Source organism: Sorex araneus, chromosome 1 (genome assembly GCF_027595985.1).
Source record: "Sorex araneus isolate mSorAra2 chromosome 1, mSorAra2.pri, whole genome shotgun sequence".
Classification (NCBI taxonomy): Eukaryota; Metazoa; Chordata; class Mammalia; order Eulipotyphla; family Soricidae; genus Sorex; species Sorex araneus.
The window spans coordinates 319,683,825-319,822,270 of NC_073302.1; the positions used below are offsets into that span (position 1 = coordinate 319,683,825).

Consider the following 138,446-nt stretch of genomic DNA (forward strand, 5'->3'; position numbering starts at 1 on the left):
TAAGTGTAAAACTGGGAGCCAGTCATGGATGAGTGGGAAAGAATGGAAACCTGATGTTCTATCCCTAATGGCCTCACATAGATCGTCATAGACCGATCTTGTACAAAGTTTTTAAGTTTCATGCCAAAAAGCTCAGTGTGAACTCACTGATGCCATTAAACCATTGACATTGCAGGATGCTACTTCACTGGACCCCTTTTGACCCCGAAACCCAATATCCTTTATAGCATTTTCCTACTACCATGTTGATATTAGCTCTTTATAAAACCCAATTCCCCCACTGAAAACAAGATAGTTGAGGAGCAGGGTCGTCAAGTCTATGTCAAGTCTGCATGTCTCAGGTGCTAGATTCTGAACCTTATTTCCCCACAACCCTGTCTCCTGAGCATTGATCTCCAAACAGCAGATCAAGCAGACCTTGGCTGTAGTAACATAATCATGATAAGTTAACTCACGCACTATCAGATTTTCCTCTCTCCTGTCTCTATCATCAAAGCAAAAAGCATATTTTCTTGAGATTAAAACAGAAATTCTCCTCTGAACATGATATTAAACCTTGCCCTTAAATTATCTTTTAATTTTCCTCGCATCGCTGCTAATAGTCTCCTTCATATAGCTCCCTTCAGATTAAGCAAAACATAATTCAACTGCTAAATCATACCGTCTGCATCACATTTAAAAATGCTTATTTATTATTATTATTATTATTATTATTATTATTATTATTATTATTATTATTTGCTTTTTGGGTCACACCGGGCGACGCACAGGGGTTGTTCCTGGCTCTGCACTCAGGAATATTCCTGGTGGTGCTCAGGGGACCATATGGGATGCTGGGAATCGAACCCGGGTCGGCCTTTATCTTAGTATTTCCCCTTAAGTGTTTATCCAATCAGTCTCATGATCTCTTCGGGCGTTTTAAACCACGGCTTCGCTCATTCTCTGCATTGGAGATGTGATTAATTTCGTTCTCAGAACACAATCTTACATCCCAGTTATCCGCCAGACATCTCACTTTGCTTGGCCCAGGTCATCTTTAGTGATCACTTGGAACAAGGGCCCTGAGTGACTGAGTGATGTAGGAGGAGTGAGCATTGCTTATTCAAGTCCACTCACCTGACTCCCTTTCCCCCCAAACTCCCCTCACCTTTGAGCACCTCTCTCTGAGCCTGCCACAGTCTGGTGAGACGAACTACATTGCGCGTCTCAGTGGACCAGTCTTATTGCTGCCGGGGCTCGGATCAGAGTTTTGCAAATCGAAGAAAGTGGGAAGGGTGATGGAGAAACTGGAGGCTGTTTCTTTAAGGCGGAGCTGCGGGAGGGGAGCCGGGGATCTATTGTGGATACAGCTCGGGGCCGCATTCTGGGGCCAATTAGCGCCGAGCTAGAGCTAAGCCGGGTTTTTGTTTAGCTTAGCAACCGCCGCGCCGTCCCGGGGGCCCACGGGGGTGGGGGGATCGGGGCGGGCCCAGGCGGTCTGTCTCCATCCCAGCCACAGAGCGCGTCCACTCCGTGGGCCCTCGGGGTCGCAGACAGAGGAGAGAGCACGCCCCCGACCCCCACCCCGGAGTCTGACCCCCGTGCCCCCCGCCCGGCGCCGCCGCCGCCCAGAGCCTGGCTGACCCGGGCCTCGGGGAAGGTCAGTGCGCAGCGGTGCGGGGGGGCTGAGCGCGCCCGAGCCCCCGAGACCCCCGGCCCGTCCCGGGGCCCCGGGGTCGCGATCCCCGCGGGCGCCGGTGGATGGACCCCGCAGCTCCGCTCCGCGTGGTGGTGAGGTGGCAGTCGCCGCGGGCCATGAAGGTCGCGGTGCTGGACCTGGGCTCGCTCTTGGCCAGAATTTTCAAGACGTCCAAGGCGCCCCCGGCCGTCCCCTCGCCCGTCGCCTCCGCGGGTCCCGCGGGCGGTGCAGCCCCGGCTGGGCAGGGAGGCGCTGCTCTGGGCAGCACCCCGACGCTGACCCTCTTCCCGGCCTTGGGCCCCGGCTCCCCAGCTGCCCCGCGGGGGGCGCCCGCACCGCTGCACCCTCCGCCCGCCGCCTCTGGCCCAAGGGTCTCCAGCCGCGCGGCCCCTGCAGGCGAAGCCCCCCTGTCGCTGCCCCCGGCCCCGCCCCTGCCGCCCCTAGCTCCCTCGGTGCTGCCCTCCGTCGGGGTCAGCTGCAGCTTAGCAGCGAGTCCACGCAACCCCCGACAGTCTGGAGCCGGGGAGAGGGACCGGGTGCTCCCCGGGACTGCCCCCAGGACGCCTTTCTTCACCCTGCCGGGCATCGGCGAAGAGTGGGCCTCGGACAGCGACCCAGATGGCGACTCGGACGTCGAAGAAGTGTGAGTAGCGCCAGGGCTGACCGAGCACTCTTGTTGAGAACCCCCCCTACCCAGCCAGTCGGCTGAACCCACCTTGCCCGAAGCGTTTGGAAAAGCGAGGCGGTTTGCACTGACGCCCACTAATTCCTCTGATCACCCTGCTTGCTCTTTGCTGGATCTTTAGACTTTGGCTGTCTGTCCTCTACAGCCATTGGCTGACATTTTGCACAACTTTCTTGTATTTAGTCCTCTTTCTGGGCCGGGGAAGAGGGGCGGGGGAGGATGCTGGGGGGAAAGGCAGAGGGAATATGTATTTGGCTGAAGTGTTGACACCCCCAGAGTCCCGGACTTGGGAAAGAGCCTTCCAGTCCATTTCTGGGGGAAGGAGGGGACGGGGCAGTGCAGGGTGATGCAGTTTATATCTTGGCAGCCAGGGTTTTAAGAAATGCTGAGAAAACTGCACCTCCCTACCTGTCCACAATCAACAGCAATTCCTCTCGCCAGGGGGACTGATTCCCTGGAGCCTCGGAGAGTTCATTTACATATGGATAACATCATAGGACACAAATGGGATCTGTAATGCGCAGGGCACTTTCGATCTTGTGCCCTAGAGCTCCTTTGGGAAATATGTCACTGGGAACTGGAATATAAACTATATTTGAAATAAGGTGACATATTCTGTTACGTGTTCGGCTTTGGAGTCATACCCACTATTCCTAGCTCAGTGCTCGCTCCCCAGGTATAAAATGCCTGGCATCACTATCCCCAGGACAGCTGCACACAAAGCGTGCACTCCAGCCCACTCAACAGTATATATCTCCCCAGCCCGAGTTTATATTTTAATGGGCAGAACATATAATTATTCTTAAGAGGGTACACAAATAAAATTCCAGCTTCCTGAATTCTACAAAGGAACAGTGGGTGGTCACAGATGGACAGAGGGCTTGTTCTCTAAAGGAGATTTCTGTATTGTAATCTAGGGAAGAAAGAATAGCCAGACCACCTAGCACACAGGACAACCCCATCACCGCCCCAGCCAGGAAAAAATTACACTGGAGAATTTTCAGATTAAGATCGATTTTAACCCAGTCGGCATTTAAGTAACATTTTTCACGGTGACATGATTTTTTATCTCAGTGCTGAAGTAATTTATTATAATGCGTTAATAAAATAATATTAAGGAGCTTTTCATTTAAAATATTATCATGAAATACATTGATCAATAGAATTGTCCTCTTAGGGAAAATAATTGCAGTTGGGTAAGTGGCTCAAATACTAAGCATAAGGACATTAGGCCTTTGTTATTGTCTATTGGTCCTTCACATTTATGCAATTAATGTTTTATGAGCAAACAGATCTACACACTGACTTTAAACTCTAGTCCGAGTGCTTTTTAACAGTCACTAAAACATTCAACATGGGCTGTGAAAGAACTGGTGTTGATTTCCATTATTGAGCATCTTAGTCTGTGTTTTTATTTAAAAACAACAAAAAAATGCAATACCTTCTTAATAACACTGTTTGACATTATATACAGTAGTGCCTATTTTGTATTAGCAGATGTATTCATTTTACTGAAAAGTGCAGGCTTTAATTTTAGACAATTGCCATAGAAGTAATATGTGCAGTTCTGTACTTTCAAGGATTGTTCTAATCATGCTTGTATTTTCTGTAGAAAATCAGGCAGCCCCCCGAGTTATCATTTGTTAAGTACACAAATGATTATATTTGCTTCCTTTTATAATGCATTTCCTTTTTTAATTAAAAAATTTCCAAAGATGCAAGGGGAAAGAAGAAAGGTTTAAGGTTACTTTCCCCTTAGTGCTTTAACCATTTGAACCTTGAAGTCTATTTTTATTTTGCTGGATTTCTGTGATGGCAAATTATGAAATTAAATAAACCGATTCTGCCAAATAGTGAATTGAAATTATACAACTCCACCTAATCTGTAGGTCTGCAAACAGGTACTGCTAAGTATTAAACTTGCTTGATAAAAACGAACATGATATTTACATTTATAAAGTCCAGGGAAACAGGGAGAAGGAGGTGACTAATGCAGGAGTGAGAGGAAAAAAATAAGCCAGAATGAATGTGTATACATGGAGATAGAATGAATGTGCATATATGTAAAACAAATGCAAACAATCATCAGAATTACTAATTTTAAAACCATTACCAGCAGTTACACACACACACACACACACACACACACACACACACACACACACTGCCAAATCCTAATTCCCAGTTTGTCTGTGTGTTTATTTTGTTTTGTTCTTTTTAAAACTCATGTGATTTTCATTCACCCTGATTCTGTAGAAACTGTAGATAGCAAAGACACATTGTTCTTTGCTCAGCTAAAAATAGTGAAATTAACTTGTTTGGGAAGATACTGAGATTTTCCTATAAAAGTCCTTATTTCACTAAAATGTAACTCTAGGAATAAGATGTGACCTTATTTCACTAAAATGTGACTCTAGGAATAAGATGTGACCTCTGACCCTGCTATAGATGAAGAATAGCAGGCGCAGGCTGAAGAGGTGCTTACTCTTCATTCTAGAAGACATACTGGGCTGCCTTGTCTGAAGCTACAAGGAGTGTTCGCTTAATCCTCTTCCTCTCTCTTCTCTTCTCCCTTCAGATATGACACTCAGCACTTCAACTTCACCTTCACTTCCCTATTTTGCACTTCCCTTAGACTCTGCATCTCATTTATATTGTGTCTTAATCTGCCCATCACTCTTCACTGCCTCCCTATTCACACTTCTTTCTCGAACTATACAATCTTCACCTTGTTTAAAAAAAAAATCTTGCTCTCTGGCCAAGGTGATAGTTCAAAGATCTGCAGCACATGCCTGGCATGCACAAGACCCTGAGTTCAATTCTTCTTTTTTTTTTTTAAGAATTATATTTTATTGAATCACCATGTGGAAAATTACAATGCTTTCAGGCTTAAGTCTCAGTTATACAATGCTTAAACAACCATCCTTTCACCAGTGCCCAAATCCCACCACCAAAAAAAAGAGTACACCTCCCATCCCGCCCCCCCCTTGCACCCCCCGACCTCGCCTTGTAACTGATAGATTTCACTTTACTTTCTATTTACTTTGGTTACATTCAATCTTTCAACACAAACCTCACTATTATTGTTAGGAGTACCCCACTAGAGTCAGACCTGTTGTGAAGAGATATGAGGTTTTGGATATCTGTACTTTAGCAACTAAGTCCAGGGAGATTTCTTTCAGGTATTGGATCACTGCAAGCTTGTAAATCCCATCTGTGGTCCTCATAATATAGCGGTCACCACGCCCTTCACCCCTGGCAAGGAAGAGGCAAGAAAGAGAAATACCTTTCTCCTCCTGAGGAAAGTATGGGGCCGCGGCTTAGTTCTCAGTCTGAAGACATTCTGCGAGGAGCTGCCCATGCCGAAAAATTTAGCTGGCGTCTGGAGTCATGCTTGTGCAGCTGCAGAGAGGCCGTACACACGTGCGGCCCCCGGGATCACATCTTGGTGGCAGGCCTGAGTTCAATTCTTTAGGTCCACTGCTAGCACCAAAACACAACATGATGTAGCCCAGGAGTCCCTCAAACACTTCTGGGGTTGGCTTTGGTGTCTCCCAGCTTCATTGACCCCTCCAGCCTGCTGAGCATCCCTGGGAGTAAGGCCTGGTTCCTAGAGCAAATGGCTGCCACCATCCTGCCCCTGAAAAATAAGACAAAGCTAAACTAAACTAAAATAAAAAAAAGTATTTTATTTTATTCTGCAATTACAGAATTTTCTAGCAGTAGATAGATTGATAGCTACATAGTTCCTGATCTACTGAAACATTTTAGTACTGATGAAATGTTTTGCTTAAAGATCCACTTTAAGTAAAACATTTTATAACTGAACTAATTTACCACAGGATAAATATAAATTTTATATATATAAGAATTAAGTATTTATGGAGTATTTTAGGTTACAGAGACATCATAACACCTCCAAATACTCAAAAATACTTCTAGTTTTAAACAAGAATTTTTATTGGTTCATTCAATCATTTTCCAAATCACTTACTCGAAATCAGGATTACTGGTTTAGTGAACCTATCCAGAACTCTCAGAGACTCAGTGGAAACCCATCCTGAATAGAATATCACATACACGCACACACACACATACACACACATATACTCACACTCACACTCACACACACTCATTCATACTACTACAGTTGATAGACTGTGAACTTCATGTGTGTGTCTCTAGGCTGTGTGAAGAAACTGGAACAGCAGGAGAAATCCCATACAGATGTAGGAAGCACGTGCAAATTTCAGAGTGGCCCCAAACCAAGAATAGCTTTTTTTCTCATCATGTTTTAACATCATAATTTTGTGCAAAATGGCATTATTTTAGGACCTGCTGTAATTTTTTGTCTGTGAATGTTGGTAGATTTAAGTGTTGTGCAGTAAGCAAATATTAATATCTGTTGCAAGTTATAGCAGCTAGCATTTAATTCTTCCTTTTTTGAATGGCTGAATCCATAGTTAAAGTTATGTTAGTAGGAATGTGTTAAAATAATTGATCAGCAATTAAATGAACAGAGGAACTGATCTCTCAATTCATCCTTGACTATAGGAGCATAAAGTCAGAGTGAAGGGTTATGGGCCCCAGGAGTCATTGGAAGTCTAGGCTCTGTCACTAGCTGTCCAATCTCTGTCACTGAGCAAATTTTGGTTTTCCCAACTGAAGATTTTCCACATTAATAAAATTGAGATGCTAAGATTTCCTTACAGAGATGTCCTAAAAATTAATTCAAATAATATTGTAAATGGAAATAAGCTTTATAAAATATTTGGTTACTATCTGCATCTTGGCATTGGAATGGAAATTGAGAGCATATTTTATTAAAGGTTATATTATGAATGAAGAAAAGTGAAAGTAAGAAGTAATTACATTTGTCATATGATGAATAAAAATATATTTTATTCAATTGTTTGGGATTATTTTATTCAATTGTTTGGGATAATGTATTTTAATACTCTTATCTTTCATCATTAATTTAACAACTTATTAAAGATTAAAGTTAGTTTCATCACTATTTGCTGTATAACACCTAGAAGAAAATGTTTTTGCCACTCAGACATATAACTTATAAGAGATCAAGCTTAAAAGTTTTTTAGTGGAAATGCAGTATCATCAGAAACATCACAACGCATACATGGAAAACTGTACAGCTCTTACCAATTCATACCTTGTAATATTGTACCTGATATCCTTTTTAGATTATATATATGGTTCTTAATATGTAAGATAATACACACCCAAAAGATAGTTTTTAAATGAAACAATAAAAAAAGTGCTTGCCCACTCAAGTTATTTTGATGAACTCCTAATCTTGTAAAGTCTAAAAGCAATTTAAAAGTCCTCTTGAAGAATAATTGTTGTCTTGGGTCTTTTTGTTTCGTCATCTTGGAGTTTTCCCGAAGTTAATAACGCTTTCTGCTGGGACTTCACTTTTCCACAGGGATGAATGATGAGCTCAGTACACAATTGTCATATGACCATTCCTTTTGTTAAGAGTAGTAATAATCTTTACGTTACTGTTTACGTCTAGATTTATTTAAACTCAAAATCATTTTTAGTTCCTAGTGTTTTAAACAATAGATTTCAAGCTTTAAATGATCTTCTATATTATATCTAAAACCTAAATTCTCAAAATGATATTTTGAGCTTTTTGTAGCTCTTTGCTTATATATATAAAATTACGAATTCTTTCTAATGCAACAATGAGCCTGTATAGCATATGACATATGCTAGGTCTGTAACAACAATCTTATTATATGGAATTAATGCCTTTATATTTAAATTACAAAGCTAATTTAAACTGCTACACGTTTTAGATAAGTTTAAAGTAAAGCTTATTTTTATTCAAATCCCACTATATAACTTTTTTTAGAATATAAATAAAGTAATATAAATTAGTATTTGCTTTTAGTACATTATTTAACCTCATTAAGTCCTGTATTATAATCCAAAGTATGAAACTGAATAATAATACATATTCAAGGAAATAGGGTTATTTTTTTAAAAAGATAACAAAACTGGTGAGGGACACAAGGATTCAAGAAGTAGTTTATTACTATTAGTTCATGATTCTCGTTATTCTAAATATATTTTTATTTATCATACAGAATCAGTATCCTTTGCATAATGTTTGTATTGTGATCTGTGGTAAATGTTAAATATGATATTCCAAAATTTAATTATCAATCTATATTTATAAAATATTTATTCTAATACCTATATAGCATGAGAGTTTGGTGGACTGAAAATAAAACTTGTCTTTGAAGGAAAGAAAAATAAGATATTTGAGCAAGGAAATACACAGACAAATTTCCACAAACACAGCATTGAGAGAAAATATCCATACATGAGGAGAAGGGAGAATCAGGACTTTGAGTTCTAAAGATAGAAGAAGTGCATTAGATACTTGGTATTTGGCAAAATGTTCTCAACTATATGTCATAGAAAGAGTTGCATTATTTAAGGAGCATACCTTTCATGAAAAGGAAATGAGAGAAAACTGAGACAAGCCTGGAATATTATACTCTTATTTAGTATGACTGGGAAAGAAAAAAAAAGAATGTTTTCAGACTGAGCAGTAGTGAGGGTGGAAGGTTGCTAGAGGGAAAAGCTAAAGATAATTCTATGTGACTATAAGAATTCCATTAAGTCAGGGACACAGAGCAAGTGGGTTTGTCATTAGAGCAGGAATTAATTTTGGGGATGCATACTGGGTTTGCATCATATATTAAATTAAAATACAAAAGCCAAGTTTTCTTAACAGGTAAAACCATCTAAGACATGAATACAAGACTAAATATAGTTTATTTCATGGACATAAGTTAAACCTAACAGGTCATTTCTTAAAAATGTCTCTGATAATCATCATGAAAACATCCTAAAAATTATATAAAAAACTAACCCCCTGCCATCTAGACATCTCTGTGTAATAGTCAATCACTACAAAGTTTCATATTCCTTTTTTTCATATTGTAAGTTATTGATGATGTGATGGTTCCGAGCTTCAAATCACATTAATTTTGAAAATTCCCCAGTTTGCAAACTATTTCGTTTGCACAGTAAACTCTTACTAAATACTATTATTGATGAAATAGTTTTATTTTTTTATTTTTTTATTTTTTTGCTTTTTGGGTCACACCCAGCGATGCTCAGGGGTTACTCCTGGCTTTGCACTCAGGAATTACTCCTGGCGGTGCTTGGGGGACCATATGGGATGCCGGGGATCGAACCCGGGTCTGCCGCGTGCAAGGCAAACGCCCTACCCGCTGTGCTATCGCTCCGGCCCCCTGATGAAATAGTTTTAATTCATCCATTTCTGAGTTTTTAACAAGTGGTATGATTTTGGGAATTTTCTTTCAAATAATTCAGAATGAATTGTGTGCAGATAAAGGAAAGAGGGTAGAATTAACCAATCTATGTAGTCGGTGTTTGTTTTTTACTTCAAACCCTTCTATTTGCTTAAAATATGTTAGATCTAAAAGTTGAAACATGTTATTAAACATTAGACTCATCATTAGACTCTCAATACAACTTCCAAATTTCTTCATCAAAGAATATTTGTTTATTGTTAGTTATTTAATTTCAAAAAGCAGGGTGCAGGGCTTACGCCTCCTGGTGGTAATCAGAGGACCATATGTGGTACTCGGGACTGGGGTACTTACAAACTGTATGATCTCTCTAGCCCCAGGATTCTTAATACAATAAATCTTCAAATTGTGAATATCTAAACAACAATCTTGATAATTTGATCACAAATATAAAATTATGAGCCAAAATTTGTAAAAAAATGTGTGCCCCTCCCCTTTGGGAGAATATCATGCTATTGCCAAATTTGTAAACAACAATATTCCAATTGTCATTTCCCACCTTTCTCGAAAGAATCTGATATGGGTAATTTAAACAGAAGTTCAATGTGTAAGAATGTAACATTTTTAAGATTAAAATAGAAATTGTGATTGATTCTAGACAACTATGCATTTCTGGTTTCACTGTAAAACATTATATTCTTGCTTTATTAAATTACAGGGGACAGTAGGGAAATGTATACTTTATTGGAGTCAGTTGGTAATAAAGGATGATTTATTTTATCTCACCACTATTTATTATTTATCTCATCACTATGGTGTTTTATTATTAAAATGTATAGGTCTATTAGGGCAGGAACAGGCTCTGTGGGCAGTTCTCAAATAAGAACTGACAAATGCTCCAGTTATCTATCAGTACTGTGTGAGTTTGCTCAGAGGAGAAACTGTGGGAGTGGGAGTGAGCCTGAGAGAGCAGACAACCCTAGTGGACATGGGGGTGAACTTAGATTCAAGGGGTGAGTTGTATGTGGTCTTTCCCTGTACCTGAATTTGTGCCTCCACCCACTTTTTTTTTTTTTTAATCATTTTATAACTGCCTTGGAACCACCATGGTGATCCTTAGGTTGAGCCTTAGGTTGATCCTTCAGGTGATCCTTAGGTTGATGAGACCCTAGACTGAAAGGAAGAGGAGTGGAAACTACTGGCTTCATTGTGAGTTACAAAGTATGTAGAAATTAGAGATTATTGTCTTCATAAAAGACAAGAGAATCGGGAGCCCGTCGGCTAACAGTCCTTCTGTAAGTTGGCATTTGGGGCCTCTCTGTGCCTAAAACACCTTTAAAAACAGGACAAGGAGGGGACTTTTTCTCCCCCTATCAATTCTGTTTTAACACCGCAAGCTAGATTGCTTCAGACCAAAAACTGAGTGCAATTAAAAGCAAAGGACAATAAATAAAACACTTCCCATAAGTTCTGGTGCTGAAAATAAACAGCCTCCCAAAAACCGAAGTCCAATTTTAAATCTTATTAATTTCTGATTGGATCAAGGTAAGGTAGTTTAGGATTGAGCCCTCAACCCTTTCAGCTATAAAAAGCAAATTTAATCCACTTTGAATTTAATTTTTAAGCAATAAGTATATATTGTTGATCAAATACATGTTTAAATACTATGTGAAAATGTTAAGTATAAAGTTATTGATGAAGTACTAATTCTGATGAAGTCTAACAAAAAGAAAACTAAAAAAGCTCTTACAATAGCAATCCATGTTAAACAAGAAGCATTCACGGAGATTATAGAGACCATTTTATAAAGAAAAAACCAATTCATTAGAGCAAATGAAAATATCAAATGTATAATAACATAGCTTAAGAAATGGATGCATCAGCTTTTAACAGACCTGAAGAAATTATTAATTGTTGCTAAGATTTCTATTATAGGTACAATGAGAGGGTGTTGTCTGTCTCATCTCTGATAATGATAGCAAAGATTAATTGGGGAAAATGGGGAGTATACTAAACACAAGCTTGTACAAATTTACAACTGAGAACTCTTGCTTTAAACTATAAAGATTCTGCTTCGCATAACTAAAGAATGATAAAGTTTGAATTTACAAAACAAAGGAGTATCTATCTGTCCATTTACCCACCTATTTGTTTACCTATCTGGGTCTATAGCAGCCATTGAGAGTACTGAGAGAAGAAATTAGCAACCCCAAAATTATAGTGGAAGAATTTAACATACCTTTTATAGCAACTGATAGAAGATCACTTGTATCACTTGTAGTCCCATTGATCTTCTGTTTGCTCGAGCTAGTGCCAGTAATGTCTCCATTTGTCCCTGTCTCGAGCTAATGCAGCCCAGTGATATCTGCTTGCTCCAGGAACAGGAAGAGCCTCAAATCATTCATTCAGGGATTTGACAAAGAAATCTGACCATCTAGTTGGTGGGCGGCCACAAGGTCTTCTGACGTCCCGTGGAATCCAGTCTGTAACAGCTCTAGTCTAGCGGTTGTCTCTGAATCACATTACATGACCGGCCCATCTGATTTTTGATGTTCTGGCAAATGAGACAGCATCCCTGATTTTTGACCGTCCACAGAGGTCAGAACTCTGGGTTCTTTCTCTCACTTGAGTGAGACATGATATTCCTAGCATAGCTCTTTCAATTCCTCTTTGGGTTACCCTAATAGCATTCTCATCCTGTTTGCATAGGGCCCAGGTCTCTGAGGCAATATGTTAGTGCAAGAAGAACGGTGGAATCGAAAAGATGTGCCCGGAATTGGAGGTTCTTCGTTCTCTTAATCACTTCTTAGGTGCTCTTGAAGGCATTCCACGCTGCTCACTTCCTCCTCCGCAGTTCTGGCACCAAGTCATTCCTCATGTTGATTTCTTGACCCAGGTACCCATAGCTGCTGCATTTGGAGATGTTCATTCCATTGAGAGCAAATGGAGCTTCAGGGACCAGTTCGTTTTTTATGAACATCATCTTGTTGAGATTCAGCTGCAATCCGACTTTTCCACACACATAGAAGATAGGAGGGAAAAAATGGCATAGTACAATATAGACACATCTCATTTTATTGTATTTGGCAGATAATTGATTTAAACAAATTGGATGATTATAAAAGCCCTGTGATTACCAAGTCGGCTTGTGCCATTTCTCCAAGTGTGTGCTCACCTTATGTCTCTCTATCACACTTTGTCATTTCTCTCAATATTTCAAATACTTTTTTTTATAATCAATCACTGTTATCAGTCTGTGATCAGCCATTTGGATGTTACTATATTGTATTCAGATTTAGGTTTCCTGGAACTTCACCCATAGAGAGGAAACAGTGGATATTGTGTGTATATTGTGACTTTTACAAACTTTCCAGGTCCCAGCACTCCTTGGCATTGCCTCCCTGTTTCCTGCAGCAATATCTCTTAAAGTTAGACCAATTAACCTCACAATAGTATCTACATGTTCAAGTCTGTCACTTTAAATCATTTTTTAAGAATAAGCTAAAAAATGATTAAGAAAGAAGGCATTTTTGGAAATCAAGGAGATAAACTGAAAACTAGATATTTGGAAATGGTTCGCCATGTTGTGGCTATAAAGGAACTATTTTTGATGGAATTTTGAATGGGCTACTCTAGGGAATACTCTGCAGATAAGAAAGAAAAAATATTGTACTTCAATTCTTGTCTCCCGCAGACCAAGGAGAGTATCATGCTAAGTGAAATGAGTCAGAAAGAGAGGGACAGATGTTGAAGAACTGCACTCATTTTTGGAGTATAGAATAACATCGCATGAGGCTGACACCCAAGGACAGTAGATACAAGGGTCAGGAGGATTGCCCCATAGTTGGAAGCCTGCTTTGTGAGCGGAGGGGAGAAGGCAGATAAAATAGAGAAGGGATCACTAAGAAAATGATGGCTGGAGGCATCAGTTGGGATCGGAGATGCGTGCTGAAAGTAGATAATGGTCCAAACATGATGACCTCTAAGTATCTGTGTTGCAAGCCATACGCCCAAAAGTAGAGCAAGAGTATGGGGAATATTGTCTGCCATAGAGGCAGGGGGAGGGTGAGAAAGGAGGGGTATACCGGGGATATTGGTGGTGGGAATGTGCACTGGTGGATGGATGGCTGTTTGATCATTGTGTGATTGTAACCCAAGCATGAAAGCTTGTAACTATCTCACAGTGATTCAATTAAAAAAAAAAAGATATCTTACTGCTGACGTGGAGTAATTTCAGAACAAAAAGGGACTAATTCTCTTCAATTACATGAAAGTTGAAAGAGTTGAGGAAACTACAGAAGAAACGTTTGAACTTATAGAGAATCAGAGACAGGAATGAAGCTTAGTACACATGTGAGGCCTGAGACTAAAAAGACTAGTTCTCATTAGCAATGAACCTGGTCACCAGGAGCACTAATGAGGAGATCAATGTAGTTCAAAAATTTAAGGAGATCAGCATTTTCATGCCGCTAACACAATGTCAATTCTGCAACCTATGTGTCCAGGAGTCATTTCTACTGTCAAGTATTGCTATTTAAGAAATATATCTTATAGGGGCTGGAGCAATAGTACAGCGGGTAGGGTGTTTGCCTTGTACACGGCCGACCCGGGTTCATTTCCCAGCATCCCATATGGTCCCCTGAGCACTGCCAGGGGTAATTCCTGAGTGCAGAGCCAGGAGTCAGCCCTGAGCTCCAGGTGTGACCCAAAAAGTAAAAAAAAAAAAAAGAAAGAAAAAGAAATATATCTTATAGGGGACCGGAGCAATAGCACAGCAGGTAGGGCATTTACCTTGCACGCGACTAACCCAGGTTTGATTTCCAGCATCCCATATGGTCACCAGCACCACCAAGAGTAATTCCTGAATGCAGAGCTAGGAGTAACCCTTTAGCATCACTGGATGTGACCCAAAAAAGCAATATATATATATGTATATATATATACATATATATATGTGTGTGTACATATCTACATATCTTGTAACATGAGTGATGTTTATACAGAAGTTATTAACTTTATGCATAAATGATCCCTAATGGATCTGGGAAAATCAAAGGACTTCTGAAAAAGATACACCATTCTAGATGTTTTGATGTCATGATATTTTGAACAAATTAAAATATCAGTATTAACAGGATTTAGAGGAGTTGATTATAAGTCTTTTCGGTGAATTTGAGGAATCCAAGTGAAGAAAGTACCTGCAGATGTGTGACTGGAATAGGAAGAGAACTGGAAATCTGAAGCAAAGGCTGGAGATGTGCTAAAATGCTGCATCTACGAAATAACTTTAGTGATAGACTCTTGTATAAACAGTCACTAGGTGGGGGAAGATGGACATCTAGTGGCTTTGAGAAACACTGCTGCAGACATTTCCAACCTTGCTCTCCTTTGTAACAGGGATGGTCATCCTGTCTATTTTATCATTGTTCCTTGGAAATTTGAGATGCTCCTGGTTTGTATCTTTAGCTCACAACTTTTTAGATCTAAAGGTAATATCTCCATAAAACAATCTCTTTATCCTTACTTGGACAGGATTGAGATTATGAGATTTTAGGAGATTTTTGAGCTCCTTGAGCTCTAAAATGTGCCTGTGGGGAAGTATTTGTAACATGCATCTAGAAGTGGCTTATGGAAGAATAAAGATGTCAAGAAATTCATTGACAGTCTTCCCTTTGGGAAGTGAATTGAATTTAATGGTGCTTGATTCTGCTTTGATAGTGATGAATAGTGGATGCGACAATTTTTCCAGGGCAGTTTCTATAAGGATTGACAGCTTCTGCCTTGAATTATTGTAGCCCTGGATTGCCATGAAGGAATTTTGATATCACTGCTCCAGAAACTTTTTGGAGGGTCTTGAGGAGTCCAGCTATAACAAGCCTTGCAACCACCTCCTATGCCTACCTCCAAATCTATATCTATATTTATAGATATGTGGGTGAGTCTTCTAGAACCTTCCAAATCATGCAATCACCATTTGATGATTGACTTTCCTAGTTAATGTTCTGGCTGGGCTCAGAAGAATCTTCTAGCCACATCCTACCACAATCCCCAAATTTGGTAGACTGTGAGCATACCAAAGTGACTATTGTCTAATCTGTTGAAGTGGATGTGGTTTGTCACACAGTAATTGATGCCGACCATGCACACATATCACATTCCAGTTTAATCAAATTGAACATGTGACTTAAGGCTCATGTTCAGTGTTTTCTTTCTTTCCTTTCTTCTTTTTTTTTTCTGTCACACTCTGTGATGTTCAAAGGTTACTTCTGGCTCTACACTCAGGAATCACTCCTAGCAGTGCTCAGGTGAACATACGGGATAACTGAATTGAAACCGGGTGGGCTGCATGCAAGGCAACTGCCGTACCCACTGTACAGTCTTTCTGGCTCCTTGTCTGTATTTTCACCAATGAAAGTGGATAATAGTAGCTACCTAGCATAGGTAGCTAAATATTGAATAAAATAACATGTATAAAGCAGCTAGTATATTTTTTAAACCTAATATTCTTTTATATTTTTTCCTGTTTCCCTATCACAAATACACATATGTTCCCTTTACATATAAAGAGTACTGGGGGATGTGTACTTACATCACATGACATATTTTTATGACAAGTATGATACAGAGCTATAGATGCAACACCACACATAGTGCACACCTATGAAAAAGGGTTTAGAATCTCATTATTTTCAGAATTTGTACATTACTTCCAACTTTAAAACTGATAGTGGGGAGGCCAGAGCAGAAGTACAGTGGGAAGGACATTTGGCTTGCACATGGCTAACCTGGGTTCAATCCCTGGCATCCCATATGGTCCCCAGAACCCACCAAGAGTGATTCCTGAATGCAGAGCCAGTAGTAAGCCCTGAGCATCACTGGGCGTGACTTAAAAACAAACCAAAGAAACAAAAAAGAATGATTGTGAAAGTTGTAAGTCTCCTTATACTCTTAATTGAAGAAATGGTTTATTATTTTGCTGTTGGTTGTGGATTAAAAAAATAATTTTTTTTTAGGGGTAGGTTTCCAAATGGTGCTATTGAGGGCTGATGATTATCAGGATTCTCGGCCAATTGGACCAGCAGTTCAGGAGCAGTATCGCAGCGTCACCCTGGAGATGACTGAGGGTGCTATGAGGAATCCTCTGGGCCACTCCAGCTATCTATGGGGCTGTACCTGGAGGTACTCCAGGTCTTCAGGGCTGCATCAGGCAATGCTCCCAGGTCCATTTGGTGCTGGGGATCAAACCTGGATCAAGAACAGGCTAGAAATGTGCCCTAGCCTAATGCCTTATCTTATGGTCTGCCACTGGTTGCTTATCACTATCTTAAGTTACCCTTAAAAACATTAAAAATAAATAAGGTGGGCTTTTTTATTCACATTCAATGAATGTGGTTACCTCTGTAAATGCAGTATCCTCATCAGAGCACTGGCAGGCTTAGATGGCCTTAGACCTTAAAGGAAATCAGACACAGAACCCTGCTTGAAAGTGCGATTTACTTTTGCGAACTCACTCCCATTTCTTTGGGTTTAGACGTGGCTGGGTCACTGTGTCATCTCAGGACAGAGAATTCAGTGACTTCGGTCCTGGTGAAACACTAAGACTCCAAGACTGAAACAAGCCTGTGCTATAGAAGCACGGGCTCTGTTTTCTAGAAGGGTTTTTATTGGCTGCATGATACAGCATCTATTTGAAGATGGGGACTGAGAACATGAGAGGAGACAAATAGCTGGGGATAGTTAGACTCAGAACCCCAGTAATTTGATTAGCATCTTGTCTTTACAGGATCTGAGTGTTCCCTTAACAACACAATTCCTTTCTTGTTCTCCTCCCAGGCCCCTCCTAGGAACCCCTGACAGCAGGAGGGGCTTGGACAAGAGGGTCCTGGGTTCAGGCCTCTCTCCTCTCCTGTGCTCCCGGGGTAGAACCTAGGGACACAGGCATGCAAGGCCTAAGTTCAGCCAGCGAGGTACCAGCCGTTATCCTCAGTTTCAGCCGCGACGGCTGGGAGGGATGGGGGTGAGGGAGGGAGACACCGAAGTCCCCGCAGGCGGGACGGAGCCCGAGGAGGAAGCAAGCCGCGGCTTTGGCAAACCGTGCCGGGGAGCGCGTGCTTTTGCGGAGGTCGGTTCCGGGGAGATGGGGCGGCGGCGAGCCGCGCCCGTGCGGGGTGCGGGCCAGGGCCGGAGGCGCCTCCGCAGGGCGCCGGGCAGCGGCGTGGGGAACCCCGCGAGCCACGGGCCGCGAGCGCCCCCAGACACGCAGCTCCCCGCTGCCCTCGGCTCCCGGGTCGGGGCTGGCTGGGGACCCCCGGGCGCCGGGCTGGGCGGGCGGGGAGCGCAGGCCCGAGCGGCTCGGGGGCGCGCGGCCGCCCGCCGCCTCCCGGGGACCTGCGCGGCGGTGCCCAGGCCGCGGGGCGCGGGGCCCGGCCCGGGGGACGCCGGCGGCGGCCTGGGGCTGATCGTGATCGGGTGAGTCTCCGCGGGGCTGGGACCCGGGCTGGCGAGGCGGCTGCTGGCTCGTCCTGCTCGGTGCGTGGCGCGGGGTTCCGTCCTGTCTGCAAACCCCGTTCCACGCAGCCCTCCCCCCGGGTCTCCCCGGTCCTCCCGTGCCAGTGCCGGACTGAGCGTCAGCCTTTAGGAGTTGTTCCATTGCTCAGAACAGACTTCCTGGCGGCAGACAGCTGAGCTGGTACCTAGGCCAGATTTGAATGAAGTCAATCAGGCCGCGAGTTTGGGGAGAGGGGCCCGGGGCGGCCTGCTAATCATCCTGCATTCACCCCATTCAAAAGGCAGTGCTCATGTGCACGATTCTTCCAGGTAGAATCCCGATTTGGGGACCGGACAAATAATGCCGCGGACGGGAAAGGGGGGGTGGGGTGGCGATGAGGTGATTGCCTTCCCTGTGATTAACCCCAATTAAAGCTGAATTTTGATGCATAAGAATTTCCGCAGAAATTTGCAGACTTTAACAAAGATGAAGTGGGTTAAAGCAGAGGAGAAAAAAAGTTGGAGAAATGGACGGGAGAAATAGGAGAGTGGATGAGGCACGTGCCTTGAATGGGACTGAAGCAGGTTGAATTACTGACACGTTTGGACTCCTGCGTCCTGCTGGGAGTGATCCCTAAGCACAGAAACAGGAATTAACTCGGAGCATATTCAAATGTGACCCCCAAACCAATGATAGTTATTCCCCCAGAATTCCTGTGTCTTCAAGACTTCCTGTCTTCAGCTTTGCAGAGGAGTGCTGATGTTGAAATATATTTAAATGAAGAGCAATACGCTCTCCCATTTCGTAAATCATTTTCTTCTAAGTTTGAATAAGCTCTTTTCCTCCTCTAAAAGGGATGAACTTTGGGGGATTATTGTTTATTAAAACACACACACAAGCTGACATGTAGCTGACTAGTGGATGATGCTTTCATGTTGCAAAAATGGCAAGTACTGGAAGCAAGAAATTTGGGAAAGAGGTGAAACAAGGCTGCATTAGGGTGTAAATGTTATTTCTGAAAATTCTATTTGCTCTAACAAATTTTTTGAAGAAATAAAGCAAAGATTGGGACTTTTATATCTTATATATAAAATATTATATATAATACCTTATAATAAGATCAATTGCTTTTTCTTTAAAAGGATATAATTTTTCTGGAAATATCTTGAATTTGGAGAATATTCTCATGTCTCGTTGCAATATAATATTTTGTATCAAGAATGAAATCTCAAAGTAATATTTTATAATATTTTGTATCTCAAAGTAATTTTATAGACAAAACCTTGAATTACTCTGAACTACTAAGTTGCCATTTATTTTTTGGGTTGAGGGGATCCCAAGCTGCTGGAGGTATTCAGCCTCCTGGGCTGGCAGATCAGGGCTAGGACGTGAGGACTCGGTGTTACTACAGTCCTTCTGGGCACTGAAGGGCACATGCCATTAGGGTGCTAGAAAACCAAGTTGGGTCAGATGCATGCTGCAATGCATGTCCTAACCATGGTGCTATTTCCTGGTCCCAATATTTTCTTTCCTTTTTTTTTTTTTTTAAATAACAGGCATTAGATTCAGTGCTTTAGATAAAAACAAGTTATAATGGATCAAGTCTGTCAAAGTACAAAATACAACTTACGCAAGCAGCACGGTGGGAGGTAGAAAGGAGAGGAGTCAGCCTAGTTTTCACAGAGCAGCAACAGACTCATGCTTTTATTAACACAAACTTTAATCTGCAATGTTTTCTCCCGTACACCCCTTTTGTGACCTCTTTATTCTCAGAGTTTGGTTGTATTGAAGACATAAGCCACCAGGAGGGAAAAAAAAGATATAATTCTATTCTTTCTTACAAAGGTACAGAGACAGAGACTCTTGATAACTTCTATTGATAGTTATTAACTCTCAGTTCTCTTTGTTGTCATAATACAGGTCTATAACTAAAGATAGAACTTATTTTCTTAAAATATTTTAAGACTCCTTTGCACTCAGAAATGCAGCTGTTGAAAATCAGATACCATTTTCCCCAGCATCTAAAGCAAATAAAGGAATGCTAGGCTGGTGTCCCTATTGGAAATATGGAAAGTAAATAACTTTCCTACCTTCATTTATATAAATGAAGTATTTATATTTATTTAAACAAAAGTGTTTATGTGAGAATATATGATTTCTGTAAAAGAATAGATGTTATTCACTGTTAAACATTAAAGAGCTATTTTTCACTAGAGACCAGTAAATGTTTAAGAAGTTCATTGGAAGGGCACTTTAATCATTAACACTGTGCCACATTAGTCTGGTTTAACCTCATTTGAAATTTAGAAATTTCTTTTGTTCCAGTTTGCTATTCGCTTTAATAGTTCAAAATACACTACAAAGTAGTCTACATACCAAATAAGAAAGTAAAATAAATAGATATCAGTTGCATGTCTCAGTCATTTCTGTTAGCTATATGTAACAAAGTGATTCAAAGAACATGTTGCCAAAGAAAACTGAAATCCAACCAGCGTTTCAATGGCCATGTCTCGTGCCTCAAAGTGAGGCTGTGTGTGTGCATGTAGTCTGTGGTAACCTTTATTGGTGTGTCTAAGATGTCACTGCTCCTGGGTTCTGGGGTGGTCACTGTCTGCTTGCGGTGACCTGAGGGTCCCCTGGGTACGTTTGGGCTGAATCACTGTCCCCCACCCCACCCCTGGCTGCCAATGGTGATGGACAAACAAAGGAGGGAATGGGGGCCATAAGCTGGTTGATCAGAGGCCTTTTCTTCCTTTTCTTCAAGTCTCACGGATTATAGAGAAATCATGAATGGTTGGAAGTAGCAGTTATACATAGGTGTGGTTGAACATTATCATAAACAATGAATAGCCCTTCCTTCAGGGGAAGTTCTCCTAGGAGATACTTAAGGACAAAATCTCATCCTGCTAGGAGATCCACCCAAGGGCAGAATTCCATCTAACGGTTTATTACTTTCCCCTTTCCTTAGACAGTATCCATTTAAACAGTCATCTTTAAGTTACTTCTTAATACTGTTTCTAGTAATTTTGTATAGGCACAACAGGAGTATGTTAAGCTTTCACTTTTTGGGTTTTGACAGAGTTTGTTCCATGACCATTCTCTTAGCTGTTTATACTTTTTTAGGGTGCTTAACCTGTCTCTTTGATGCCAGGGTAACTTACAGCTTGCCCTGGGTTCATCCTTGTCCTTCAGTGGAATCCCCATTTTGGGGTGTTAGGAACTAAGGGCAACTGAGGCCTAAGTCAAGTAAATATCGATGCCTAGAAATAAATGTTATTCTGAGTCAATTAGCTCCTAAGTTACAAAAGCATAGAATTAACTGTCTTCCTGTGTAGATACGGACATTGCTCTAAAAAACACTATGCAAAAAACATAAAGGAAAGAAAAAAGTAATATTTCACTTATATATCAAAAATTCAGAGTCCTCAGAATAATTTGACTTTCCAAGTCACAGGGTCTAGTTTGAAGATATAGTGATTAACAGGGGCAGAGGGGCACAAAGGAGAGGTTAAAGACAAACACAGAGTCGGGGCTGGAGCAATAAATAGCACAGCGGGTAGGGTGTTTGCCTTGCACCAGGCCAACCCAGGTTAGATTCCCAGCATTCCATATGGTCCCCTGAGCACTGCCAGGGGTAATTCCTGAGTGCAGAGCCAGGAGTGACCCCTGTGCATCACTGGGTGTGGCCCAAAAAGAAAGAAAAAAAAGATAAACATAGAGGATTGGGAGTCCCTTAGGAGCACTGTGATAGGTATAACTCAATACATGTAAGCTCCCTGCAGGAGGGAGGTGGAGAAAGGACAAATATTAAACCTAAACTGCTTACAACTATAACCCGACATCACCCCCTTTTCTGTTTGCAAAACAGAAAAGATTGTAATAAGTTTGATGGGTCATGACCTCAGTATTGGTTAGTCTTTGCCTGTGGAGCGTGAAGACAGGCACTGGAGCAAGATAAGACTGGGCCTCCCTTGCAAAGTGGTCCTGAAGCAAAGCCTCGCAGGAAAGGAGTATTTGGGCAAAGTTGGCAGTAACAGGGTATCAGCAGTCTTGAGCCTCGAATACACCAAAGACACAGAAACTATCATGTACGCTTAGCAGGTCACCCTAACTGCAGCATCTAGTCTTGAAAGGGATTGAACTGGGACAAAGCAGAGTAGGAAAGGTGATAAGCCAATAATACCAAACTTTATGTGATTGGACCTTCCTGTAAGCCAAGACCCTCTGTAAAATATGTGTGTATTTGGCAATGAAGTGAACAGCCATCAACTGCTCCTAGGGGTTGTTTTCTCCATGCACCTGCCATCCTTAACCCCGTGACTGCCCGGACCCAGTGTGCAATGTGTCCAGGCATGTTGGAGAAAAACTATGCCCCAATATTTTCCAAAAGAGGCAGGATCCTATAATCAATACAATGGATGTGATAAGTAAGGTCGAGCCAGTACTGCAATAGTGTGACTGATACTTTGCCACCATAAACTCAGGTCAAGACCTTGTAATGCTCCATGATACCCTGCGCTAAGTTTTTATACTGAACCCCTTGGAGTTTATCTTTAAACACTCAAAGGATGTCATTCTGAAGGGTGAAAGTATCTAGATACGTATTTCTCTTTAGATCCTGCAAATGGTGACACAGAAAGAGGAACTCTTCCAATCACAAAACAGTCTCCAAGATTTCAACCTACCCTGGACTCAGAGCAAAGCTTATAATAAAATGCCAAATTGTTGCCCACTGTCACGGTTGATTGTGACCTGTCCCGAGGTGGTGCTAGTGATTTTGTCAGGTTTTCAGAAAATCATGCAACTGGATCTAGGTCTGAAGAGCTGTGTGTAACAGCTGTGGTAGGGGTCACAGCCCTGATTCCCAGAAGAGTGACAAGTAGGAGTTTGATGAATTGCAGGGAACACTGGAGCGGGTGTCACAACCTTTATCATGAGTACTTTTAGCATGGCAATGCAGCCATTCTCTGGTCAGGTTTACTGGCAGTCAGTCAGAGATGTGTAGCCTAGCTTATATGGGAGAAAAAAAAAACACTTTTTGGAAGTTATCTGGGGAATTGAGCATCGGGGTCTTGATACTCTTCGCCTAGGGGTGGGCAGGGGAGGGGAGCTTCGATACAAATGAGTATCCGCAAGTGAAATAAAAAGGTGTTCCTACTAAAACGTGTTCCCTCCTCCTTCTGTGAATTCTAAGGAGGGGCTAAAAGGAAGGAATTGTTAGTCCAAACATGGGGTCCTGGCACTGCCCAATCCATAGCCTGTTAAAACAGGGTATAAAGACTTTTCTTAATGTGACCTCATGATGTGTTAAAGGAACAAGTGGTCTTTATCCCCAGGTCCTCTGGCACTGCCTCTTCTGATTTCCCCGTGACTTCCAGCTAAAATTGGTTTGGCGATGGCTCAGGGCTGAAGCGATAGCACAGCGGTTGGGCTTTTGCCTTTCATGCGGCCAACCTGTGTTCGATTCCTCCGCCCCTCTCGGAGAGCCCGGCAAGCTACCGAGAGTATGGAGCCCGCATGGCAGAGCCTGGCAAGCTACCCGTGCGTATTGGATATGCCAAAAACAGTAACAATAAGTCTCTTAATGAGAGACGTTACTGGTGCCCACTCGAACAAATCAATGAGCAACGGGATGACAGTGACAGTGACAGTGACAGAGTTTTGAGGTTTATACAGTCTCGGAAGCTCCCTCATTAAGACAGCCAAACAAGACATAATTCATGAGACTGAAGGTGGCACTGTTTAAAATTCCCTGAAGTAGAATGCTCTATTGGTATTTGGCTATAGGTCTTAAATAATTTAGTTGATGATAAAAGAGAGCATTATTATATTAACCTATAGAAGTCAAACATACCTAACATACAGACAAATAAGTGATAGTGTCCTAGAGCTCAGTGTCTTGAAGATATGTGTCATGTGTGTTATTTGTGTGTCTACGAAGGCATGATAGGAAGAGAGGAGAAACCAACAACAAAGAAACGTTTTTCAATCTAAATGAATAAAATAATATTATTGCATTAGAGATCCTTCTCACCTGTGTATATATTTTGTATTTCAGAAGAGGACTGCCAGACGAATCTAGAAAACACAGTCTTGCCTCGAAAAGCAAAGGACCATTGCCTACACATTTTACAAGAAATGTGCAAAAAGCCATTGATAAATATACCTGGTAAGAACCATTGTAAATGCTTCTGATTGCAGAATCAAAGCATGCTCATAATAAGTATGGAAAGCAAATACCAAAGATTATCCATGAATTTCTATTTTTTTGGGGGGGGGTCACACCCGGCGATGCACAGGGGTCACTCCTGGCTCTCCACTCAGGAATTATCCCTGGCGGTGCTCAGGGGACCATATAGGATGCTGGGAATTGAACCCGGGTCGGCCGTGTGCAAGGCAAATGCCCTACCCATTGTGCTATCACTCCAGCCCCAAGATTATCTATGAATTTCTTTTTTTTTAAATTTATTTATTTTTAATTAGAGAATCACCGTGAGGGTACAGTTACAGATCTATACACTTTTGTGCTTATACTTCCCTCATACAAAGTTCGGGAACCCATCCCTTCACCAGTGCCCATTCTCCACCACCCGTAAACCCGGCGTCCCTCCCACCCTCCCCAATCCCATCTCCCCCCCACCCCACCCTGCCACTGTGGCAGGGCATTCCCTTCTGTTCTCTCTCTCTAATTAGCTGTTGTGGTTTGCAATAAAGGTGTTGAGTGGCCTCTGTGCTCAGTCTCTAGCCCTCATTCAGCCCGCAACTCCCTTCCCCCACATGGCCTTCGACTACAATGTAGTTGGTGATCGCTTCTCTGAGTTGACCTTTCCCCGGAATGTGAGGCCAGCCTCGAAGCCATGGAGTCAACCTCCTGGTACTTATTTCTACAGTTCTTGGGTGTTAGTCTCCCACTTTGTTATTCTATATACCATAGATGAGTGCAATCTTTCTATGTCTGTCTCTCTCTTTCTGACTCATTTCACTCAGCATGAAACTTTTCATGCCCATCCACTTAACTACAAAATTCTTGACCTCCTTTTTTCTAACAGCTGCATAGTATTCCATTGTATAGATGTACCAAAGTTTCCTCAACCAGTCATCCGTTCTGGGGCATTCGGGTTTTTTCCAGATTCTGGCTATTGTAAACAGTGCTGCGATGAACATACATGTGCAGATGTTGTTTCGATTGTACTTTTTTGCCTCTCTGGGATATATTCCCAGCAGTGGTATTGCTGGGTCAAATGGGAATTCAATATCTAATTTTTTGAGAATCGTCCAAATTGTTTTCCAGAAGGGCTGAACCAGTCGGCATTCCCACCAGCAGTGAAAAGGGTCCCTTTCTCCCCACATCCTCTCCAACAGCGGTTGCTTTTGTTCTTTTGGTATCTATGAATTTCTTAAGAAAAAAAGGGAAGTTTCATTCTTCAGTTGAGTGAATAGATTGCAAGATTAATTTAAAATCAGTGTGAACTTTTAGTTTGCCACATTAAAAAGTGCCTATAATAAAAGAAGGAATAAGCTCCAAGATCCAGTCACATCCCAGTATAGCCTCTTCTCTGTACATGTCACTGATTTTTCTTTTAATTGAATCACCTTGAGCTACAGATCCAAAACTTCATGTTTGAGTTTTAGTCATACAATGATCAAACACCCGTCCCTCCACCTGTGCACATTTCACACCACCAATGTCCCCAGGATCTCCTCATCCTCACCCCATCCTTCCCCTCCCTTTGCCTCTATGGCAGACAATTTCCCTCTTTCCCTCTACTTTTGGGTATTATGGTTTGCAATACAGATAGTGAGAGGCCATGTCACTGATGTTTCTATGCTCCTTCCTGCAGTGAATCCACATCATCACTTTCATCAAGTGGGTGCCCCACGCCCACAGCAGTGCATAACTCTTGGTCTGGGACACAGAGTTCTACCACAGGCTGTTCTGCTGAGAGGAGCTCCGTCTACTCTTGGAGAGATGATGTAAGGCTCAGAGTATTTTGGATAATCTCTGGACTATAATTTATCAGGAGGATTGATTTCTTATTGAAGAAAACTTGTTTCACCCTTTCAAAAGCATTATTTATTGTATATATACGAATAGAAGTATTTAAATGGGACCTTAAAACTGTTTAGGAAAATGTTGAAAGAAATCAAAATGCATCATGCTAAACCAGTCTCAACTGTTGATAGTTTCTTTTTGTCATGTCCAGTTTATTGATGACAATTAGGAACGTAAATAAGAGGGGAAAATGGAGAATTGTGAAAAGTTTACCGTGATTAATGCATCTTCCTCAGGCCCCATACACACACCCGATATTCACAGTTTGATATTTTACTTTCATTTTCTAAATCTACTGGAAGTTTTTGAACTATTGTAATTGTTGTTTGGTTTGTTTAAGGTCATGCCTGGCTGTGCTCAAGACTTACTTCTAGCTCTGTGCTCAGGAATCACTCCTAATGGTGCTGGGGCTCAAACCCAGACAGGCTCCTGGTGACGCATGCATGGATTATCTCTTTGGCTCCCTCTGGGCCCCTGTTGTAATTTTTTTCCCAAGTATGTGCTCAGCTGGGTGGCGAAATATCAATAGCTCTGGCTTTTGTAGGGAGGCCAGGTTTCAGGCTCCTGCCTCTTGATTGCCTCAGGTGACCCCTAATTCAGACACGCCTTGATGAAGTCCCCTTGGCAGTGGAGTGAAGTGGGAACCTCTCTCACACCTGGGGTTTGAGTGCCTGCTCTTTCTTTCGTTGTGCCCATTCTTCTTGGCCATCTTTATAAGCAGTTTTGTGTCCTCACTTCACACTGGCTCCACTTCCTCTGGTTTGACAGCCTGAGAGGCAGAGGAGGGAGGAAGGGAGGGTGGAAGGATGGGAGAGAGCAAGGAGAAGCTCAGAGTTACTAGGGTAACCAGGTCAAAGTCTCACTCAGGATCAACAGCATCCACCCTCACACCCTCAGCCTCCCTCCACACTCACACTTTTGCATGCTGAGTATGTATCTGGAAGGAAGGTTGAGAACTATTGTTTCACATAGTCTACACTCAAGGATGCACGTAGTAGTACAGATTTTCATGTTGTTATCTAGCAGATTCTGATGACTTCTATTGGTGAGACCTTCAATCACTCTAAGTCTAAGCTGCTTTTAATACCAAATTGTCTGTAACAGATTATTTGTATTTAATGGATAGCCTTTTCAATAGCAACATAAATGCAAAAGATGCAAAAGTACACTCAGTCCCCTCTTAGGAGATAAATAGTCATATTTATTTTCTCTTATTTGCATTTTAAGAGATAATTAAAAATCCCTGGTGCCATAGGAGTCTAAATTTTAGACATTGGAGAGGAAATACTGAGTCCTCAGTGATAGTATAGCACGTGTGCTGATCTAGGTTAGATCCCTGGCACCCGATGTTGTCCTCTGAGCCCACCAGAAGTGATCTCTGATTGCAGAGCCAGAGATAAACTCTTAGAACCACCTGATATGACCCAATACTCCACCCAAAGAAAGAAAATATAAATAGCATTCTATAAAATCAACCTAAATATTAGATCAAGAATATCAGACTGACTATGCACTCTGTTATTCCAAGGTATAGATTATTTTCAGGTGACTCGATGTTCTAGAAGCAAACATAAGCCAGGTTCCCAATCTCCTGGAGTCCACAGGATAGCTTTAGTTATTCTAGTGATGTTTATATTCTGATTGGCTGGAAAGGTCAAGAGACTATGACATACCAAAGTTCCAAAACAGGCAGTATGGTTGAGAACTTTTCACTAACAGTTCACTGAGTCTCAACCCAAGAATATCTTAATTCATGCTAAACATAAAAATTAAAACTCTGGACCCACCCTAATAACCACAACTTATAGGAAAACTAAAGTTTTCATTTTCTTTGTTGATTAAAAGAAGGAAGAAGACTTTCTGTAAAAAGGTATCTCCCTTTGGTTTTTTTTTTTTTCTTTTTGGGTCATACCCAGCAATGCACAGGGGTCACTCCTGGCTCATGCACTCAGGAATCACCCCTGGCGGTGCTCAGGGGACCATATGGGATGCTGGGATTCGAACCCGGGTCAGCTGCATCCAAGGTAAATGCCTTACCCACTGTGCTATCACTCTAGCCCCAAAAGGTATCTCCCTTTGGTACACCATCAAGATAAAATTAGTGTGTGTTTTTTTAGGAAGAGGCTGTGTTTTTTACTGAAGAGGGTCAATTCTATAAGTTTTTTCTTTGTGACATCTCTGTGTGTGTATTTGTTGTGTGCTTGCATAGACGTAGGGGTGTCTGGCTATATCACTGCCCATATCAGATGTCTATCTGTATTGATATCTCTGTGTCAAACCTCAAATATGTCTCATAACACAGGTGGTAGGCATGATCACTCTCTAACATTTAAAGGAACCAAGGGTTAAGACTGGACTATAATTTATGAGCAGAGTAAAATTCAGACCACTTTTACGTTGCAAATTCCCCTATCTTTCTATCAGGATGTACTCCTACCTATGTTGACTTCCTTTAACTTTTTGTTGTTGTTGTTGTGGAGAGGTTTGAACCACACCTGGTGGTGTTCAGGGTTCACTCCTGGCTCTGTGTGCAGAGACGACTTCCTGCAATGCTTGGGAGACCCAAAGTGGCATCAGGGATTGAAACAAGATTAAGGTTAAGGACTTTTCACCAACAGTTCACTGAGTCTCGGTTCAAGAATATCTTAATATCTAAAACTAACATACAAGGCAGGCACCTTCATCTCTATGCTATCTCTCCAGCCCAGACTCCCTCAAATTTTTAAGTAACATTGATGAGGAAGCATATAGGTCTATAACATTTAGTACTAAAGTCAAATGTGCATTGCTGTTTTAGGAGTTTGATAAAGCCAGTGCACAGAAAGTACAGCAGTTATTCTGGGAGGTGGAAGAAATGTTATTTGAAGGGAAAATGAGCCCACAAACCCAGAATCTACAGGCTGAATGCAGTGAGTGGGCAAGAAGGTCCCTACATTTGAGGTAAGAATGTTGCTCATAGTCATTCTCTGGAATGTTTAAACTCTCTCCTGATAATGTTTTGTGCCACAAATACACTCTGAGAAAAAGTACTTGTTCCACCAAAATCTGTATCTGCACTGTATGATGTTCCTTCCTGAGAAATCAATCACATCCTTTCACTGGTGTCTGATGAAATGTGGGAACATTCCTTTTACAATGTGAGGACTTCCCTTTTAAAAGTCAAGTCATTTTTATCTGTGAGAACCGAATCTCGATCCTCCTCAGAGGAACATGATTACACAGACAGCAAAGACAGGAATGGGGGGAGTCAGTCTTTTTAAACTGATAACAGGGTTCACATTAGCAGGGGGATGGGGGGAGGTGGTGAGCTGTGGTGGGGGGGTGGGTAGTGGGTAGGCAGGAGCTCTCAGGCTACTCCAGGTCGTTTGACACAGCAATACAAACCAGTTGGTGCTTGGGGCCCACTAGGATCAATCCTGAGGACATTCAGTGGTGTTGGCAGGGGGGACCAGCTGGACTACACCCCACTGAACTGTATGTGTGCGAAGAATTCAGTGTTGTGCTTCTATGTGGAAGTTAGTATTTGCCTTGCTGTCACTATGTCAACAGCTAGAATCTGTCAACATTGAGAAGAGGGCCAGCTGGTGGAGTGGTGAGGCAGGCAGATTTATTATTTGCTAAATGATTGCTAGATAAATCCTACTATTTTCTCAAGATTCCTATGTGGCGGAAAACATTCATTTTTTTAAAAGATCAATATATTGTGTGCATAAAGAGACTTTTCCTTTTCAATTACTCAGCTAGCCCTTTTAAGGGAGTGGGAAACTATCTCAGTTAGCCAGAGTAGTTCTGTGTCATGACTGGAAAAAGAAACCCAAATAATAAACTCAGTAACCTAATAAAATATTCAGTATGTAGGTATTCTGTTATGAGTTTTCAGTTGTCATAGCTCCCATTTAAAAATGTATAGCATGTCCATTCAAAATGCTTATACTATTCTCAGAATGGTGTACTCATTGAAAAGTCGAGAGCTGGTCCTGCCAACAAGAGTCCTGCCATTGTTGTCTTACATAATTGGATAAAAATTAAGGAGAACAAGGTGAGGAAATGAAGGAACATAAGAGAAAGTGTGCATGGATTTCTCTATCCACCATGGCAAATTGGACAACACCTGAAACCATTTAACTGTAAGAGCTAAGAACTTTACTTCAATCACTAAGTGGCACAAAGACATTATCCTTTGCTTTTTCTACACCAGTATGCACCAGTATGAACTTGAAACTTTTTCATGCACCAGTATGTACTTGAAACTTTACAAACACTAAAATATTTTATTTTTCTTTTAATATTGAAACGCTTTTTCCCTTTCCCATTAAAATATTAATAACATCCTTATTTATTTATTTTTATCTTGCAGAGTCTTAGGAAAGCAGCTCATCCTGCCAACAGATGAAGGGTTCCAACATTTCCAAGCCAGCAACCCAAGTTCTGTAGTGCCCAAGCCCTTATTTGAGGCCTGTGAATGCAGCAGCAACATCAGAGAGTACATTTCTATAATTTACTTTGGGAGAGTACTTAGAATTGTGTTGTTCTACTTGTGGAGCTCCCTCTCAGTCAGGATCCTTGCTTCTGTTAATTCAAAGATTCTAGGGAAGGGAAGAATCAGACCATGATCCCAATAGGATGTTCTGATTTTGAACTGATGAAGATTTTGATGATGTGATGATGATGATGATGATGATGATGATGATGATGTGTGAATATGTGTGTGTAAGAGATAGACAGAGAAACATATCAAAGGAGTTAAATTTTAAACTGTATTTTCCAAGACCATGTGAAAGTATTGCAAGAATCATTGTGATGGATCCTAAACACCAAGACAGCCAGCAGTGGAAAAAATAATGCTAAGCCATTTTCTTTTGCTTACTAGCAGATTTTGCTAAATATTTTTATGCCATTCTCACATACATGGGATGGCATATTGATATCTATTTAGTAGAGCAAAGAAGGTACAAATTCAGAATTTATGGTTTAAGAAACTCTAAAAATCAAATGATGCCAAACAGCAATTCAAGTGTTACTCTTGAAAAGAGTTAGAATTTGTTTTGTTTGTTAATTTGGGCATTTGGGGCATACATGGTGGTTGAGGTCTACGCCCGTTGCTGGAGGGCAGTCACTCCTGGAAGTACTCATAGGGCACAGGGAGTGCCCAGGAATCCAGGAATGGAACCAGGGCCTCCCAAATGCAGGGCATGAGTGCAGCCCCTTGAGCTATCTTTGGCCCAAGACTGGATTATTTTTTGTTTGTTTTCTTTTTGGGTCACACCCAGTGATGCATAGAGGTTACTCCTCGCTTTGCACTGAGGAATTACTCCTGGAGAGCTCGGGGGACCACAAGGGATACTGGGAATTGAACCCAGGTCAGTCACGTGTAAGGCAAACACCCTACTTGTGAGGCAAACACCCGCTGTACTATCACCCCAGCCCCAAGACAGGAGTTTCATATTACAGAAGAATGTAGTAGTGAATGACTTTTGATGCAGTGATGCCCATCACTCAGACAGCACTTTCTGGAGGTTGCACACATGTTCATGGTGGTCTGCTTCTCCCACAGGCTCTGCATCTCTGGCTCCCACATGGTCCCTGCCGCGCTCTCCTACTCCACCGTACCAGACCTGGGTTCCACAGAGGCGGCTGACCTGAGCACGCGTGCATCTCTGGAAGAAGAGGTTTATGATGTGGATGGAAAGATTGAAGAATACTTTGCTTTTGACAGAAAAGAAGAGTATATAAAATTTTATTTGACATTAACTTACTACTGTAATGATAATTATTTGACTTCTGTCTTGATTATACATTTATTTCATGTTTTGCATATTTTTCTTCCATCAGTAAGCTTGGCAATGTCCTTCCTAAAGCCCTGAGAATCCTAGCTGGAAGTATATATAGAAGAGCAATGATTTTTAGACACTGTGGTCCAGATAACACATAAGAGCTGTTTTAGATGCCAGGACAAGTATAGGCAGGTGTAGGAATCATGATTATTCAAGGGACCAAGGGAAAGTTCCAGTATCTTCCTAACATGCATACTTGGTCCTTAAACATGTGTGACAAATATTATACATTAAAAATGGGTCTTGAGGGTCATTGACTCTTTGGTGGTGGTGGTGGTGTAGCTTTGTACATCAATTCTGTAACCTTAGATACTGTTGTAATCATATTACATAACACATAATAATTTAACATTTTCAATCACAGTTTGGGTGAGATCGGTGCCAAATATATGGTATTAGTGTACAAACTTACTGCATATCTCCACCATCAGAGGGCCCATGAGCCTCTACCACTGCCCCTATGTCACCTCTACTCTAATCATTATCCATCCACTTTACCATGATTATAGGATTTGCCATTGTTTGATATTTATTTTCTTTTCTTTTCTTTTTCTTTTGTTTTTTGGGTCACACTTGGCAATGCACAGGGGTTACTCCTGGCTTGTATACTCAGCAATTACTCCTGGTGGTGCTGAGGGGATCATATGGGATCCTGCGAATTGAACCTGGGCTGGCCGTGTGCAAGGCCAATGCACTACCTGCTGTGCTATTGCTCCAGTCCCTGATATTTTCTTATCCCTTGTTTTGTCTTAATATGTTCAGCAGATGAGTGAGATGATATCTGACTATTAAAAATAATAATGAGTCTTATACATTTATTACATGCTGTTCAATAAGAAAGCTGTGTTTATTTTTAGGTATAAGATACATGTATGTGTGGATGACAACCTTCAGCATATGTGTGACTTTATCCACTGGTACTCTTATTTATGAGAAAAGTCTTTTTTCCACAGAAATGATGACAGTGGTGGACAGAAGCCAGCTCAGCGTCACTGGGCATGGCGTAAACATGGCCTCCCTCCTGTGTCCCCTCACGACTGTATCAAAGATACCGTGGTAGCCGAAGTATTTGACCGCATCTGGACAAATGTGGTAGAAATGTTGGGAGAGCTGATTAGGAAAAACTGGGAAACTACACTCACAGGTACTTATTCATAGCATTTAGCCAAAAGAAAAAAGAACCACCCAGCTTCTCTGCCCACTTCCTCTCCTCCTACCCTCTTTAGCCTTATCTAAGATGTGATGGGGAAAGGAGGGGGAGGATTTTTCTCACTAGTGGTTTTTTTAATCACATCGAAGGGATGTTGTTTTTTTCCAAATTATAAAATTTCTCACTCTGAGAAAAACAGAAATACACAAGAATATAGGAAGTCCTCACTCTGGAGTAGAAAAAATAGTTACCTATTGTCTAATAATGAAACACAGACTTTCAACTGTGGTATTGTTTGTAGAGTAAAGTGTAAGTACAATGAATTCAGTAATGATTTTGATTTATTGTCCTTTCAATTTGTAAGATGTGCTCTCAGCCAGTTAAAATTGAGCAAATAAAATTGAGCAAAAACAACTCATAAAAATGTCGATGGTGGACAACATTGATTGTAATGATCAATATTGACTAATCAATTTGTGCAATAGTCACACTAATGTCAGCATTAATCTGTTTGTTTTAATTGTTTTATTTTGGTGATGCAAGATATTGTCCACTGAAAATTAATAAGATAGATTTGAAGGGAGAGAGAGAGAAGTACATGTTCTAGAGGAAGCGACAGGTTTTTCCAGAGTGAAAATAGTGAAGAAACGCAGGGATAGGCAAGCAAGATTCATGTTCAAGGGAGAACATGAGCTTGGTGAGCAAGTGAAGGCTGCTTTGATTCTAACCCAAGGGGTTAGTGGGGGTTTTGGAAAATACAAGAATCTTTCTGGGGTCGGGTTCCAGGCCTTGCAAGCACAAGGACCTGAGTTCAAGTTCTAGCATCACATGTTTCCTGAGCATGTCAGCTATGGCCATAGTGACCACTGAGCACTTCATGGTCTTCAGGAATCCTTGAGAGTGGTCCCTGAGCCTGAGAGCACTATGCAGAGGGACCTTCACCAATAATATATCTATTGTATGACCCCTGACTTCAGCTGAGCTGAGCTTCCACTGCCATGACAGATATTTAAGCATATTTGTGTGGGAATGCATTATGGATGCAATTTATTCCCTGATCTTTCTCCTTTCTATAACCAAATTCAGTGCCCAGAGCAAGCTTCTGCTAGCTCAGGAACAAAATTATATTTAAGCATTTAAATGAGTTAAAATATAAATATAATATACATATGTGTATAATATACATGTATAATATATATTATACAGTATATATACATATACATATATATATATTAGACATTGTGATGTTTACTAATACTGATTTTTCTGCTGACACAGAAAAGAAAAAGGAGAAAGAGAAGTCAGTCAAGACGAAATCTCTACAGGGCCTCACCTCCCGTGTTCACACTGAGGCCTTAAGTGTTCCTCCATCTAGGAGTTCAGAAACGCGGAGCACATCCCTGCCTTCTCATATTCATCCTCCCCAGGTACTGCTTTTCCTCTTTTCTCTTTGTTTTCCCTTCTATCTGTATGTCTCTGACCTTAGTTTGCCAAAAGCTCCATGCTATTAGAATCCATTATCTCAACATACTAAGTTGGTTTTGTCAATAAGACTGAAACTAATAATTTCATGGAGTTTGAGAGGCCATTTGGTGCCAGAGACCAAATCAAGGGCCCAGTGTATACCAGGCCTATGATCCAGCCCTCGAGCTATCCTTGCCACTCTCCACATTCTTGAAGAGGATAAATAATTCTTCAAATCTTTAATATTTTTAGACTATTTGAAGCTTACAAATGTTCTCCTCTAAAAGGAGTAAAAATATTACATAAGTATAATAGAGTCCAGCAAGCTACCAAGAGTATCTCACCCGCACGGCAGAGCCTGGCAAACTACCTATGGCGTATTCAATATGCCAAAACCAGTAACAACAAAGTCTCACAAAGTCTCTAACAATGGAGACGAACTGGTGTCCACTCGAGCAAATCGACGAGCAATGGGATGACAGTGACAGTGACCAGTAACCATATATACATATTGTAAATATACAATATCTCTCTATATTATATCTATGGTATTTATATATGTCTAGTTCCTTCAAGATTGCAGTAAGTATTTTATTATAAATACTAACTTGGATAAAATGAACAGGCAACAAAGTCACAGTAAAAATAATATGCTACTAGAGCTTATTTTGAAATAGTCAAAGGATCCCAGTGGTAATAATTATCAGAGATAGCATTTTCTTTTAATACTGTGCTTCTTTCATCTAGTCTTGAACTGGAATCAAGTTCAAGCTTTACAAATCCTGTTTTTCTGGATCTACTATTTTGTAGGCTAGGTGGTCATGCCATGGATTAAGACAGAATCAATAATGTGTGAAGGGATGGGTGTTCAAGCATTGTATAACTGAGACTTAAACCTGAAAGCTTTGTAACTTTCCACATGGTGATTCAATAAAAGAATAAATTAATTTAAAAAAGACAGAATTAATAATGACTCAGGCCTCACTTCCTGCTTTTGCCATTGTTATTTAATTCTTAGAATTATTGCCAAGAAGGTTTCACTATCTCACTTAAACGTTTGGACTTAAAACTCTAATGGTGGGGCCAGAGCAATAGTACAGTGGGTAGGGCATTTGTCTTGCATGTGGTCGACCCAGGTTCGATTCCCTGTGTCCCATATGGTCTCCTGAGCACAAACAGGAGTAATTCCTGAGTGCAGAGCCAGGAGTAAGCCCTTAAGCATCGCCTGGTGTGACTCAAAAAGAAAAAACAAACAAACAAAAAAACCAAACCAACAAACCCTCTAATTACAAGGGGTTGGATAAATAGTACAGGGGTTAAAGAATGACCCTTCCATGTGGCTACAACCTTGAGTCCTTGCATTTAACTGAGACCCCCGAACCTCCTAAGCACTGCTTGTGAGATCCTGTTCCCAAACTTTAATGCCAAAAAAAAAATAACCAACCAAAAACCACTACAAGGTAATTCAGTCATGGAAGATATGATTGCATTTGAAAACTGGTCTAGGAATACTTCTGGTAGAGGGTGCTGTGTGAGAACATTGTATGCATGAAACCCTATCATTAACAGTATTGTAAGTCAGCGCATAAAATTTTTAAATGATAGTAATGGTTATTAAAGAAAATACAACTGCAGACTTTTATTGCAAGTACAATATATTTTCAGGCAAATGTAAAGAAAAAAGCTGTCAAAAGTAATTATCTTCTCTACTTTCCCTAATTTTTTCTGGGAAGCTTGTAACACTTTTTAAAACATGGTCTTTTTAAAATATAAAGGTGATTGCTATTTCATGAGATGAAAGTTGCATTTGAATGAGACTAAATAAAACGAGGAATAATAAAAAAAAAATAAAACGAGGAATAGTGAAGATTTTCATTTCTCCCTTACATACTAAAGAACTTTTTACTTCCTTTAGCAATAGGCATGCACTCATGTCATCTTCATGATAGGGAAAATGTAATGAAAGCGTTCTGTCTGAATTTGGAAATACATTATATATAATTAGTGACAAAAAAAGAAAACAGAAAAACCCACCAAGAACAAAGTAATCTTCCCAAGATTACCAATCAGGAAGCATCAGTCAGAACTGGGGGCTCCAAGTGAAGAGCTTTATGGGTAACCCCACTGCTTCTCAGAAGTAAAGGGTGGGTAAGCTGTGAAGTGCAGAGTCGGAAAAAAGCCCGAAGGCCAGTTCACATGTCAGAAGCTCTCACGTCCTTACTTCGCTGAAGCCTGTTTCTATCTTGGCTGGTGGCTGGATGTTGACAGCTGTGGACTGCAGCAGAGAGCTTCTTATCAGGGAACAATGAAACCTGATTTGTTTACCTTGACCATCTCTGCAAGATCACAGGGGACTGTTGAAATTTCCCTCATGTAGCGACTCTTGGCAAGGTGCCAGAAATCTGGAAATTAGACTCAACTGCTCTCAACTTCATGGATCAGAGTGATAATGGATCCCCTCAAACCTTGAGGAATTAAGCTATTCCTCATTTATTTTGCTTCATGTATCTAAGGTAGTGTGCTGTATTTTTCCTTCCTTCCTTCCTTCCTTCCTTCCTTCCTTCCTTCCTTCCTTCCTTCCTTCCTTCCTTCCTTCCTTCCTTCCTTCCTTCCTTCCTTCCTTCCTTCCTTCCTTCCTTCCTTCCTCCTTTTTTAAAATTTTTTGGCCACACCCAGCAATGCTCAGGGATTATTTCAGGCTCTGCACTCAAGAATTACTCCTGGTGGTACTATATGGGATGCCATGCATAGAAACTGGATAAGCCATATGCAAGGCAAATATCTTACCCACTGTACAGTGTACTGTATTAAGCTAAATTCAAAATAGCCAGTCAGATGATGCCATTTGTTTTCCTGGTGATTCCTGAAACACATCAGTAAATGGCATGACATTGGAGGCTTTTTCATTTGTTATTGTTGTTGTTGTTTCAGCGCTTCTCCAACAATTTTTACAGAGATTTGAATGGTGTGATGATAATTCAAGCCAAACCCCTGCAGCAGAGGCCTTCTTTTGCAGATAGAACACAGTATGTATAAGAAATAATTATACTGTCTTTTCTCTCTGCTAGACTCCCCTGAACACTAAAGATCACAGACACAAGACAATGAGAATTCTGCTTACTCCTGCACTCTGGGTATCTGCACACATCCCAAGCAGTGTGCTTCTAATGTAAATGAAAACACAGTGTTCTAATATCAACTACAAACCATTGTTATTAGGTTGGAACAGATAGAAAAATGGGGCTATAGCTGAGTAGTTTTGGGGGTTTTACTCTTTGATCACAAACCTGAGAACATTTTTTTGTCATTGGATTTCACTGGACATGACAGTCAAATTCTTAGGACTATCTTTTCTGTGCCAGGCAGTATTCTGATATGTTGCCTAGTAATGGGCAATAATGTATGTCCCCTGTTTTCATTGAGCTCAATTCTGAATAATTCTCTTGATCTCTCTCACTCAGGAGTGAGCAGGAGGACAAATCATTGGCTATTGGAGCCAGTGCCTTTTCCTGGGCTCGGCACCACCCAGGACGAACCTCAGAAAGGCGCAGTCTACAAAACTCTTCAAAGAAAACACCAGTGCATAGGAGACTGCCTTCTCTTACTTCAGACTCGCTAAGAATGAAAACTCCCAACTTTAATAGCGATGAAGTCCTTAGGGGAACAAAATTGTAAGTCTGATTTCTCTCCTGCTAAGCCAGAGGTCACAGACAACAAACACATTTGTGAATAGAGGTTGCAGATTTTTCTAAAGTACCGTATATGAAATAGTATGAAAATTTTACGAAGTAGTGAATTAATTTCAACTTTTAACATAAACTTTTTCAGTTGCTCACTTATCTGTATACCAGAATATAAAGGGAGGATGTAAACTGGTGTCCTTCAAACCATAGTCACGAGGGGAAATGAAACTGACAGGTCAGGTGATTTTGGATAGGATTCAGTGGCCTTATCTATAAACTAATGTTAATTAGATGCCTTCAACTGTACATACTTTTCACATTCTTGTGCATTCCCAGCATAGGCCTCTGCTTTTCCATTTTTTTACCCATTATTGGAATGCTAGGGAATCATTTTGGAGTCTTTGTTAATTTCTTCCCTATCTGTTGAAGCTGTGTGTAAATTTACTACCAATTTTTTTTTTCTTTTTGGGTCACACCCAGCCATGCACAGGGGTTACTCCTGGCTCATGCACGCAGGAATTACTCCTGCCGGTGCTCAGGGGACCATATGGGATGCTGGGAATCAAACCTGATTCGGCCGCGTGCAAGACAAACGCCCTACCTGCTGTGCTATCGCTCCAGCTCCATTTACGATCAATTTTATATTTCTACTTTCCTTTCCATTAGTTTTAGAAAAGGTGGCATTGGTTTCCAACTTCAGTTTTACAACTTTACAACTTGGCAGCCATTTATGCCACAACAAATTTGTTGTCAAAAGTCTGCTCACCATCAACTTCACCAAACCAGTTACATCTGCCTGGTTCTCTGACCTACCATCCTCCTTTTCTCTTGTAAGGACTATTCTGTTGTCAAAACCGAGGATTTGTTTTGTTTGTTCATTTGCTTTATCTTACATTTTGTATTTATTTCACTCTTCCCACTTTTCATAATTTTTTCCACATCTATCCTTGTTGTCCCAAATAGGAAACTTTCATTTCATTCCATTGGTTTATTTGTTGATTTATTTATTTATTTATGTATTTACTGGTTTTGGGGCCACACCAGGTGATATTCAGGGGTTATTCCTGACCCTGCACTCAGGAATCATTCTTGGTAGGCTTGGAAGATCATATGGGATGTTGGGGACCAACCCCAGGTCGGCTACATGTAAGACTAACTACCCGCTGTACTATGACTCAGGTCCCTCATTTTATTTATTTTTTAATAGAGGAATAATTCTCTATGAAAAACAAATGAAGTACTATCTATCATCTTTTATATCTCAATTCTCATCAGTGAACTCTTGTTTCTTTAGCTTGGCTTTTGTGAATAGTGCTGCAATGAACACATAGGTTAAACAAACTTTTGAATGAGTTTTTCAGGGTCTTTGGACAAATACCTAGAAGTGAATTTTCTGTATAACATCACTTGTAACACTTGTCGTCCAGTTGATCTTCAATTTGCTCAAGTGGGCGCCAGTAACGTCTCCATTCATCCCTCTCGCATGCTACTGTAGCTCAATGGTATCTGCTCACTCCAGGAACACTATGAGTCTCAAACTGCTAATTCAGGGTCTTTGCAAAGAAGTCTGACCATTTCATAGGTGGGCAGCCACACAGTCTTTTGATGTCCCGTGGAATCCAGTTGGTAATAGCTCTAGTCCAGCACTCATCTCTAAATTGCATTATGTGTCCAGCCCATCTGATTTTCAACGCCTTGGCAAATGAGACAGCGTCTCTGATTCTTGATCATTGATGGAGGTCGGAACTCAGGATTCCTTCTCTTACTTGAGTGAAACATGATACTCCAAGCATAGCTCTTTCTATTCCTCTTTGGGATACATGAATAGCATTCTCATCCTATTTTCATAGGGCCCAGATTTCTGAGGTGTATGTTAGTGCAGGAAGAATAGTGAAGTTGAAAAGATGTGCCCAGAGCCAGAGGTTCTTTGTCCTCTTAGCCACTTCTTTGATGCTCTTGAAGGCATTCCACCAAGTCTTTCCTCATGTTGAATTCTCGATCCAGGTACATATAGCTGCTGCATTCGGAGATGTTCATTCCATTGAGAGAAAATGGAATGTTAAGGACTAGTTCATTTTTCATGAACATTGTCTTGAGAGACTCAGCTGCGGTCCGACCTTTCCACACTCGAGATCAAAGTCGGCCAGCATTTTTGCCGCTTGGCTAATGTTTGTTCTTATTACAATAATGTCATCAGCGAAGTAGAGGTGGTGTAGTTGCCGACCATCTATCTTCACTCCTATTCCTTCCCATTCCAGTCATTGCATGACGTTCTCGAGGGTGGCACTGAAGAATTTTGGTGAAATGGTATCACCCTGCCTAACCCCTCTCTTTACATCAATGATCATTTCCTTGTAGAATGCTGAGATCATGGTGGTGAATCCATAATACAGCTCGCAGAGGATCCTAATGCCCTGTTTGGCTAGGGCTTCGATGACTGCTTCAGTCTCAACAGAATCAAAGGCCTTCTTTAAATCAATGAACATTAGACAGAGTGGCATCTTGAATTCTTGAGAAACTTCATTGAGCTTGGTCACTGTGTGGATATGGTCGATCGTGCTGAATCCTTTTCATTACTGGCTTGCTCACATGGTTGTCCTTTGTCTAGTGTTCTGCCTATTCTATTCAGGATGACTCGAGTGAACAACTTGTAGATGATGGAAAACAGGCAGATTGGGTGATAGTAGTTGCCAATGTCATGGATGTCTCCTTTCTTATATAACAGAATGGTCCTCCTGGTTTTCCATCGAAATGGAACCTTGCATTTGGACAGGTAGCATGTGAAGAGCCGAGCCATTGTATTGACGAATGCTGGCGGCAGATTCTTCAGGTGTTCAGGGCTGACCTTGTCTGAACCGGGTGCTGTGTGGGTCTTTACTGACGAAATGGTGTGTCGGATTTCAGAAGGGAGGATGTTGGGAATGACATATCCATCCTGTGGAATTTGGTATATGGGCAGGTGGACATGGCTATCGAAGAGATATGAGTAGAAGTCATGAATAATCCTCTCCATTGCCCTTCTGGAAGATGTGATAGTTCCATCAGGACATTGGAGCACAGTCATCTTGGTCTTATAGTTGGCGAAGGACAGGCAAGCATTAAGAATACTTTTCCCAGCTTCTGCCACAACAGCCAACACTGCTGCTCTTCTCTCTTTGAGATCTTCCTTTATTGCTTCTCTGCATAGCTTTTCGAGCCTGGGTGTTAGCTTGTGATTGCCTGAGGATTGTGCCAAACCACGTTGGTGAATGAGCTTGAGAGTTTCCAAAGACAGGCATCTATTTGTGGCTTTCCCACTCTTGGCATTCCTTGCACTGTCACGGAGTGCTGAACCAGTCGATTATAAACTTAAACTTTGCAGTCCTTTCTCCCTGTTCTGTGAAGTAGAATTTTGCACAAAGGACACCATGGTCCAATCCCATTTGGAATTTTGGAACAACCGCGACATTGGTCAGGCAAAACTGTCGATTGAATATGATATGGTCAGTTTTGTTGTGGAAGAGTCTACCAGGAAACTCCCATGACCAACATTTAGATATTTTTAATTTTTTGAGCAATCTCATACCATTTTCCATAGTGATTGCACTGATTTACCTTCTCATGAAGAGTGTACAAGTTTTCTCTTTTCTCCACGTCTTCTTCAACCACTATCTCTTGTCTTTTCCATAATAGGTGTTCTAGAAAAACAGTAAGTAAAACTCATTGTGATTTTGATTCAGATTTCAAACAATGAAAAACAATGAAGAGCACTTCTTCAGGTGTTTGTTGGCATTCTGTATGCGTCTTCTATACAGAAACATCTATTTAGATCCTCTAAGTTCAAAGCCTTACATTTTTCACCATTATGATGTTATCTATTTGATTGTAATAAGTGGCCTATGATGTGGTCAGTTTCATTGTGTAACTGTCCACCGGGAGACTCCCATGTCCAGCGTTTAGATTCAGCCTCTGGAACTGTGAGTTACCATGGATGGTCTTGGTCAACATGATGAATTCAGACAGTCTCTCACCCTGATCGTTCCACTCCAGGCCATGTGTCTCAATGTGGAGTTCTTTGGGCGACCTTCTCGGACCTATATTGGCATTAAAAATCACCAACAATGATCTTGTAGGAGGTGTGGTCTTCTTTATAGAACTTCTCCAGTTCCATGTAGAACCTCTCAATTTCTTCTTTATCGTAGTTGGAAGTTGGTGCGTAAACGATAAAGATAGAAACTGCATGCAGTGAGCCACATCTATTCAAGCGTTATTGTCCAATTTGGGTTGTTGGGTATTCGAATGAATTGATGCTCATGGCCAAGTTCCTGTTGACAAGGACACCAACACCACCAACGCCTCTGTTATCGCATGTTCCGAGGAACAATTCTTCTCCAGTGTCAAAAATGGCGTGATGTGATTGATGTCTCCTCATTTCAGTCAGACCAATGATGTTGTACTTGATCTTCTGCACTTGCACCATCAGGTCCTCAATGGATGCTTCTGATGCCAGTGTCCGTGCATTGAAAGTACAATCATTTTAGTCTTTCTTCGTTTTGGCAGTCTAATTCATCCCCGAGATTTTTTCAGCATCTCTTTGCTCATCTTTCTTAATGCTGCTATATTGAGGGCTCTTTCGGTGACAGGTGAATGAGGCCAATTGTTGTTACTGTTTTTGGCATATCGAATACACAATGGGTAGCTTGCTAAGCTCTGCTGTGCGGGCTCAATACTCTCAGTAGCTTGCTGGGCTCTCCAAGAGGGATGGAGGCTTTTAGGGTGGCCTCCAAAAGCCCATAGAGGTGTTACCATGGTTCACACAAAATTTGAACCCTATCAAATATGGTGTGGGAATAATAAGTATTAAGTGTTTTATGGTGTGTTGTGCGGTCCAGAGAGCAACCTGGAGGGTGACTGTGGCTGGGTAGTGGATCTAGTGGGGGTCGGCCAGTGAGGTATTTATCTTGGGTAGGGTGGGGCATCTGGGTAGGATCCCTCCCTCAGATGCCAGAGATTGGAGGAGGCAGATAGAGGATCTTGTTTCCAGTTCTCATTGAACCTAGAGCTAAGGTCGCAAAGTTCTGCTTACCTGGTTTTCGAGGCTTCACTCATGTGTGAGGTTCGACCCAAGTGTCCACATCATATTCAATTGAAAGTTTTGCCTGACCGATGTCTCTATTGTCCCAAAATTCCAAATGGGATCAGACCACCGTCTCCTTCATGCGAAATTCTACTTCACAGAGCAGGAAGAAAAGTCTGCAAAATTTAAGTCTAAGAAGACAACTCCCAGAATGACCCCAACTGGGAGCTCTTTGGCACTATTGCAGCAACGTGGGAAGATGCCGTCCTTGTCAACATCGACAAGGAATATGATCGACTTGGTTCAACACCTCCATGTCTGTGTGAAGAATGCCGAGAGTGAAAAAGCCACAAACAGACACCTGTCTTTGGAAACTCTCGAGCTCATTTGTCAACGTGGTTTGTCACGAGCCTCAGGCAACCACAAGCTAATGTCTGAGCTCACAAAGCTGTGCAGAGATGCGATAAAGGAAGACCTCAAAGAGAGAAGAGCAGCAGTGTTGTCCAGTGCAGCAGAAGCCAGGAAAAGTATTTGCAATGCTCATAGTTGGTCCTTCACCAACTACAAGACCAAGATGACTGCCCTCCAGCATCCCGATGGATCTATCACATCCTCCAGAAAGGCAATGGAGAAAATTATTCACGACTTCTACTCGGATCTCTTTGAGAGCCATGTCCACCTGCCCACATACCAAATTACGCAGGATGGATATGTCGTTCCCAACGTTCTCCCTTCTGAAATCCAACACGCCATTTCACTGGTAAAGACCCATACAGCACCTGGTCCGGACAAGGTCAGCCCCGAACACCTGAAGAATCTGCCACCAGTACTCATCAATACACTGGCCCAACTCTTCACACGCTACCTCTCTGAATGCAGGGTTCTGTCTCAGTGGAAAACCAGTATGACCGTTCTGTTGTACAAGAAGGGAGATATTCATGACATCGGCAACTCTCACCCATTCTGCCTGCTGTCTGTCATCTACAAGTTTTTCACTCGTGTCATCTTGAATAGAATAGGCAGAACACTAGACGAAGGACAACCATGCGAGCAAGCCAGGTTCTGAAGGGGATTAAGCACGATAGGCCATATCCACACAGTGACCAAACTCATTGAAGTTTCACGAGAGTTCAAGATGCAGCTGTGTCTAACATTCATCGACTTAAAGAAGGCCTTTGATTCTGTTGAGACTGAGGCAGTCATCAAAGCCCTGGCCAAACAGGGCATTCAAACTCAGTATATAAAAATCCTCCGCAAGCTGTATTGTGGATTCACCACCAGGATCTCACCATTCTACAAGGAAGTGATCATTGATGTAAGAGAGGGGTTCGGCAGGGTGATACCATTTCACAGAAACTCTTCAGTGCCACCCTTGAGAACATCATTTGACAACTGGAATGGGAAGGAATGGGAGTGAAGATAGATGGTCGGCAATTATACCACCTCTGCTTCGCTGATGACATCATTCTCATAACGCCAAACATCAGCCAAGTGGCACAAATGCTGGCTGACTTTGACCACAAATGTGGAAAGGTCAGATTGCAGCCGAATCTCAACAAGACAATGTTCATGAAAAATGAACTGGTCCCTAAAGCTCCATTTGCTCTCAATGGAACGAACATCTCAGAATGCAGCAGCTATGTGTAGCTGGGTTGAGAAATCAACATGAAGAATGACTTGGTGCCAGAACTGCGCAGGAGGAAGAGAGCAGCGTGGAATGCATTCAAGAGCGTCAAAGAGGTAGTTAAGAGAACAAAGAACCTCTGGGCACATCTTTTCGATTCCACCATTCTTCCTGCACTAACATATTGCCTCAGAGACCTGGGCCCTATGCAAACAGGATGAGAATGCTATTAGGGTATCCTAAAGAGGAATTGAAAGAGCTATGCTAGGAATATCATGTCTCACTCAAGTGAGAGAAGGAATCTGGAGTTCTGACCTCTGTGGACGATCAAAAATCAGGGATTCTGTCTCATTTGCCAGAGCATCAAAAATCAGATGGGCCAGTCATGTAATGGGATTCAGAGATGACCGCTGGACTAGAGCTGTTACCGACTGGATTCCAGGGGACATCAGAAGACCTTGTGGCCGCCCACCAACTAGATGGTCAGATTTCTTTGTCAAATCCCTGAATGAATGATTTGAGGCTCTTCCTGTTCCTGGAGCAAGCAGATATCATTGGGCTGCACTAGCTCGGGACAGGGAGATGTTACTGGCGCCTGTTCGAGCAAATCGAAGATCAACGGGACGACAAGTGATACAAGGAAGTGGGCTATGTTTTTGTTTAAAAACCATCCTTTTACATATTTTATTGAGAACTTTATCAGAAAATGTTCAGATCATCATTCTTCTTGGTTTTTATTTGGGGGGCGGTCAGGGGAAAGGGGCATACTTGGCAGTGCTCAGGGCTTACTCCTGCTCTGTGTTTAAGGATCACTCCTGGCAGTGCTCAAGGGACCATATGTGGTGCCAGGGAGCAAAACCGGTTTGGCAGTGAGCAGGGAAAATGCCCTACTCACTGTACTATTGATTTGCCACATCTTTCTTTTTTTAAAATTCTTCATGTTGCTGATATAATGCATTATGGTTATGTTGAACCCTCCTTGTCTCCTGTCCTGTCCTGTGGGAATTGGTTAATGTGGATGGTCAGGAGAGGGTGCTAGAGTGAGAAAGAGACAGACACAAAAAGAAAGAATCAGACACAGGAAGAATGGGAGAAAAGCAGGAATCTGATTAAGCTCTGATCAGACTCCAATTTTATTTCTCCTAAGCCAGTTTTTTATAGTTGATTATATGAGGAAGTGGGAAGAATGGGGAAATAGCAAAGAATGCAAAAGTTTAATGAAACTGGATGTGGGTCCTGATGGCAATTGCCCTGGGCTTTTTTCTGCAACCTTCAAAAGGTACTTTGATATTTTCCCAAGAAGCGTTTTTTCCTTAGTTACAGGTCAGGTTGTACTGACATATTGTTTCCCCGGCATTGGTTCCCAGCAGTATCCCTGGAATAAAATCACTGTTTGTGGTGCAAGATTCTTACCATGTGTTGTTAAATTTGGTTTGAAAATACAGTATTGTGGATTTTTTTCTCTACAGTCATTAGACAGACTGGCATATTGCTCCATGATTCAGTGTTGAAGAATTACATGAGCCTAAGAAATTGTCCATTATCTATGTTGTTGAATATGACCTTTGGCCTTATTTGTTTTTCTGTTTTTTTTATGCTTGCTGAGATTTTTAATTTGGGGTTAAGTAGTTTCTTGAAATAAGCCTATATTGCTATACATGATATATATAGTATACTTATGTGTGTATACATATACATATATGTGTATATACATATATGTGGATACATATATGCACACACATTACATGACTGTGTAAGCTAGTAATTCAAGGTTTGTCCCCTTTTTGCCCTGCACTGAAACTACCTGTCTTCGCATTAGAACACCACAATGACAGAACTGTTGCTTAGTTTTGATATGATACATTGAATGAGCTATGCTAAGATCTATGACTTCAATATACTAGTGTGTTGAAAGTGGTGTTGTAGGTTTAGTCTGGATATATGGCTTCCAGGAAATGAATATGTGAAACATCTGGCCTAGTTATGTTATGGTGCTCATATGTAGTAGGTAAATGGGATGTTGAAGTATGCTTATGAGCATCCTTGCTTTCTTGAGGGTAGTGGTTGCTTCACTGCCTAAAACAAAGGCTTGTAGACCTGACATACCTACCATGGCTGACCTGGCAGAGCATGTTTGCCAGTGACACTGGGGCTGAACTTATCAGAGGCCAGTGTTTATCACAGGCACTTGGAGTTTATCTGATTAAGACACCTAGAGTTGACTTGCCAAAGTGCCAAAGCTAGCCTATTTTGCAAAGCCACATACCATTTTGTACCCAGAGTCGAATACTACTATTTATAAAGCTACATTGGGTCTCAGAATGGGGCCCACCATTGCTTCTGACTGGGGAGGTAACTGTCAAGATTTCTTCTTCTTAGGCAGATTCTACAAGAATGTTGAATAGAAATTCACACTTGGTTGTAAAATTTTCTTCTTCTTCTTTTTTTTTTTTTTTGGTGAGTTCAGGGGGTTGGATTGTACTTGGCTGATCTCAGGGATTACTTCTTGTGTAATCACAACAGGGCACCCGGGTTTGATAGTCGCATGCCACTTTCCCCACCCCGGGGAGGTCGATGGCGATGGACAGGTGAAGAAAGAAAGGAGGGTCAGGCTGGATGGTCTCAATTGCCATTTATTCTAATCTCATCTCCATTCTCCTCTGATTCTCTTCCTGCTTCTCCCTCCCCCATGCTACTTTATTTTCCTTTTTGATCTCCCCTCATTCTCCTCCTGCCTCTCTCATTCTCCTCCTCTGGCTCCGGATTTGGATCCTCCAGCCCACTCTTACAGTCTCGTTAAATCCCAAGCATGAGGGGTTGAGGCTTACACATAGCTGTGGTCACAATCAATAGGGTTACAATTCTTTCCCTCAGGGGATGCTTCTAGGACAGATTCTCTTTTAGCAGGCCACCCAAGAGCAGAATCCATAGGTGTGTTTCTCCTCTCCTTGTCCAACAAACATATGAGCATTCATAATATTAATCATTTTGTATGGACACAGTAAGAGATACACTAAGCTTATAGAGTTACTCTCTGGAGTCATCTCAATCTCAGACTATAGTGCTCAGGCCAGATTAGTCTTTCTTTTTCCTAGCAGGGTCTTAGTCTCATCGTTGCTTCTGGATCATGACAACCTTTGTCCATGATCAAGCTCTTAACTTATAACTAAGAATCGTGGCGCTTTGGCCTGGCCCATTTCTATGCCAAGGTAGCTCACAGCTTGTCCTGGATCCCTTCAGTCCCTTGTTGGGACCCTGCTTTGGGGGTTCTAGGAACTAAGGGCAACTGAGGTTTAAGTAGAGAAAGCAGATGCCTGGAAATGAATAATAGTTGAAGCCAATTAAATTCCAAGTTACAAAAGCATAATATTAACTGGCTTCCTATGTCTATACAAAAAGGACATTGCTTTAAAGTAAACTATTCAAAAGACATAATGAGAGGAGAAAGGCAATATTAACTTACAACACAAGTGCAGTGTCCTAGAAAGATCTGACCTTACAATTTTTTTAATTTAAATTTATTCTTTTATTGAATCACCATGTGGAAAGTTACAAAGCTTTCAGGTTTAAGTCTCAGTTATGCAATGCTCGAACACCCATCCCTTCACCAGTGCACATATTCCACCACCAAGAATCATAGTATACCTCTACCCCCCAACTCCCCAGCCCCCCACCCCGCATGTGTAACTGGTAAATTTCACTTTACTTTCACTTTACTTTGATTACATTCAACATTTCAACCAAAAACTCACTATTATTGATTTGGAGTTTCTCCCCACCTAAAGTTGACCTGCTGAAAAGAAAGCATTTGATAATTTGTTTTCCACTGCTAAGAATGAAGAGATATGATGACCTTACAAATTAACAGTCTGATTAGGGGGAAAAGCTGATTAGCTGGTTGAGGAAGAGAGCATAGAGAAGTGGTTTCAGATAGACAAAGGAATGGGAGTGACTCAGGAGCACTGTGATGGGTGTGACCTGATAAACCTAAGCTCCTTGTGGCAAGGGAGAAAGGATAAAGCAGTGTTATCCTACAACTTCTGACCCTATTCAGGTATTATTCTCGGCAGTGCTCAAACAAACATAAGTGGTACCAGGGATGAAAGTTGAGTCAGGTGTGTCAAGGTAAATGTTGTAATTGCTGTACTTTCTCCCCAGTCCTTGGACTGGTTTGTTTTAAAATCAATATTGCTTTGCCCCCGCACCTGGCTGTTTTCCCCAGGGTCCCTTGGGGGGGGTCTGAGTTTCTCTCCCTGCCCCAAGCAGAGTTCCCTCGGCTGAAGACCTCTGTAGCCTAGCCACAGCCATGCTCAAGGCCTCTCTCCACATGTTCAGATGAGCCTCACACATGAAGGAACTGGTAGAGGAACCCAGGTGTGTGGGACCCGGGGCTGAGACCTCCAAGCCTACTTGGATCGGGACTGGGCCTCTTTTGCCCGGATTTTCCATTTTCCAGTAACTAGGCAGTCACACCCAGGGACTGCCCCTAGCGCCGTGTAATCCCACCAATGACCAACATTCAGACTATAAAACCAAACTCCCGGAAGGACCTCTTATAGCCTTGTTCTCCCTCTGGGAGAACCTGCTACTGAGAGTTTCCTGCCCCCATGGGAGAGCCTCAAAAACTCCCCATGGTGTATTTATATGCCAAAACCAGTAACAATGATGAATCTAATTCCTCTGACCGTGAAAGAGCCTCCAATGAGGCACCATTGGAAAGGATGAGTAAAGAGAGGCTTCTAAAACCTCAGGGCTAGGACAAATGGAGATGTTACTGAGACCGCTTGCGAAATTTGATGATCAGCAGGATGATGATGATGATGATGATGATGATGATGATGTTGCTTTTTTGTTTTCCAGGCAAACTGATCTGTACACAGGCTCTTGAAGAGAAAAATTCCCTGTTTCTTAAACTATTTTGACTTGTCTATGCTTATTTTACACTGGTTCCTTTTCTTGGGGGGCTGGGGGGAGGGGATGGCTCACATATGGCAGTGCTTAGGGCCTACTCCTGGCTCTGTGCCTCCCAGGGATCACTCTTTGCAGTGCTCAGGGGACCACCAGTGGTGCCATATTGTCACCTTACCCGCTGCACCATCTCTCTGGCCCTTCCCCTAACTCTCAATGCTAAATTCTAGGAGCTCATCTCCCCTGCATAGCATGGAAAGATTGGGGTGTTGGTACTAGGCACAACCTCCTACCCCTATCTCACTCCACAAGTTAGGTTTCTTTAAGATTCATCCCCAATAGAAACTCAGGTCTTGAAGTGGGTTTGTTTAGTGAGAATATATCTCTTTTGTCTTTGTGACTCAGTGTTGTCCTGTTTTCTTTGCTTGTTTGGGGGAACAGGGATGATGCTCATGGCTCTGTACTGAGAGATCACTCCTGACAGTGCTTGGGTGAGCATATGTATTTCTGAGAACTGAACTGGCACCAGTTATTTGCAAAAAAAGGGCCTTAGCCCCTGTATTATTTCTCCATTTCAGTTTTTATCTTTAAATTCTTGGTTGTGGAAGCGCCAGTCTTCCAGCTTTAGGTCTTCTGAATTTATATATTCGTAGTTAATTATAAATTTATTGTTTCTGTTGAGAAATTGTGTATAATTCCTATGCCACTGTCTTTAGCTTTTCTGCTCTATAATATCATTTTTCCAATATATCTTTATCAGTTGTTCTAACAACTAGCAAGTAATTTAGCACTTTTTCATGTATACTTGTACTTAAAATAATTTGTTATGTTATTTTGAGAGTATGATTTTAATGACTATGAGTAAACATGTGGGTTGTGCTATTTTATTATTATTTACCTATTGCCAAAACTTTTGTGTCAACATCAATCAATTTGTGCAAATCTTTCAAATAACACCCCTAGAAAAATGGTGCTATAATTCAGAGACAACAAACGGCCAAAGATAACAGAAGTGGAGTTTTGTCTGTAGACCTGAGTTCACATGGGAGTCAGAGAAGCCGGGAAGGGTCCTTGATACATCTATGATGAGTATGATGCTGGAATGATGTATGCACAAAAAGTATAATTAACAGTTCATAAATCCCAGTACCACAATAAAAATATCTTTTTAAATTTTATTTTATTATATTGAATTACCATGAGAAAAAAATACAAAGCTTTCAGGTTTAAGTCTCAGTCATACAATAATTGAACCCTCATCCCTTCACCAGTGCACATGTTCCCTCTAAACTCTGAGTAGTGTGTGAATTTTAAACCTTGATAGGTAAAAAATTGTCCTTTTTAAAAAATTTTTTATTAGAGAATCACTGTGATGTACAGTTACAAACTTACGAACTTTTGTGTTTGCATTTTACTCATACAGTGATTGTTTACCCATCCCTCCACCAGTGCCCATTCACCTCCACCAATGATCCCTGTATCCCTCCTACCACCCTTACCCCATCCCCCACCACCCCACCCTGCCTCTGTGGCAGGGCATTCCCCTTTGTTCTCTCTCCTTTTGGGTGTTATACTTTGTAATAGAGGTATTGAGTGGCTATCACGTTCGGTCTATAGTCTACTTTCAGCTTGCATCTTCCAACCCGAATGGGTCCTTTGGATCAGTGAGTAAGTGTTGGGTTTCGAGCACTTGCCTTGCATGTGGCTCACCCCAGTTTTATTCCTAATGGTGTCTTCAAGCTTAAAGCTGGGAGTAAGCCCCATACGGCACTGGGTATGGTCCAGACCCACCCCCGTTGTCATGTTTTAAATTCCATAACTTTGTTATTAAAGAATTAATAATCAAAATTTGTATGTCTATATTTTTGTGCATAAATCATAGAATTTACCTTTTCATTGTTAAATATCAGTTAGGTAAGGTGATATATCCATATTTCATTACAATTTATTCACCCATTCTGGCAATTTTACAATAAGGTTTTCAGACTAAAAACTCATATATATATATATATATACACACACACATTTATAATATGTATGTATGTAGCATATTAGACTTTAGAGCACCAAATCCTTATTTCAAATGTAGGAAAATGGACATTTTCATGATTCTGTTTCTTATTAAAAATGTTTTGTCTTTTCTTTTTATGGCATATCTTGCACTGTAGCTCTGTAGTCCATTGTTCATTGATTTGCTTGAGCAGGCACCAGTAATGTCTCCATTGTGAGACTTGTTGCTACTATTTTTGGCATATTGAATACACCATGGGTAGCTTGCCAAGCTCTGCTGTGTGGGTGGGATACTCTCAGTAGCTTGCCAGATTCTCCGAGGATGGAGGAATTGAACCTGGGTCGGCTGCGTGCAAGGCAAACACCCTACCCTCTGTGCTAACGACATTACATTATGTTTTCTAGTTTTCCTTATCTAGGTCCTGCACATTTATAATCAGTTTATTTTTAATTTATCACTTGCTTAAATTTTATAGCAATATATTCAGAACCATGTATTATAATTTTATAAGCTGGTTAGGGGAGGACATAGGACTTAATTAGCTTTGTGTTGCACACAATTGCTATAATAACTGAGCATCAGTAGATGCAGGTAAGTAGCCTTTGCTCAACAAGGTGAATGTGTCTAAAGCTTATGGTTAGTCCTCACTCCACACTCTTCTTTAACTCACAGCTCAGGGCCAGAGCATTAGTACAGCAGGTTAGGTGATTTCTTTGCATGCAGCTGACCAATTTGAGCCCTGACCATACCAGGGGTGATCTTTGAGTGCAGAGCCAGGAGTAAATCCTGAGCTGCCAGGTGGGGTCACAAACCAGAAGACAAAAACTAAACAAACCTGACTCTTATTTTTCTTGAGCATTTATTTTGGAAGAAGTTTGAGACTAAGAATTCATACTGGGAGCTTCATGATTAGATCTGTCTCTCTCTTAGCATCGAGGTGCTCAGCTACATGTTGTTGTTTTTCTAGGCAGACTGGCACAGACTTCACGTCTTCCCCACCAGTTCCGACCTCACGGAACAGGTTACCCCCAATAGGCCCAGAGACTGGTGAGCAAAATACAGCAATTCCTGGATCTCGCCCTGTTTCTGTAAGACATTTCATTATATTTAAGTCTAATTATTTAATGAGTCTGTTGGAAAATAAGAAAAACCAAATATACTCTTGGTACATCTTAAGTGTAATCAGTATATATTCATAATATGTCTCCCTGAAAGTAAATAACTTCTTAGAATTTAAGGGATAGTAGAATTAAATCACTATTTTGTGAAGTGAATGGGACTAAATAAAAAATTTCAGATGTCAAGGGACTATTTGAAATTCAGGATAGTAAAGATGTAATGAAGAAATAACACAAATATTAGTCATTAAACAGGATTCATTCTGAATCCTGCCACAAAAACTCTGTATTATTTGGCCTATTTTAAACTCCCTGAGCCTGACTGTATTCTCATGCAAAGGGAACAAAAATTCCTACCTCAAAGAATAGTTAGACACGGCCAAACCAACAGAACCCAAAGACTGGTCTAAGGAACTGAGCTTGCCACAGTGAAGGTGAGGGGTCAGGGAGTTGTTACTGAGGGTTGGGGGGTGTGGGATGGGTGCAGAGACACTGAGATAAGGAGTGAGGGAAGCAATCACTACAATGGAGCAAAGACAGTGTTTGAACACTGGGTGTGTGAAACTCTATCATGAACAGTATTATAAGTCACGATACTTAAAATTAAGAATAGTAATTCTTTTAAGTATTAAATTAATTTGTGAATATTAAGCAGTAACTGGCAAAGTTATGAACTCAATGAAATATTTTGGTCAGCTATTAGATATATACTCAACTCAACTGGGTTTTTTTGCAATGTTGAGGCTATGTCCTTTTACCCAGATTCAAGTCAGCAATACACTGATTAAAGGTCTAGGAAACACAAACTGCTGATAGTATATACAAACAAATTTCCTGAAGTTCACAGTGATATATTACTTCACTTGCTGAGGCAGCTTGTGTATTTTACATGACACACAAGGACCTGAATAGAGATAAACCAATGGAAACGTTTAATCTCTGCTTCCTTGAGCATACCAACTGTGCCCATTCCTAGAAGGCAAGGGTTTCTAAGCTTTCCTGATTTACTTTCCTGATGTACAATATGATGGCTGAAAATCGTAAATGTAAAAGCATGCATCCCTTTTAAAAGTTCGATGCAGCAACAGTGCAGAAGTCCAGCTCCTGATACTTTACTAAAAAGAATTTGATGCAGCTAGAGTTATTACCATTTCCTAACATGGTACTACCATCTAGTTTCATTTAGTTGATGTTTAAAAGATCCATTTAGTTGATCTTTAGTTTTTTTAAAAAAAATTATTTCTACTTTTTAATACTGTTTGGGGGCCACATCTGGCAGATCTTGGGGCTGACTCCTGGCTCTATGCTCATGGGTCACTCCTGCTGGTGCTGGACGATCATGTAGGGTGGTGGGGATTAAACCTGGACCAGGTGCATGTAAGGCGAGCGCCTTACCCACTGTCCTACTGCTCTGCCCCTCCCCCCAATAGTTACATTTTTATAACGTTTTTAATCTTGTTCAGGGGGAACAGCTCAAAGGGCTGGGGCTTATGCCTACAGAGACCCTCCTTTGAACCTTAGCATTGCCAGGTGTGGTCCTCATGACCTCCAGCAAACTGAGTCCCAGGAGCATTGCATTTCTAGAACCTCACACTGCACCACTGTACCAAGTGCGTCCAGACCTTTCCCCAAACATTAAATGTCTTTTTAGCTTAATATACCTTTACATTGAAATAGAAATCATTTAATAAGCGAGTGAACGAAGTCCTGTGAGGCAGCTGCAGATTCTCTTTCGTTTCTTTGTGGATTGCCTTGACTGTAAGAGGTGTCTTGCCCGTCCTTTAGCACAGAGGAAGGCATCTGCAGACCCGCGTGTTAAGTGCGCTCCCTGACAGTGTAGAGCGATCGCCTCTTCGAGAAAGAACCTTTACCATGGATCAGCTCTCCAGGCCCAGCACAACTCATACATTTCGGGTAAGCTCCTCTGTTACCCATCAGTTGGATTTCCTTTTTCTTTTCTTTTCTTTTCTTTTCTTTTCTTTTCTTTTCTTTTCTTTTCTTTTCTTTTCCTTTCTTTTCTTTTCTTTTCTTTTCTTTTCTTTTCTTTTCTTTTCTTTTCTTTTCTTTTCTTTCCTTTTCTTTTCTTTTCTTTTCTTAATTATTTGAAACAATGAACTTCAACTTGCATTTGACTTTGCTTTTATAGTCGGATACATCTCGAAAAGGTTCATTGATACTGACAGAGTTTGCTGGTCACACATGGACCGGTCAAGGATTTTTGACAGGTCAGTGTCCATATATAAATAAATTATGCAATAGATGATATTTCAGGTCTCGCAAAGAGAAATGAAAAATAAACTAATTCAGCACAACTTGTTATATCAAACCACACAAAGGAAAATACAAAACACTTGTGTTCTACATACAAACTCCCAAAATCTCTATAAAAAGCAAGATTATAAAAGGTAAGTGCACAACTGCTGTGGGTGCAAAGGAGAAAATGCTTAAATATTCTCACTTAGAGTCCTTTGTTGTTGGAAAGAGAAAAGTTCCTCTTCATGAACTCTGTAAGAATTTCATCATATCCTGAATAAACTATTCTCTTTCTGCCATGGAGTTTTCATTATTCCTTCCAAATAAAATCTGAATCATAGATTTTTCTCTGTCAAGATCTAAATGTACAAATGCTTCTAAAAGATAAATAAATATTCTAATTATTTTTTATAAATGCTTCGCAGATAAGTGTTTATTCTTAACCTAGTCTGTTATTTCAAGAATAAGGTTTCTAGTTTAGAATTCAGGTGTTTAATGGGATTTTAAGAGATGTTTTCATTTTATGAACTGCTATCAAGTTTTTTGTTCTGAAACATTTTGCCAACATTTTAGTAACACAGTACTGTCAGTTTTCTTTCTTTCTATTTTTTTATAAGCCAATGATTTTTTTTTAATTAAATCACCATGTGGAAAGTTACAGATTCCAGGCTTATGTCTTGGTTATACACTGCTCGAACACCCATCCCTTCACCAGTGCCCATATTCCAACACCAAAAACCCCAGTATACCTCCCACCTCACCACCCCCCACCCCCACCCCCGCCTGCGTCGCTGATAAATTTCACTTTATTTTCTCTTTACCTTGATTACATTCCATATTTCAACACAATATTCACTATTGTTGTTGGAGTTTCCCCTCAAAAAAAAAAAAAAGAACCAGCCCTGCTGACAAAGAAGCATTTGATAGTTACTTTTCTATTGCTGAGAATGAAGAGATATGAAGTCGCATGGCCCCTATTAGGATTTCTGCATTTTAGTACTTTAGTAGTTAAGTCCAGTGAGATTTATGTTAGAAATTGCATCATTTCCCTTCCTGGGGAAGCATGGGGTTATGGCTTAGTTCACAGCCTAGAGACATTGGTGGAAGCAGTTGCTGGTACCAAAAGTAGTCTAGCTGGCCTCCAGATCATGGTAATCAGCAGCAGAGCGGCCGCACAAACAAACATGTGGCCACCCGGGTCACATCTCGGCAGAGCGCACGCCAATATCATCCCGGCCTGAGACTGCCCACACGTGTCTTGCTGTTTTAAGTTCCAACCTCTCTCTCTCTTTTTATTTCTCTTCCCATGCCACCAAGTTCATACCTGCTTAAAAGTCCTCATAAAATGGCGGACACCGCACCGCTTTACAAGCCAATGATTTTTTAACTGTTAGTTTTCATTCCAACTCTACAACTGTTTAGCTGAGGAATCTTGGCAATGCTTCACTCTCCCTGGACCTTCAAGTCTCCTTGTAGGAAAGCTTAGGGTGGATAAAATAATTACTGCAATATGTATGAAAAGGGCCTAACTGAAGGATACAAAGGTACAGTGGGTAAATGTTTGTTCAAATGTGGCTGTGGTTGGAGCACCAGTATCCCATATGGTCCCCTGAGGCCTGCCAGGAGTGATCCCTGAATGCAGAGCTAGGAGTAAGTCCTGAGTTATGCTGGATGTGACCCCAAAACAAAGAAAAGACAAAGGAATAAAAGGATCTAACTAGGTATCAGACACACACTGCTAAAAACATATTGTTTATACCACAGATAATATCAAATGTGAAGAGTAATTTTCTGTTAACAGGGAAATAATATATTTTAACTTTTAAATAATTACAATAAAAGTTAAGCATTAGGATAACACAGGTTTACCATTGCTTGAATCAGTCCTTCCATGATTCTGTCCTATAGTTATATAAAAAAGTTTTTTCACCCTTTAAGAACTGGGTGCTTCTTAAAGGAGGGAGAGTGATATGCAGGATATCATCTCAGTAACAATATAGCAAACTACAATGACACTAAAGGGGGAAAAGAAAGTGCCTGCCATAAAGGCAGACTGGGGGCAGGACTGGGGGCATTGGTGGAGGGAATGGACCCCAGTGAAGGGATTGGTGCTTGAACATTGTACATCTGAAACTCACTCATGAATAACTTTGTAACTCATGGTGATTAAATAAATTTTTTTAAAAAGTAGAATTTTCTCCCATGCTAATTGTCCTAAGCTACTATTGCCTCCCCCACACCCTCAGATATTCCTTATCTGTGTTACTAAGAAAAATTCTGTCTCATAATGGCATAGCAAACACAGGCTTTAGCCTAACTGTAAATCAGTCAAGGGGGAATGGGCACCAAAATTTGTATAGGATTCAATTAGACAAGGTTTCAATTTGTGCAAAATTCAATGTGAAAAGCTGGAGCCAATCACCAAAAATAATTAATCTGTGACTCAAGGATAAATCCAGCTAGTCTGAAGATGAGAAGGCCTGTAAGTGACAAGCAGGAACACCTACTGTATATGCAAGTAGGTAAAGTGCCAGAAGTTTCCTGGAGGAGATCTGAGCCGTAGAAATCAGGTAAGGGAGAAAGGACTTAAAACTGATCCTTATGCTTCTGTGGGTGAATAATTCATACTGGTGCTGAAAGAGTGAGTTTTAACTCAATTTTGGAGAAGTTTAGGCACTAATCCAAATGAGGATGACTAATAGGTAGTTTGGCAACAAGCAAAGCTTAGTATAGGGAACCAGACTCCATACTTCTTTTAAATCTGAGTAAGCACACATGAACGTGCGCGTGCACATGCACGCATGTGATACATTTGTGTATGTGTGTGTGTGTATATATGTACATATATCAAATGCTATGTGGTAAATAAATAATTTTTAGAACTATTATTACTGCTCAATTTAAGGTCTCTCATTTCTACACAAGCAACTGAGGGAACAGAAGAGAGCTGGTCTAGTTTTGGTTTTTTTTCATAGTATCATCTATTTATTGATTATTTTTTGCTTTTTTATTTTTGCTTTTTTGGTCACACCTGGCGATGCACAGGGATTACTCCTGCCTATTACACTCAGGAATCACTCCTGGCAGTGCTCAGGGGACCATATGGGATGCTGGGAATCGAACCCAGGTAGCCCGCATGCAAGAAAAATGCCCTACCCGCTGTGCTATTGCTCCATCCCACATCATCTATTTATTGATATATGTATATCGATTGGACTGATTTCAATGTCAGACTGGAAACAAAGGTGTCTCAAACTCAAATATTTTTTTTTTCTTTTTGGGTCACACCCAGCGATGCTCAGGGGTAACTCCTGGCTTTGCACTCAGGAATTACTCTTGGCGGTGCTTGGGGGACCATATGGGATGCTGGGGATCGAACCCGGGTCGGCCGCGTGCAAGGCAAACGCCCTACCCGCTGTGCTATCGCTCCGGCCCCAGAAACTCAAATATTTTTTAAGTTGGTAGTTAAATGAATAATTTCAAGTAGATAGATAAACGTAATTAATAACTGACAGCATTGAATGCTCCCAAAGTAAGTAGAGTACAACTATGATCACAATTCAGAGTATGATAGAAGTCTTTATGGGAAAGGGAAGTAAAGAAAACATCATGGAAAAATAGTAACATATCATCTATTAACTTGATTTTAGGAAAACTTGGGCTCTGCTCAGTAAAAGGAAAGGAATATCAATTGTGGCAGAAATAACATGAGTGTATACAAAGACCTTCAAAAGCTTGGCATTTCTCTGGCAAATTGTAGATAAATTCGTTTAAAAAGTATGTCAATCCCAGAAAGAGATTTTCTTTCAGGGGCATATTGACAGGGGTGTATTGGGCACCTTATTTACACAAATAATTATTAATGAATAATGATTTCTTTCAAACTCTGATCATCCTGTTATTCATATTTCTCTCAGATTAATTCATAAGTGCTGTAGAAGATGGAATCAAGTTAGTAGAGAATAAAAGTCTATTTGTATTACATTTGAATTTTATCACCCCTTTATCACACAGACTTATGCATACTGTCCAAACAATCCCCTCCATATAATTACAGTCTCTGTTAGAGTTGATATTCATGCTCATGAGTCAATAATAGATATCCAGTTTTTAAAGAAAATTAAAATTAAATTAGAAGGGAAAGAAAAAAAGCTGCCCAGCTGGGGAGCAACTTACTATAGGACTAAGTATTTCCCCTTTTAATGTATTTAATTTAACCCTGAATAAGTGTGCATCTCAGTCATTACATTAGTCCAAAGTACACCTTTCAATGGTTCTTTAAACTTTATTGCATTTTTTCATGCCTATATTTTTTAAATAATTCTTTTCTTTTCCTCTGACAAGCAGCTATATCTTATCTATCTTATCTTTCATTCCAAGTGCAGAAAGCCTCTGAGGACATATTTGAAGAGTGGAAAATCTTTCTCAGGCTGCCAAAATTAATTCTGCCTATGAGAAGTGCCAGTTGAAAGAGCTCTCTTGTCAGCTGAACACTTTTAGGCCTTTAGGAAATGACCTCTGGGGAGAGATTCTTGCAAAGCCACAGGCTTTGGGGTGGGCAGGGAACACCTTTCCTTCTCAGACCTCAACTTGCAGTTTTGTAGAGAGAACTGTTTCTTGGTTTATGCAAAAGTGACATTTAAATCTTTCTTTCTTTCTTTTTTTTTTTACTTTTTGAGTCACACCAGGCAATGCTCAGGGCTGACTCCTGGCTCTGCACTCAGGAATCACCCCTGGCGGTGCTCAGGGGACCATATGGGATGCTGGGAATCAAACCTGCGTGCAAGGCAAAGTTCTACCTGCTGTACTATCACTCCAGCTCCTCTTTTCTTTTTTAATTTTTTTAAATATCACCTGCACAAGCACACAAAATATCCTGTGGGGACCTGAGGGTCTTGTTTGTTTGTTTGTTTAACATTTTAATGATAATCACTTCTTTTGGTTGGTACTTCAGGTTCACAGAATCTACCAAAATCTTTTCAGAGGACAACTTTGACATCAAGAAGGAGATTCCAAATAGCATCTTGACACTACCCTGACTGGAACTACAGCCCTTGTTTGAGCACTGACTGCCTGGCTCAGCATACCATTCATTACTTTAAGTTGAGAAGTATTAAACTGCATTACCTGTTTGTCAGAAGTCTGAGGTGTTAGAATATTTGAAATAAATGCAGACAAATAAATAATTCAATTTTTAACACTCTGCGATGGAAAGAGAATACAAGTCAAATTCACCCATCTTTATTGGAAACAGTCTGAAATTCTATAAGCTTGGTTCAGAAGACTCTTGTATGTGTTCATAATTCATTCTTTATAAATTACATACAATTGTGTTATTTATTTACACATTACTTAAATATTTGAGTGTGTTTTCTAAGAATGTGTTACTTGTAACTTTTGTCTTAGCCTATTTTTTGTGTACTATTCTATTGTTTGTTATTGACTATCAAAATCCTCATCACTACTCGATGTTACTTCCCTTTTCACTTTCTTTTAGAAAATGGCAGTCATTTTTAGGGCAACATGCCCATCTGATTAAAGGTCCAGATATTTGACCTATTGTGATGACTTTCTTGCATCTTTCTTAGAAAATGCTTTAGACATGAGCTTCTTCAAGGAATGTCAGTGAATAACCCTACCACATCAATCTTGATTTGCTCATTTTCCTTTTCAAATTAAAGCTTAATTTTTTTCCAAAATGAATTTGTACTTAAGGCAGAAAACAATTTTATTTATTTGCTTTAGGAAAATAATTTTAAATAATAGCAGTTGGTCCTCTTTATTGTTCCCAACAGAGGTGGCTATTCATTGAAGGGACACCTTTGCAGAAGCATCTTCCTTATTTCATCATAATCTGACTTTACTCAAATGTCACCTGAGCAATAAAGTCTTTCTTGATCACTGTATCTAAAGTAGCTATTCTTTCCATTCTCTGTCCTTTTGTCCTGCTTAACTTTTCTCTGAAGTGTGTATCCCAATGAGATGTTAATGAAACAGGCAATGTACAAGAGTAATTTTCAGTTGGAGCAAATCTGTGGGAGTCTTCCTCCCCATTTTTTTCTTTATAAAATATAAAGAAAAAAATAAAATATAAAATAAGTCCTTATATAATAAAAATATAAAATAAGTCCTTAGACTTATTTTGCTACTGTTAGATCTCAAATTACCAAAACTTCTTATTTTCTCTCAGAAAATTATATTTTATTGATCTGATTTTAATGAGCTCTGAATTGGTCCTTACCTATTCATATAAATGTACAATAAATTATTGCAGACATATCTCTGGTTGTGATAAGTTGATTTTTTATTGCCTAACTACAGAAATTTAAAAAGAGTTTGAGGACTAGAATTAGTGTTGTCTTTAATCATAGGCAAAAAAAAGTGATCATATAAACTTGCTTCTAATCAATATGTTCTCCACTCTTTCTTTATACTGACTAATGTGATAAATTAGGGAGTAGAAATGAAAGTGTTTGCTCTCTGTATCAGACTTGGAAGATCATATTCCAATTATTCTAGGTTATATTCTTAATTCAAAATTAATAGCCCAGAAAACTAACCAAATGATTGAAAACAAAGAAAATGATAACAGAACTACAGATGTTTATTGGGATCATTAGGTATGAACTATTATCAAGTGGAAAAGTGGCAGATAATTTTAACAAAGAACTGGAATCCTGAAATAATAGTCACATAGAATTATAGACTAATACAATGACTGAAAGAAGAAAGCAACTATGTGGAATATATTAAACACAGTAGACAAGAGTATTAGTAAACTAAAAAGATAGTCCAACAGACAATAATAGTTGGGAGCACTAAGAAATGAATATTGAAGCATATAGAAAAGTCTTAATAATACATATAAATTACAAATGTGGTATAACATAAATACAAAGTATTCATACATAAAATTGTAACACATTAGTTGCAAAAATAAAAGCAAAGGGAAAAAAAGCAGAATTTGTAAAGATATTAAGAAATTTTCAAGATTGATGAGACAGCTGTGTATTCACTCAAGAAGTTAGAGGAAAGTAAAATAAGGTACAATCAAAAAAACCACACATTAAGAACAGTCAAGTTGCTAAAGACAACAATCATTAAGAACATAAAAAATAACAGGCTTAATAAGACTTACTTCCAAAGGAATAATAGTAAGACTGACAAATGAAGGAAGCTGAGAAACCATGGTCAAAACATCTTTAAAGAGTTCTAAGAAAGCAACTGCCCACCCAGATTTTTTTAAGTGGGGTGGGTTTGTCCACACATGATAGTGCTCAGGAAACCATATGTGGTGCCAGGGTTTAGTGCACCTGGCTCCCAATTCAGACATCTGGCTCCCACTTCATATATTACATGGAAAATATATACTTTTAAAATGAAAACCAAATAGCAAGGATTTGGGATAACCCAAAGCTAGGAGAATTTATCACCATCAAATCTACACTTAAGACTCACTTTTTAAACAGTGGACTATGACCCTAACTGAGGTCACATAATCAAATTTGGGAGTGGTGAAAAATGTGGCAATAGTAAAATATTTCTGAGCATGCAATAACAAATTCAAAATCAATCATGCAATTAATATGCGGTGTTTCTGGCAATGCTCACCTTTGATGCAATTTTGAACAAAAAGAAGCTGCTGATGGAAAAAGGTTAAGTGATCCTGCACTAAAGGAAAAAGTGAGAATTCTTCACGTAGAAGCTAAGTTATCTTAGAAGAAAGCACAGTAAAATAGAAGTACTTAAACATATTTTAATCATTCTTTGGAAAACCTTAGGGTTTTCTTTTACAGTCTTCAACTGATTGAAAGAAACCCACATACACTGTGGAGAGAAATCTCTTTTACTAAAAGTAAAAGATTTCAATGTCAATCGTATTCAAAATAATTCCTAGACAATTTCATCTAGGCTTATCTCTGACCAAGTCAACACATAGAATTACTCATTACAATTGGCAAAACCTTCTTAAAGAAAACTACACTTAGGGCTGGAGTGATAGCACAGCTAGTAGGGTGTTTGCCTTGCACGCGGCCAACCCGGGTTTGATTCTCAGCATCCCATATGGTCCTCTGAGCACCGCCAGGGGTGATTCCTGAGTGCATAGCCAGGAGTAACCCCTGTGCATTGCCAGCTGTGACCCAAAAAGCAAAAAAAAAAAAAAAGAAAAAGAAAAAAAAGGAAAACTACACAATATTTCTGAAGGTATTTTAAAATACTAAAATAAATGAAGTGGTGAATCATGTTCACAGATTGGATCTGAAGACTCAAGTAACGTGAAGATGGGCAGTCCTTTCCAAATAGAACTTGATATCCAATTCAATCAGTCTAATTTAATTAGGGTTCAAGGACATAGCAAGTGGTAGTACTCAAACTCACTTGTATGACGGTTTGGATTTGATACCTGACACCATCAGAAAACTATTCAATTAGGAAATTGTGTATTGTTTGTGCAAGTGTTACTCTAAATTACAAAACATGTAGAAAAATAGCAATATTGATTTAACATATTTTAAAAGTTTTTTTGACAAATTACAATGACATCAAAGCAGAAAAATTATAGGAATTAAAATATACATTGCTAAACAAACAGTGGAACAAGATAAATCATAACTATGCGTACTGTCATATGATATTTGACAATATGTCCTTGCACTACTTGAAGAAAAGATAGCATTTTACATGGGTTACCTCCAGTGCTATAAGGGGTCTTTCCCAGAAATACTTGATCGAGGGTCAGCAGTCAGCTGGTGATTTTCAGCATCATTTACCTCCTCTATCTTCATGGACCTTGACTTTCATCTTCTCTAATCCTTATTATGTTCTGTTAGGTGATGGAATCTTAAGGTACTATGGAAAATATTTTTAGAACATGTTACTTCAAATCACTTATAAAATGACTATAAAATATAGCTAAACATTCTAAAACTGACAGGCAAGTTCTATTAAGCTGGCTTCATACTACCTATCTTGCTTCATACTAACATTATCTTGCTCTGGTCACAATGGACACTTTAAGGCCCAATCAGGGACTCTCATGCCCTCCTGAGAACACATTCCTTCTTTAGAGCATTTCTTTGCTCATGTTGCTGTTGCCTAGAGCATCACCCAGTCTCCCTTCTCTGCTTTTTGAGGGCAGTAGTTGTATTTCATACTCTAATAAATCCACAATGACATTATCAATAGGAAACTGGGACTTTAAGCAAAGAAATGAAGACAAATCAATTTAATGGTATGATGACTAATGCAAAAAAGAGTTGGTTTTATTAGCATGTTCCTGGTCTCAAAATTTCTCCTAATGAATTACCAAACTTATATTTAAAGATCCAAATGCTTATAATAGTAAGTACTGCAATAAATTTGAGAGATGAACATATTTAGGAAAGGGGAATACACACAAGTAAAATAATTTATCCATTTTGTGGTCAATAAGTGGTGGTGATAGGGATGATGGGGGGTCTAAGGAGAAAGACTTAATCCTCAACAACTTAGTGGATGAATCCTAGTGAGTCTGGCACCATACCATGCCTACTGAAGCCAAGGAAGCAGATTGGTTACTCTCATCACAGAAGGTGAAGATGGGAGTGTGGCAAGAAGCCAGTATTAGCTCAGGTCTCAGCAGGGAGAAACGGAGAGCTATGGGCAGTGATGTATTGACCCTCCAATGGCTCCAGCTTCTTGATTAGCTGGGGTTTTTATAGCCCATCACTATTGTTGCTGTGCTTCTCCCTGTATGTGTATAACTTCCATTAGCTCCTGCATTCATCATTCTATTTGCTTCCAACTTCTGTCTCCTTATTGATAATTATTGTTGGTATGACCATAGACCATCTAACGTCTAGGAAGCCTAAGACAAACTTCTAGTTGTTAAGTTTTGTGGGGGTCCTATAATCTCAGTTTCTTTCTACTTCTCCTCTTCAGCATCTTGTTGATCCATTTCCATGAGGTTCACATTAGAAAATGCTTAATAGTGTGATTCACACAATTCCACTTTGTCATCCTCATTTATTTCATTCAACCTAACTTGGTGTGTCTGTCCAACAGTTTCCCTAGGAGTTTCTGCAATGACTGCAAACTTGGAAAGTTTGCATAACAGTCTGTAGAGGTTTTTGTTGTTGTTGTTTGTTTGTTTGTAACACCAAGCAAATTCCCTGTGGTTATTCTCACTTTTGGACATGACCTTGTCAAATTTTCAGTTATCATAACCACACAAAATTCCCTTTATGGTACCATTAGCCTCACCAGTTAAGAGCATAATTGTTTGCTTAACATTGCACCATAGATATAAAACTTCGAATATTCTATTACACTCTGTCCATGGGCTGAGTCCTGCTGGGTGTGTTAGGAGATAGAAAAATATCTTGAATTTTTTTTGTGTGACACCATTCAGATGGGTGACTTGTGACATTCTCCAGAATGTTCAGGAAATCTCCATTTTCAAGGCACCATGTTCTACGACAGTTTCTTGAAACATGAATAAAGTCATCATTGGAACACTGCCCAGGTGTTCTACCTTTTTTATTCTTTCACCAGAGTAGGACCACTTGGTTTAGATAAGCTCCTAGATTAGCTCTTGACATCTCAGAATGATAAACAGCTAGTGATATGAATTTTAGTTCTTCTGAACTATCCCAAGTAGGAAAGTCATACCATCTTGAGTTATGATGCTGTTTTATCTTCTTCAGGAATGTGACTTTCATTTAGCATGTGTTCTTGGAAAGATCTCAGGAGAATTTGCTGAGATGTTTATCCTCCTTTATGATCCCCTCTAGGCCCCAGTAATGCTGGTTAAGTTCTGGCTTCTTTATTGGCACAATAATTTGTACACTATGCAGATCTGGGATATTTCTGAAATGCTTAAACTGACCATGAATAACCAGAAACTGTCAATTTCCATGCTCATATCCTACATTTTGCTCCAGATGCTCAAATAAATGGTAAGGTTTTGTTTGTATGATTGTCTTTACAGCTAACACAAATCTTCCATTTAGATATTTAATAGTCATTCTGTGTTTTCTATTATGCTGTTTCTATTTTGAATTAATATTTTGCAACTAAAGGTGGTTTTCTTTGTGCACAAATATTTTAATCTCTTCAGTGTTACATTGGTTAATTATTTGTTAATGCAGTGGCAGACCAATAATTTGTCCAATATCAACATCTTGTTGTCCATCATCAATGCCCTTTAAAACTAATATTTTTCTCTCTTCTCTTTTTGCCACAGACATCAGGAAGTACCTGCATATTTAGCACTCACTGCAATGGGGTTCTATGGGGAATAAATGACTGCAAGTGAACCATTGTATAGCGCATCATGTCGTTTTAAAAAGTAGCAAATGTGTTCCTTGGGTACTTTTGCTCTGCACCATTTATTTATTTTTTTTAGTTTTAAATTTTTTTTAATGAAGCACCGTGAGATACAGTTACAGAGTTGCAAACTTTTGTGAGAACGTTTCAGTCATACAATGATACAGTACCCATCCCTGCACCAGTGCCCATTCTCCACCACCAATGTTTCCAGTATCCTTCCTGCCACCATCACCTCATACCTCCTCCTTGGCTCTGTGCAGGCACATTCCTTTACTCTCTCTGTCTCTCTGTCTCTCTGTCTCTCTCTCTCTTTCTCTCTCTCTCCTTTTGGGTGTTATGGTTTGCAATATAGGTAGTAAGTGGCCATAAGTTTAGTCTATAGTCTACTTTCAGCAAGTATCTCCTATTCTTACCGAGCCCTCCAAGCATCATTCACTCAGTGGTCCCTTCTCTATCCCAACTGCCTTTTCCCCCAGCATGGGAGGCCAGATTTCAAGCATGAGAATCATCTTGGCCCTTATATCTATTATCCCTGGGTGTTAGTCTCCCATTCTGTTACTTTATATTACACAGATGATGCACCATTTATTTTCATTCTTGTGATTATCACATACCCTAGACATTTTTATTTTATACGAATTTTATTCATTCATATTTTAGCCCATTTCTTTGTTTTCATGTCTAAAAACTGGAGCCTCTCCCAGAGCAAGGTAAGAGGAATGTTGAAAGGGAAATCCTTATTTTTATTTTATTAGTTGTATATATATATTTGGGTTTTTGGTCACAGCCAGAAATGCTTGGTGGTAACTTCTGGTTCTGTACTCAGTAATTACTCCTGGTGGTGCTCAAGGGGACATATGTGATTTGAGGATTAAACCCTGGTCAGGCAGGAGCAAGGCAAATGCCCACCTCCTGTGCTATCGCTCTGACCCCTATCATAAAAATTTTTAAATATTGTAAATATCATGACATGTATGAAGAAAAATAAGTTTAGTCCAGTAGCAGAATTTTGCCTGATTTTAAAAGAACGATTTAAACTTGGTCATGATACGTGATTATTTCAATTTTTTGCTGGAATTTACTTGCCAGAAAATGTATTTGCTACAGATTTTTTTCATCTATGTTCATCAAAGATATTGGTTCATATTTTTATTTGTATACTGTCCTATTTTTATCTCTTTTTGTTAATTAATTTATTTTTTAATTGAATCACTGTGATATACACAGCACAACATTATTCATGATTGAGTTTCAATCACACAATGTTCCAACACCTGTCCCTTCACCAGTGTAGATTTCCCAGCACTAATGCCCCAGTTACCCACCCATGTTTCCTCACCCCCCACCTGCCACTATGTCCGGCACTTTTCTTCTCCCCCACGCCCTTCTTTGGGCATTTGGGCATTGTACAATACAGGTACTGAGAAGTTACCAGGTTTGTCCCTTTGCCTCTTTTCAGCACCCAGTTCTTGTCCAGACTCATCATTCCAACTATTATTGTCATAGTGGTCCCTTCTATATTGTCATAGGGAAACCTTTCTATAACAGGTCTTCTCTCTGTCTCTCTCTCTCTCTCTCTCCACACACACACACACACACACACACACACACACACCACACACTTACACTCACATAAGAACAACTGAGATCAACCTTAACATGTGCATCATTTGACCATAAGAATTCACTGAGGAATTGTAGAGAAAGTCGCACAGACATGGGGCCAATGTACAAAGTCCAGATAGACTGTGGCTAGGTCATGAAAAAAAATTTACTTTTTGTAACAAAAGAAGTTACTTATTAGGTATTACGAGATTTGTATTTACATTGGGTACTCTGTTTATCTGTCTCTTCATAGATAAGCAGTGCTCAAAATGATTTTGTACTTTTTAACCTATAATTGCCTTTACAGTTCAACATCGTTTCCAGAGGAGCAAACTAAGGTCAGTGTGATATCCTTAAAGATGCTAAATGAATACACTTTTACTCTTTTTTAAAAAATTTATTTATTTTTTAATTAGTGAGTCACAGTGATGGTACAGTTACAGATTCACACATTTTCATGCTTGTATTTCCCTCAATGTAATGTTTGAGAGCCCATCCCTCCAGCAGTGTCCATTATCCACCACCAATGAACCCAGTATCCCTCCCACCCCCCAATGTCATTCCCCCCACCCCACCTCTGTGGCAGGGCATTCCAATTTGATCTCTCTCTCTACTTTTGGGTGTTGTGGTTTGCAATAGGGGTGTTGAGTGGTCATCCTGTTCAGTCTCTAGTCTACTTTTAGCATGCATCTCCCTTCCTGCGCAGGATCTCCAATCACATATTACTTGGTGTTCCCCTCTCTATCTGGGATGACTCTCCCCTAGCGTGTGAGGCCAGCTTTCAAGCTATGGAGCCAACATCATGGTATTACATACTACTATTCTTGGGTATTAGACTCCTACTCTGTTGTTCGATATTCCATAGATGAGTGCAATCTTTCTATGTCCCTCTCTTTCTGGCTCATTTTGATGTCGGTGGGCCCCACGGGTGACTTACATGAAGCGGGGAGGAGAAAGACGGTCACTTTCTCTCCAACCGCCTCAAACACCCGGGACCCAGGGTTACTGGGTTCTTGGAGTAGACAAGCAGTGAAGTAACAGATTTTATTCAGAGGTTTCTGAGGGAAGGAGGAAGGGATAAGTGGGAGAGAGAATAGTAAGAATAACGTGCTCAAGAGAGAACTCGGGCTTCTCCAAGGGTGGAGAGAGCTCTACACACATCCTAGCACTGGACAGGAAAGCATGAAAGTACACATCTCAAGGGGGGAGATGCGGGCACCACATGTGCCCGGCCACGTGGGCGCGAGCAGTACATGGGCTCAGGCAGCATATGCGTGCCTTTCCTTTGTTCAAAGTATCTTTTATAGGGTTTCTGCTACCTGCCCCCACCCACATGGGGTTTCTTTCCAGGTAAAAGTTTGTTGCTAAGGTTACCAGGGAGGTTGGGAGTGGTGATGGCCTTCTTTGGGGAACCTCCTGGGGAGGGGTCTATTATCCTCAGGGTCTGCTGAAGGTCTTATCAGGTCCGTTTCCTGTATCCACAGGGTGGGTCAGTCTCAGGATTCTCCTCCCCGGAGACTTTGATAATCTAAGTTTCATTGCCAGGGGCCTTTCCCTATCTACCTGCCTACATCAATTTCATTTAGCATGATACTTTCCATGTTGATCCACTTATATGCAAAGTACATGGCTTCATTTTTTCTAACAGCTGCATAGTATTCCATTGTATAGATGTACTAAAGTTTCTTTAACCAGTCATCTGTTCTCAGGCACTAGGGTTTTTTCCAGATTCTGGCTATTGTAAACAGTGCTGCAATGAACATATAAGTGCAGATGTCATTTCGACTATACTTTTTTGTTTCTCCAGGATATATTTCCAGAAGTGGTATGGCTGGATCAAATGGAAGCTCAATTTCTAATTTGTTGAGAAGCGTTCATATTATTTTCCAAAGGGGCTGGACCAGTCAGCATTCCCACCAGCAGTGGAGAAGGGTCCCTCTCTCCCCACATCCTCTCCAATAGTGGTTGCTTTTGTTCTTTTGGATGTGTGCCATTCTCTGTGGTGTGAGGTGGTATCTCATGGTTGTTTTGGTTTGCATCTCCCTGATGATTAGTGATGCAGAGCTTTTTTTTCATGTGCCCTTTGGCCATTCGTATCTCTTCCTTGGAAAAGTTTCTGTTCATTTCTTCGCCCCATTTTTAATGGGATTGGATGTTTTCTTCTTGTAGAGTTCAACTAGTGTTTTATATACCCTTGATATCAACCCTTTATCGGATGGGTATTGGGTGAATATCTTTTCCCATTCTGTAGATTGCCTTTGTATTCTGGTCACTGTGTCTTTTGCGGTGCAGAAGCTTTTTAGCTTAATATAGTCCCATTTGTTTATCTCTGTTTCTACTTGATTGCTTAGTTCCGTGTCATCTTTGAAGATACCTTTAGTTTCAATATCGTGAAGGGTTTTGCCGATGTTGTCTTTGATGTACCTTATGGATTGTGGTCTGATGTTGAGGTCTTTAATCCATTTTGATCTGATTTTTGTGCATGGTTTCAGGTCAAGGTCTAAGTCCATTCTTTTGCACGTAGTTGTCCAGTTATGCCAGCACCATTTGTTGAAGAAGCTTTCCTTGCTCCACTTCACATTTCTTGCCCCCTTATCAAATATTAGATGATCATACATTTGGGGTTGTGTGTAGGGATATTCCGCTCTGTTCCATTGGTCTGCAGCTCTGCCTTTGTTCCAGTACCATGCTGTTTTAATTGTTACCGCTTTATATTAAAGTTTAAGATTGGGGAGGGTGATGCCTCCTATCATCTTTTCCCCAAGAATTGTTTTAGCTATCCGTGGGCATTTATTGTTCCATATGAATTTCAGGATTGCTTGATCCATTTCTTTGAAGAATGTCATGGGTATCCTTATAGGGATCACGTTAAATCTGTATAATGCTTTGGGGAGTATTGCCATTTTGACAATGTTGATTATCCCTATCCATGAGCAGGGGATATGTTTTTATTTCCTCGTGTCCTCTTTTATTTCATGGAGTAACATTTTATAGTTTTCTTTGTAGAGGTCCTTTACTTCTTTAGTTAAGCTGATTCCAAGGTATTTGATTTTCTGGGGCACGATTGTGAAAGATTTTTTCATGTCCCTTTCCTCTGTCTCATTGTTTGCATACAGGAAAGCCATGGATTTTTGGGCATCGATTTTATAGCCTGCAACTTTACTGTACAGGTTAATTGTTTCTAAGAGTTTCTTACTAGAGCTTTTAGGCTTCTCTAGATATAGTATCATATCATCTGCGAATAGTGAGAGCTTGATTTCTTCCTTTCCAATCTGAATCCCCTTAATATCTTTTTCTTGCCTAATGGCTATTGCTAGTACTTCCAGTACTATGTTAAAGAGAAATGGTGAGAGTGGGCATCCTTGTCTTGTCCCCGATCTTAGAGGAAAGGCCCTTAGTTTTTCCCCATTGATGATAATGCTTGCCATAAGTTCCTGGTAGATGGCTTTGACTATCTTGAGGAAAGTTCCTCCAAAAACATTTTGGTGAGATTTTTTATCATGAACGGATGTTGGATCTTGTCAAATGCTTTCTCTGCATCTATTGAGATGATCATATGGTTTTTATCTTTATTTTTGTTGGTATGATGGATTATGTTGATTGACTTCCAAATGTTAAACCATCCTTCCATCCCCGGGTTGAATCCCACTTGGTCATGGTGTATGATCTTTTTTATGAGTTGTTGGATTCTATTTGCTAGTATTTTGTTGAGGATCTTTGCATCAGTGTTCATCAGGGATATTGGTCTATAGTTTTTTTTTTGTTGTTGTTAGTGGTGTCTTTGTTTGCTTTTGGTAGTAAGGAGATATGTGCCTCATAGAAACCGTTTGGGAGGGTTCCTGTCTTTTCAATTTACTGGAAAAGCTTGAGGAGAACTGGCAACAAGTCTTCTTTAAATGTTTGGAAGAATTTGCCAGTAAATTGTCTGGACCTGGGCTTTTGTTTTTGGGGAGACTTTTGATTACAGTTTTGATCCTTGATATTTATGGGCCTATTAATGTATTTCAAATCTTTTTGGTTCAGTCTTGGGAGATTGTAGGAATCAAGGAATTCGTCCATTTCTTTTAGGTTCTTTTGTTTTGTGGCATACAGACTTTCAAAGTAGTCTCTGATGATCTTTTGAATCTCCTTGGTTTCTGTTGTGATGTCCCCCTTTTCATTTATGATTCGGTTTATTAGGGTTTTCTCTATCTCTTTCTTTGTGAGTCTTGCTAGCGGTCTATCAATCTTATTTATTTTCTCGAAGAACCAGCTCTTTGTTTCATTGATCTTTCGGATTGTTTTTCGGGTTTCTATATCATTAATTTCTGCTCTAAGTTTTATTATTTCTTTCCTTCGATCTGGTTTGGGTTCCTTTTGCTGGTCCACTTCTAAGATCTTGAGGTGCGAAGTCAAGCTATCTATATAGGCCCTTTCTTCCTTTCTGAGGAAATCTTGTAGAGCTATAAATTTTCCCCTTAACACAGCCTTAGCTGTGTTCCATAGGTTCTGGTAGCTTGTGTCTTCATTCTCATTTGTTTCGAGGTATTTTTTGATTTCTTCCTTGATTTCCTTTGTGACACACTCATTGTTCAATAGTGAGTTGTTTAATTTACAAGTGTTTGATTTGGTTCTCCGAGTCTGTGTGTGATTAACTTCCATCTTCAGTGCATCATGGTCTGAAAAGATAGTTGATGCAATTTCTATCTTCCCGATTCTATTAAGATATAATTTGTGAGCCAGAACGTGGTCTATTTTGGAAAATGTTCCATGTGTTCTGGAAAAGAATGTGTATTCTTTCTTTTGGGGATGTATAGCCCTGTATAGGTCTATTAGCCTTGTCTCCTCCATTTCTTCCTTCAGAGCCATTGTTTCCTTGCTGAGTGTTGTTCTTGTCAATCTATCCAGAGGTGATAAGGCAGTGTTGAAGTCTCCAACTACTATTGTGGTGCTAGTTATGTCCTCCTTAAATTCTGTTAGGAGTTCTTTTAAGTATTTTGCTGCTCATTCATTAGGTGCGTATACGATTAAGAGTGTGATTTCTTCCTGTTGTACATATCCCTTGATGAATAGAAAATGACCTTCGCTGTCCCTTCTGATCTTTTTCAGCCTGAAATCTATGTTGTCGGATACTAGTATGGCCACCCCCGCTTTTTTGAGGGAGTTGTTTGCTTGCTGGACTATTTTCCATCCTTTGATTTTCAGTCTGTGTTTGTTCTGACTATTCAGATGTGTTTCCTGTAGGCAGCAGAAAGTTGGGTTTAGTTTTCGAATCCATTTTGCCACTCTGTGCCTCTTGATTGGTGCATTTAGACAGTTAACATTAAGAGAAATTATTGTCATGGGGTTTTGTGCCATTTTTCTGTAGGGTTTGTTGTTCTTGTAGATTTTCTCCTTGTCTTATAGTAGCCCTTTGAGTCCTTCTTTTAAATTTGGTCTTGAGTCTATGAAGTTCCTGAGCTGTTGCTTCTCCGTGAAACAGTGCATGGTTCCTTCAAGTTTAACTGAGGGTTTAGCTGGGTAAAGTATTCTTGTTGAGGCATTCATTTCATTAAGTTTTTTCACTATATCCCACCATTGTCTTCAGTCTTGGAAAGTTTCTTCTGATAGGTCTGCTGTGAATCTAAGGGATGCTCCTTTGTATATGATCTCCTTTTTTGATCTTGCTGCTTGCAGTATTGTGTGTCTATCCACGGCATCTATCATTCTGACTATGATATGCCTTGAGGATTTTTTATTTGGGTCCCTTTCAGCTTGCACCCTTCGGACTCCTTGGTCTGGATGCCTGCATTCTCTAGCTCTGGGAATTTCTTAGCAATGATGTCTTTAATTGTGTTTTTTTCATTGTGATTGGTTCCCTGTGCTTCTGGTACTCCAATGATTCTTATTTTGTTTCTCTTGAGACCATTCCCTAGGACTCTAATTTGTTCTAGAGCATTTTGAGCTCTTTTGCCATTTATTTGTTGTTGCCTATATGCTTTCTGTAGCTAGTCTTCAAGCTCACTGATTCTGTATTTGGCTGTAGTCATTCTACTATTGAGGGCTCCTACTGAGTTTTTAATTTCATCATTAAAAGACTGATTCTTTTAATTGTGTCACTTCTGTTCGTAGCTTTGAAATTTCTGCTCTCATTTCTTCCTGGATTATCTTGGTGGACCGTTCCAATGCTGCATCCATATCCTCCCTTAATTTATTGGATGTTCGTTCCATAGTTGCTTTGAGTTTGTCAACCATCTTCACGATTTCCTCTCTGAATTCTTTATCTGAGAGGAGGTTGTATTTCTGGGAAGTCACTGCTGAGGTTACTGAGATCCTCCCTTCCATCTCTCCTGGTGGTGGGGATTTTTGCTGTTTCTTCATGTTGTTATGGGCTTTACTATCAGGCATTCTCCTTAGCTTGAGAGGGGCCAACTGAAGACGTGGGCTGTGATCTTTTTACAAAGGACTTTATGTGCAGCTTGATGTGTTCACTGACAGTTTTTGTGAAATTAGGATAGGATAGGCTAGTTGACTATTTTTTTTTTTTTTGCTTTTTGGGTCACACCTGGCGATGCACAGGGGTTACTCCTGGCTCTGCACTCAGGAATTACTCCTGGCGGTGCTCAGGGGACCATATGGGATGCTGGGATTTGAACCCGGGTCGGCTGTGTGCAAGGCAAACGCCCTACCCGCTGTGCTATCGCTCCAGCCCCAAGCTAGTTGACTATTAACATGTAGTGACTAAAATGACCAGGGTATTCTTCAGAGGAATAGATTGTATTGATTGTGGCCAAAGCACATTGCATGGAATGGGAGAAATAACTGCTGCCCCCACCCCCCCCAGCGGCCAGGGCTTTAGAAGGAGGCCACGCCCCCTTTTGAGGCCATGCTCTCTGACATGTGGACACGCCCCGAACAACCTGAGCAAGAGGAGGAGGGGGTCAGAGCCAATCCGAGGTGATTGAGAGGCAAGAGGCGGGTCTGGGGCTCCCCCAGACCCGGGTGGGGGGTGATCCCACTTTTAGTCTTAAAGTGATTAAACTTTAAATGAACATGGAAATGAATATGGAAGTGATTCCTCCACCCCTCCTCTCAGAGAGCCCAGCAAGCTACCAAGAGTATCTCGCCCACCGGCAGTGCCTGGCAAGCTACCGGTGGAGTATACCATATGCCAAAAACAGTAAGAAGTCTCAAAATGGAGACATTACCAGTGCCCGCTGGAGAAAATTGATGAGCAATGGGATGACAGTGATACAGTGATGCCTATGATCATTATTGTCTTTGCGGTCATTAGTCTACATGAAGAGAAGAAAATTTCCTCCCAAAGACGGTTTTAGTGTTTATCAGTTTACTATACATTGCCTCTTTCACAGTTACTAACACATGCTGCTATTCCATGTCACTTATTGAGGATAGGTATTAAGAGCTGTGTTGGGCACAGAGAGTACCTTAATATGCCTGTGCCACCCAAAGCACATTGCATGGAATGGGAGAAATTCCATTGGCAAAGACAAATGGCAAAGACATTGGCACTGGTGCCTGTGTTTTCTTTTTGTTTTCCCCGCAAAGCCTTCACTCTACCCCCTCCTGTTCAGGCAGGGAAGATATGAACGAGGAATTTTCAAATCCTTGTCCTTCTTGGTGGCTCCCTTGGTTCCTCCATAGGATCAGAGAGTAGACCACGTCACTGCTAAGTCTGATGTCACCTTTGGACACGACTGAGTTGGGGGAAGCGGGTGGGGGGAGTGTCATATGAGTGTTGTCTGTTTGTAGAAGGCATTCAGAACTTTTCACATCCAAGAATTTGTGGTTCCCTTGGCTTGAAGAGAAATCAAATTTTCAAAGTCCAGTTTCGTTGTGTAGCTAGAAAAGATCCAATTACTTATAGCATCACAGTAGATACAGTATGTTCTGCAACCTGTTTACTTTTCTTCACTGGATATTTTCCTGTTCTCTCCAAACGGGTGAGACTCAAAAAACTAGCTGAGTAAGAGTTTCCCACTCCAGCGGGGCCCGGCCCGGGACACACGCCCGGCGGGAGGAGGACCGGATGCTCGCGGCCTCATCTTGCAGTCCCAGAGGCTCGCGGGCCGGTAGACGCGGGCTCCTCCCGGTCCGGGATCCCAGTACCTGTTCTGTGGGGGCAGGACTAGGGCGGTCCGGCGCCCGGAACCCGCCCCCGGCCCGCTCCCGTCTTAACCCCTCAGCGCCACGGGCGCGGCAGCGATGGGCGCGCTGGGGCTGCTGCTGCACTGGGGCGCGCTGGTCGCCGCGTGCCTGGCGGCCGGCAGCCTCCTGGTGGCGCTGCTGATCTCCGTCCGGCACTGGCGGCAGCTGCGGGACGTGCCGACGGTGCACGGGGCATACCCCATCGTGGGACACGCGCTGACTGCGAGGATGGACTCAAAGGGTAAGGGGGAGCTCGGCGGGGCTGCCACCAGCCCCCTCGGAAAGAACCGACTCCCCATCCCCACGCCCCGTCCTCTCCAGCGGCCCCTCGGACCCCCGACGAAGCTGATTCCTCCTCTCTCCTGCCCCACTCTCCTCTCACCTGCTTCTCTTTTTCTTTTTTCTCTTTTCGCTCATTTCTCTCCCTCTTTCTTTTCTTCTCTCCTACTCCTGGATCTCTTCTCTCTCCTTCTCTTTCTACTCACTCCTCCCTTCTTCTCTCTTGTTCTCCTCACTCTCTTGTTTCTCTTCTCTTCTTTCTCTCCATCTCTTCTCTTCCTCGCCTTCTACTCTTCATCTTCCCTCCTCTTTTGCCTTTTCTCTCCTTCCCTCTCTCTCTTGTTCCGGTGGCTCTGGTCTCTCCATCTTCTGTCTCCTCTCTGCGTTCTCCTCTCCCCTCTTGTCTCTGCGCTCTCCCTCTCTCTGCTCTGCTCTCTCCCCTCTCCTCTCCTTATTGGTCTGGTTTCTCCTCTTCCCCACTCACGTGTTTTCTTTCTCTTCTTTGTCTTTTTCTGTCTCCCTCTTTTCCTACCTCTCTCTCCTTCGGTCTCTCCTTCTCTTACCTCTTTTCTCTCTCCATTATTCTCCTTTTTTGTTCTCTCCTTTCTACCTCTTCTCTCTCCTCTTCATCTCTCTCCTCACCGCCTCCCCTTTCCCCTTCTTTCTCTGCACTCCGCCTTCCCATTCTGCTCTTCCTCCTTCTCACTCTCTCCCACCACCCTCAGGGCTTATTCTCTCTCCCATCTCCGCTTAGTTTTCCTCTTTCTCTGGTCACTCCTCTCTCTCTCTCTCTCTCTCTCTCTCTCTCTCTCTCTCTCCTCATTGCTTCTTTCCCTTCCTCTTTCTTCCTTTTTCTCTACTTCTGTCTCCTCTCTCTTCTCTCTACTCCTCTTTCCTCTCTTCTCTTTCTTCTTTCCCTAATCTCTCACCATTTTTCTCTTCCCATCTTCTCTCCTCCATATTTTCTTTCTCCCTTCTTTCCTCCAATCTCTCTTCTCCACCTCCACTCTTTTCTCTTTTCTCCTTTCTCCTCTGTCCTCTCTCATACTTTTTTTCATCTCTTGCTCTCCCTCCTCTCCCCACCTCTTTCTTTTTGCAACTCTTCCTTCTCACTACTCTCTTATCTCTCCCTTTATCTATTCCACATTCCTGGCATGTCCTGTCTTCCTCCCTTTTCTCTCCTTCACTTTTTCTCCTTGAGAAAATCTCCCTCATACACAGGCATGTACAGATTACAACAATTAACAGGAACCTCATTACTTTCTGACTTTTATACGTAAACACTTTAAGAGAAAAGATCATAAGAACAAACTTATGACCTATCTCAAAATTAACTGAGTTGGTTGCAAGAGTAAAGGTTATCGTTTTTTCCTTTCCTTTCCCTTCCTTCCTTCCTTCCTTCCTTCCTTCCTTCCTTCCTTCCTTCCTTCCTTCCTTCCTTCCTTCCTTCCTTCCTTCCTTCCTTCCTTCCTTCCTTCCTTCCTTCCTTCCTTCCTCTCTTTCTCTCTTTCTCTCTTTCTTTCTTTCTTTCTTTCTTTCTTTCTTTCTTTCTTTCTTTCTTTCTTTCTTTCTTTCTTTCTTTCTTTCTTTCTTTCTTTCTTTCTTTCTTTCTTTCTTTCTTTCTTCCTTCTTTTTTTATTTGGTGGGTGGGAGCTACACTTGACAGTACTCAGGGCTTACTCCTGGCTCTGTCTGTGGTCAGAGATTGCTCCTGGACGGGCTCGGAGAACCATGCATGGTGCCAGGTATCAAATTCTGGTTGACCACTTGTAATGCATGCACCTTACTCATTGTACTATTTCTCCAGTTCCCTAAAAGTTATTCTTTTTGGAGTTTATTTCCAGGTGAAGAGAATATATTGTCTTTACAAATGGACTTTGTAATCCATTAACCATACTGAATTTGGGGGCCAGGAAAACGTTTGTTCAATTTCCATCTCTACAATTTATTTAGTTTCACAGTTAATTAGAGTAACTGTATTGCAAGGTAATTTTAAATATTATTGAATACATAAAGTTTTCAGATCACTGTCTAGAACTTGTTTTAAATATGTTCCACAGCTGTCAAAAACTTAAAGGATCTGCACTGTGCCCAGCTTTGAGCTTTGCAAAATTGTAGCTATCCAAATATTCTCTCTCTTCTCTCTCTATATATATGTATGTATAAAATATTAATTTTTTAAATTGTGTCACAGTGAGATACAGTCACAAAGTTTTTCATGATTGGGTTTCAGTCATACAATATTCCAACAGCTGTCCTTTACCACTGTACATTTCCCACCACCAGTGTGCCCAGTTTCCCTCCCCCCAACCCCTCTATGTCAGGTACTTTGCACTTTTCTTCTCTCTCTCTCTCTCTCTCTCTGTCTCTTCTTTTGGGCAATATGATTTGCAATATAGGTACTGAAAGGTTATCAGATGTGAGTTCCAAATGTGGGTGCATGACACGTGCATTTGGCGGCTGAGAGCTGCTTCCACAGCCTCCCCAGTAGAGAAACAAAAAGATGAGGGGCTCAAAGATAGATGGTAAAAATGACCCATTAATGCAGAGCTCTAACATACTTATAGAACATCTGAAAGGGTTCCAGGTATATGGTTGCATTTGATTAATCATTGACAAAGGTAAAGGGTTTCAATGGAGACAGTTCTCTAGGGAGGGATTAACTTAAGGAAACACCCTGTCTCCCAAGGATACCTATATTGCTTTTCTCTTTCCCTTTAGTTTTATATATTAACTATTTATTTCTTATTTAATTTTAAATTTAATTTAATTAAAGTAAACTAAATTAATTTACTTCTCATTAATACTTGCAGTCATTTGAATAAACACAGGAAGAAATACAGATTCCAAGATGTAGTTATCTGGGCTCTGAGGGCAAGCATGGCTTTTACCATAAATCCCAGACTAAGTCCTCAGGCTAGTTCAGCTTGTCCTTCCTCATGGGGGTTCTGTTTCTTATGTCATAGCAGCTTGCATCAAGACCATGCTTTTATGGTTTCTAGACCATCTGCAGAAGGCAGGGTGACTGCACCTGCTTCATCTGGGGCACCCTGGTGTTATCGGCTTGGTTTAGGGTCCGGAGCATTCTCTGCTGTGTGGTGCCCGCCGGCCAGGATTCTTCACTGCTCATCACCAGAAGTTTTGACTTATAAGTAACTAAGACTGGCTTGGGAAATGTAAGAATGAGAGGTAAAGCACAATGGAAAGGTTAAAGATAAACTCTGGGGATTAGGGGTGCATGTAAGAGCACTGTAAGTTTCTCTGGGGGTGGAGAAAAAGGGCAACTCACTGATGAAACCTAAAGCATAAAGGGTTTTCAACACTCAGTTCCTGTTCAAAGTAATCATTTCCAAATATTATGTCATACTGGTCCTTTCTCTCTCCTAACTGCCCTTCACCTACCCACGCACACACACTGTGGCAAGTTTCTAGTCATTGACCAGTTCTTCCAGTCCCTGTTTTCTCTAGCCTTAAGCTATTAGTGTCATTTTTAAGTAGCCCACAAATGAATGCAGACAGTCTATATCTGTCCCTCTCCTTCTGAGCCTAACTCAGTTTGATACTCTATGTCCATCCATTTATAATAAATTTCATGGCTTTATTTTTTCCCTAATTTATGTGTAGTATTCCATTGTGTACATATACCATGTTTTTTTATCTAGTAATCTCTTTTCCGTATTCAAAATCATTTATCCCTCTTCCTCTCTCTTGAGTGACCAGTGACTGGAATCCGGGAGAAGTGATTAGTCACAGCATCTTGCTATGTTCTGTTTCGCATTCTGGTGCGAGTGACTGAACCGAGTGCCTCATGCATGTACGACATGCACTCTACTACTACCTCCCCAGCCCATCAAACACTCCCTTCTATAGAAGGCTCCAAATTATGGCCTCAGTAATCCTAGCTGGAATCCTGTAACTGTCTTCTCAGTTGTCTCTCCAATTCTCTTGCCCCTCTGGTCCACTACGGCAATATCCATGTTCCCCATCTTGTTCCCTGATATTAAGCCTGATTAGTGTCTTCAAAGCACATATTCAGACTTCCCTGTCTTCTTTGTCAGACTAAACCCTTATTGGCAGGAAGCACAATGTCTTAAATGAGATTTGATCCAGCAATTTCACAACTGTTTAGACTGGAAATTATTCCAAAGTAGGATGAGCTAATGGGTAAGATAACTTCATTCTCTATGGCAATGATTCATAACAGTAGTGACCATTTTCCATAATTCCAAATTCCAGAGAATGATGGGGACTGGGTGCCTTGGAGGTGCATGTTCGATGCTTATAGCATGCCTATGTGAGCATATTTGGTAATTAAGGTAATTCTGTTATATTGTTATATTTAATACCACTTCTGAACATGTGATAGGAAACTCATTGGTCTGACTACAGAATTAGTTATCTGTCTCTACATTGTCCTCAAGGCTTTTTAGTAATTGCAAAGCCCTCAATAATTTTTTAATATTTACACTGTCAGCACTTTTATATTTTAATCACATTTCTGAATCAAATTTCATTGCTAGGACCTAAGTGAAAAAGTTTTCTACAAATTAAAGATTAAAGACATAAGCCAATTTTTAATCTATTTGTATGTGAATAATTTCTTCACCAACTCAACAAAATCCTTTAAAAATCTTTCTCTAGTTTGCTTTAACCTTCAGGTTTCAGAAATACTGAACTCCCCTCTCCATTTCAAAATTTTTAGAATTTTTAGAGTTCATACAGGTTCTCCAACTAGCTTCTACTGGTGACATTTTGCATCAGTGGGACAAATATTAAAACTCAGAAATTGGCACTTATCCAAAGTTGTTACAAAAAATGCACACTTTATTTGAATATCACAGCTTGTCCCAATAATGATTTTTATCTAGTCCAGGACTCTAATCAAGATCTTACACAGCTTTAAATTATGTTTTCTTAGTCCCACAGATGTGTTTTCTCTTCACTATTTTAAAGTCAGCATTAACTTACCCTGTTTTTGATTACTGGTCAGCTGCTTTGTAGAATCTTAATCTGACTCAATATAGTGTTTTCTGCTATTTTCTCATATTTGCATTGCAGTTAAGCACATTATAGCTAAGCACCTTTGACAACAAGACTGTAAGAGTTATGTTAAGGTTATAATGTAAATGCATTTGCTAATCATGGTTGCTTGTCTAAAGTAGTAGATCATTTCACTCTAAAATTACTTATTTTCCCTCTGTAGCTGAAGAAGATTACAGATAAATATTATACTTAGAGTTACTTTGATACTGCAAATACCTACATTTCCTATTCCTTTAATACCCACAGACTTATTCTCTGAGGAATCTTGCCTGCAGCATTATTACTGGATTCTTTACCAAATTGTAGTTGGGTATTTCTATGCACATAAATCATAGTATTGAGTTTTTTGGTTATTTATGTATGTATGTGTATACACAAATATACCTGTATGTTAGAATAAACATAGCATGTATCTGTAAATTCATATATTGCTTTATTTTATGTGTCAAGGGATAATTTTGGTAGCTTGCCGGGCTCTCTGAGAGGGACTGAGAGGGACGAAGGAATAGAATCTGGGTGAGCCGCGTGCAAGGCAAATGCCCTACCCGCTTTGCTATTGCTCCAACAATGGAATACTATACAAATCAGCATACAAGTCATTAAAATAACAAGCACTGGTTGAGGGGAACTCTGGAATATTGATAGCTACTGACAAGCCATTTGGAGTCTTCACCAACTACATAAAAGTACATTCTCTGGCTTCCAGGGTCCCCTGCTTCCCATGCTAAAGCATTGCTGGCCATGCAGGAGGACAGGATAGCTTATATATGCTGATCTTCTGGAAATGGACCAACGAGAGTAATTAGTTTGTTTGAGGGTCAAAATAGGAAGCTTTATGTACACATAGGTGACTATGAAAAAAAAATTATCCAGAATTCAGAAATGTGGTCAAAAGATAACTGGGTAACCTCTGGGCTATGCAGATTGCCCGACAAACACACCCATGATTGAAGAAAGAAGTTTTGTTTAACTTCCTATTTGTCAGTAATAAGGAAAGGAGCATTTATTCAGCTCTGGAAATACAAGATTTTAATTTACAAAAAAATTTATAAACTTAAATACTTCCCTCAGAAGAGAAGATAAATGCAATATTATAGTTATATAACTTATTAACAACCTCATGACCATCTTTCTCTGCAGCGGTCTTTTCTGTTTTCCCTTTACTGTCTATATGCACATTTTTTTAATGTTCTCCTATGAATCAACTTTGTTATCTTGTTGCCTCCCTCTTTACCACAGTAATGAAAACCTGGCACACGCTTACCATAAATGTTATTAGTGCTGTGCTTTGTTTTATTCATTAAAAATGATATTTTGACATGAACAAAGGAATGTATTTCAGCCACCAACCATAATAAGTTTAAAATAACTCCAATAATTTTCAGGGGCTGGAGCAATAGCACAGCAGGTAGGGCGTTTGCCTTGCATGCGGCAGACCCAGGTTCGATTCCCAGAATCCCATATGGTCCCCTAAACACTTCCAGGGGTAATTCCTGAGTGCAGAGCCAGGAGTAACCTCTGTGCATCGCCAGGTGTGACCCAAAAAGAAATAATATCCATGCAATAATGAATCATTCAGACAAGGATTAGTCTCCTAAACTTATAGAATCCCCCTGAAAGTCCTCATTAAAGGATACACACAATCCACCCCCACTAGTGTCAGACTTCCCTTCATATTCACTTTTCTCTCCACTCTACATTGTAAAAGTATTCAAATAACTGGTTTAGTAGACAATACCCTGTCCCAGAGAACAATGGAGAGAAAACAGGACCTTTATTTTATTGGTTCGGAAAGGAAAAATCTAGGAACATGGGGGGGTGTAGTTCGACCTTGAAGAGCTAAAGCAGCTCTGCATTTGGAGATGGGAAAATTAGTATAGAGATAATTCAAAAAGAAATTCACACCTGAAGATTCTTTTTATTTGGGAGTGGGAGGAGATGGGGCCATACTGAGCTGTGCTCAGAGCCTTCTCCTCACTCTGTGCTGAAGGATCACTCCTGGTGGTGCTCAGGGGAACAGAGGGGATGCTGGGGATTGATCCTGGGTCAGCCCTATTCAAGGTAGCAGGGCAAACACCCTATCTGCTTTGGCCCAAGAGTTTTCATTTTTGTTTGTTTGTTTGTTTTGCTTGACACAGAGATATGTGTTGTTGGAAAGGGAAGAATATAAAAGGTGTCTCATGGCCTGGCATCATCGGGTTGACGTGGCTTATTTTTCCTTGTTGAAGACTTGTCAGGGGCAGAGGCGGGTCTATCAGGTTGGGGAAGAGGAAAAGATACACCTGGCATCTTCTCCACTGCACCCAGCAAGTAAATGTTGGATCTAAATTCCTTTTGTCTTACCACTTTCAGTGTTATTTTTGTCTATTATTATATTTTTTCCTTTGCGTTCCACACCCAGCAGTGCCCATGTGCTACTCTCCATGGTATTCAGGGGCCACATGGTACTGGGAACCAGAACACAGATCTCCTGCATACCAGGCATGCACTCTGTTCACTGAGCTTTCTGTCTAGCTATTGCTTCTCAGGTAGAAAAGCTCTGCTATCTCATCACAACCGCCACAACAGTTCCACATTTTATAAAGGGAACTCAGATTTTAACCTTCTTGTTGGTCTGTGCCTATCACTGTTTAATCTGTTGTTTCAAATTGTCTAAGGTATTTGGTGCTCTTTCAGATTGGCCTCTTGATTTCTCAATATGGTACCATAATTTTTGAGCACATCTATTACTTCTGGCATCATAATCCATTCTCATCATATCTCAACTCTGAGATCAATCTCTTTTCAGAAGACAGTTGGTTGATTACATTTTTTTTATTTGGAGACCACACCATAATGATGCTCAGGGTTTGCTCCTGGCTCTACACACAGGGATCATCTCTGGTAGTGCCTGGGGGATCATATGGGGTGCCAGGAGTCAAACCCGGGTTTGCTACTGGCAAGGCAAATGCCTTAACCTGCTGTACTGTCTCTCTGGCCCATGGTTCTTTTTTTTTTTTTTGGCAAAGTAGATTTATTTAGAAACTGGTATCTTGATGTAAATACAAGGATTAGGAGCAAAACGGAAATCTGGTTTGAAATATCAGAGATCTCACTGAAAAAAAACACACACAAGTAAGATGCCCCTTGAAGATTAAGTCTGTGTTATTAAAGGCAATGAGAATGCAATTTTGCAAAAAGTGAAAAGACCTGAGACCTTTAGAAGTTGAAGACTTATTAGGTTCTCTTTCTACAAAAGGCTACATGAGATACAGCTAAAGAAATTTATCAGGAAGCTCCCCGGAGATGGTGCGGAAGCATTAAGTGCATTCAGAGGTCCTGAGTTTGGTCCTTGTAACACATAACCTGTTGTGCACTGCTTCGATTGCTCTAGTGACCCACAATAATGCCAGTTGAATAGGATCTTACTAAATTCCACACCTAGTTGAGTATTGACAGGACACCCCCTAGATCCCAAGGAACAGCAAAACAGAAATTTAACTACCCCAGGGGTCACTAGAAGTAGGCTGTAAGGCTTACCATGCATAAGTAACATCAACAGGAGCAGTTTGAAGTTGAGAATTTCACAACTAATCAGATTACTATCTCAATTAGTTATGATTATGAGGGATTGTTCAAACCCTCATAACTAACTGGTTTTTAGGGATTTTGTGCTTTACTTTGGAGACACCTGGGGAAAGGGATAGTGGTAATGTCTAAAGTTTAAAAAAATACCTCAAATACATAAGGGTCTTACTATGAATTTCTTATATTTGTTAAAGTAAAAATTAAAGTTACTGATTTGATTTGTTTTACTTTATTCAGAGCATTTTAAGCAGTTACTTGATTATGCTGAAGAATACCAAAAAAAGCCATTGTTTAAATTCTGGCTTGGGATTGTGCCCTTGATGGTTCTTCACAAAGCAGAAACTATGGAGGTGAGTTTCTGACAACTGGGACCAATGTCCCATTGTCTACTGGATGGTGTATGAACTGTATCAGAATCAAAGCAGTGAAAGTTCCTCTATATATTTAATTGAAGTCAGTGTCTATCTGAAGCATTCCCATAAACATTGGTGGTGCTATTGGCGCTAGATAATGCTTTCCAGGTGTTCTCTGCATTCTCTCACCTTTATTGACAGATATAAAAATATCTGTTATTATTTTAGAGTCTGTCTAAAGATATAGGTTTAAAAAATCATAAATAGATTATTTCACAAGGTAAACACTTATTACCTCTCAGGCACTGTTGTAAGATTATACAAATAATACACTAATAAGAGTATCTTTATCCAAAAGGTGTAGTCTCCTTGTCATACCCATAATAAAATAATTCTTAAAAATTAATTTTTGGATTAATTTTAAAATGTTGCTATTCATAAGATAGATATTTCTGATCAATGCTATTGAAGTTACACCTCTAAAGATGAAATATTTTTTACATCTTAGGGGTTTGAGTCAGGAAGGAAAAATGGAATCAGCAGAACTTCTCTTCTTGTTACAATGTGAAAAGCAGAATTTCCTAGGAACCTGTGCTGGGATATATCTTTCTTTCTTACTGTTGTAAAAAGATTGGAATTTGTCTAATATAATCAGCTAAAATCTTGGTGCAAAGGATATAATAAGGGCACCAGATATGAGACACTGGAGTCCAGTCACTGCTGACTTTGGAAGGGAGAGATCTGTCTGGAGGAGGAACTGAGCAGGACCCAGAAGCATGGCAGAATATGATGGTCTAAATTTGATGGTCAAATCTTAACGCTCATTTTTTTTATTTCAGTGTTGACGCCGAGTTCCTCAATGTAGGTGCATACCTACTTAAATAATTTTCTATTGTTGCTGTCACTTTTTTTTATTGTGAAGACACTCAAATGGGTTTCTCCAGCTCCAGTTTATGCTGAACTCCAACCTGCTATCAGATTGTTGCAACTAAATGCTAAATGCTTCCAAGACAATACACCTGAATGCATACTCGTGTTTTTGTCTCCCTAGATATGCTCTTCCCCTGCATTATTGCCTCCTCTCCCTTAATGGTCCCCTTGCTGAAGAAATGACTTCACTTGCTTCCTAGTTCATGGCAGGAACAAAGGACACTCCATTGGTTAACCATATTGGTTGGATGTCTTTCTTTTTCTTCACTTCATTTAGTGCCCAAGACTGAATTACAGCTCTATGTTCAAGTCTCTGTTTGAATTTCTTTGAGACACAGATATGAAAATAAATTAATCAAAACATAATAGTAGTTACAATTTCTTTCTTTCTTTCTTTCTTTCTTTCTTTCTTTCTTTCTTTCTTTCTTTCTTTCTTTCCTTCTTTCTTTCTTTCTTTCTTTCTTTCTTTCTTTCTTTCTTTTTTTGGAAGGTGGAGGGCACACCTGGTGGCTCTCGGGGCTTACTCCTAGCTTTGCACCGAGGGATCACTATGAGCAGCTCAAGAGACTATATAGGTGAGGGGTATCACATCCAGGTTAACTGTGTGGAAGGCAAAAGCCCTACCTGTTGGATTATTGCTCCAGTCATTGTAGTTATAAAATGTTACTTTAGAAAGGTGTTTTGTTTGTTTTATTTTTGTTTTTGATCTTGGGTCATGCCTGGTAATGCTCAGTAGCTTATTATTCCTGACTCTGCGCTCAGGTCAAATCCTGACAGTGTTGACAGGACCATATGAGGTGCTGGGGAACAAATCTAGGCTGCCATGTGCAACATAAGCACTATTGGTCCCTATTTAGATTTTTCTATTGTAGAGGTAAGATTATTTTCATTGCTTGGAGGTATCTCTGAAATAATGTTTTGTTTTTCTTTCTAAGACAATTTTATGTAGTTCAAAACAAATTGACAAGTCCTACTTATACAAATTTTTGGAACCATGGCTTGGCCTTGGACTTCTTACAAGGTGGGTATCAATATGTAAACAAACTGTTTTGTAAAAGCAGTGCTGCTCTGGTAATTTGTTACATTAGGAACTGATGCAAGTAAGTGCTCCTGCAGCAAAATTACTGTCAGAAAGTAGGGGAGAATCTGGAAAATGTGATTCTCCAATAGAGCCCTTTAAAATAGGATCCCAGGTAATCAACAACCACCATCTCCATAATAAGAATAACTAGTTCCCAAGCATTTTTTAAATTAAATTAAATTTTTTTATTGAATCACCGTGAGAACAGTTACAAAGCTTTCAGGTTTAAGCCTCAGTCATACAATGATCAACACCATCCTTTCACCAGTGCACATGTTCCACCACCAAGAACCTCAGTATACCCTCCATAACACCCCCCAACCTGCCTGTGTGGCAGATGATTTTCACTTTGTTATATCTTTATTTTTAGTTCATTCAATTTTCGATAGAAAACCCACTATTATTATTTGGAATTTCCCCCCAACAATCAGACCTGCAGAAAAGGCATCATTAGATCATTTGTTTTCTATTGCTGATACTGAAGAACATATGATGTTGCACGGCTGCAACAGTGGCTGTGCAGTTTTGAAATTCTGGTATTTTAGTAATGAAGTCCAGAGGTATTTCTGCCAGCAGCTGGTGCATTCCGAGATTGGTTTGTGTGGCTCTGGAATCATGGCCATTCAGGAGCGGAGGAGCATTTGTGGGCAGCCGCTCAGGGTCTCGTTTGGGCGGGGGGCAGGGCTGGTTCTGCCCCACCCCCCATTGTGAGATTTCTAACGTGCCCTATCACTGCAACCTCCTACCTCTCTGTCCAATTGGCTCTGAGTGGTGGCTGTCCCCACGCTGCCACAAAAGGGAAAAGGCCAAGGGCTAAAATCCCTTCCTCTCCCAGGGCTGCATGGGGTTGTAGCTAAGTTCACAGTCCAGGAGCATAGCTAAGTTCGCAGCCACTGCGTTCTGAGATTGGTTTGTGTGCCTCTGGGATCATGGCTGTTTAGGGGTGGAGGAGCCATTCCTGAGCAGTTTTTTGCACATCAGAAAAGGTTGCGCAGCCGCTTGTGTGGCTGCGCAGTTTGGAGAAATAGTCCTGGTCACTACATACTAGAGCCATGTTAGTAGAAGCTCAGTGTCACCAGGATTCGATCTGGAGAAGGTGGGGAGACTGCACCTGCTCCATCTAAGGCACCGTTGTTATCTGCTCACTGTGGGGTCCGGAGCATTCTCTAGTGTGTGGTGCCCACCGGCCAGAATTCTTCACTGCTGAGTGAGGCAAAATGGTGCCGGGGGCGGGTTGAGGGCATGACTTCTGGGGTCAGGAGCAGGCTGGAAGCCGGGATGGAAGTGCCCAGTTCCGATGCCCCCATGCGGTTTGGAGAAATAGTCCTGTTCCCCAACATACCAGAGCCATGTTAGTAGAAGCTCAGTGTTGCAGGGATTCTATCTGGAGAAGGCGGAGACTGCACCTGCTCCATCTGGGGTACCCAGGTGTTATCGGCTTGGTCTGGGGTCTGGAGCATTCTCCAGTGTATGATGCCTGTCAGCCAGGATTCTTCACTGCTGAGTGTGGCATAAACGATAGCCATGTTTATTTTTATTTTTTCACAGTTACAAAGAATTCATGATTGGGTTGGGTTTCAGTCATACAATGTTTCAACATCCATCCTTCCACCAGTGTACATTTACCACCACCATTGTACCCGGTATCCCTTGTGGCACCCCCACCCCACCCCCAACACCTCTCCTGCCTCTACAGAAGGCACTTTTCTTCTTACTCTCTCTACTTTTGTGCATGATGGTTTGCAATACAGATACTGAGAGGCCATCATGAGTGGTCCTTTACCCACTTTCATCACACATCTCCCATCCAGAGAGTCCTCTCCAACCACCATTGTCATAGTAGTCCCTTCTCTATCCCATCCACCCTCTCTCCCAGCACTTGAAACAGGCTTCCAATCATGGATAAAATGCTCCTGGATTTTGTTTCTACTGTCCTTTGGGTGTTAGTCTCATACTATGTTATTTTATATTCCACAAATTAGTGCAGTCATTCTATGTTTTTCCCTCTCCTTCTAACTTAGCATTATACTCTCCATATCCATCCATTTAAAAGCAAATTTCATGACTTCATTTTTTTCTAACAGCTGCATGGTATTCCATTGTGTACCATAGTTTTTTTAACTAGTCATTTGTTCTCGAGCACTCAGGTTGTTTCTACATTCTGGCTATTGTTAGCAGTTATCATTTCTACTATGTTTTTTGTTTTTTTGTTTGTTTTTGCACCCCTGGGATATGTTCCCAGAAGTGGTATTGCTGAGTCACATGGAAACTCAATTTCTAGTTTTTGAAGAATGTCCATATTGTTTTCCAGAAAGATTAGACCAGTCAGCATTCCCACTAACAATGAAGGAGAGTCTCTTTCTCCCCATATCCAAGCTAACAAAAGGTTGCTTTTGTTCCTTTTGATGTGTGCCAATCTCTGTGGTATAAGATGGTATCTCATTGTTGTTTTGATTTGCTTCTCCCTGATGATTAGTAATGTAGAGCATTTTTTCATGTGCCTTTTAGCCATTTGTATTTCTCCTAAGCAGTATTATGAGGCCCAATGTCTGAATGAGTCAAGAAAATGCAGAGTTTGGTGCAGTGACAGATTGAACATTTAATGAAGATGAAAAATGTCAGAAAAATCATAAAACCAAGAGCAATAACATCCATGTGCAAGCTGGGATCCAGAAAGAAGACTCAGCTTTTAAGAGCCTCAAGATACACTGGCAGAATACATGTGGGGAACATAGAACACAAGGGTAGGAGCCATGACAGGGATCTGGAACATGAAGATGATCTGAAGATTAAGTGTCAATGGAGAGTAGAAAAACTCCAACTTTCTTATTTGTAACTTAGAAGATTAGAAACAATGCTAAAATTTTCAGTTTTATAATTTTTTCAAGTTCATTGTAGAGAATTATTCTAAAATATTAATATTCCATAATTTTATAGAAATGTTTCTTTTAAATATTTCCAGTTTCAGTAGATCTTACTGATATATATATAATTTTTAAAGTTTTAAAATTTTTATTTTATTCAATGAACCTAAGACCACTAATGTCTTTTCTGAATAGAATTTTGGGGCCTTGGTGTAGATGCCAAGAAGTGGAATTGCTGTGTCATATGGAAGCTCAATTTATTGTTTTTTTAGAAGTACCCATATTGATTTCCAGAGGAAGCTGGACCAATTGACATTCCTACAAGCAGGAGTGAGGTTACCTTTCCCCCACATCCATGCCAACACTGGTTGTTTCGGATCTTTGTGATAAAAACTGAAAGCTTCCTCTCTAAGATCAGGCATAAGACAAGGCTGCCCAGTCTCACCACTCCTATTTAATTGGGAAAGTACTGTAATTCTTTGCTATAATAATTAGGCAAGAAAAATATTCATGGAAAAGAAGTAAAATTCTCACTATTTGCTCTATTTGATACTAAGAAAATCCTAGAAACTCCACTCACACACAAAAACTCCTAGAAATAATAGACTTGTACAGTAAAATGGCAGGTGATAAAATCAATGTACATTAATCTATGCCTTTTCTATATTCAAATGATATAGGAGAGAGAGAAAATCAGTTACCTTGAAATCAGCTTTATAAAAGTGGTGAACTGCTTATACAAAGAAAACCATAAAGCACACTAAAAGGAGTAAAGAAACACAAGAATTGGAATATATCCCCTATTCATGGACTGGAAGGGCTAATATTGTCAAAATGACAATTTTTCCCAAAACATTGTTCAGATTCAGTACAATTCCTATAAAAATACCTATGGTATTTCTTTTTTTTCCCTTCCCCCCACCTATGGTATTTCTTAAGTGCATAGATCAAGTGCTGTTGAAATTGATATGGAGTAATAATCACCCCCTCTTCACTCCCCGGTAGAAGAAAGCAATTCTAGGGGGGAAAAATGGGAGACTCCTGTTTCTCAACTTCAAACTATATTATAAAGTTTTGATAATCAAAATAGTGTGGTACTTGAATAAGACAGACTCTGAGACCAATAGAGTAGAATTGTCCATATACCTGAAGATCTGTCTAGACACAGGTATATGAGCAGTTAATCAGTAAAGGAGCGAAAAGTATGAAACCCCTTCTACAAATGATCTTAGGAAAACTGGTAGCAGTCACATGCAAAAAAAGCACCAAGAACCCTTTATAAAACTGCACAAAAGTTCAAATTAAAATGGATTAAAATCTCAATATTAGACCTGAATCCATAGATTATATTGAAGAAAACAGGTATAACACTTCACGACACTGAATCTAGACATATCTTCAACGATTCAATGCCATTGACCAAAGGAAAAAGAGCAAAGATAATCACATGGGACTATATGTGTTCTACTACGTGTGTTCTTCTACTACGAAGCCTTTGCACTGTAAAGGAAATGATGACCAGAATAAAAGACATTCCACAGACTGGGAGTGAATATTTGCCAATTTCTCATCTGATAAAGGGCTGATATGCAAGCATTGGTAGTATTTAGCAAGGGGAAAAAAAAGCCTGTCAAAACATGGGGGAAAGAGAAGAGCAGAAACTTCATCAAAGACACAGATGGCAGAAAGGTATATTGAAAAGTGCTCTACATCACTCATCAACAGGTAACTGCAAATCAAAACAAAAATGAGGTATCATCTCATACCTGCAAGACTGGCACACATCTACATGGATATTTTTAGCGAGGCAATTGAGAATATATAGACCAAATAATTTTAGAAGAATTTTATTGACACACTTATATTTGCACACATTTAAAGTGCTGCTTCGCTTATCTGTAATTATGTCTTGTATTTCTAGTACTGGAAACAAATGGCGCTCTAGGAGGAAAATGTTAACTTCCACTTTCCACTTTACAATTCTGGAAGACTTCTTAGACATCATGAACGAACAAGCCAATGTGTTGGTTAATAAACTTGAAAAACATGCTGATAAAGAAAAGTTTAATTGCTTTTTTGATATCACTCTTTGTGCATTAGATATCATCTGTGGTAAGTGTCAGTGTTGTAGTGTATAAAAGAAATAACCCAAATGGAAAGTAACAGACCCAGGGAAAGGCCAGTGTGGGAGTGGAAAGGATCCTGGGTGCTTCAGGAGGTCCTACTGCTGAACACTGCCTGAGATGCATCAGCCATTCCTCATCCTGGAGCAGAGCAGTGAGATAGCCAGGACACCAGAAAGGGGAAGGGGAGAAAGGGCAGAGGCAGTGAACTGAAGAAGCAGTGACACAGGAGCAGATGGGAAGGTGGGAGGGAGGCATGTAAGCTCATTAGAACAAAACAGCATGTGTGACTCTTTCCAAGCGTCAGCCTTTGGAAGATAAATACAAGAAGTGTGCATCACTTGAATTGTTGTTTCTCATCATGTTTTACAGAAACAGCGATGGGGAAGAAAATTGGTGCACAAATAAATGATGACTCCGAATATGTCCGTGCAGTTTATAGGTAAATTGATTGCTTTGGACTGCTTTAAGAAATGTTGTGATTAGCTTAAAAATTGCCATTAATTTTTTCTAATATGTATAACAGTGATACAGTGATACAGTGATATAACATCATCATTATCCCGTTGATTGTCAAATTTCTCAAATGGTCTCAGTAATGTCTCCATTCGTCCTAGCCCTGAGATTTTAGAAGCCTCTCTCTACTCGTCCTTCCCAGCGATGCTGCATGGAGGCTCTTTCAGGGTCAGGGGAATGAGACCCAGCTTGTTACTAGTTTTGGCATATTAATACACCATGTGAAGTTTGCGAGACTCTCCCATGTGGCAGTAAACTCTCCATAGTTTGCCAGGTTCTCCAAGAGGGAGAAGTAGGCTATAAACTTCCAGAGCTTGCTTTTAAGTCTCTGGATGCTGGCCATTGATGGGATTACACGGCCGCCAGGTGTAGTCCCTGAGTGTGACTGCCTAGCTACTGGGAAATGGGAAATTTGGGTGGAGGAGGCCCAGTCCCAATCCGAGCAGGCTTGGAGGTCTCAGCAGCAGGTCCCACACACCTGGGTTCCTCTGCCAGTACCTTCATGTGTGAGGCTCGTCCAAACATGTGGAGAGGGGCCTTGAGCATGGCTGTGGCTAGGCTCAGGAGGTCTTCGGCTGCTAGGAGCTCTGCTTGGGGTGGGGAGGGAAGCTGGAGCTCATCCCCTTCGAGGGGCCCCGGAGAAGACAGCCAGGCACGCGGGCAAGAGACTCTGATATGTGATATAACATATAACATAAATATATGTTATTTTCAAGTTACTTGAAATTATTCAGCTAATTAGCAGTAGGGTCAGGAATTAATTGGATGTGACCTTTCCTACAGAATGAGTGGCCAAGAAAGGCTGATCTTAGTAACTGGCAGCTGGCAGTTAAGCAGGTCATGAAGAAAAGCGAGAAGACTTTCTGTTCAAAACTGGAAACGATGAGGGAGGTGCTGGGAGCATTATATGCCTATTTATAGGCATTTTCTATAGAACACATAGAACATGGCAGCCTTTTTAATTTTTTCTCTCCTGAATAGTGATCAAGTCAATGATATGTCATTGACAAGAGACAGATTTCATCTTAACAGGTGACACAAGAGCCCCAGCAAGCTTTTGGAAGGCCAGATCACTCCCAAGACAAACAAAAAGGCACCAGTTGTCCAGCAAGTAGGGAAGTTTTTATAAGATTCTGCCTTCCTCTAAATAAATGATTATGTTTTATTATTTTATTTTTTAGTAAAGGTGTCCAGGTCAGGGTTATTGACCCAAAATCACTGAGCTCTCAGTATCTTGTGAATTATCTATCATCCTTCTCTTTTTTAACACTCATTTAGAACATTCAAGCTCAGAAAATACATGGAGGTGCTCAAAAAGTACATGTTAGACATATAAGCTAATGTATTTTTAAATTTTTATGTATAGAATGAGTGACCTAATACTTCAAAGAATGAAGAGACCCTATTTCTGGCCTGATATTTTATTCTTTATGTTTACGCAAGGATGGGAATACAAAAGAACCCTAAAGATTCTACATGATTTTACCAACAATGTAAGTTTCAAGTTTTTACTTCCGGTTAAATTTTCATAACATTAAATTTTCCACCATAGTGCTTTACAGTTGGTGTCATTAAATGTATTTTCAATGTTGGGCAGTCATCACTACTCTCCACTACAGAACTTTTATAAATCATGATTTTTATGTTTTGCTAATCTACCCCAGTATAGAAACACAGAGTCTGTGTCAAATAAAACTTTAAGTGAATATAATGAGGGAAAGTGAGAGGCCTAATTGCAGTTGAGTTCTGTTTAGAAATTTTTTTAATTCAATTATTTTTATAAAGATGTTCACAGTAATATTTGAATACCAATACCACCACCATTACACCTTCCCACCACCATATTTCAAATATTTCCACCCCAAATCCCAAACTGTACCTCCCCAAACAGAACAGAAATAATTTTGTATTGCTTGTTATGAATAATGCACTAAAAATGGTCCAATAAAGTTTTCATGGAAGAAAATGTGTGAAGATTGCTGGAGCCATTAAGACTTATATAGGAGATTACTAACATGTTTGTTAAAGATTGAGCCTTGTGTGCTTATATATACTCTATGAGATTGGTTGCCTTCTACTTGAAACCTCATCGAATGTGGTGTGCTACTCTTGGAATGTCAGTGGTTTAGAGTGTGAGAGGTCCTGCAGTTGCAAATGTGACTGCATGCTCCATGAATTTTAAAATTTAAAACACGATTATACAGCAGGATTATTCATGGGTGAGGCTCACTGGAACCTGTGGAGAGTGGCCGTGAGCATGGCAGCGATTGAGTTCTGGAGTGTTTCCAGCTACCAAGGCTCTGTTGGGGTGGGGAAGGGAACTCACCATCTCGCTCTGAGTTGCCCCAGATAAGACAGTCTGCCATAGGGTCTGGAGGCATCTCTGTGGCAGGTTGTCTTCAGAAAATTTTAAGTGCTTAGTGTCTAAAACTAAAAAGAGTTAGTCTAAAAGGTAAACATATGTATAAATTATAAAAACTAATGTGTATGTAACTGGGAATGTGGCTCAGAATTAAAATGTATGCCTTGAATGCAAGAGGTACGGGTTTCATCTATGGCTCCACAAACAAGAAAAAGTGGATACATATTATGAACTTTTGTTAAGAAGTAGGACAATATGTAAAATAAATGAAAGACAAACATCTAAGTTATGAGACTTCTTGGGAATATTTACTAGGCAGTTACTTTCAAAGGTAAAGAACATGTACAGAAAAATATTAATGAAAAATATAAAGTGTAGCAGAAATTACTATCTTGTTTCCAAATCAGAAATAACCTGGAGATAATGTATTGTTGTGAATATAGTATGCTAGAGTTTGTGTTAAAGGTGTGTTTATGAAAAGGAATAGTTAATAAACATATAAATGATATCTGTTCATCCTGATGACTTAGTATGATCTTTGATCATTTTTCCTGGTAAGAAAAGCATATATAACATGTCTGTCTGTCTGTCATCCCATTGCTCATTGATTTGTTTGAGCAGGCACCAGTAACGTCTCTCATTGAGAGACTTATTGTTACTGTTTTTGGCATATCCAATATGCACGGGTAGCTTGCCAGGCTCTGCCGTGCGGGCTCGATACTCTCAGTAGCTTGCCGGGCTCTCCAAGAGGGGCTGAGGAATTGAACTCGGGTTGGCCGCGTGAAAGGTGAAAGCCCAACTGCTGTGCTATCACTCCAGCCCATATATAACATATATAGAATAAAATGTAGAACCAACTTAAGTTTATGGACTATAATTATTTTAGTTATTCAACAAATGGCTAATGAGACTTTTAAACACATCATGCTAGGGTATAGAGCTTGGAATTTCATCAATGAACCAAGACAAATTTCCTGTCACATAGATGGGACATTCAAATTGGAGGAGAAAGACATAAAAGAGCAAGAACAAAATAATGTCAGGTGGTAACTGTAGAAGAAAACAATAAAGCAGTGGCAGGATGCTAGTGAGTGCTAAATAGTGCATCACAGTGTCAGGGAAGTTCCATATGATAGTGTGACATGGACATACACAGTACAAGGGGGGAGCCAGTCCCCATCTAAGGTTGTGTTTGTGGAAACTCATTCTAGAAGGTCCAGAAGGCACACACATGAACTCAGTGATTTGCTGTAGCCTCTCTCAGCAAAACTGTAGCTGCTTATAGAACGGATGTATTCTCTCCACCACCTAAACTTTTTCCTATCAGAACCTTCAAATCTTTCAGATTGTTTTTTTTCTTTCCCATGCTTGAAACACTGTAGAAATCACACTTGAAAATTATGGATTTGTCTGATGTTCAACTTGTTTGTAAAACTCATGCTGGATACCTTAACATGTAAATAGGAAGTTTTGCTGTATTTCCACAAGAACTTAAGATACTGCTGAGGCATAGAGGATGGGAAAGCATTCACAACTCAGTTTAAGAATGGAGTATCTTTTCATGGAGAAATATATTATTCTCTATATGAAATTCCCAATACAAGCATGTGATGATTTAAACCATACAGGTCATCACTGAACGGGCCAAAGCGATGCAGAGAGATGAGGAATGCCGAACTGACAGTAACAACTTTCCCAAAAAGCAAAGGGTTTTTCTTGACTTGCTTTTAAAAGTAACTGATGATGAAGGAAACAAACTAAGTCATGAAGATATTCAAGAAGAAGTGGACACCTTCATGTTTGAGGTATTTTATACTGTGTTATTTTCAGAGGTCACCTAACTCAAATTTTGAGAATCATTAATATTATTTAAATTTTAATAGAATTTTAAGCAGCTTAATTTCAATGAGAAAGGATCATTCTATCATAATAACTAGAAGTTAAAAATTTTGAGAAACTAATCAACTTAATTCTTTAGAAAAAAGATTTTAACTAGTTGTGGATATAGCAGGGGATATACATTTGTGTGTAAATATATATATGCATGTATATATATAATCATCATCATCATCATCATCATCCTGTTGATCGTTGAATTTCTTGAGCAGTCTCAGTAATGTCTCCATTCGTCCTAGCCCTGAGATTTTAGAAGCCTCTCTCTACTTGTCCTTTCCAACGATGGTGCATTGGAGGCTCTATCAGGGTCAGGGCAATGAGACCCAGCTTGTTACTGGTTTTGGCATATTAATACACCATGCAGAGTTTGCGAGGCTCTCTCATGTGGGCAGGAAACTCTTGATAGTTTGCCAGGTTCTCCCAGAGGGAGAAGTAAGCTATAAGATATAGCACTGCTGCAAAGGGGCGGAGTGCTTCCAGGAGCTTGCTTTTAAATCCCTGGATGCTGGCCATTGACGGGATTATAGCGGTCGGGGCAGTCCCTGGGTGTGACTGCCTAGCTACTGGGAAATGGGAAATCTGGGGAGAGGAGGCCCAGTTCCGATCCAAGCAGGCTTGGAGATCTCAGCCCTGGGTCCCACACACCTGGGTTCCTCTGCCAGTACCTTCATGCGTAAGGCTCATCCAAATGTGTGGAGAGGGGCCTTGAGCCTGGCTGTGGCTAGGCTATGGAGGTTTTTGGCCGCGGGAGGTCTGCTTGGGGCAAGAAGGGAAGCTGGAGCCCATCCCTTCTGAGGGGCCCCAGGGAAGACAGCCAGGCATGCAGGCAAGAGACACTCTGCCATATACAGATATATACATATTTATGCATACGTATATATATATATACATATATATATTTAACTCAGGAGAACTTTAGGCTCCACTAAGCTTTTCAAGCAGAGGAAAAACCAGAATTTTCAATTACTTCTCTCGTACTTCCTACTTCCAGATAATCTTTCAAACTCACAGTACTATTTCCACACAACCTACTTTTTCAGGTTTAAGAGAAGACTGCTTTGTTACTTCTCTGAGCTGCAGTAGGTAAAAATATAAGAACCTGGAAACAGAGAATTGCCTCAGTGTGAGATTCTAGACACATTCCTGGTTTTCAAGTCAAATAACAATCTGCAAAACTTTCTAACTACTTTACATATTATGTAGAACAAATCTCTGGTATAGAGACTGCAATTAAAGAGACGAAACAAGGCATATTCATGTGTTCTCATGTACACTTAGTCACTTCTTGTGTATATACACACCTCCATTTCCTGCCTTGTAATCTCGAACTTCCATGAACACCACCAGACTCATTTTCTCTGGCCCAACTTTATAATTCTTTGAAATTCTAATTTGTTTCTCCTTGGGGAAATCTGTAACAGTGGCTTCACCAGACTATTTCTGCCACCATTCATGCCTTGCATCACTGTGGTTTATACTTTGTCCTCTGCCCTGAGTGATGACTTCTGTAAATTCTGGACTTTCTGTTCTGCTTCACCCTGCTTTGGGAGGGCAGGTGGCAGAGTGAAATAGGAAGTAGCTCAGATTCCTCTAATTGATTTGAATCAGCCTTCTACTTACAAATTCAAGAAATGCTATTAAAAGCAGTTAACAGGCACATTTCCCTCTGTGACTTTTGAGGACGAAGAAGTGAAAGGGTACAGAGTTGGGGGAAAGTCAGGAGTATATTCTAAAAAAGAACTGAAGGCAACAAAATGCAATAAACTATACACTAAATGAGACATTAGGAATATATATATACTCATAGAAATACATATACATATTAAATATATCTACATTTAATTAAATATATATGTAGATTTAAATGTGCAGCATATACCTCATATAATTCAAGTTATAAACTGGTTCATGAAACAAATATTTTGGATATTTCTGCCCAGAGGGTGAACTATTGCAATCATACTTGGCATCAGGAAGAGAAAATGGAAAAGGAAGATCATCCAGAGATGGAATCACTTGTTTTCTCTCCCCGCAGTATTCATCATAGTTATTTTATTATGCCATGTTCCAAATGCAAAGGTTATTGTATAGAAGCCATTATCTTTGTATGAGAGAATGTCATGGTGAGGTGAGAGCAGGAACCAAGAGTTCAGGTCTGGAACATGGAACAGGCAGAGACGAAAGGTGTCCATAGGTCCTCGCCTCATCACTGTACCCTCACAGAGGAGGGGAGGGTGGGGTCTGCTGTCACCCAACTTTCAGGAGACTCCATTTCTGCCTCTCTTACTAAGATGTCTGCCTGGGGAAGTTATTTTTCTCTCTTAGTTTTTCTTTACTTCAAACCAAGGCTCAGAGGGAAACCAGTGCCACCTCAGGGTCAGTTGACCTTATGGTACAGGACTGACTGGTCAACACTTTACCTAGAAGTTATAAGGCACTCTGCTACTGAAGGAAGGGTATCGGAGCTATTAGATGGCAGCTCTTGGGGGCCAGTAGTTCATGAGATCAAGCTGGTGCCTCCCATGCTAAGCATGTGCTCTACCCCTTTATCTTTTAATCTCTTGAATTTTAATCTATTAAAATTGTGGGATCAAGTGTTTTTGTAGAATTTGGTGAATAACTGAATTAGCTTTAGCAAAATCCTATTGTTGTCCATGCAACTGAGAGTATTAAATGAAGCTATGTATTGACTTCTTCATTTGGAGACTGTTACTCAAAACAAAACACATTATCTAGTGATAAGCACTGGCAGGTAAGTGCTACCTGACACATGGGATAAGGCAGAAAAGTACAAATCTAGCAAGTTGGCACAAGGAAGTCAGAATGTTTTCCCTTAAAAAAATTTGTGAAAGACAATGGAAACAAATATCATAAGAACTGGTATTCAGTAGGAGTCATGCCACCTTAGGGGGCATGGAACAGGACAGGGAGGGAGTGACTATGGTGAGGGGAAGCATTCAGCCTGAAGGAAAAATGGTACAGTACTATGTACAAAGTCCTATCAGCAACAGTACTGTAAACCACAGTGCAAAAATGTATATATTTAACCAGTCATCTGTTCTTGGGCACTCGGATTTTTCCTAGATTTTGGCTATATCTACACAATGGAATACTATGCAGCTGTTAGAAAAGATGAAGTCATGAAATTTCCATATAAATGGATCACATGGAAAGTATCATGTTAAGTGAAATGAGTCAGAAAGAGAGGGAGAGACATAGAAAGGGTGCACTCATTTGTGGAATATAAAGTAACAGAATGGGAGGCTAACACCCAAGAATAGTAGAGATAAGGACTGGGAGATCTGCTCCATGGCTTGGAAGCCGGCCTCAAATGCTGGGGAAAAATGCAGCTCAGAGAGACAAGGTAACACCAAGTAAAGGGTATTTGAAGGACCAACTCAGGTTGAGCGATGCGAGCTGAACGTAGACTATAGATCGAACACAATGACCACTCAATGCCTCTAGTGCAAATTACAACAGCCAAAAGGAAAGAGAACAAAAAGGAATGCCCTGTCACAGAGGTGGGGTGGGGTGGGGTAAGAGAGGGTGGGGGTGGTGGGAGGAATGCTGGGACCATTGGTGGTGAAGAATGGGCACTGGTAGAGGGATAGGTACTCGATCATTGTATGACTGAAACGCAAGCACGAAAGTTTGTAAGTATGTAACTGTACCCCACGGTGATTCACTAATAAAATTTTTTATAGTGAAAAAAAACTGTACATCACAGTGATTCTCTAATAAATTTTTTTTAAAAAGTGAAAAATATTATATATTTAAAAAGCAGGCCCCTTGCCGGAGCGATAGCACAACGGGTAGGGCGTTTGCCTTGCACGCAGCCAGCCCAGGTTTGATCCCCGGAATCCCATACGGTCCTCCAAGCACTGCCAGGAGTAATTCCTGAGTGCAAAACCAGGAGTAACCCCTGAGCATCACTGGGTGTGACCCAAAAAGCAAAAAAAAATTATTAAAAAGCAGGCCCCTCATAGAGGCAGACTGGTACCAAGCCCTATCAGGAACAATACATAAACCACAGTGCAAAAATGTATATATTAAAAGAACAGGCCCCTCGTAGAGGCAGACTGGTGGGTGGAAGACAAAGGTGAGGACCGAGGGAAATTGGTGGAGGGAAGTGGGAACTGGTGAAGGGATTGGTGTTGGAACAATGTATGTCTGAAGCCCAATATGAGTAACTTTGTAACCTCAGGGTGAATAAATTTTAAAAACTTTAAATATATGAATAAATAAATAAAATTTGGGGTTGGCAGAAAGAACTATGAACTGGGCACTTGCTTTGCATAAGGCTAACCTGGGTTAGATCCAAGGCACCACATAATGTTCCCCAAAATGCCAGGAGTGATCTTTGAGGGCAGTCAGGAGTAACCCTTGAGCCCCACATGGTGTGGCCTAACTCTTCTCAAAACCCCTTCCAAAATTACCATCAACCCCTCTCCCACCCTCCACCCTCCACACATATCAAGTACTCTTATTCCTTATATCATTATATACTTACTGTTTTTTTATTATTGTTTTTGCAAAATCCGTAATATGTTGTTTAACCCTAAAATGTTTCTAAAACATAGCTCTACTCGCAGGGATTGTCAGTTTCTCGTCCAGGAAACATGCTGGACAGAATTCATTGGTCATGTTCTGAAGTAACATTGCACCTGTCAAAGCCACAGACAACTGACAGTAGACTCTCTAATTTTAACACAGCTCTGCTTTTTTTTTTCCTTTTTTTTTCCCTCAGGAATTACTCCTGGCAGTGCTCGGGGGACCATATGGGATGCTGGGAATCGAACCTGGGTCGGCCACGTGCAAGGCAAACGCCCTACCCGCTGTGCTAGTGCTATCGCTCCAGCCCCAGAATATAGATTTTTTTTTTAAATAGGAGTGACTTGTTAAAGCAAGTTGATATTGAATTTGGCTTTTAGAGTATATGTACATCTGCTGGACAAGGTAGGCAGAACATTCAGGTACAGTTCTTTTGGTTTAAGTTTTTTTTGTTTGTGTGGTTTTGAGTTTTGAGGCACACGTGAAGGTGTTCAGAGCTTACTCCTGGCTCTGCAGTCAGGGATCATTCCTGGCAGTGCTCAGGGGACCATATGGGATGCTGGCAATTAAACCTCTGTTGGCCCTGGGACCGGAGCGATAGCACAGTGGGTAGGGCGTTTGCCTTGCACACGGCTGACCCAGGTTCGATCCCCGGCATCCCATATGGTCCCCCAAGCACTGCCAGGAGTAATTCCTGAGTGCAAAGCCAGGAGGAACCCCTGAGCATCGCTGGGTGTGACCCAAAAAGCAAAAATAAATAAATAAATAAATAAACCTCTGTTGGCCCTGTGCAACACATGTGTCCTGCCTTCTGTAATATCACTCTGGACCTCAAATCATTTTATTAACCAAGCAAACCTGAAGATAATGTTGATCTGCAGTCAGATATTTACTGTATCTATGATAGAAAAATATGAAATCATGAATTGAAAGCACAGATGAGTGGATCAATAAAGGAAACTCTAAAATCATAGAAAAGAAGATCATTTTCCTTTTTCCCATTACATTTCTTGTAGCGTTGGTCTGCTGGTGATACATTATTTTAGCTTTCATTTGCCTGGAAACAGTATTTTTGCCCCCCCCCTTTTTTAATGAGCATAGACGTTTAGGCTGATTATTAGCTTCCATTCTATTGCTTTCTGGCTCTAAAATGTCTGAAAAGAAATTTTCTGGCATTCTTATTGTTCTTTTCTGTTGACTCTATTCTCTGACTGTTAAATAATGATCTGTTTTCTTCTTGATGTCTACCAATTTGATTATAACAACACAGCTCTGCTTTAAAGCTATCCCCCCTTCCATTTGTAGGGCCATGACACCACCGCAACTGCAATAAACTGGTCCCTGTACCTGTTGGGTCATCATCCGGAAGTGCAGAAAAAAGTGGACCAGGAACTGGAGGAAGTGTTTGGTATGTCTGACCCTTCAGTAGTTACACTGTGGGAGCCAAGTCCCCTGAAGTCAGTGTTGCTTCTGCTCTGCAGGAAGTTCAGGAGGGCCTGTGGGATCCCTTCCAGGACCTTCTCTTCTGCCACGCTTCCTCTGATCACTTACAGGCAGTTCTCATGGCTTCTCTGACTGCGGGTGGCCAGGTGCTGGGGATGCAGAGATAAGTGTGACTGTGCTCACAGGTCTCTTTGCATAGTAGCAAAGTAGACACTGTCCCTAAGCCTTCAAGTCCCAGGTTGTGTGTTGTGCACTTGAGAGAAAAGCAGAGCTGCTATTGGAGCAGAGGGGGTGGGGCGGGGGAGGCTAGTCAGAGCAGTCAAGGAAAACTGTTTCTGACTCCCTAAGGAATTGCACCTGGTCATGGAGGACAGTAAGGATGGGTTAAGTCATTGGACAGAGCTTTGTATTATACATAAGGAGTCCTGCGATAATACCCAGAGGATGTAAGTTCTTTTCTTCTGACATCTTTCCCACCTTGACTGTTGTCTTCTTGATTATGTTCCAGACCTCAGGTTTATCTTAGAGGCAAGAAGAAAGGGGAGAGGGTGAGAAATGTGTTACTTTCCTGTGGCTGCTTTAACAAATTGTGGTAGCTAAAATAATTTCTTGTAATATTGTGCCATATTCTAAAATCAGTATCACTGGACTATTGGCAGGTTGTACTCTTTCTAGATACCTGAAAAGAAAATTAATTCCTTGCCTCTTGTGATGCCTGCCATATTCCTTAGTTTAGGCTGGTAACAGAACCTAGGCCTTCTGCATGCAAAACCTGTGTCTGATCCTTTGAGTGATCTCTCTTATCCTCATCTTTTTTTTTAATTTTTAAGAGAATTTTCTTCATATATGCCCATTGTAAATAACTTGTTTATGGATTTTGTTTTGACTCAGTCTATTTTCTGCTTATCAAAAATTCAGAGTTTAATGCATCAGCTCTTGTGCTATTTGATAATTTTCTGAAATCATATGTTGTACTGTTTTCTAAGAAATTATTTGTGCTAGTTTTGTTTCTTTTTACTCATTTCCCCCATATTTTGCCTATCCCACCCTCAAACCCTTGATGATCTGAAAATTAAGTATACTAATTTTTTATCAATATTTATCTTTAACAAAAACGTTTCTATTTGAAAATATAATTAGAGGCGGTAGCTATAGTACACTGAGTAGGGCATTTGCCTTGCATGCAACCAAAGCGGGTTCGATCCCAGATATACCATTCCCCCAAGTGCCACCAGGAGTAATTTCTGGGTGTAGAGCCAGGAGTGACCCTCAAGCATCACCATAAACAACAGTAACAAAAAACATATACATCAATATGCTAGTACGGCTGGTTTGTCACACAGTTAAGGATGTTTTTCCTAAAATCTACTCCTTTGATCAATTTCTACGTAAACTTACTAAATCTCTTAATTCATAAACATGTCAAAGAAGTTATGCGGAAATACCCATATCAACCACCCAAACATCTTAAATTCATCCTTTACTTACATATGATATTTCCTCTTATAAACTGAAAGCATTTTCACACAGGGGACAGATATATATTCATAGATGGTAATTGTTCACATTCATATAGACTTAAGTATCACATTAAGTTTGTGCTGGAACAAGAAAGAATACATAAAATTTTATTTAGAGAGAAAGACGTAGAATTTTTACTCTCCATACTCCATTCTCAACTCAAGGTATTTCAACTCCTCTCTATCCCAAATAAATTGAGAACCATTGTATTTCCTGGTAAAGAGACTTCAAAGAGACTTCAAAAGCAAGGAGACTGACTGGTCAAAATAGAGACTAACTTGTTACTAAGAATGAGGGAAATTTTTCAAATGTTAGATTTCACTGTTTTCCACTGGTCATCCTTTCCTTTTACCTTCTTCTTTCTGCCCCTCATTCTCATCTACGTTCTTATCCCCATCATCATCCCTTATATCATCAATTTCTTCCAATACTTCACATCACTTTTCATTTTCTTCTTTTTCTTTGTTTTCTCCTCCCCTTCCTCTTCCTCCTCTTCCTCCTCCTCTTCCTCCTCCTCTTCTTCCTCTCCTCCTCCTCCTCCTCCTTACCTTCTCTTCTTATTTCCCTTTATCATCAACCAAAGATTATGATTTTGCTGAAATGCCACCAATGATGACTTCCAGATTTATCTGCACCAACATTAAAGTGGTCAGTAACCATGAAAAAGGAACTCCCTCTTCCTGATGGCATTATTCTGGGCATTTTGTCAAATCTTCCCAGAATTATATTTGCTTTAAATGGAGATCACAAATCTCATTCACATTATATATATATATATATACATACATACATATATATATATATCATCATTATCATCATCATCATCATCATCATCATCATCATCATCATCATCCCATTGATCATCGAATTTCTCGAGTGGTCTCAGTAACATCTCTATTCGTCCAAGCCCTGAGATTTTTGAAGCTTCTCTTTACTCTTTACTCATCCTTCCAACGATACTGTACTGGAGGCTCTTTCAAGGTCAGAGGATTGAGACCAGCTTGTTACTGGTTTTGGCATATTAATACACTATGGGTACCTTGCCAGGCTCTCCCATGTGGGCAGGAAACTCCTAATAGTTTGCCAGATTCTCCCAGAGGTAGGCTATAAGATATCCGGGAGCTGACTTTTAAGTCTCTAGATGCTAACTGTTGACAGGGGGCAATCCCTGGGTGTGACCACCTAGCTACCTGGAGATGGGATTTCTGGGCAGAGGAGTCCCAGTCCCGATCCAAGCAGGCTTGGAAGTCTCAGCCCCAGGTCCCATACACCTGGGTTCCTTTGTCGGTTCCTTCATGCATGAGGCTTGTCCAAACGTGTGGAGAAGGGCCTTGAGGGTGGCTGTGGTTAGGATCTGGAGGTCTTTGGCCTCCGGGAGCTCTGCTTGGGGCGGGGAGGGAAGCTGGAGCCCATCCCCTCCGAGGAGGCCTGGGAGAAGACAGCCAGGTACACGGGCAAGAGACTCTCTCTTGATATATACATATATATACGTATGTTCAACATACCAAAAACAGTAACAACAAGTCTCACAATGGAGATGTTACTGGTGCCCGTTCAAGTAAATCGATGAGCAATAGGATGACAGTGATATAGTGATACAGTGAATATGAATAAAAACCTGCAGGTGCTCAGGTAATACTCCTGGGTCTGAGCTCTTCGTAGTTCTTAAGAGATCACTGCAGTGCCAGTGAATAAACCATGGCTGCCCACATGCAAGGCCAGTGCCTGAAACCCTGTACTTACTATCACCCTGAAAACTGTTGTTTGGGGAGGGGTTCCTGGGTTGAAGATTATTTTATCAAAATAAAAATATTTTCATTAACCTGACTCATTTTCAAATACCCATTTAAACAGTAGTCAAGTAATTCAATACCAGTTCATCCTTCCCTCAAGCAATGGAGACTTCTGGGGTGTCTAACAAATGTTACACCAAAATTGAGGGTTTGATGATCATTTCAACCTTTTCTGACAAATGATCAAATTTGTTGTATTTCTCTTCAGCTTTTAAGATCTTCCCGTTGGCTTGTTTATTTAGCTTTTCTGTTTCTTTTTTGTATTTAATCAGTATGTTCAGTTACTTCTTTCTTTTTTTTTCTCCTTTAACTAACTTTCTTTTCTTTTTCTCCCTTAACAAGACCAGAGAAGTTGATCATCTCCTAACCTGGAGGGAGGAGGCAGTGTAGATTCTGTTGTAGGAATTGGGCTAAAGAAATTTAGAAGCTGTATGTAGGGAAAAAGCAAAGAATACACCAAAAGAAGACAAGGGAGTCTCTAAGGACTCAAAATGAATAATTCAAAAAAAACAAAACTGTGTGACATTCCCAATGTTGTGCAACTTTTACCTCTATCTATATCCAAAGCATTTCAGGACCCAACAGGAAACCTTATAGCACTAATCAGCCATTTTCCATCATTCCCTCTTCCATGGTATACATTAATTTACTTTCAGTCTCTGTAGATTTCCCAATCAGAGTACATTCTACAACTGGAACCATTCAATGGGTTGAACTTTTGTGTCTGGTTTCTTTTATTATTCTTCTTATTATTTAATTATTATTATTATTATTATTCACATATTATTCCATTTTGTTTTGATCATGCATAGTCAAAATTCTTCTTCATCTGTACTTACCTGAAATTCTGTTTTTTGATTATTGTATTCTACTTTGAGGTACTACCCATCTCCCTACATTCAAGTAATTTCTTATAGTCATCTCATGTATTAATTTAACCAGGGAAGTCTCATCGTCCTGTGACGGTAGAGGACCTGAGGAGACTCAAGTACCTGGAATGTGTTATTAAGGAGACTCTTCGTCTATTTCCTTCTGTGCCTCTATTTGGTCGTCAGCTTAATGAAGATTGTGTAATTGGTAAGTACTTAGAATAGAATACCAGGGATTCTAAGGTAAGACTTTAGAAAAATAGAGAGAGCAAATTTTATTATTATGGGGAAGGACTCCCAAATAACTGGACCTTGGGGAGCACTCAGAGTGATACTTGGCCAATCACTACTAATGACATACAACATGGGTCTGATAATGCTATACTGCTCAAGTCCACTGGTGCCGGGGACCCACTTGCATCTTGAGCATTAAAGGCATGTGCTCTAGCCCTTAGAACTCTCCTAGTTCAAGAGTAGACTTTTTTTTTCATTTTGCTGGTTGGGAGCCCTTTAGTACTATTTAGAGAGACCTGAGACCAGTCCTAGCAGTATTTGGCTAATTGGGCTTGCAGCTCAGTGCTAGAGCCCAAGAATACCATGAAATTCGGACACCTGTGATGCCAGCTTGAGAGGGCATCTTAAATTTCTCTCTTTCTGTCATACTTCGTTGTCATAACATTTGACTATTTCTTGACAGGTGGTTGCAAAATTTTGAAAGGCTCTGAGATCATCATAGCTCCCTATGCACTGCACAGAAATCCAGAGTACTTCCCAGACCCTGAGGAATTCAAGCCAGAAAGGTTCTTTCCTGAGAATTCCCAAGGACGTCATCCATATGCATACGTGCCCTTCTCTGCTGGACCCAGAAACTGCATAGGTTGGTATCCATCAAATAGGCCTGACCTTTCAAGCTCACATGGTCCTCAGTTTCTCACAAGTTATTGGAAATTAAAGGGTTCCATTTACAATAGTCTTTTACAAACAGGTATTTTCCTTCCAATTCGCACTACTTTATTTATTTCTTTTTTATTTGCTTTTGAGTCACAACTGGCAATGCACAGGGGTTACTTCTGGCTCTGCACTCAGGAATTACTCCTGGCAGTGCTCAGGGGACCATATGGGATGCTGGGAATCAAATCCGGGTTGGCCTTGTCCAAGGCAAACACCCTACCCGCTGTGCTATCGCTCCAGCCCCCATACTACTTTATTTAAAAAAAAAATATTTCTGTCCTGCATTGGTTTCCTAGGGCTGCTCTAACAAAGTACTGGGTACATCAACACCAGACTTGATAAAAGTCCTAAACTGCTGTTTTTTTTTTTTTTTTGAGGATTTTAGCTTTTGGGTGGAATTTCTCCTGTGTCTTTACTACTCTTTCCTCTATGTTCATGTTCTACTCTCTTCTTTTTATAACACCCAGATTTATCATCACTGTCACTGTCACTGTCACCCTGTTGCTCATCGATTTGTTCGAGAGGGCACCAGTAATATCTCTCATTGAGAAACTTATTGTTACTGTTTTTGGCATATCCAATACGCATGGGAAGCTTGCCAGGCTCTGCCGCTCGGGCTCAATACTCTTGATTGCTTGCCGGGCTCTCCGAGAGGGGCGGAGGAATTGAACTCGGGTTGGCTGCACACCGCTGTGCTATCACTCCAGCCCAGTTATTATCATGTTAAATTAAGGTTCATTTAACATAACCTGCTCTCAAAGGTCCTGGCTCCAGGTACTAGCACATCCTCAGGTGCTAAGGGTTAGCAATAAGAATTTGGGGAAATGAAATTTCAGCCCATAAAATAATGAATACTCATTTCTGTTGTAGAACTTTAAATGCTATAGATTTAAGGTTAAAGAAGAATATATTTTATATTGTGAAATTTTTATTTAGAACACATTTTGTATTTAACCTAAATTTTACATCTATTACTTTTAACAACTGCGTTTTGCAACTCAAAAGAATGAATGCTTACTATAGAGCAGTGGAAGTTCTTACATAAAATGAAAGTACCTCATCATGAATATATAATTTTTTTAGTACATCGAGAATTTTATTATTTGTATAAACACAAGTACTAGTAAAATGAGGTCTGAGTTAACTGAAGAATCTGAAACATACTGGTAATTCGATAGTAAATAAAGGTGCAATAAGAAATTAGCACAAAGTAGTGACTTTCATACTTCAATGTTCAGTATTCATCTCAGACACTGTTAATGTATAAACACCCCGGGATTATGCAGCTACTTAGATGTAATATATGAGAATGGGGATGAGTACTCAAGAATCTACTTTATTTACAAGAATCCCAAGTGATTCTTATGTTTGGGCATTTATTGTAAATATATAAAACAGTTCACTTCCTCCAGTAGATAGGACCAATAATTTTTTCACATTTGAGTTATATCTATACTTAAAGAGGTGGTATTGACATTAATTTGAAGGTCAAAAGTTTGCCATGATGGAGGTAAAGACCGTTCTTTCCTGGATCCTGAGGCATTTCTGGATAGAATCCACTCAGAAAAGAGAAGAACTTGGTCTGACAGCAGAGCTGATTCTTCGTCCAGCTAATGGCATCTGGATCAAGTTGAAAAGAAGAAACACAGATAAATCTTAGCTATCGTACTGGTCTTTTTATTTATCATAAGAAGGCTTTCCTAAAAAGAAATGATATTGACAATATGTAGATTATAAATTTAATTCATAATTCATATTAGGAATTCCTTTAATTCCTAGACTAAATTTTTTTGTTTTCACTTAACCTTAACAAAACTACCCAAAGCAGTTTTTATTATTCTTCACCTCCAGAAGTATTACCCAATTATTGATATCAAAATAGAGTTCATCTATTTTGGTCCTCAGATAATCACCTAACGAATTTTGCAACAGAAATATCAAAAGCAAATTCAATTTTAAGAAATAGAACCAAAACACAACCAATGGTGCTCAGGGCTTACTTTTTACCCTCAGGTTAGCAGTCAAAGTTCACTCCTGGAGGGGTTCAGGGGACCATATGAAGTGCTAAGGACCATAAGCAGTGCTGGAACTAAACCTGGGCTGGGCCAGCTACATACAAATCAAGCATCTTAGCTGATGTACAATTTCTCCAGCCTCTATATTCAGTCTGAAATAAATTATTAATTATGTTAAACTAAGATAAATTACAAGTTAAAAAATTATCACTGGCATAAACTAGAAGACTATTCCTGTACTTTTCAGGATTTAACACCTAGATTAAATTGTTTATTAAACAGATATACAGATTCTATGTATATTTCCTTTTGGGCTTTGCACCTAGAGCTATCAGTTACTCCTCACAGTACTACAGCGACTCAACTATTGTCATTTATTATTGGGAAAAACTCCACTTGGTAGCATTGAATCCCTCATAGGGTTGGCTAATAGATTGGGAGCTATAAGAACCAAGCTAATTCAGTTATATTCTTTTATTAGAAGTAAGAAATAAGATCAGAGGAAGCTTTGATACACGTAGAGATGAATCATCTTAAATCTCTCCATTCCCAAACTTCATACACTCTATACTACAATACACTATTGCTTTGCATATCTTATTTCTCTAACGAGATGTGTCATCAGGACACAGATCTACAGCTTAATTTGACAGATTTCTTCTACAGTTCTTCATGTTGAAGAAAAAAGAATCCATTCATCTTTATCCTGTAACCCGTAATTTCTCTTGTAGTTAGGAAAAGACTGCAGTAAATTCAGTGCTCCAGAACACACCTCACAATTTTCTTGACACTCATTTCCATCATTTAAAGTACACAAACTATATCTCTATTCCTACACAAAATGATTTTTAAAAATTCCTTTTAAAATATTTTAAATAATGTTATTTCTTCACTGTTTCCAAGGCCACTGCAGATATATATATATATAAATATATATATATATTTATATATATAAAGCCAAGAAGCTATAAAATGTATTCTCCAATTAAAAAATCAAAGTAAGCAGTTAGAAGACAAGAAACACTTTTCAAGCACTATAGTCTGAGGCAGATGGGCAGGATCAGCAGCTCCACCAAATTAACTATTCCAAAGAGCCTGAGTAGACACCCCAGTCCCTAAGATAATGGGAAAGTCAAGGAAATATCAAATGCAGTTGAAAAAGTTTTCCCATCATCTTGGTGGCTCTGTATATCAAATGTAGGTATCCCAGATGCTTTGGATAATTAAATTTTCATTCACAGAAACCAGTGTTATTTCTCAATTTTTCATGCTGATATTTGATGCCTGCCTTAAAATATTTAAGTGATCCTATATTAATGTGCAATAAATGTCTGTAAAACATTACTTAATTTTACCTTTTATTCTAAGATCTTCCCTTTGAACTTAAATAATTTATATTCATATTTTAATAAAATTTTACTATTCTGTGCTCAAATTGAGATGTCATGGTGTGTAGTACTGAAATGCAAATGCTGACTTTTTTTTAAATAAAAGGATAGTTAAAGACATATTTCTATTGTTTGTCTTCCTCTCATAGAAAGAAGTATCTAAAGAAAAATGATTGCTTCTTGGCCTTTTGGTTAATATCAGTGAAAAAATGAAATGCATATATTTCTGAAAATGTTATCACATGATCAATAATTGATATTGCTTTGGAATAGACATAAATTTAAAAGATATATTAGTGTTCAGTTGGTTCTTAACAAGAAGAGGAGTAGCACTTTTGAGTTGATGTCATTGGGGTGATACAGAGTTTTTTACAAAACATTCTTGGTGACACAAACATATATGGATTCTAGTTTCCCTGACTCTAAAGGAGAATCTTACAGAGAAGTGGAAATGTTAGAATATTTTGTTCTGCTGAGAGCAGAAAGTGAAGTCTCTTAAGGCTACCTAGGGAACCAGTTGAGTTGACAACCATCATTTAGTTCCAGGGATTAGTAGGACAGAAACGCCTCCAAATGCCAGTCTTTTATTTATCTATTCTTAAATATTTTTCCAGTCTTTTAAACTTATATTCTATTCATTCTCACAGAATTGCAGATCTCAAAAAAATCAATGTTTACTTTGAAATGTACTTCTAATGGGACACTGCTATATTAGATACTGATATTGTTAACTGTGTGTGGAAACCCCTCTTTTATTCCTAAATTTGGCACTCTTTCTAGTTCTGGAGTAATTCTATGACAAAATACAATAAAGAGAGTGAAAGAAATACCTCTAAAGTATCACTCAGGCACATTCCTTCCCCGCCACTCATGCTAGTAAAAAACCACAATATTCATTGTCAATAACAGTAGCTAACACGGTGCACTGAATGGTATGACAAATTTTATAGCATATCAGAAATCTAGGGATCAGTTTGTTTGAAGTTAATAAAAAATCTAATCATTCTATAGCACTGTAGCACTGTCCTACTGTTACTCATTGATACGCTCGAGTGGGCACCAGTAACGTCTCCATTGTGAGACTTGTTACTGGTTTTGGAATATTGAATAAACCACGGGTAGCTTGCCGTGCGGGCAGGATACTCTCGGTAGCTTGCTGGGCTCTTTGGAGAGGGATGTAGGAATCAAACCTGGGTCACCTGCATGCAAGGCAAATTCCCTATCCACTGTGCTATCGCTCCAGTCTTCAAATAAAGCTAACATTCTCACAGATGCCAGGACAGTCAGACACACATTCTGCCTTTGCTCCTTTCACCCACCTAAAGTTCCTGGGATTTTTAGGGATTTTCTTTCATTCCTTTACCCCAAAATTATTCAGTTGTAAAACCACAATCTCAGGTCACTTCAAGTAAATATTATGTTCTATATTTGTGTTACATCAACTGTGTCGATATGGCCAGTACTTTCTGTACATGAGCAGCACATCCATGCACAAAGTGTATGATGTGTTCGTCAGTGTGCGCATCGTTACAATATGCCACTCACACAGCAGAGCCTGTCAAGCTACCCATGGCATATTCAATATGCCAAAAACAGTAAAAATTGGGCCTCATTGCCCTGACCCTGGAAAAGCCCCCAGTACGGCAGCATTGAGAAGGATGAACAAGGAGAGGCTGCTAAAATCTCAGGGCTAAACCAGGCTGCCAAAATGAAGGAGGACTAAAATGACTGTCTTCACTTTTAATGCACACATACTGGCATTGGAAGCATCCATCGAGGACCTGATGGTGAAAGCACAGAAGACCAAGTACAATGTCATTGGATTGACCAAGACAAAAAGGCATCAATCACATCATACCATTTTCAACACTGAAGAATAACTGTTCCTTGGAACATGCGACAGTAGAGGCATCAGTGTTGTTGGTGTCCTCGTCAACACTAACTTGGCCATGAGCATTGATTTGTTTGAATGCCTAACAACCCAAATCAAATGCTTATGTTTGAATAGATATGGCTCATTGCCAGCAGTTTCTATTTTCATCAACTACTCACCAACAGGATCCATGTGCGTTGGAAAAGAATGTGTATTCTTTCTTTTTAGGGTGTATAGCCCTGTATAGGTCTATTAGCCTGGTGGGAATGCTGACTAGTTCAGCCCTTTTGGAAAACAATATGGACGATTTTCAAAAAATTAGAGGTTGAAATCCCATTTGACCCAGCAATACCACTGCTGGGAATATATCCCAGAAAAGCCAAAAAGTATAGTCGAAATGACATCTGCACTTATATGTTCATCGCAGCACTGTTTACAATAGCCAGAATCTGGAAAAAACCCGAGTGCCCTAGAACAGATGACTGGTTGAAGAAACTCTGGTACATCTATACAATGGAATACTACGCAGCTGTTAGAAAAAATGAGGTCATGAATTTTGCATATAAGTGGATCAACATGGAAAGTATCATGCTAAGTGAAAAGAGAGAGACAGACACAGAAAGATTGCAATCATCTGTGGAACATAGAATAATAGACTATAAGACTAACACCCAAGATTAGTAGAAATAAGTACCAGGAGGTTGTCCCCATGGCTTGGAGGCTGGTCTCTCATTCTGGGCAACCCAGAGAAGGGAACACCAAGTAAAATGTGGTCGGAGGTCATGCGGGGGAAGGGTGATGCGTGCTGAATATAGACTAGAGACTGAACACAATGGCCACTGAACACCTTTATTGCAAACCACAACACCTAATCAGAGAGGGAGATCAAAAGGGAATACCCTGCCATAGTGGCAGTGTGGGGTGGGGGGAGATGGGACTGGAGAGGGCGGGAGAGATGCTGGGTTTGCTGGTGGTAGGGAATGGGCACTGGTGAAGGGATGGGTTATTGAACTTTGTATGGGGGAAACACGAGCACAAAAATGTATAAAACTGTAACTGTACCCTCACGTTGATTCACTAATTAAAAATAAATAATTAAAAAAAACTACTCACCAACATCCAACTATGACAGAGAAGAAATTGAGAAGTTCTACATGGAGCTGGAGAAGTTCTATAAAGAAGGCCACACCTCCTACAAGGTCATTGTTAGTGATTTTAACTCGAAGATAGGACCGAGAAGGTCACCCGAAGAACTCTACTTTGGGATTCATGGCCTAGAATGGAACAAGCAAGATGAGAGACTGTCTGAGTTCATCATGTTGACCAAGACATCTATGATAACTCGCAATTCCAGAAGGCCAAATCTAAATGTTGGACATGGGAGTCTCTGGATGGACAGTTCCAAAATGAAATTGATCGCATCATATTCAATCGACGGTTTTGCCTTACCTATGTCACTCTTGTCCCAAAATTCCAAACGGGATCAAACCACCATCTCATTCATGTGAAATTATATTTCACAGAGCAGGGAGAAAGGGCTGCAAAATTTAAGAAGAGAACTCCCAGAATAACCACCAACTGGGAGCAATTTGCCACAATTGCGGCAATATGGGAAGATGCCATCATTGACAACATCGATGAAAAGTACAATTGACTAGTTCAGCACCTCCATGATTGTGCGAGGAATGCCGAGAGAGAGAGAAAGCCAAAAACAGAAGCCTGTATTCGGAAACTCTCGAGCTCATTCGCCAATGTGGCGAATCATAAGCTAACAGCTGAGCTCACAAAGCTGTGCAGAGAAGCAATAAAGGATGACCTCAAAGAAAGAAGAGCAGCAGTGTTGGCTGATATGGTAGAAGCCGGGAAAAGTATTAGCAATGCCTGCCTGTCCTTCACCAACTATAAGAACAAAATGAAGACTCACTGACATCCTGATGGATCTATCACATCTTCCAGGAGGGCAATAGAAAAGGTTACCCACAACTTCTATTCAGACCTCTTTAATAGACACGTCCACCTGCCCACATACCAAATTCTGCAGGATGTATATGTCATTCCCAGCATTCTCCCTTCCCAAATCTGACATGCCATTTCATCGGTAAAGAAGAATACAGCACCCGGTCCAGACAAGGTCAGCCCCGAACACCTGAAGAAATCTTCCACCAGTACTCGTCAATATACTGGCTCGGCTCTTCACATGCTACCTCTCTGAATGCAAGGTTCCATCCCAGTGCAAACCAGCAAGACAGTTCTGTTGTACACAAAGGGAGACATCCACAACATTGGCAACTATTGCCTGATCTGCCTGTTGTCTGTCTACAAGTTATTCACTATATTCATTCTGAATAGGATTGGCAGAACGCTAGTTGAAGGATAACCCTGCATGCAAGCCGGGTTCCAAAATGGATTCAGCACAATCGACCATATCCACACAGTGACCAAGCTCATTGAGGTTTTGTGAGAGTTCAAGATGCAGCTCTGTCTAACGTTCACGGATTTAAAGAAGGTCTTTGATTCTGTTGAGACTGAAGTGGTCATCGAAGCCCTAGCCAAACAGGGCGTTCAAACTCAATACATCAGGATCCTCCATGAGCTGTATTATGGATTCATCACCAAGATCTCACCATTCTACAGGGAAGTGATCATTGATGTAAAGAGAAGGGCTCAGCAGGGCTATACCATTTCACGGAAACTCTTCACCGCCACCCTCAAGAACGTCATGTGATGACTGGAATGGGAAGGAATGGAAGTCAAGATAGATGGTTGGAAACTATACCACCTCTGCTTCACTGATGACATCATTGTAATAACACCAAACATTAGCCAAGTGGCATGAATGCTGGCCAACTTTGAACATGAGTGTGGAAAGGTCAGACTGCAGCTGAAACTCCTGAAGACAATGTTCATGAGAAACTAACTAGTTTCTGACATTCCATTTGCTCTCAATGGAATGAACATCTCAGAATGCAGCAGTAATGTGTACCTAGGTCAGAACTCAACATGACAAATGACCCAGCACCTGAGCTGCGATGAAGGAAGAGAGTGGTGTAAAACACCTTCAACAGTGTTGAAGAAGTTGTTAAGAGGATGAACCTCTGGCTCTGGACACATTTTTTCCTCGCCACCATTCTTCCTGCACTAACATATGCCTCAGAGACCTGGGCTCTATGCAAACAGGATAAGAATGCTATTGGGGTCTCCCAAAGAGGAATCGAAAGAGCTATGCTTGGAGTATCACATTTCACTCAAGTGAGAGAAGGAATCTGGAGTTCTAACCTCCATCAACGATGGAGAGATGGAGAATCAGGGACACTGTCTCATTTGCCAAAGCATCAAAAATCAGATGGGCTGGACACTTAATGTGATTTGGAGATGACCGCTGGACTAGAACTCTTACCAACTGGATTCCACAGGACGTCTAAAGAATGCCTGGTCGTCTACCTATGAGACGATCAGACTTCTTCAAGACCCTAAATGAATGGTTTGAGGCTTTTCATGTTCCTGGAGTGAGCAGCTGCCATTGGGCTACACTAGCATGCTGTGGGGGGTAAATGGAGACATTACTGGCGCCTGCTTGAGCAAATCGATGAGCAATGGGATAACAAGTGATACAAGACCTCCAAAATCATAAACTATGGAAATTTGATCCACCACAATATGTTCTATCAAGCTGTCCTGTGATTCTACAACATGTTAATATTTAAAAACATTTACTTCAATTAGCTGCAATACAAATTTCTGTGAAAGAAAAATCCATGAGCATCTGCTTACTTGCTTCATCCAAATTTTGTACTTCTCTTCTTTGGTTTGGTAAGAAGTAGTATGCCTTGCCATATGACACCTTCTTTATCTCATATGTTTATAAATTCATAATGCAGGCTGACTGTATTTAGGAAAGAGCTTCAAAAACAGGCCTGTGTTCCTATATCTAGCCAAGTTATCTATTAAAATTCTCTTCTTCAGTCTATTATAACCAAAAACAGAAGGAGGATTAAGGGTCTTAAAAGAGGCAAAAGTAGAATCAAACTCTTGACTACAGTTCTTAAAACTGCTTAAACCAATCTGGTATTTTTACTTGCCATCTCTAAGGGAAAATGTCACATTGCCATCAGGAAGGGCAGTCAAAGAACAGTGTCCAAACAAAAAAAATTCCCCCCCAAGACACTACCCACAGTATGAAACGGATCAATCATGTAAACTGTCCCCTAACAAGTAGTGGGTCAGATAGTTACATTATCTGGTAACTACACAGATAATGACAAATAGGGCCTTGAGTTTCTGGTATCCTGTATCTGTAAACAAAACATCAGTATTTTGTAAGGGGAGCCAATGATAACATTGGAGGTGGCAAGACTCTCTATTGGGCACGTGAGTACCTTTCTCAGTCTTAAATTTATATTTAGAACCCCAGTCTTCTAAACCTTTCAGGATATTGTGACTATAGTTAGCTATGTTACACAACCCTTTTTTACATTTGTGGAATTTTTTGGGGGGAGGGGGCACTTCTCACAATTAAAATACTTTCACCTCTGAACCCTGAAGCATCTCTCTCTTTCTCTCTCTCTGTATATATGTATATGTGCTCCAACCTATCTGAGAGCTTTTTGGAAAACCCAGACTTCATTTAGGCTATAGATGGCAGTTCCTTGAGAGAACAAGGCATCCATAAGCCGCTGTATGTGGTAGTTACCCCCACTGCAGAAACGGAGGACAGTGCTCTAGCCACAGGATGTTCAACCCAATTAACGAAACTCACAGCTCCAGCCTGAGCTGTGGAACTAAGTGAGAGTAAGTGGATCATGTCTCCAGACTCCAAGCATTGGTAATGCTCCTTTGGTAATGAATGTCACTGCTTCCATTTGGTTAAAAAAACAAAGGCAGGGTGGGGGGAGGGAGATTTTGAATTACCAGATATGACCCCTTTAAGTGTGGTTCTTAGGTATTTATTCTCTTCAAAACTGTACACTTGCTGGGGCTGGAGCGATAGCACAGCGGGTAGGGCATTTGCCTGGCACGCGACCGACTCGGGTTTGATTCCCAGCATCCCATATGGTCCCCTGAGCACCGCCAGGAGTAATTCCTGAGTGCAGAGCCAGAAGTAACCCCTGTGCATTGCCAGGTGTGACCCAAAAAGCAAAAAACAAAAAATGTACACCTACCTATGAGTCTCTGCTGTATATTTCCAAGGCCATCAAATAGCAAAGTGGCACTGGAAAATAAAAGAACATTCCAGGAAGTCAAAAAGTCAGCTAAAAAGAAACAGGCAGTTATAGACTGAACCTTATTTATTTATTTATTTTTTAAATAGAAACATAGTAGTTTAATTATGGGAATAAAATATTGTTTTCCTAAAGTCCTTCCTCATGTTCTAATTTGATATGTGACTATAAGATTACTATTTCTTTAGAATTTATTGTGTTAGATTCTTAGCTTTTAAAAATTTGAAGCAAATTCTTTAAAGCAAGGTGTTGAAACATTGTATGACTGAAACCCAGTCATGAACAACTTTGTAATTATATATCTCACTGTGACTTAAAAAAATCAGTTATCACCTCTTTAGTGTTTAATTGTATGTAATTACAGCAAGTAAAGGTAAAAAGCATTTAATAATGTTTCTCCACCATAATTATTCTGTGTAAGTATGTAGCAACTTCAGTTGTTAAATTTTGTACAAACAAATATACTTTCATAAGCTAAAGCTAGTATGTATATGAGAAATTATCAGCAATATTTATATACATTTTATGGCAAATTATTTTGAGTTTTTGATAAATAAGTAAATTTGGATAGAAGAGGTGAAAATAGTAAAAGTTTGGCAGAAACTTTACTACCAGATATAGGCCAAAAAAGTATAATAAATAATTATTGAAATGTGGATATACTTCTAGTAATCATGATGTTATGAAAAAAACTGTCTATAACAAAGAACAGTTATTTTCATCTCTCAAAGTTTCTCATCAATCAAAGTATTTCATGCCATAAAAAAGAGAAGTCTAATTTCTTTTAAAAAAGTATTGACATGGAGAATTAATTTACTTCTGGTTGACTGCCATTTCACACAGCTAGACCTTCATCTTGGAGGTGTTTGGGTTTGGGGGGGCCACACGAAGCAATGCTAAGGAGCTACTTCTGTCTTGTGTTTTGGTAAATAATACATGGTCCCCTAGTACTGCCTACCCCTGGCAGTACTAGGGGACCATGTATTATTATTATTATTATTTTAAATTTTGTATTGAATCACCATGTGGAAAGTTACAAAGCTTTCAGGCTTAGGTCTCAGTTATACAATGTTCAAACACCCATCCCTTCACCAGTGCACATATTCCACCACTAGGAACCCCAGTATACCTCCCCCCACCACGCCCCCCACCCCTCGCCTGTGTAGCTAATAAATTTCACTTTACTTTTCTCTTTACTTTGATTACACTCAATATTTCAACAAAAAACTCACTATTATTGTTTGGAGTTCGCTCCCCCCAAAGTCAGACCTGTTTAAAAGGAAGTATTTGATAATTTGTTTTCCATTGCTGACAATGAAAAGATATGAGGTCTAAAATACAGGTTTTGGATTTCTGTATTTTAGTAACTAAGTCCAGGGAAATTTCTGCCAGAAATTGCATCACTGCAAGCAATACCTCCCTCTTGTGGTCATCATAAGATGGCGGCGGGGGCTCAGTTCACAGTCTAGAGACATTTCTGCAAGAAGCTGTTGGTGTCCAAAGTAGTTTAGCTGGCCTCTGGGGCCATGGTCATGCAGCAGCAGAGAGGCCACACACGTGTGGCTGCCGGGGTTATGTCTTGGCCAAGGGCGGCGTATAGACTGAACTCTAGCCCCTGAATCATATATTGGGGACAACTGTCCCTCCAAATGAAGAGTGGTATTGGACCAGAGGATCCAGAGAAAGGGGTGGTGGCTCTGAATTAGTAATACTCCGCATATGCCTCCAACATCTCCTGTGGAAACCTATCAAGGACCTATATGATTCCTGTCATTTAAACATGGTCAAGAAAACTCTGAATTCTCAATCACTCTAACTTTTCAGAGAAGGGACTATCTATGATTATGGGCGGGTGTCCCAGAATTCTAGAGTATGCAATCTTAAAAACCCAAGGGGAGTTCATTCTTCCTAGGTAATCAGTAGTTTACAAAATCATTGAAAATATCCTGGGGACTGTTAGCACATAAACTTTATTTAATTATCCCCACAAAGTATGCTCAAATATAAAGGAAAAAATGATTTGGGGTTGGAGAGATAGTGCAGGGGTTAAGACATTTACCTTGCTGATGGCTAACCTAGGTTCCATCCCTGGCACTGCATAGTCAAACTCTGAGCAAAGAGCCAGGACTAATCCTTGAACACAGCCAGGGTTGGCCTTTTATACAAATAAGGGTTTAGGGATGATTAGTTGGATTATGCTTGCCCTTATAAGGCTTTAAAATGATATCTCATATGCACTTAAGAAAATTAAGTTTCTAGGATGACCAGTAATATTTTATTTGCAATTTAGGACGTGTAGATCCTCCATCAGAGGTCTAACATCTCCCAATGCTTTCTGGTCTTGACTGCATTTGCTCCTTAATATTTCTTCCCTAATAGTGGTTGCCCTATATTAAACTAAGAAGCTTCTGCACTGCAAAAGATACAGTGACCAGAATACAAAGGCAATCTACAGAATGGGAAAGGATATTCACCCAATACCCATCCGATAAGGGGTTGATATCAAGGGTATACAAGGCACTGGTTGACCTCTACAAAAAGTAAACATCAAACGCCATCAAAAATGGGGTGAAGAAATGAACAGAAACTTTCTCAAGGAAGAAATATGAATGGCTAAAAGGCATATGAAAAAATGCTCTTCATCACTAATCAACAGGGAGATGCAGATCAAAACAACTATGAGATGCCACCTCACACCACAGAGACTGGCTCACATCCAAAAGAACAAAAACAACCGCTGTTGGCGTGGATGTGGGGAGAATGGAACCCTCCTACAGTGCTGGTGGGAATGCCGACTGGTTCAGCCCTATTGGAAAACAATATGGTCACTTCTCAAAAAATTGGAAATCGAGCTCCCATTTGACCCAGCAATACCACTCTTGGGAATATACCCTGGAGAAGCAAAAAAGTATAGCAAAATGACATCTGCACCTGTATGTTCATCGCAGCACTGTTTACAATAGCCAGAATCTGAAAAAAAAAAAGAATGCCTGAGAACAGATGACTGGCTAGAAAAACTTTGGTACATCTACATAATGGAATACTATGAAGCTGTTAGAAAGCATGAAGTCATCAACTTTGCATATAAGTGGATCAACATGGAAAGCATCATGTTGAGTGAAATGAGTCAGAAAGAAAGAGACATACACAGAAAGATTGCACTCATATGTGGAATATAAAGTAGCAGAGAGGTATGAGCTAGCAATGACGCAACCTCTGGCAGAAAGCCCTCTGGACTTAGTCACTAAAATAAAAAGATCTAGAACCTCACAGCCACTACTGTGGCCACATGACCTCATATCTCTTCACTCTTAGCAAATGCTTATCAAATGCTTCCTTTCCATCAGGTCTGACTCTGGGCGGGGGGACTCCAAACAATAATAGTGAGTTTTTTCGTGTGTATGTAATCAAAGTAAAGAGAAAGTAAAGTGAAATTTATCAGCTACACGGGGGGGGGGGGCTGGGGGGGGCAGGTGGGGAGGTTTACCGTGGTTCTTGGTGGTGGAATATATGCACTGGTGAAGGGATGGGTGTTCGAGCATTATGTAACTGAGACTTAAGCCTGAAAGCTTTGTAACTTTCCACATGGTGATTCAATAAAAAAATTATTTTATTTTTATATAGTTGTTTACAATAATTTATTACATTCAATATTCCAACATGAATTTCACACCAGTACACCTTTCCACCACGATTATTTATAATTTTCCCAAGCACCACCTAAGCCTGCCTCAAAAGCAGGCCCTAAATAATTTATTTTGTATCGCTGATTATGAATAATCTGCTAAAATGATTTCTTAACTTTCTTTAGAAAAATGTGTGAAGATTGTTATATCTCACCCTGTAGCCATTAAGCCCTCAGATAAGAGATTACTAACATGTTGCTACAGGTTGAGCCTTGTGCTAATATATTTTTTTGATTGATATCAGTTTCCTCCTATTTTATGTCCCATCCTATGTTGTGTGCTACTCATGATACATCAGTTTCAACCCCAAATCTTGTTTTATTAGGGTTATTGTTTAAATATATAAAATTTATTTTATTTGATATTTCTTTTGGTTTTGGGACGATACCCAGAGGTACTCAGGATTATGCTTGGCTCTATGTTCAGGACTAATCCCTGATAGCATTCAAGGAACCATATGTAGTGCCAGGGATCAAATAAAGGTCCATAGAATGAAAGACAAGTGTTTTAGGCCCTCTATTATCTCTGGCCCCAATATACCTTATTTAACATACATTGTTGATTCATGACCATTGATATCATGGCAATAAACTTAAGTCTGGAGGAAACTCATCTAACACAAGTTGGTACATTAGTATTCTTACATATAAAAATACTTAACATTTCCCCACTACACTTGGAGGCATTTTGAGACAGCAAAAAAACAAAAATCTGTGGAAAATTCTGCACTAACTAGACCACAAAATGTATGTGTTCATTTTTAGTATAAAACCTGACCACAACACGTAAAAGGAGAGAAAGAACAAAAGGGAATGCCCTGCCACAGAGGTGAGGTGGGGCAGGGGTAGGGGAAATGGGATGGGGGTGGTGGGAGGGATCCTGGAACCATTGGTGATGGAGGATGGGCACTGGTGGAGGGATGGGTACTCGATCATTGTATAACTGAAACACAAGCACAAAAGTTTGTAAGTCTATTACTGTACCTCATGGTGATTCAATAATAAAAAAACAAAAACCTGAAACAAGAATTAAATCATCAGCTAGTTGATTCCACATCAGAGTGTACGCTGTCATGTGACTCAAATATTGTTGTCGCTGTTGCTCGATGTATTCTTGAATAAGCGTGAAAGCATTGTGAATGAAGATTTTTGGACTGCAAATATTTCTTTAGTACATAGATGAAATTACAAATACCAAATATATCAAGAAGAGTCAAATTTTTATTTCATTTTTTAAAATTTTGGTGCTACACCCAATGGTGCTAAGGACTTACTCCCGGCTTTGTGTTCAGGGATTCTCCTGACAGGGCTCAGGAGACCATAATTCTATTTATTATTTTTTGTTTGTTGGGGAAAGTCAACTTTAATAATTTAGTTGAATAAAATGAACAGAAACTTTTAGTGTTGCTCTTCACTGTCACTGTCATCCCGTTGCTCATCGGTTTGCTCGAGCGGGCATCAGTAACATCTCCATTGTGAGATTTACTGTTACTGTTTTGGGCATATTGAATACGCCATGGGTAGCTTGCTAGGCTCTGCCATATGGGCGGGATACTCTCGGTAGCTTGCTGGACTCTCCGAGGGTGGCAGAGGAATCAAACCTGGGTCGGCCGCATGCAGGGCAATCGCCCTACCCACTGCACTATTGCTCCAGCCCAGTGTTGCTCTAACAACCATCATTCTTTTTCTTTATGATATATATTAAAAGAATAAGTGAAATCAAACCATAAAACTATTTTAGAAAATTTGCTTCTGTTGGTGTCACAATTTGGGAAACTGATCTTTTCACAGAATATATTTAAGTGGCTTCACTTTGAAGACCTATTAATTTTTATTTTGAAAATTGATTAAAAGTTTTGGAATTTTTCTCTTTTACTTTCTATTAAAATATATTTAAAGTACTAAAAACAGGGGCTCGAGCAATAGCACAGCAGGTAGGGTGTTTGTCTTGCACTCGGCCAACCCGGGTTCGATTCCCAGCATCCCATATGGTCCCCTGAGCACTGCTAGGGGTAATTCCTGAGTGCAGAGCCACGAGTGACTCCTGTGCATCGCCAGGTGTGACCCAAAAAGAAAAAAAATACTAAAAACATAAAAAGGGGTACTAAAATACTTTAATGACACCCATTTATCACACATTAGGATGGAACATAAAATTTACATTGTTCTGATTCAATATTTCATCAGTTACACTTTAACAAGGACTTTACACCTGTATTAGAGCAAAACATCTCTAAATCCTAAATCTTGCCAAACAAGTCAATAAATTACACCTGGAATTTAAAGATGTACAAGAAGGGAAAGTTTGACATTTAAGTGGCTTTCTGACAATGATACATACAAACATTTCATATGAGCAACCAGGAAAGGTTTGTATATTTATATTTGTATATGTAGAGGCATAAAGGCTTTTGATAAATTTTTGTTGATTGCAATTAACTTGCTTCTCAATTCACTTTGCTATAAAGTACTACAGGCTGATGTCTAATAATAATGGATTTAAAATGGTTGCATTCAGGGGCAGGAGCGATAGTACAGCAGGTAGGGCACTTGCCTTGCGCAAGGCCAAATTAAGTTCGATTCCCAGCACCCCATGCAGACCAGATGCATCACCAGGAGTGTGTACTCAGTGCAATCCCCTGAGCACAGAGCCAGGAGTAAGCCCTGAGTCCTGCTGGGTATGGTCAAAAAATTAAAAAAATAAATCCATTTACCTTCAGAAATAAAAATGTTGAAATCAAGATGCCACTTTCATTCAAAACTAGTGCAGGGACTAGAGTGATAGCACAGCAGGTAGATCATTTGCCTTGCACACAGCCAACCTGGGTTTGATTCCCAGCATACCATATGGTCCCCTGAGCACCGCCAGGAGTTAATTCCTGAGTGCATGAGCCAGTAGTAACCCCTGTGCATTTCCAGGTGTGACCCAAAAAGCCAAACAACAACAACAAAAAGCGAATACAAACTTTTCAAAAAATGATTGTTAGTGGTGTCTCTCTGATAAATATTGAATATTGCTCTTTCCCCAAATGACTTTGGTATCTTAAGTTAATATAAAAATGTTATTTGTACAGGGAAATACTCTTTGAGAATTATAAAGCACTCTAAAATTATAAAACAATGTATTTGGTTTGGGTCACAGACAACAGCGCTCAGGGGCTATTAGTCCCAGACTCTGTGCTCAAGAGGACCTCTAGTGGCACTCAGGGGACTATATGTGGTAACAGGACTCAGGAATGTACGGCAAATACCATAAGCCCTGTACATTCTCTCCAGCCCAATATTATTCCTATAAAGTGAGAGAAGTTATTTACTTTTAAACATTGGGAAGTTATGTTGATGGGGATAAGACAGTGTTCAAATTTTAACAAAAACGTTGCTAGCAACACGATAGTAGTTGGAGACTTCAACACTGACCTATCACCTGTAGACAGATCAATAAGATTAAAACTCAGCAAGAAAACACTGGCTTTGAAGGAAGAGATAGAAGAGAGAGGGTGAATAGACGTATACAGGGCTTTTCATCCCCAAAAGAAAGAATACACATATTTTTCCCAGTGCACACAGAACATTATCCAAAATAGACCATGTGCTGAGTCACAAAACATACCTCAATAGAATCAGGAAGATAGAAATTGTATCAACTACCTTTTCAGACCACAATGCACTGAAGATAGAAGTCAACCATGCATATACTGCTGGTGGGAATGCTGAATGGCTCAGCCCTTTTGGAAAATAGTATGGACACTTCTCAAAAAATTAGAAATTGAGCCCCCATTTAACCCAGCAATCCTACTTCTGGGAATATATCCCGGAGATGCAAAAAAAGTATAGTAGAAATGACATCTGCACTTATATGTTCATGCAGCACTGTTTACAATAGACAGAATCTGGAAAAAAACCCAACTGCCCGAGAACAGATGACTAGTTAAAGAAACTTTGGTACATCTACACAATGGAATACTATGCAGCTGTTAAAAAGATGAAGTCATGAAATTTGCATATAGGTGGAGCAACATGGAAAGAAGCATGTTAAATGAAATGAGTCAGAAAGAGAGGACCAGACATAGAAAGATCGTACTCATTTGTGGAATATAAAGTAACAGAATGGGAGACTAACACCCAAGAACAGCAGAGATAAGTACCAGGAGGATTACTCCACAGCTTAAAAGCCAGCCTGAATACGGGGGGGAAAGGCAGCTCAGGTAGAGAAAGGACCACCAAGTAAAGGGTGCTAGGAGGGCCATATCAGGATGGCAGAAGTGGGCTGAAAGTAGACTATAGACCGAACATAATGGCCACTTAATAACTCTAGTGCAACACCCAAAAGGAGAGAGAGAGAGAGCAAAAGGGAATGCCCTGCCACAGAGGTGGAGGGGGGTGGGGTGGGGGGAATAGGGTGGTGGTGGTGGGAGGGATGCTGGGACTATTGGTGGTGAAAAATGGTCACTGGTGTACAAGAAGAAAACATCCAACCCCATCAGAAAATGGGCCAAAGAAATGAACAGAAACTTTTCCAAGGAAGAGATACGAATGGCCAAAAGGCACATGAAAAAGAGTTCTACATCACTAATCATCAGGGAGACACAGATCAAAACAACCATGAGATACCACCTCACACCACAGAGACTAGCACACATCCAAAAGAACAAAAGCAACCACTGTTGGAGAGGATGTGGGGAGAAAGGGACCCTCCTACAGTGCTGGTGGGAATGCCAACTGGTTCAGCCCTTTTGAAAAACAATATGGACGATTCTCAAAAAATTAGAAATTGAGCTCCCATTTGACCCAGCAATACCACTGCTGGGAATATATCCCAGAGAAGCAAAAAAGTATAGTCGAAATGACATCTGCACTTATATGTTCATCGCAGCACTGTTTACAATAGCCAGAATCTGGAAAAAAACCCGAGTGCCCTAGAACAGATGACTGGTTGAAGAAACTTTGGTACATCTATACAATGGAATACTATGCAGCTGTTAGAAAAACTGAGGTCATGAACTTTGCATATAAGTGAATCAGCATGGAAAGTATCATGCTAAGTGAAATGAGTCAGAAAGAGAGAGACAGACAGAAAGATTGCACTCATCTGTGGAATATAAAATAACAGAGTAGGAGACTAACACTCAAGAATAGTAGAAATAAGTGCCAGGAGGTTGACTCCATGGCTTGGAAGCTGGCCTCACATTCTGGGGAGAGGGCAACTCAGATAGAGAAGGGAACACCAAGTAAAATGTGGTTGGAAGCCATGCGGGGGAAGGGTGATGTGTGCTGAATGTAGACTAGAGACTGAACACAATGGCCACTCAACATCTTTATTGCAAACCACAACACCTAATTAGAGAGAGAGAACAAAAGGGAATACCCTGCCACAGTGGCAGGGTGGGGTGGGAGGAAGATGGGATTGGGGAGGGTGGGAGGGATGCTCAGTTTATTTGTGGTGGAAAATGGGCACTGGTGAAGGGATGGGTTCTCAAACTTTGTATGAAAGAAACATGAGCACAAAAATGTATAAATCTGTAACTGTATCCTCATGGTGATTCACTTATTAAGAAAGAAAGAAAGAAAGAAAGAAAGAAAGAAAGAAAGAAAGAAAGAAAGAAAGAAAGAAAGAAAGAAAGAAAGAAAGAAAGAAAGAAAGAAAGAAAGAAAGAAAGAAAGAAAGAAAGAAAGAAAGAAAGAAAGAAAAAGAAAAAAATCCCAAATAATATTAAAAAAAATGGTCACTGATGGAGGGATGGGTACTCAGTCATTGTATGACTGAAATGCAAGCACAAAATTTTGTAAGTCTCTAACAGTACCTCACAGTGATTCAATAATAATAATAATAATAATAATAATAATGATAATGATAATAATAAAGACAGTGTTTAAAAGATTCATTTAAAACACATTTAATTTATTTATTTATGTTATTTATTTATTTATTTTTTATTGAATCATCATGTGGAAAGTTATAAACTTTCAGGCTTAAGTCTCAGTTACACAATGCTTAAACAGCCATCCGTTTGCCAGTGCACATATTCCACCACCAAGACCACAGTAAACCTCCCCCCCACCCCCCACCTCTCCAGCCCCCCACCCTGTCTGTGTAGCTGTTAAATTTCACTTTACTTTCTCTTTACTTTGATTACATTAAAAAAACTCACTATTATTGTTTGGAGCCCCCCCCCCGCCAGAGTTGGATCTGCTGGAAAGGAAGCATTTGGTAATTTGTTTGCCATTGCTGAGAATGAAGAGATATGAGGTCATGTGGCCACAATAGCGACCGCGAGTTTTTGGATTTCTGTATTTTCGTATTTTAGTAACTAAGTCCAGAGGAATTTCTGCCCTTAACACTATTATAACTGCAGTCAGATATAATTTTATTTTATTATTAATTGTATTACTGTCATCCTGTTGGTCATTGATTTGCTTGAGCAGGCACCAGTAAGGTCTCCATTCATTCCTGTCGCATGCTACTGTGGATACGGTTGATTGTGCTGAATCCTTTTTGGAACACAGTTTGCTCATATGGTTGTCCTTCGTTTAGTGTTCTACCAATCCTATTCAGGATGACTCAAGTGAATAACTTGTAGGTGGACAACAGACAGATCAGGCAATAGTTGCCAATGTCGTGGATGTCTCCCTTCATGTACAACAGAACTGTCTTGCTAGTTTTCTATTGGGACGGAACCTTGATTCAGAGAGGTAGCGTGTGAAGAGTTGAGCCAGTGTATTGGTGGCAAATTCGACAAGTACTGGTGGCAGATTCTTCAGGTGTTCAGGGCTGACCTTGTCTGGACCAGGTTCTGTATGCTTCTTTACTGATGAAATGGCGTGTCAGATTTTGGAGGGGAGAATGCTGGGAATGACATATCCATTCTGCAGAATTTGGTATATGGGCAGGTGGATGTGGCTATCAAAGTGATGGGAGTACAAGTCGTGGATAACCTTTTCTATTGCCCTTCTAGAAGATGTGATAGATCCATCAGGATGCCGGAGGGCAGTCATCTTGGTCTAATAGTTGGCAAAGGACAGGTGAGCATTGTGAATACTTTTCATGGCTTCTGCCACATCAGCCAACACTGCTGCTCTTCTGTCTTTGAGGTTTCTTTATCGCTTCTCTGAACAGCTTTGTGAGCTCAGATGTTAGTTTGTGATTGCCTGAGGCTTGCGCCAGACCAAGTTGGCAAATGAACTCGAGAGTTTCCAAATACAGGCTTCTGTTTGTGGCTTTCTTTCTCTCAGCATTCCTTGCACAATCAGGGAGGTGCTGAACCAATTGATCATATTCCTCGATGATGTTGTCAATGATCTCATCTTCCCATATTGCTGCAGTAGTGCCAAAGAGCTTCCAGTTGGTGGTCGTTCTGGGAGTTCTCTTCTTAAACTTTGCAGCCCTTTCTCCCTGCTCTGTGAAGTAAAATTTCTCATGAAGGAGACAGTGGTCTGATTCCACTTGGAAATTTGGGACAGCAGCGACATTGGTCAGGCAAAACCATCGATTGAACATGTGGTCAGTTTCATTGTGGAACTGTCTAGCAGGAGATTCCCATGTTCAGTGTTTAGATTTGGCCTTCTGGAACTACAAGTTACCATGGATGTCTTCGTCAACATGATGAAATCAGACAGTCTCTCACTCTGTTTGTTTCTTTCTGGTCCATGGGTCCTGATGTGGAGTTCTTCGGGTGACCATCTAGGTCCTATCTTGGTGTTAAAATCACCGAAAATGACCTGGTAGAAGGTATGGTCTTCTTTATAGACCTTCTTCAGCTCCATGTAGAAATTCTCAATTTTTCTTCGCCGTAGTTCTGGATATTGGTATGTAGACAACAAAGATAGAAACTGCCAGCAACGAGCCACACCTATTCAAACGTAAGAGTCCAATTTGGGTTGTTAGGCATTTGAATGAATCAATGCTCATGGCTAAGTTTGTGTTGACTAGGACAACAACACCATCAACACCTTTACTGTCGCATGTTCCGAGGAAAAGTTCTTCTCCAGTGTTGAAAACAGTGTGATGTATTTGATACCTCCTCTTCTCAGTCAATCCAATGATGTCGTATTTGTTCTTCCGCACTTGCACCATCAGGTTCTCAATGGATGCTTCAGATGCCAGCGTACATGCATTAAAAGTGCAAACAGTCATTTTTGTCCTTCTTTGTTATGGCAGGCTAGTTCAGCCCTGAGATTTTATCAGCCTCTCCTTGTTCTTCCTCCTTAACGCTGCCGTATTGGGGGCTTTTACAGGGTCAGGGGAATGAGGCCCATTGTTATTACTGGTTTTGGCATATCGAATACACCACAGGTAGCTTGCCAGGTTCTGCCTTGCGGGCGGGATACTCTCGGTAGCTTGCCAGGTTCTCTGAGAGGTGTGTAAAAATAAAAAGAAAAAGAAAGGGCGCGCAGGCGGCGAGGCAGGTGAAGGAAGGAAGAAGGCCAAACTGGTTGCTCTATCGGTTTATTTCATGTCCATCTCCATTCTCCTCTGATTCTCCTCCTGCTTCTTTCTCCCCCATCCTACTTCATTCTCTCTCTCTCTCGATCTGTGGATCTGGCCCCGGTGGATCTGGCCCCCAACCCACTCTTACAGCCTAGTTAAATCTCCACAGCATGAGGGGGTTGGGGCATACACATAGGTGTGGTCAGCAATAGGGTAAGGTTCTTTTCCCTCAGGGGATGCTTCTCCTAGGACTTAATTCTCTTTCAGCAGGAGGATCCACCCAAGGGCAGAATCCCATGAATGTGTTTCTCTTCTCCTCAGCCAGCAAACATATAAGAATTCATAATATTAATTATTTTGTATGGACACAATAAGAGATGCATTAAAGCTTATAGAATTGCTCTCCTGGGGCCATCTCAATCTCAGACCACAGTGCTCAGGCCAGATCAGTCTTTCCTATCCCTGGCAGGGTCCCAGTCTCATAATTACTATTGGATCATGACAGCATTTGTCTATGATCAAGCTCTTAACTTATAGTTAAGAATTAGGCACTTTGGCCAGGCCCATCTCGATGCCAGGGTAGCACATAACTCACCGCTTGCCCTGGATCCTTCCCGTCCCACGTCGGGGACCCTACTTTGGGGTGCTAGGAACTGAGGGCAACTGAGGCTTAAGTGGAGAAAGCAGATGCCCAGAAGGGAATAATATTCGAGGCCAATTAAGTCTTAAGTTATAAAAACATAATATTGTCTTCTTGTGTCTATACAAAAAAGACATAGCTTTAAAGTAAATTATTCAAAAGGCATAAAGAGGGGAGAAAGGCAATGTTATAATATTCAGTGTCCTAGAAAGTTCTGACCTTACCAATTAACAGAGTTTGATTAAGGGAAGAGCAGATAAACTGGTAGAAATGGTTACAGATAAACAAAGGAATGGGAGTGACTTGGGAGCACTTTGATGGGTGTGACTGATAAACCTAAGCTCCTAGTGGCAAGGGGGAAAGGACAAACCAATGATATCCAACAGAGAGGGATGGAGGCTTTTAGTGCGTCCTCCAATCGCCATTACAGGTGTTCTGATGGTTCATACCACATTTGAACCCCATCAAATATGGTGCGGTAATGATGGAAAATGGGTAGGGAGTGTTTATGATGTGTCCGGAAAGCAACCTGGAGCATGGCGGCTGTTGTGTAGTGGAGGTCAGCCCCTGAGGAATTTATCTGACGCTGGCAGGGTGGGTCTTATGGTTGTGACCGCTGGGTTGCTGGAGATTGGTGGAAGCAGGCAGAGGATCTTTGTTTCTGGGTCCCGTTGAGTCTAGAGGCCAAGGTCACAAAGTTCTGTATTACCTAGTTCTGTGGAAATTCACTCATGCATGAGGCTCAGCCGGAGTGTCCAGAAAGGGGCCTGGACCGTGGTGGCAGTTTTGTAGTGGATGTAGGACCCTAAGGAATTTATTTGGCACTGGCAGGGTGGGTCTTATGGCTGTGACCCCTGGGTCGCTGGAGATTGGTGGAAGCAGGCAGAGGATCTTTGCATAGCTCTTTCAATTCCTCTTTGGGATCCAGGTCTCTGAGGTGTATGTTAGTGCAAGAAGAACGGTGGAGTCGAAAAGATGTTCCTGGAGCCAGAGGTTCTTCATCCTCTTAACTTCATTGACACTCTTGAAGGCATTTCACGCTGCTCTCTTCCTCCTGTGCTGTTTTGGCACCAATTCGTTCGTCATGTTGAATGACTGGAATGGGAAGGAATGGGAGTGAAGATAGATGCTTAGAAACTATACCACCTCTGCTTTGTGATGACATTGATCTAATAAGACCAAACATTTGCTAAGCGGCACAAATGCTGGCTGACTTCGACCATGAGTGTGGAAAGGTCAGACTGCAGCTGAATCTCGTGAAGACAATGCTCATGAGAAATAAACTAGTTCCTGATGTTCCATTTGCTCTCACTGGAACGAACATCTCAGAATGCAGCAATCCTGTGTACCTGGGTCGAGAACTCAACATCATGAGTGACTTATTTTATTATAGTTTATTAAAAATTAGAGGTCTCTTTTGCCTTATTTTCCCATTATTTTTCTTATTAAAAACTTTCTACAAATAAAGCTACATGGGAAAACCAATTAATTAAAAGTAAGTTGTTATTTTTATCTTTTGGTCATTTTTTTTATCTGTTGAAGCAATTCAAAGAAATTATTTCAACATTAATATGGAATTGCCCTTTTTTCTTTTCTGGAGGACTCTTTGATTTTGTTTCTTTTCCTCCAATTTTATTTCATTTTTATAAAGTTGTTCACAATCATTTATTGCATTCAGTATTCCAACTCCAATCCCACCACCATAACAACTTCCCACCACCTTTATTTTGAAATTTCCCACCACCACCTAAGCTTGCCCTAAAAGCAGGTCCTAAATAATTGATTTTGTATGATTTGTTATGAATAATGTGTTAAAAATGATTCAAAAAGTTTCCTTTGAGGAAAATGTGTGAAGATTGTTGTATCTCCCCTTAGAGCTATTAAGTTTTGTGTAAGAGATTACTATCATGTTGTCACATGTTGAGCCTTGTGTACTAATATTTATTTATTTATTTTTGGGTTGAGATCTATTGCCTTCTACCTTAATCCCATCAAATGTGGTGTGCTACTTGGTACATCAGTGGAGTAGAGTATGAAGCTCCAGGGATTCTAAAATTTTAAATATGGTAATACAACTGGAGATGACTCTGGGACCCAGGAGCATCTATAAAACTTGTGGCTCTCTTCCAAGATTTACTTGTGAGTCTCTGGATCATGACTGTTAATTAGCCTCTACAGTGCTAGAGGCAATTTGTTGGTGTGACAGCCAGGCTCCAGGAAAGACAGGGATATGGGGGAGGTTGCCCATTCTCAATTCCGTGAGAGCCTGGAGTTTTCAGTCACAAAAGCCGCATACTGGAGTTCTTTAGCAGATTCATTCTCATGTTTGAAGGCCTCACCTGCCCCCTTCTGGAGGACTATTTGGCTTTGGTGATCAGTGACCAGGACTGGAGTGGTAGCACAGCGGTAGGGCATTTGCCTTTCATGTGGCCAACCCGGGTTCGATTCCTCTGTCTCTCTTGGAGAGCCCGGCAAGCTACCGAGAGTATCCCACCCGCATAGCAGAGCCTGGCAAGCTACCCATGGCATAGTCGATATGCCAAAAACAGTAACAACAAGTCTCACAATGGAGATGTTACTGGTGCTGCTCGAGCAAACCGATGAACAACGGGATGACAGTGCTACAGCACAGTATAATACAGTATATAATACAGTATAATACAGATCAATACTACTGCCTGGTCAAAGAATAAAACAGGATCTAAAATACAGCCCATGTTTTACTAAGTCTAGGTCCTGAATGAGGTTTTATATCGTGTGTGTGTGTGTGTGTGTGTGTGTGTGTGTGTGTGTGTGTGTGTGTGTGTGAGTTCAAGAAGACCATGGAAGTGCTGCAGCAGTGCTGACTATTTCCCATTCTTGTGGTGATGAGTAAGATTAGTACATTGACCACCAGAGGGCTTCAGTGTCACAACTCTTCTTACATATGAGAACTCCCATAGCAATACCAACAGTAACCTTCAAGTTTGTCTGATATAGCAACCTTCAGAGAAAAGCCCTTTGCCATACATGCAATGATCTGAATTTATATACATTAGACATAACCCCCTTGCTGATTAGTAACACTTTTTTAATTGAATCACTGTGAGATACAGAGTTACAAAGCTGTTCTTGGTATGGATTCAGTCATACATGTTCCAAAACCCATCCTTCCACCAGTGTCCATTTCCCACCACCAATGTCCTAAGTTTCCCTCCTGACACCCCTCCTCCAACCTTTTTCTCTTCTGTGTGGTAGGCATATTTTTTCTCTTCTCTCTCTCTCTCTCTCTCTCTCTCTCTCTCTCTCTCTCTCTCTCTCTCTCTCTCTCTCTCTCTTCTCTCTCTCCCCTGTCTTCCCTTTGGTCATTATAGTTTGTAATACAGATACTATTGGATATAGGAGTGGTTACTCCCTCACCCATTTTCAGCATGTAGTTCTTATTCAGAGTGATCATTTCCAACTATCTTTGTCATAGTGGTCCCTTCTCTATCCCAACTGACTTCTGCCCCAGCATCTGAGGCACGCTTCAACTGTGGACCAATCCTCCTTGTCCTTGTTTCTACTGTCCTTGCATATTAGTTCATATATATACATATATATGTATATATACATATATATATATTCTTTTTGGGTCACACCTGGCAATGGACAGGGGTTACTCCTGGTTCATGCACTCAGGAATTACTCCTGGCGGTACTCAGGGGACCATATGGGATGCTGGGAATCGAACCTGGATAGGTCGCAAACAAGGAAAATGTCCTACCCACTGTGTTCTTTCCAGCTCCATATTTTGTTTTATATCCCAAAATTGAGTCCAATAAGTCTATGTCTATCTGTCTCCTTCTGATTCATTTCACTCAGCATGATACTCTCCATGTTCTTCTATTTAAGAGAATTTCATAATTTCATTTTTTCTAACTGCTGCATAGTATTCCACTGTATAGATGTACCATAGTTTCCTTAACCAGTCATCTAGGGCAGTTCTAGGGCACTTTGCTATTTCCAGTTTCCAGCAATTGTGAATAGTGCTACAATGAACATAGAAATGCAGACAGCATTTCTGCTGTGCATTTTGGGACCTCTGGGATATATTCTTAGAAGTGGTAGTGCTGGATCATATTGAAGCTCAATTTCTAGCTTTTTGAGGAATGCCCTCACTGTTCTCCAAAAAGGCTTGGCCGGTCAGTATTCCCACCAACAATGAAGGAGTGTCCCTTTTCCCACGCATCCACACTAGTATTGGTTGCTCTTGTTCCTTTTGATGTGTGCCAGTCTCTGAGGTATGATGATATCTCATTGTTCTTTTGATCTGTGTCTCCCTGAGAATTAGTGCTGAAGAGCATTTTTCATGTGTCCTTTGGCCATTTGAATTTCTTCTTTGAGAAAGTTTCTGCTCATTTTATTGCCTACAATAGCATGCGACAGGGACGAATGGAGACGTTATTGGCGCCCGCTCAAGGAAATTGATGAACAACAGGGTTACAGTGATACAATGAATTTTCTTATGGAATTTGATGTTTGTTTTTTCTCTTGTAGAGTTCAACCAGTGCCTTGTATATCTTTGATATTAGCCCCTTATGAGAAGGGGTGAATATCCTTTCCCATTCGATAAGCCTAGCCCCTTATTTAAAAAATGTCTAGTCTAGACAAGTTCATAATTCCAACCCTGCCCTCTCCTGCTTTCTCCCCATTACTTAAGAGTCCTTTTGCCTTTCCATAAAATAGATGCTGACTTTATTGTCAGTATATTGGAAAAATATTTGGATCACAACCCAAATCAGCATATTCATGTCTCAACCACTAGACCCATTCAAACACATAATCCTCCTGTACCTCTAAGGTACCCTAAAGTAGTCCCCAATGCAGAAGCCAGGAAGCAACTCCTCTGGGCCCACAGCCCACACCAGCTGCTGGTCTCTGGAAAACACTGCAAATTGCACAAAGACCCGCATGATGGAAAACAAAGTTCCCCAGTTGAATTTTAGAACAGATGCCTCTTTATGTTTCACATTGGACATAGCAAGTGCTTTATGCCTCCAGGAACTCTCCCTTGCCCCCTTGCCCAGAACCTGAGTCTTGGATCCCCAACTCAGCTGACTGCAGAGCACCCTCTTAGGCACTCTCCATCTCAAAGCCGCCCTGAGCCTTCAAGTGCACCTGCTTTCTCCCCACCACTCTACTCTAGTGTCAGTTTTTTTTTTTTTTTTTTTTTTGCTTTTTGGGTCACACCTGGTGATGCACAAGGGTCACTCCTGGCTCTGCACTCAGGAATTACCCCTGGCGGTGCTCAGGGGACCATATGGGATGCTGGGAATCGAACCCGGGTCGGCCGCGTGCAAGGCAAACGCCCTACCCGCTGTGCTATCACTCCAGCCCCCTCTAGTGTCAGTTTTATCTCCCTTTGGAAATTATTTTATGCACTATGTATCTAAATAACAAAACCATTACTCTAGGGTTCATGCATAAAACATTCCAGCAACACACCCTCCACCAGTGTCTCTCTCCCTCAGTGTCAAGCTCCCTGCTGAAGACCAATTCTTAGTTTCTGTTACTTTGGGGCATTTAATATTTCCTCACAATATTTCTGTATGTCCTCAACATGATTGAGATCATTCTGTATCTGTCTCTCTCACCTTCAGATTAACTTTACCCAGCATGATACTTTCAGATCCATCCACATAGCAGTAAGTTGCATGTTTTCTTCTATCTTATAGCTAAGTAGCATTCCATTTTGTGTATATGTACCACATTTTAATTCAGTCTTCTATACTTGGACACATGTTATTTTCAGATTTTGGCTATTATGTGTATGGGAATGAACATAGGAGTGCAAATGTCTTTCTGAATAGCTTTCTTTCTCTTTAGGTAGATGCAAGAAGTGGAATTGTTGTCATATGAAAGCTTAATTCCTCATTTAAAAAAAAAGTATCCTTACTGTTTTCCCCAAAGAACTGGACCAGTTGACATTTCCACCAGTAGAGAATAAGGATCCCTTTTTACAGATATCCAAACCAATACTAGTGGTTTCTAGTGTGCCACTTTGTGATGTGATGTGTGCCAGACTCACTGATATGAGATATGTCATTGTTATTTTGATTTGCATTTCCCCTGCTGATATATGATGTGGAACATTCTTTCATGTATCTTTTGATCATTTCTGTCTTCTTAAAGGAACTTTCTGTTAATCACTTTCCCCATATTTTAATGGGGTTGTTTGTTTTTGTCAAGTTCTACCAGTACTTTATATTATCTTGAAGTTGAACATTAAGCCTTTATCGGAGGAAATATTCTCTTAGTCTATGGGTTGTCTTTTAAATTTGGACATCATCTCCTTTAAGGTGTAGAAAAGCCTTAGTTTGGCACAGTCCCATTTGGTTATTTTTGACTTCTATTTGCTTGGCCAATGGCATTGAAGATATCTCTAGATTCAATGTTGTAAAGTGTTCTACCCATGGGTTTTTTTTTTTTCAATTAATGCCTGGATTCAGGCTGGATACTGAGGTGTTTAGTACTTTTTTGATTTTTGTGCATGGTGTTAGTTAAGGACCCTCAAGCCTACAGTAAGCATCATAATAGTGAAAAACTGAAAGTGTCCCAAATCAGGCACAAGACAAGTTTGTTCATTTTGGTACCTTTACTTTCAGCACACTCTATGGAGCTCTAAAGTGATCTTAGCAGAGAAAACATGGTCCCTTTCCCTTGTGAGTTTTTTTGTCCTGC

General features: G+C 40.4%; 2 protein-coding genes across 6 annotated transcripts; both read left to right on the forward strand.

The window, feature by feature from the left end:
• The first annotated feature begins 1,441 nt into the window (after positions 1 to 1,441).
• FAM149A (family with sequence similarity 149 member A) lies at positions 1,442 to 61,594 on the forward strand. 5 transcript variants are annotated; one of them, XM_055120964.1, is made up of 14 exons: positions 1,443 to 2,321; positions 24,220 to 24,330; positions 26,003 to 26,135; positions 29,012 to 29,154; positions 30,572 to 30,697; positions 31,769 to 31,939; positions 33,002 to 33,192; positions 34,477 to 34,625; positions 37,594 to 37,688; positions 38,124 to 38,333; positions 52,912 to 53,032; positions 54,848 to 54,976; positions 55,209 to 55,287; positions 60,270 to 61,594. In XM_055120964.1, the coding sequence occupies exons 1-14, from the start codon at positions 1,741 to 1,743 to the stop codon at positions 60,341 to 60,343; spliced, it is 2,313 nt and encodes a 770-aa protein (XP_054976939.1). In that variant the 5' UTR covers positions 1,443 to 1,740; the 3' UTR covers positions 60,344 to 61,594. The 5 variants fall into 5 exon arrangements, with proteins under 5 accessions (XP_054976944.1, XP_054976939.1, XP_054976965.1 ...); XM_055120990.1 differs by lacking the exon at positions 1,443 to 2,321 and adding an exon at positions 17,778 to 17,795; XM_055120976.1 differs by lacking the exon at positions 1,443 to 2,321 and adding an exon at positions 17,859 to 18,142.
• A 25,758-nt stretch (positions 61,595 to 87,352) lies between these two features.
• Positions 87,353 to 110,159, forward strand: LOC101551663 (cytochrome P450 4V2-like). Its single transcript, XM_055128155.1, has 10 exons — positions 87,353 to 87,403; positions 87,465 to 87,550; positions 92,396 to 92,586; positions 92,970 to 93,039; positions 94,480 to 94,606; positions 97,104 to 97,280; positions 103,228 to 103,330; positions 107,622 to 107,756; positions 108,246 to 108,425; positions 109,987 to 110,159. Exons 1-10 carry the CDS (start codon positions 87,353 to 87,355, stop codon positions 110,157 to 110,159), a joined length of 1,293 nt encoding a protein of 430 aa, XP_054984130.1.
• The last annotated feature ends 28,287 nt before the right edge of the window (positions 110,160 to 138,446 follow it).

Excerpts from the sequence above, each read along its gene's own strand:
- LOC101551663 (XM_055128155.1), top strand. The coding sequence starts at position 87,353 with ATGTGCAACATAAGCACTATTGGTCCCTATTTAGATTTTTCTATTGTA. Across the intron at positions 87,551-92,395 it reads GGCCTTGGACTTCTTACAAG|TACTGGAAACAAATGGCGCT; the intron begins GTGGGTATCAAT and ends TTGTATTTCTAG. Across the intron at positions 108,426-109,986 it reads TGGACCCAGAAACTGCATAG|GTCAAAAGTTTGCCATGATG; the intron begins GTTGGTATCCAT and ends ATTAATTTGAAG.
- FAM149A (XM_055120964.1), top strand. The coding sequence starts at position 1,741 with ATGGACCCCGCAGCTCCGCTCCGCGTGGTGGTGAGGTGGCAGTCGCCG. Across the intron at positions 26,136-29,011 it reads TCTACTCTTGGAGAGATGAT|GAGTTTGATAAAGCCAGTGC; the intron begins GTAAGGCTCAGA and ends TTGCTGTTTTAG. Across the intron at positions 37,689-38,123 it reads TCTTTTGCAGATAGAACACA|GAGTGAGCAGGAGGACAAAT; the intron begins GTATGTATAAGA and ends TCTCTCACTCAG.